The sequence below is a fragment of the Sander lucioperca genome, chromosome 8 (genome assembly GCF_008315115.2).
Source record: "Sander lucioperca isolate FBNREF2018 chromosome 8, SLUC_FBN_1.2, whole genome shotgun sequence".
Lineage (NCBI taxonomy): Eukaryota > Metazoa > Chordata > Actinopteri > Perciformes > Percidae > Sander > Sander lucioperca.
This window is the reverse complement of record NC_050180.1, coordinates 29,169,904-29,300,646: the sequence shown is the minus strand read 5'-3', so window position 1 is coordinate 29,300,646 and position 130,743 is coordinate 29,169,904. Positions and strand designations below refer to the sequence as shown.

The 130,743-nt window shown below is 39.7% G+C and overlaps 3 protein-coding genes and 1 long non-coding RNA gene across 4 annotated transcripts in view; 2 read left to right on the top strand and 2 right to left on the bottom strand.

Annotated features, from left to right (window-relative positions):
• Positions 1-29,412: 29,412 nt before the first annotated feature.
• barx2 (BARX homeobox 2) lies at positions 29,413-40,069 on the bottom strand. Its single transcript, XM_031290918.2, has 4 exons — positions 39,651-40,069; positions 34,242-34,551; positions 31,230-31,314; positions 29,413-30,790 (listed from the first exon to the last, which is right to left on the bottom strand). Exons 1-4 carry the CDS (start codon positions 39,835-39,837, stop codon positions 30,503-30,505), a joined length of 870 nt encoding a protein of 289 aa, XP_031146778.1. The 5' UTR covers positions 39,838-40,069; the 3' UTR covers positions 29,413-30,502.
• Positions 40,070-43,374: 3,305 nt separating this feature from the next.
• On the bottom strand, positions 43,375-49,950 carry rbm7 (RNA binding motif protein 7). Its single transcript, XM_031290891.2, has 5 exons — positions 49,694-49,950; positions 49,219-49,381; positions 47,523-47,598; positions 44,610-44,703; positions 43,375-44,366 (listed from the first exon to the last, which is right to left on the bottom strand). The coding sequence occupies exons 1-5, from the start codon at positions 49,784-49,786 to the stop codon at positions 44,010-44,012; spliced, it is 783 nt and encodes a 260-aa protein (XP_031146751.1). The 5' UTR covers positions 49,787-49,950; the 3' UTR covers positions 43,375-44,009.
• Positions 49,951-73,669: 23,719 nt separating this feature from the next.
• Positions 73,670-85,616, top strand: LOC118495586. The gene is made up of 4 exons (XR_004898052.1): positions 73,670-73,680; positions 77,980-77,981; positions 80,259-80,266; positions 85,553-85,616. It is a non-coding gene; the product is annotated as an uncharacterized LOC118495586 (long non-coding RNA).
• A 24,223-nt stretch (positions 85,617-109,839) lies between these two features.
• Positions 109,840-130,743, top strand: part of clmpb (CXADR like membrane protein b) — a 64,054-nt gene continuing 43,150 nt past the window's right edge. The window contains exon 1 of the mRNA XM_031290802.2: positions 109,840-110,319. Coding sequence (XP_031146662.1) covers positions 110,271-110,319 — 49 coding nt within the window. The 5' untranslated portion in view covers positions 109,840-110,270. The remainder of the gene's footprint in view (positions 110,320-130,743) is intronic.

The following is a 130,743-nucleotide window of genomic DNA, read 5'->3' as shown; positions in this document are numbered from 1 at the left end:
AACGTGTCATCTCTACTTGCACTTTTCATTGTAGTTTCCTTCCTTGATCTCTGGGAACAAAATAATTCTATCCCACAAGATGATTCCAAATGTTTTGATGCCATCATGGAACTTGTAACCGAGACATTGCAGTGTTGTGGCTGTAGCTATGGAAATTGAGCCACCATTTTTTACAGTAATCTTGATGAAGTGATAGTAGTGCAGGGTGCAATAATGAGTCCAGAGAAAATGTTTCATTGGATGCAGTTTTAAGCCTCTCATTATGCAGCTTATTTAAACACAATATTTTGTTATTGCTGGAGAAAGATACAGATTTGCATTGAAGTTTTTAAAGAGTCAAAGGTGGTTAAGTTATAAGAGCCATCCTTCATTGTGGTTTAAGCACAAGCATTCACAGCATACAATTTGCGTCTTTAATCTCCTAATGATGGATTATTTGACATTTAATATTCCATTAAAAAAGCTTTGTTGAACACAAGTCAGCTCCTCTGGCCCATGGAGGATAAAGTATGCCTGCCAATCGTGCATTGGCAATGGCATGACAAAGTTTGTGAATGAAGTGATGGTAAAAGATATTTTTATACTGTCATCAAACTTCACTCTGTACACAACTGTGTAATTAACTATGTGTTTTCTACAGCCTGTTTATTTGATACAAAGCTGTCATGGAAGATTGACTGCCTGAATAACGGACCAATAAACTTAATGTTGGCTTCAGAGAATGTCAGTTTTCAAAACACCCAACATCTGTAGGGCGATATAAAGCCCCTATAAAACCAATGAGTTCTTGTTAGGATTAATTACTATGTAGAGATAGATAGTTTCAGGTCAAACTCCTGCTTCAGCTAGATGCTGTACGGAGTGTGGAATCTTTAATGAAGGGTTATCGTGCTCCACGGTTGTTACAGATGCAGCACACCTGGTAAAGACCCCGCCTACTTATTTTGCAGGCCTGCCATCATTGGACACCTGCTGTTGTTCTTGTTTTGGAGTGACTCAAGAGCATTACATCAATACAGGGCATGAGGAATTAATGAGAAAAGGAAAGGAAGGCAGCCTGGCTGTTGGCACATTGACATCTGGCCTTAGATTTTTAGAATTACCGAAGCATGAAAGCATTGTGCACTGTGCTTCTGATGATTGTTATCAGTGCAGATAACTTGTAATAGCGGCTATTCACAAGTGTTTTTTTTACTATGTTGTTTACACTGTATATATACACAATAGATCCAGCTGTTGAATGTGGAGATGTTGAGCGATGAGGATATGGGCCATATAACGTTGCCCTTTAGGTGTCTTGGTGACCGACCTGACTACTAATCAACAAGCTTTTCAGATGAGATAAATGGCAATAAAGCTGCTAAGGGCAGGCATCAACAGATACATTTTGTCTCATTGAATTAGCGAGCATGATGTAGGCTGCAAATGCATCTCTAAATTCCTCCTTTATCACACCAGGACTAACGAGCTAATACCCCCCCCCCCCCCCCCTCTCCTATTTCGAACCTTTAACCAGGGCGGGAGGGTGAGCCAGGAGCACACAGGGTCAATTGTTAAGTGTCCTCCACAGGTGTGCAGTGAAAGATCTCAGTGTAAGCATCATGGTCTTAAATGTATAGTTATAACCCAAAGTAATGTTGCCATAATTGTTTCACTTAAGTTTGTTGTGACTCACTACACGGTCCATGCACAGTACCTTCGTTGAGCCTGTAGCTTATGCTCAAATTTTGATCCACATTGAAAGCATAAGGTCCTGTTACTGTTAACGTATTTAAACCTACACTGCAAACATCTTGATGTGATGAAGTGATGTGAAGTCATGTAGTGTAATACTGAGTCCAGAAATCATTCTTACAGTATTGCAGTGATTTTGTTTTTTGATTTGTTCAAATATATCAATATTCAATTCTGAAAAATAAACGAGTGGAACCTTTTTTTTTATGAATATCAGGAATCAGGATTGAATTTTCAATATGAGGCTACATGACCTCAGATGACAGTGTTTCGCATGCATGTGACATATAAATCACATGCAGTGGAACAAGCTGTGACTAATTTCCCTTTAAACCATATTTCACTGTTTTATTAGCAGTAAGCTTGTTAAGACTCCAGCATTGTCACCAGCCCCCGAAGCGTCACTTGCACCGATACAGGTGCCTAACAGTATAAAGAGGTCCAAGAAAAAGGTTCCTTGGTAAACCACTAATGCCTCAGCTCGACCGTCGCAACAGCATAAAACAATGCCTCTGCCACATCTCTTTCAGTCCGCTCAACTGATGGGTAACTGGAGTCGCCTTGAGAGGAGCCCCGTGCAGCGTTATCAGGGTTGGGAAGGGGGTGTGAACAGCGGCAGAGATGCCTCCGAGGTCAAGCCTTTAATAATGATTACAAACTGGAGCTGGCTGCTGGAGCGAAAGGCTGCAGCTGTGGGCCGGCCGGCCTTTGAAGTGCCCCCCGCCTGTTGTAGGGTCCCAGGCCCCCTCGCATGAGGAGACGCTGGAACTATGTGGCTGCCTGTGGGAAAGAATGTCATGCGACGCCAGGGTGACGGAGCGCAGGATGGCTGAAGGGTGGACAGCTCGGCTGGGGCTGCTGGTGGGCTTGTGGGTCGAACATTGAGGACCATTGGGGATGGCACAGGGGGATGACGGAGAGAGAACAAGGCTGTGTGCATGTGCTGCTGTAGCCAAAGTCTGTTATTTGGTTACACACACACACACACACACACACACACAGGGTGGGGGGTTCCATAAAGTTAGTGCCAAAAAAGCACACAGACGTTGACTGTGACAGACACTGTGGCTGCACTATAGTTATAAAAGTAGTCTTTTTTTCTCCCTAAATTTTTAAAAGTTAAATTTTGAAAATATATAAACACTTCCAGGCACAGTCTCTGTTATTTCTCATGCAATTTAAACCCTTCACTTGTCTTAAATTTGCCATGGTAGACAGTTTGCATTAATCCAAGTCACACTGTTTAAAAAGAAGAGTCTATTATATTAAGCAAAGCTAAACTACATCTCTAATAAAAGGAGAAAATTGTAGTGTGCTACAAATATCCTGTCAAAAAATTGTACAAACTCATTGCTTACAAGAACTACAAACTTCATAATAATAATAATAATAATAATAATAATAATAATAATAATAATAAATGCCTCTATACTGCATCCAAACACAACGTATCACAAAACAAGCTACTCTGATTTATAGCATTCGACAGGAAAAAAGGCGGAAACCTTTTAACCTCTGTTGCAAGATGCTTCTAACATGAAGTTCATAGATAAGATTTATGGCTGATCTACTTAATTATTACCTGCTCAATGATGCTACGGGTGAATTATTATGCACACATAGTTTCTAGCTATCAAGGCAACATATCAAATTATTACTTAGCTTGCAAAATGAGTAACTGACAAGAAGACTACCATGATTTGCTGTAGTGATGATGCTGGTGGGGAAGTATGCAATTATCTAATTGTTCTTATTCATCGGTAAAGGTGTCTTTAAATGCAGGATGGCAGTATGGTGCCAGCTTCAGGCTGGGTTCACATTGTAACACCTTAAAGTCTTAGGTATTTTGGCATAACAGGGACCAACCTACAGTAAGTAGACACAAGCTTACACTGGGCTTTAAAGTTAATTGACAGTGAAAGACAGTGGACTACTTCTTAGCTTTCTCTGAAGCTTATATGAAAGCATATTGTACTTACAAGTAAGATCAGTGAATGTGATGTCATAATGTTAATTTGGTTGGTTTGTCTATGCCAAAGAACACATTTTTATTGTTTTCATAAAATTTCACTTTAAAGGATTGGCACTATTGGCATATTAACGTGTTATAAATAGAAAATTAACAATGTGTGCGTTTCTCAACAGACATATTTAAAATACAGCATTAGCATGTTTCACTAACAATACATCAGTAAAGTTAAATTAGTTCTTGTAAAATGTTGGTTGTGTATTAAATGACCCATCAATCAATTTGGGAGTGATGGCAGGTTCCAATGTTTTACTAAAAGGTTATTTGTTTGCATTTTTAATAAACATTACCATATGTTTTTTTACCACACATATGTATGGCAATAACAAATCAGGGTGAGATTTGTGATCTCAGTGCACCCCTGAAAGGTAATTTGTGAATATTTCTTTACATATCAAACTAAGTACCTTTTTTAAATCTATGTATTTCTTATCATAACTTTTATCCATCATACATTTATGTAAAGCTTTAATGACTAAGAGATATGATGACATGCCATGACATCATGAAAGATACACAGATGTAATAATAATTGTTCTCTTTATAAATATAAAATGGAGAAACTGAAGAGGAGCAGCACTGAGCGCAGCGCAGCCATGACCTCATCCATTCCATAACAATGATCCATTGTGTTGTATAGGCTGCTGCTATCTGGCAATGGCTGTCCATAAGTTTTATTTGGCATTTTATAGCTGTTAGATCACAGCAGCTCAGTGCCATGCTCAAAGGTGGCCACTTGCTGATAGTCCACTGAGAGGGCTGCAAACGAGAGCCAGGAGATGGAGGGTCTGGGGGGGGATCCACTTCTGGCAAACATTGTTGAGGGAAAGTGAGAGTGTGAGAGGGAGGGATGAGTGAGAAGAAAAGAGACCACCACGGCTAAAGAAAGTCCTGGGTTTCAGCTCAGTCCCTCTGATGCAGAGTCGGCCTTTCATCTCCCTCACAAGGATTTCCATCCTATTTCCCCTCAACAGATGCTAAATGACAGTGAAGCAAAATGGCTTAATACGCTCCAAACCCACTTCTTTGTAAAGGAAAAAGGACTTTAATATGAAAGCAGAGGTCTATTGCTGCCTCTTGTGTTCTGCTCAATTGAAATAAAACTTTCAGAAGGGGTGTCCATGATGTATTGAGGTCATTGAGGATTTGAAAAATAATGCCTGTAATGTGTGATGTCACAGTTTTGTCCAGGAATATCCACTTGTGACAGCTGGTAAAAAGGTTCCTGGTAGTACTTCAAATATTTAGTGTTAGGCACCCAATAAGATGAAATTCAATAACTGTTGTATTGAGGAGGGAATCAGTAACTGCTAAACATACTTGAACTCAATTGAAAATTGCATCTTAAATAAGTCCTCCATTTCATTCACCATAATGGCCATGGTTTAGCTTTTGAGATCATAAATACTTTTACTTGTAGTATAGTTCTGTCCAACTTAAATATGAGTGCAAGCAGGGGACAGTTTGAATGTCTCTGTTGTTGTTGGAAAGAACAAAAGTCTGTCTGAGATTTGCATATAAAAATGACCAATTGTGCCTATTGGAGGGAAGTTGTTAAGCCTCACCATCACCAGGAAAAATGGACAGAAATATGTTCTTTGAATACTGTGGCCAAGCAAACTGTTCACATGTCAGAAAAGAAATATGATAAACTGTCATTTGACTCGTTAGTCCCTTTTTAAAATGTTCTTTCTTTCTCACTTTTTTCTTTCTTTCCAGAGTTCCACATTCAAACTGTCAGAGGTCTGTTCAATATAATATTCTGAAATAATCCAAGACTCAGTACTGTATATTTTAAATATCCAACTGTGATCTATTGAAGGCATTACTCCAACATAATTGGAAAGTAAACATACTTCAATACAGATTGAAGGGCTAACTTAATGCTATTACAGCAATGACATGTCCCCCTGTTCAGATATTTTTAAGTACCCTGCCACACCACCCCCAAACCCAACTTTTTACGACCTGCTTCATAAATGAAACCATTCTCCGCAAATGTGCCTCTGTCCTCTCCTGTGACCAATAATAGCCCTGGGTCTGATTGAATGTGCCATAATGTAATTTGGATATTAGACTGGGTTAGCTTCATATGTATTGGCAGACCTCTAGTCTCTGTGCTCAATTCAACCACAGGACTTAGGGATAATGTTTCCCTGTACCACCATTAATATTGGTGGCTTTAAATACTGCAGAGACTACAACCAACAAGTAATATTGGGCTACCTGGCACCTCCGTCTGTTGACATTAAATCCACATTTCTTATTCAATCTTCTATGCCGTCATTTTAGATGTTACCCTAGTAACATTGACTGTTTGGTAACACACTGACTGTCTTTGAGTCAGAAGGGGGACATGACAGAAGGGAGAGTGACATTACAGAGTTGGTATTTGACAGAGCAGTCACCCACTGCGTGGCTGTTGGGGAGCTATGGGATTCAAAACAATCACTTATTGTCAGTTGCATTGATACTCTCGGCATTGTATCCAAACTCTTTGATTTAATTCAAAATCTAGAAAACTGAATCTGCTGACAAGAAGTCAAATAATTAAACATTTTAAAGCAGGAGGAAAGTCAAATACAATTAATTGTCATATTACAGTATTATTTCAATGTATTTTCTTTTTACCAACATAAATAGTATATCACTTAACGTCAGCTGATGAAGGTTAAATTAAATTCTACAGCACAAACTGTGAATCATGATTGGACGACTTGAAAAGATATGTATGTGATTGTCATGATTGGATGACTGGCTGTCAGTCAAACTCCTTGCTATGGCAACACGTGATTGATTAGATGACTTGACTTGCCCCCCAAAAAATAACTCGCTTTTTTTGCTTGAGACTTGGACCAAATGACTTGATACTTACTTGGGACTTGAGCAAAGATGACTTGGTCACACTGCCTTCTATTCACACATTTATCAGTAATTATTTCTTTATTTTTTCTTTAGTTAATCAGACTTATATTGTTGATTATGACACAGGCATGTAATGTACCTTCCCAATTTAGTGCTGATGTATCTTTACTATTACAAATATATAACAGAATAAGCTCATGATCGAACCCTGCAATCAGACGATGCGTTCTCAGTTGCTGTATAAACAGATCCTTTTCAGCAGTGTGACTCATTTAATGTGTAATTCAGCTTTAGTGTAAGTACACCCTGTTCAAACCGATGCTGACCGGCTTTAATGACAGAGCCGGATGCATTATCTAATCATTGTCAACTCCAAAAACAAATTACAAAGACGAAAACATGCTTTGGATGTGTTTTCTCTATTGTAATTCACACATTAAATAACGTTTTTTTTTAAAGCTACCTTTTAATTTCCTCAGTAGGTTACCTCTGCATACACCTGCAAGAGGTGTTGTCATCTAAAGGTGTATTTATTATCTGTGTGGTTGATTGATTTATTGGTTAGATGATGGATTGATGGAATGAATTAATTGGCCAGTTGATTGATTTAATGGCAAAACAAGTCATCATATTTTTGAAATGTTAAGATTTTGCTTTGTTTTAAAAATGGCTCACTAACACATACAGTACATTGCCCCTTTGTGGTTATGTAGGGTATGGCAATGTTAGTTCTTTATTTATATGAGTTGCTATATTCAAGACAACACAGCAAAATGCTGACAACTTCAGATTGATTAGTCATTTTAGAACCTGTATTCTTTCCCTACTTTTGCGATGATTTTGGACATTGTGTTCAATGCTTGTTGTTCATCAGGCTCAAGTGTGGGTGAGTGACAAGGCCAATGGGTCTTGAATATACCAACTGACTGCAGGAGTTTGTCTCTTCGACTGTGTGGACACTGAACAACAGTCAAAAATAGACAGACCGGGGAGAGAGAGCTTTCCAATGGCCCACCACCTCCTCGGATTTGTCTAGAGGCCCCCCCCCCCCATTTTTAGGGGTAAATGGGAAATGAATCCAGCAATTGTTATGTTTCACCTGCTGCAAAGTCACCCCAAAATACAAAGCTTCTTTCCAAGTCCTGTAGCTCGCTGAACTACTTAACCCACTATTACATCATTCCAACTGGATGTGCGCCAGACGGCACTTGGCTGCCTGCCAACTTTCTTTCGCTTCGTCTTTCTTTCTTTTCTATTTTTTAGCACTGCAAGCAGATGCAAACATTTCTTACAACCTTTATGCATTTCATTGCCTGATGGCCACACGTTTGACCCCCTGTTGCTTACAGTTTGTCAGTCCTCCTTGCAAGGTTGACAGGTTATCTTTTATTCATGCCACTGCTCACCTCATGTGTGCCACTTGAGAGACAGATGGATGTGTGTAAAACCAGATTCTCTACTGAATGGTGAATTGTATGTCTCTCTAAGTAAGCCCTGCAGGAGAATGCACACTGAAAGATGTCTCCTCCTTATCAGTCAATGGGAATAAGTCTATCAGCGGCTATGGCCTGGAGGAAGGACTCTGTTTTTTAACTGTTATGAATAGGTGCTTTTCTTGGTTATTTTTCCTCAAATTTTTTACTACTGTAGATGTCTTTGCTTGTACTTAACAGAACTCTTAGAGGGTATGACTGAGAGAAATAAACCTGTGGCGCTTGGTGAGAGATTTGGGGTTTCCTAAGTTTTTGTATATTCCAAACTAAAGTTTTATTGTTAATCCAACATGCTACCTTGTAAATTTTTACTTAACTGACAGCAACTTGCAATCAAATCATTTTGTGTTGTCAAGGTTGACACTGACTTTGATTTAGCATGTTTCAACTTTTCAAATCCCATTGTTCCTTGTTACTCTGCCAAAAACATGACAAAATATTAAATAATGAAAAGTTTACTTGGTGCATTAATTTGCACAATTCTCTTCCAAAACTAAAATGACTGAAATATTTAATATTCATCCTATTTTTTAAGGGTTAGTAAATAGATTCACAGATGTAACCCTTACTTCAGTAACAGAAGCAAAATGAGAATGAAAAATCACATAATAAATTGTGTCATGTTAAAGTGCTGTATGTGTGGGCTGGGCAGTTAAGTAACAGTCCTGCATCAAAATATTACTAAACTTATTATAATTAAAAGTACAGCAGTATTATCTGGAAAATGTACATCAAACATACTCATTATGCAAAATGGCATCCGTCAGTGTTATATTATGATATATAATGTGATTAATAATAATGATGCATACATTTCTAAGCAGCATTTATAATGTCGTAGATGGTCACAGTGGAGCTAATTTTAACTACTTCTTTATATTCTGTTGGGCAGTATATAAAGTCCAATGCATCAAAAACTGATGATATGTTTTGTACATAATGTATAATCTGAATCTGTAAAGTAATTTGTGATTACAGCATCATATGTAATCAATTAAAAGGACTATATTTTCCCTCTAAATGTAGTTGAATATAAATGTAAAATAGCATAAAATGCAAGTATTCAAGTAAATTACTCAAAATTGTACTTAAGTACAGTACTTGTGTAAATGTACAGTCAGACAGGCTCTAGAGCCCTTGGAATAAACCAATGGAAACCCTGTGACTTAACTGGTTTTCTATGGACCTTTTCTCCAAAACATTATTATAATAATAATGATAATAATAATAATAATAATAATAATAATAATAATAATAATAATAATAATAATAATAAAGGGACGTCATGAGCACTGAACTCTCACCATTGTAAATTCCATCAGTCTCCAATAACATTTGATATTACTGTATCATCATCCTATTATAAATCTACATGATTATCAATGTACCTGTTGACTGAGGTTAAGTCTTTACTTTACTGTACTCTGTTTGCAGTGAGATGTCCAAGCTTCAATCTGTTCACAATGGGTTTATCAAACTTACTGTACTAAGCATTATCCTTTAATACTGTATACACTGCTGTCAGAAGTCTAATCTCAACTATGCACATTTGCACAAGGCAAATATTATTCACTGTTTGGACAGGACTGATTTTTTTTTTTTGTCCAACCCAGCATATTGTGCAGTTCATATTTGCGAGTCCTCTTAACTTGTCAAGAGAGACGTTGGCTGATGCCTCCAGGTGAAAACGGGTTGAATTTAACTCCAGGGTCTATTGTGTTATGATTCTCCTGCATTGCTCCATAGCAACAACTCCTAAATTCCCCTCCATCTTTTGCCTATTTGTCAGTTTTAAGGGGATATAAAAAAAAATGAGAGACATGTATTGATAGGTAAGAATCTGATCCTGTGAATTCAATGGGATATTTGGCATCCCAGTGACAGGGGAAAATAACATTGAGTGGTGGAAAAAAAAAAAAACATACCCGTCTTGTAAAATAAAGACAACATTTAATTTACCTGGCGAGAAAGGAGACGAGCGTGTCCAGTCCTGAGGATCAATGCCAATGCAGTGATCTCACCTGTTTGATCGAGCACTTGGAAAACAATTTATACTTCATGATAGATTGCCTTAAGGCATTGGATCCAAAATCAAGACAGCATCCTTGTAACTCTTTGATAATCTTTATAGACATCTGACGAACTAATAACAGCAGGTGACTACTGTTAAATTTGGACATGCAATGAAGAAAAAAATGATTTAGTTTTTACTTTTTTAAGCTAAGCTTTGTGTATATTGTCAAGCAAAACTACACATATTACAAGCAATGCCCTCTTTCTCCAGAGAGGATGATTTACAAACCCCTGCTCACACTGTGAGCAGGGGTTTGCTGTGCCTTATGTGTTGACAGCCATGCCAACATGTCAAGCACAAACTCTGTGCTTTATTAACCAGCTGTGTAATTGTTATCTAATTTATAGACACAGAATGCCTCACAGGCAAAACCCAAGCTGCAAAATCAGGCTGCAAAGAGTTTGTAGGGTGTAGTGACAAGGGATTGCATAGGCCATATGACATTTCACATAGAGCATGTATCTCCCCCTCAGGGGATGATTGATGCTCCTGTTCTTGTCGAAAAAATAGATATCACATTACACCCAGACAGGTGTTTCCATCCCCATGAATCCTTACATTAATTCTGCCGTTTCTCTATGGTTTATGGTGCTTAAAGAATTTGTCCCAGGTCCTCAGACACATGTCTCCTTGTGTAGAACTGTGGGGGGGGGGGGACACCTGGAGGCAAACACAGGAGTAACACTAAGCAATTTTACTGCACTACAACACACTTTTTTCCTGAGCTCTCAGCTTTTAGATGTTTAGATGATTAAAGCCAATACAGCATGCAGTGATTGTGTCTTCATACCCAAATCAGAGGAAAAGCAATGGAACTTTTGATGATTTGAAAAAACATTTTTTTTAAACATAACTCAGCAGATAATTCGACAAACTGGAAGAAACAAAAATCTACACTTGAAGTCGCTGTACTCAGTTGAGCTATTGCATCTGCAAAAGTCCCATTAAGGGACTTATCTAAACGAGCAGTGGAGGAGTGAAAGTTCCATTTTGAAGGATACACCTGGGCCTTTAGGAAAGACTTGTCAACGATTCACAAGTAGAGCCATGAAATCTCCAAGGACACTCTCTCTTCTGAATGGCTTTATTAGTGCCTCTGCAGTCATTCCGGCTTCTCTTAAATGGAGCAACACTTAGAAGTGCGATGAAGTAACGCAGGGCCCATTAGCTCACTTCGCAGCATGGCAATATGCTGCTGGTGCCGAGTGATATTGCCAGCAGCTGGGTTGACAACATCCAGCCCGCATGGGGTTAGGAGCTATAGAGTGACCAAGAAAAGCAACCACCAGAACTCACTTTCTGTGCATGTGCTTTAACCAAAACATTAAAATGAAACATCTGGTCTTTACTACGTTAAGAATAAATGAATATAAACGTTTGAGAGATGTATCAAGATCTGGACTGACTATTTTCTTTAAAGCTTCCTGCAAGCCAGCATTGACAAAATCTATTCCTACCTTGCCTATAAATAGTTTGTGCTATTTGTGTGGATATTTTGCAATCATGCTTTCCTTTTGTAATCTGAGACTTAACTTTCTTGAACTTTTATCTGGTACCAGACTTGACTTAAAAATGTGTGTCATACACTGCAAAGATATCAGGTCATCAGACATCAGTGTTAATATTTTTTTTTTTTCCCATTCAAATGCACTTTGTGAAATTGATCCATTTAAGTAATTAAATAAATAATTTTATGTAAACTGTTCGTTTAGAGTATGCTGCTTGAGGAGAACTAGGGAACGGTGAAATGTTACGCACAAAGAGGTGTGTGAATGGTCATTAATGTATGCCTGTCACAGTGAGATGATCCAGCGGTGCTGAAAAACAGGCCACTAAGCCTCGCCGACGCCTTCGCCATCTTTTCACGCACATTCTTCAGCTTAACATGTCAAGAAGAGAAACACATTATGAGATGCTGCTGTCCCTGTGGGTATGAATTAAGCATGTGACAGGGGTGTGTGCAAAGTGTGTTTAAGTGTGCCCTGTTCGTTTAAAGGAATGTCCCCAGTCTGCCCGGTCAGGCGGAACAGCATCGAAACCGGAGAGCAAGTATCACCTCAGCCCGAGCATGGTGATACTGAGAGGCCACGGTTAAGAGCAGATACCTATATCTCACATTCACTTCACTTTACCCTTTTACCTCGTCTGTCATCTGCCGGAGCAACTTAAGCGGAAAGGAAATTGCTTGCTGAGAGCTGACGCTTCACGCAAACTTCATATGTGCTGCTGCATGGCTATAATTTGAAAAGCATATCTTTGGCTTCAAGAGGTCAAATGAAACAGTTAACCTTCCACGTGTCAAAGTGTAATGCTTTTTCTTTTAAACAACTTTGAACAGGATAATAGAGCAGTAATTAAAATTTATGGTTACAATATGACAGGCTAATTTGAAGCTGCCACATTTCGTAGAAAAAAAGACTATTAGTAGAGAGCTGCAGAAGAAACTGATTATAGGTGACTATTTTTAACAGGAGAACTCATTACTCATTACTCATTAGTTTACATCCTGAAAATATTTTTGAAGAAGCTGCATGGCGGGGAAAAAAGTATTGCAAGTAATTAAGCAATAGTCAGTTTCTTTATACAACACATTTATAAGCAGCACATGTACACACACAAATAAACATTCCAAAAACCAATCTGCGGCTGCTGCCCTTTATCATATGAAAAAAACGCAGATATGGATGGATAACAAGAAAGAGAGAGAGAGAAGGAAAAAGGGTAAACGATTAGTTGCTGGTATTTCACGCTGGATGATACTTGGCTTGGCCTCCCTTGTGAAACTGGCTCTCTGTGCTTCAGTGACTGGGCCCTTGTCCCTTCAGGCTGATTTACACCCAACCACTTCTTTTCTCCACCCTGTTTGTTTGCCAGTTCCTTAGCAACTGCAGGTTGTTTTCCTAATGTACTACCTGTCATGTTTGTCTCCTGAAAGCATAGTAAATTGTCTTATTTATTGCACAATAGCAATTTTTTATTTTTATTTGGCATCAACTTGATTCTTCGTTCCTGGTACAGAACAAGTGTTTGTCTGCAGTCAGTATGTCACGTGCAGACAGTTAAAAACACAAATCCTAAGTACTGCACACATATTACAAATGCACTTGTGTTACAGCAGTAGTTTGGTTTGAGGTAATTGCAGTATTTCAGTTAACAAATGCCTTCTAATTTGGTATTTTTATAAGAGCTTTTATGCTGAAGTAACTGTCTCTTATCCTTTTTATTCCCTCTTATCAAAACAAAGTAAAAAGCACAGCACCGCTCTGACTGACAAGTTGTGGGGCTCGCTGATTCAACCGCAATGCATTAATGCTAAACCATTACATGCTTGCTCAATCAATCTTGGCATGACTAAAGGGCTGTCATTGTCTGTGTGAATACTTCTATGGAGTTTTTGCAGTATTAGGTGTGGCTATTCTAAGGATGAGTTACCTGCATTGTGGACCTGGGAGTGCAGTCGGTGTGATCTGCGTTTGTCCCTTTTTGATCTTTTAACACTGTTATTGTTTTATGAATCAATCGATCATTCCCATAATTTTCTGTCTCAGCAAGTTTTCACTCAGTGGAACAATAATGTGAGCCATCTGGGCTGTATTTTGTTTTACACAGCATTATGTCAACTGCATAAAAATGCTCCAATTGTGACATAACATGTTATAAGATCAAGTAATTCAAGCAAACGGTGACTTCTCATATTTTATTTCTACAAGATGCACACATTAATAGGGCTTTGCATGTTCCACCTGCGAGTCGGCAGCACTTTTAAGAGAGGTAGTTAATTGTGAGCAGTCACTCCTGCCTCCCTTCCATTACCACAGCATTAGCAGTCATTTGCACAGTTATCCATGTAAATAACTCCCATATTTATTAACTTTTCTTGACACCGTTTACTTTAAATTGCCTTTTTTTATGGTCCACTTTTTCAAGATAATTGCATTTAAGTGAATTACTGCACACACGGCTGGTTGTAAGTGCTTACAGGGACAATAAAGAACCTCCTGGGCCATACACACATTCATGTACTCTTGGAGACATCTTTTGCCAGGGTATGAAGTAATGCCATAAAATTCAAAACACATTTCACATATGGTGCTTTGAAGGGAAATTGCCCCTTATATAATAAATAAGAGAGGTTAAAACAACAGAATTTCATTTTATAAATTCTACTTAATTTTTTTTTGTTTTGTTCTTTTAAAATATCCTGAATTGGGCCTGAACTGTCCCCTTCCAGGCGGCTGTGTGGCAACAGGTGCGGCCCACTGTCTACTCTGATGGATATAATAGCTGCTCTCTGGCTGGGATTCTCAGAGGCAGTGTAATCCAGCCCTAATCTCCCTGTAATTCAGGGAGGATTGGGTTCTTCAGATGAGCAAGTGGAAACCTTTGCTGGTGTGTGAGAGCTGAATACGTCTATATTGGCCCTACATGAAAACCAGGCACGGGTTTGTTTTTTCATCCATGTCGGTCTTTTTCTTTTAAAATCTGTTTTAGTCTACATCCACAATCCATATTCAGAGCTTTGGTTATAATAACAACTGCTGTTTGTAGCATGCTACTGTCGGAGTGGAACTTTTTTCACTCTCTAACAAGCTTTTATATTTAAATCTTAGTAAATATGAATATATTCTATATATCATGTTTGGATGCACAGTATCGCACATTGACTTCACATTGTTCACTTATATTAATAAAACGTGCAAAATAAAGGCAGTTTGAGCTCTTGTGTATTAACACCACATTAAGCCATTTTGCAATATTTTAAGATATGGTCGTAACAGTATAATCTACAAAGCATAAAACACGTGTGAATTGGGAGTTGGTTTGGTATTCTTAATATATTGTTTAAAAAAAAAATACTGTACCTTGATTTTGTTTGCTTAAATGATCTACTCTTTAGCATATATGATTTAACAATAGAATATTGTCTGGCACTAGTTTTATTTTTCTTTCCTGCACTGTAAGATTAAGGTCCTCCACTGTATGACATGCACCTTAATAGAATGTGGGTCCGAATTCTAACAATAGGTGAGGTTATGCTGACAGCGTATGCCCTGTAGCCGACAGACGGTCAGTCATTAACATACAAAAGGCAGTAGCTCTAGCACAGCGAGCAAGCAAACCTCTCGTATAAAAAAAAGTGTTTCTAGTGTTTCTGTAAAGTCTGCCTTTTACACAACACTGATCCTCTTATTTTCACATACTGTCGTAAAGAAGTGAGCTTCAGCATAGTTTCACAAGACCCAAATTGTTTCGTATCCCCCTCTTTTCATGCAGTGTTATGAATTCACTTTCTATGTATTCATGATTTTCCTTTCCCACAGAGTAATATCAATCACTACTGCAATAAATTGATTCTGAATGTTTTTTGTGTTTTTTATCTTATCTTATCTTCCTCAACCACATGGCACACAGAAGTCTTTCCTCTGATTTTGGCATAAACTGTCTTCAGTGAAAAGGAAATCCAGCTATGATTCACAGCTGGGTTTCCTACCATGGAATAAAATGCTTTATTGGATGACTATATTCACTCAGAACTGTCGCAGTTGCAATAACTGTGCTGTTCATTTCATTGATCTCTAGAGCGGCTGACTAACCAATAAAACAGAATACATCATAGAAAAGTAACACTAGAAGGGATAAACGTTTGAGTCAGTCAGAGTCAAAGGTTGGATGCTGCGGTGCACTCAATGATTTGCAATATAAATTTGTGGGTTTTATCTATTCCAACTGCTGCTGTTGTTTTTGCACATAAAATGTATCACTTCCTGTGCAACAGCAGACTTCTCTGTAAAACATGTTGCAATATGTAGTTGTGTAGGAAAGGAATGGTTTAAAAATGAATCTACTTGATATTAATAAATCAAAATAATGTCAAATTATTGTGTGGTTAGTCTTACTCATTTTTCAAAGTTATTTAGGTCCTTTTTTTAGTAAACTAAAAGGCAAAAGTTTTCCATTTTTTTTGCATTAACCTACTTTGATGAGGTTGTCATTCCGAACACGTTTGTCCTTCTTGTCAAAAGAGAAACGGATAAATGCTCAACTGTATGTTTGACTTCCTGAGTGTGTGTCAATAAATAGTTACAAATGACTGCTGACTGAACAGGATGCTTTCTGCTGACATGTGTCACAGTGTCATCAGTTCAACTTACTCTGAGCAATATAAGCTTACCCAGCAGGTTGCTGTCAACACACAAGTGCCCAAACAGCAACCAGCATAAACACACACATATAGCAAATGTATATACACACACACACACACACACACACACACACACACACACACACACACACAGATCAGCCAGGATTACTGTCAGAGAGGTTAGTACTTCATGACTGACTGAACAATCCACGTACATGTGCCAACAATTTCCTTTTACCTGAGGACAAAGGAGAGAGCAGAAAGAGTAGATGCTGGTGGAGATACCAATTGTTTATTCATACGAAACATCTTTTCCAAAAGAAAGAAAGCAAAAGGGGGGAAAAAAAGGTTTTATTTCCTTCTGTATTGTAGAGATGATAGATTTATTGTCTCAATAAAAAAAGAATTTGTTACAAGGATTCTTGTCTAATGGCTATTGAGAAAGTAAAGAACGAATGAGATGGAAATCTGCAATGATCCAGCTTGTTTTTCCATTGTCTAGATGTGGGAGGTCTCCAAACTCGCTTTGAGGTTTTAATCCAATTAAGAAAACAATAATTTATGTCTGCACAGTGCCAGAGGAGTCTGTGAGACCTTCGTTCTCAATATCTCAGGCCTAATGCTCCTTTTATAAATGAGTAGTGTAATAGCCTTAAGATCTTTGCTGATTGAACTGCTGGAAGAGAAAAAAAACACTTAAGACACCCAACATAGTACTTTTATTTAATCTTTGAATCATCAGGCATTTCAGAGTAAAATAGATAAATATATAATATTTAAAGAAAACTCAAACCTGTGTGCGGTAGGACTATAAAAGCAAAACAAAGCCAGAAACAAAACAAAAAGGACTTCATGCTGCTTGTATGTATTTAGATCTGGACAGAAACTTACTGTGAAGACATTTTCCTCAATGCGCAGAAAGAGTTGAGTGTCATGGATGACAGTTAATGGAAAACACAAGTATCAGGTGCTATTCGCTGTATCTCTTGGCTGCTGCTCTCTTTGGGTAACCCTGCACACTGACAACAACATACAATGAAGTGTGCACATGCTCCACAAAGCCATAATACCATATATGAGTAATGCATGAGTGTTTACATTATCAAGGTGAATGTGCATGTTTGTGTGTGCATAACCTTATATGTGCATGTGCTGTATGCAACAGTCAGTAAAGGCATACAGATGAACATGCAGTGCACACATGCATATTGAATGCATGCATGTATAAGTGATTATACAGGGATATTCTTTATCTGGAGTGTCCTCCAGTCTAATGCTGTACATGCACAGTGCCCTGCCCTGCTATTAAAGGCTGAGTAAATCATTCATGTCTCACAGATTGTGTCAGTCAATGCGGAACACTGGGTTTCTTTGTGCATGACCAGTTAAGCGAATAGAAATTTACCAGATGTGTTTTGAGCCTGTGTTTATAAAGATAGCAACCATTAGTTTTTATCCAAGGCCTTCCCTGAACAATAGTGCCCATTGTGTCTTGTCTTCTACTGACTCGCCCTGAATTCCAGCTAAAATGATACATCCCTATTAACAGCATTTCATGCAAAATTAGCTTGAACATATTGCAACATTGCAACTGCAAAACACATTACCTCATGGTTTCCAAAGTGAAATTCTGATTTTGAGACTGTATTTGCATTTGTTGCCATGACCTGTGTGACTCAGTGATTGCACAGTGAAATACATTTCTATGCAGACATATATAAGATGTATAACACCTACAACAGCCACTTTTTTTAAAACCTCTAAACTTACATGTTGCACAGAAAAGATGGAGCCACAGAAATCTAGAAAAAAAATCAAATCAAATTGAATCAAATTCGAATTATATATTCGAATTATCACAGCAACAAAATTTATTAAAAAGTTATTTATTGTTGTCTTAATACTTTGAAGTCATCATTAGTGGATTCCCCTGATGTATTTAAGTGTCTCTGCAGTCATAACAGAAATTTGCAACAGTGCTTCATCTCTTAACTTTACCACAGAGCGGACGCTTTGCTGACGAGGATGAGTGGATGTGAGCCCCAGAATCTGTGGTGCTGACAGCACCAGAGTGATTTAACAGCAGGGAGTGGAAAGAGAAGCAATTCAAATACCAGGGTGGATCTGAAGGAAAGTAGAGCGGAAATGTAAGAAAAGAAGAGTAGCTGTGAGGTTAGAAAGCCCAGTAAGACAAAGGTCCATTTGTGGTATCTCCAATAATATATCAAAGAAGAACGAGGCTATATGTGTGATGGAGTATTTGCATCTCAGATATGATAGTTTTAAAAAAAATTCCCAACCACAATAATATGCTCTTTCTGAGAATATTTTGATTATGTGTCAATTTAGCTCCTATCTGACAAAACCAAGGGAACATTTACATTTACTTACTGAATTAAACTAAAAGCAGTGATCCCATCCTTCAACAGTTGAAAAAGCATTTTCTTTCATACTGAAATTCAACCTTGTCAAAGTTGAGGAAGAGTCAAAGCCACGTTTACATAACTTCGTCGGACAAGCTGACCTTTGACACAAGCGCCCTGCCGCTCTGACTGCGGGATGAGAGCTAAAACTAAGAAAACACTCTCCTCTACACCTTTCTGTTGTTTTTGATCTCATTCTCCTGTCCACCATGAAATCAGTTTGCCACACAGCCAAGAGTCAGTGTGTGTGTGTGTGTGTGTGTGTGTGTGTGTGTGTGTGTGTGTGTGTGTGTGCGTGCGTGCATGCATGCATGCGTGTGTGTGTGCCCCCCCCCCCGAAGGGTCATCGGCCTCTTCCATCCTCTTTCTTCCCTCTCCGACATCCCAGAATGCCACAGCACATGAGAGGACTGTGGATTAGAAAAAGTGTCCTCTCAGATGACTCGTCCATCTGTCCCCAGGATCGAGTTATACGGAGTTTCAATATTGGGCCGATTCATTTCAATCAACAGCAGATCCAATTCAAATAAGCCCCTCGACTGTGAGGAAAATCCCCCCTGAGGCTCTGTTACTTTGGTGGAAGAAAAATAGCACAGTGACATTTTTTCTGTCTCTTGTTCATTCAGCGATCAACCAGCTTGGCTGTTCCTTTGCTTTATCAATCCCAAACCTAATATTAAGGCCATTGTCATAATTTCTTCATCTCTTTTTCCCTTTTTTTCGCCTCCAGTTTGGTCGCTAATCAGGAAGCACCTAGTCCCTATTTATCATGGAAATTGAATCATTACCACCCACACCACAGGAAAGAAAAACATCATCATTGCCTAATGCAATTTGTGACTACATTTATAGTGATTGCCATTATGCATTTTAACAGATGTGAGGGGTTAATGATAATGCTTTGATCTTCTTTAAACGAGTTGGCTTTAGATGTGACCTTTAAAGATTTCTGTGTTTTTGCTCCGTTATAACTGTCCCACAGGGAAACGCTCCAATATATCTCTTATAACTGATTGTCTCCCAAAATTACACTATTAAAATATATATATATATATATATCCCCACTTCAACAGTAATGATTACCTTTAGCTAATTTAGTTTTTTTTCCTCACAAACCATGATTCAAAATTATCTTAACGTGTGGTTCTTCAAGCCTTAGAAATGTGAATGTAGCTCAAAAAAAGTAATTCATGTAAACGTGAACTAAAGGTTTACGGTAATATCAGTTGTGAATATAAACTTGTTTATAAAAAAAGAAATAAATGAACACAGTCAATATTGACCCAACATTACCAGTGGCTTATGACACACAACTCACTTCTATTAACAGTTTGCTGAGCCCCGCTCCCCTCAGTTACTGTTTCTACACCTGTCGAGCTGTGTGTTCTCATACAGCACATAATCCAGTTTACAAGGATAATGCTTGATTTCAGACAGAGGCAGACAAAAGCAGCTTCTTATTCCTAGTGGCGGCCGTTGAAATGACGACCTGCAGAGTTTTATCAGCTGTACCTAGCTAGTTGGTTAAAGACTGTCTTCAGCTGACATTTTAGTGTTTCAAACTGACTCATTTTAAAATGAGTCATGTTCCATGTGTCATGACCTGGCTCAGTTGGTCATAACAAAGAGGAAGACAACACCATGTTGAATGTTTAAACAATACTTTCACATATGTTACACATGTAAAAAGTGTCCCTTGATGGCTACATACTTGATATTATGCTAAGAAGACTGAGGCTGTAGCTGCATGTCCCAGGCAAAAGTTAGCACCTTTATTAGTTGATGATCTATGTAGACCGCTGTGGTAAGGACTGAGCCTTGCTCCACCTGATTACAGGTTGAAAATATGCCAGGTTGGCAAGCTCATCCTCTTGCCAATTAAGTGACGGTTTAAGACCAATTATAAAGGTATTCTTAATTATGATTCACTCAATCTCAGGAGTAGTGCAGTGATTGTGCCTGCTGCAAAGCAGCATCATCTGCAGCTGGATCATCTAGAATAAACAGATGAGCCAATATTTACTTGGGGCATCATTAGAAATCATCATCTCCTCTGGGAGCCCACTGCAGACTCTACCCTGCCATATAAGACCAGTTTGGACCTGCGACATACAGTTTTCATTTCCAAGATTTTTCCTTTCCTTCTAGGCCCCAGTCTTAAATTGATAGATTTAGTGGGCTGACAGAGAAAACTAATTTAAAAAAAGCAAGCAGAAAAGCTGAATGAACAGTAGATCAGATCACTAGTACTGCTGAGTCTGTAAACAACAAGGTGTGAGCTGAGCTGCTACAGTAAGGGAGGAGGGATTCAACCAAGATTAGCAAAACAATAATAATACCAGTATTGTCTCAAGATGTGTTGTAAATTATCAAAAAATGTTTTTCTTTCACTTGCCTTTCCTTTTGACACCTGCTGACACTGTGATAAAGTGCATCTGTCTTTTTGTCAGTTAACACACACACATTCTAGGACATAACGTATCTCTCTTCCATCTGCCATACCCTTGTATTTCATCACCTTTAAGTGCTTATGAAATTATCTATATTCACTGATGGCTCAGAGCCTTTTCCTTTTGCCTCATCAGCCAGCAATGTTGTTTGTGCAGTCAATCCTTGGGGCAAAGAGAGCTCACCTTGTCATGACCAAGGACAGAGAGATACCACCTCCTCATCCTCGCTGCGCTCCCCTCATTTTCCTCCTTTTTATTTTTTCTCCACCATCTCTTATAATTTTACAACTCGTGAATGTGTGTTTGTGCGTGGGTAAGTAAATGTATGTGTTTCAGCCTGCGCATACACCCTGATTACATGGCACGGCGCCAGAGGCAGGCTGATAACATCTTGAAGGAAACATTACAGTACTGCATTCTCAATTCAAATTACTCAAATGTTTATAGCAACCAGCACCACAACAGGTGGAGAGGGACGCACCTTTGGCAGGCTAGCAGGCTGGCAGGTCTTGCTTTTCATGGAGCTGTGGTTTCTGATGCCTTATGACAGCAAGTCAAGAGGAACTGAATCACTTGAGCATGTCCTATATAAAGAAGGTCTTGTCTGCAGCTGAAACGTGCCATAATGCATACTCTCATATTACTGAAGTATAATTTGCAAACAACAGCCATTTGATCTATTATGTTTATGTTTGAAACTACACCTTGTAAAACAAATTGCACGTTAGCGTTATTATGCCATTTCCTTCTTACTTGCCTTTTTGTCAGGCAATGTGCGTACACTGTATAGCCCTTTCAATTACTATGGGAGCTATTATTATGGGACTTCTTAAAACATCTAGGTGTGAGTAATTTCACTGAAGTTGTCCACAAAAACTAATCATGTCAACCTCTATGATTTGTAATTCACACCTGTTATTTATGCCAATCATGAGTAATATGTGTTATATTTTCCTTTGAGTTACCCACGGATGAGTCACGCATGCATCTGCCTCACATGTAGCGGCTTGAATGTGCCTTGGCCATAAGCACAGCTGTTTCAGCACATCTCATTCTAATGATAGCGGCATAATTATCTGGATTGAAAATAATCTAAATAAATATCTAAATATAGATGTTATGATAGAATTAAAATAATACCGAGTTTATTTCATTCATAAAACCACATATGGGATTCAGTAAGAGCTAAGTGTAGCATGCAGGTCTGCCAGCTCCACCCCCTCACCCTGTTAAATCCATCCCTCGAGCTGACGGCTGACCTCTGGCTGCTCTCTGACATCAACCGAGGCAGAAAAGCACAGAGCCCCTTCACAGGATCACTGACATGCTCTGCTGTCAAAGCAGTTGACAGAGGGAAGGCTAAACATGTTGAGAAAATACAAGCTCCTTACAGCTTGCCAATCATCAATACCCAGCCTCTTTGTTTTCTTTCTTTTTTTCCCTAGTGGAAATATTTGTAGAGAGGACAGATCGCTCACCTAAGCTCATTACCTGCCTGCTGGCCCAACACAATACAATTTAAGTGACATTAAGTCCTTCTGTACACACACACAGACACACTTTTCTCACTGCAGGAAGAGAGTGTAATTGTCCACCCATAGAGAAAAGGAAAGTCGACTGTCAGCACAGGAATATGTCCTGGCAGGGATTTGTGTCAAAAAGAAGTTTTATTCAAAGAAATGGTGACAAGGAGGAAGTTTTCTTTGCTCTCTCAGAGAAGAGGAAACATCAGTTGATAAAAGGTGAATGGATGTGAATACAGAACCAAGATAGTCTCTGGGAGAAGACAAGAAACATAAATACAGACAAGCACACACATACAAACATAAACAAACAAAGTTTTGTCAACAAATAGTGACCAAACAATAAGCTCAGAGACAGGCGAAATGGACAATTTAAGTAATTTACTGTCACCTACAAAATGAGCACTGCCAGGGTTTTGTGATTTCTGCCGGCACTATTGCACTTTTTACTGACTGCCTTTGACATTTCCTTGGCTTTTAGAGCAGCTTACATTAAAACTCAAGACTCGGTGTAAAATTGGGATTACAAGCCTATTGAGCTCAGTTTTTCATGTAGCCCCAATTAAGTGCATTAGGAGCTACTCTTTGCCATTAGGGAAAACCCTAAAAGCCTAGAGGAGGAGAGAGGGAGGGCTGTGTAAAAAAGGAGTGATGTGATGAGAAAGAGAAGTTAAGAAATTATATTTGTAAAGGGAAGAATCCCTCTGTGAAATGTACATAACTGGTAGAGTCTATGAAATCAAGTGCTGTTTTTTGGCCATGTAAAATATTAAAGAAGTAAAAGTTCCTATTTTTACTCATGGAATATTAAGTATTACACAGCATCTTGTCAGCCGTGGATTTACTGCCAAATGTAAACGTTCTCCCTTGTACGCCATTCCTTCTGTCTGTCTGAATGGTTTGATTTGTCACTGTAAAGCAAAGTAAGGAAGAGCACCATAAAATTCCTTGCCAAAAATGGCAAATGAGATTACATCTCTCAAAGGCCAGACCAGGTCACGGCACTCCAAAAAAAAAATCAGAACAGCAGGCTTTGCTGGATTTTGTATGGATGACTCCCTTGTTCTCAGCTGTCCCTGAGAATGAGTTACGATCAGTGAGAAACCATGACAGTACCCACCACCCACATGGCCCTTGTCTCACTTTGAGTGTTTCTATCCAGTTGTGCTCTGCACTCCATTGTGAAGCAAGTTGACACTTATGCAAGTGATTGTGTATTTTGCATGCTGTGTTTTCGAAATGCAAATGCATTTTTTATTCCTTTCCAGGAACTAGCTGCCATTCATTTTAATAGGATGTGAAAAACTTAAAACTTTCTTGAGTTGAGTTAACCCATCCCAGTGAACATCAAGTCTATTTTAAATTTTGTCAAAGTTTAAAATCCATCTGCACTCAAGCTGCCACTCAAAGATGATAACCTTGACAAGCATTGTCAAAGTTGGCGTGATGTTCACTGTATTGGATTATAAATTTCAAGAGTCTTGAGACTTTCATACCAAAATGAATGGAACTCAATGGCTGCCTAGAACGTGACTGAAAGTTCACATTAAGGTCATGTGATGACACCTGAGCAAGCTCCATTTGCTCGCTGATTTTGCTAAATCTGTATGTCCAGATGCCCTCCGACTTTTTGTACTCAATGATTGGGAGGACTTTGTTGTCTGGGTTTTTGGTTTTCTGTTGCTACGGATAAAAGAAGTTGCAGCATATAGTGTTGTGTACCTAAATTTATATTCATGTATATTCTTAGACGGTTGGATGATTTGTCGTTTTATTATTAAGATGATTGTGTTTTCTGGGTTTTTGATTTTTCTGTTTCTGTTTCATTAGTTTTTCACAGCCAATCAGCTCCCTGCCTGTTCTCCTCCTTCACTCTCCATGATAGAAAACATTCAATAACAAAGTTTTTTAATTATAAATGCATTTTTTAATTCTTTCTTTCTACAATTGCATGGCAACTTCGAAATTATTAAGATGTTTAGGGTCAGGCTAAAACAATTGTGGTTATTTTGCTACAGGCCCATCCATGCCACACCCTTACTTTCCACCTACTTACATGAAGGGTACACCACTTCCTGCATTGGAAGGTAGTAAGTTGGCACTAGATGTAAATAAAGAGGCGTGGAATAGTTCAGCGCCACTACCAGGGATACTGGGCTGGCTTAAAAGCGCTGAATCATTGGACAGTCAGTGGGCCTTTAAGTTTACATTCTCTACATAAAACAAAATAAACTGTTGACCTGCATTAAAAATGGTCAGCAAAAATGTGAAGTTTACTAGATTTGCAATGAAGTAGCTAAAACCTCAAACCCACTGGTATATTTTACATTCACACAGTTCTAGGCTGTTACCAGTGTAAGGGTTAAGTCATTACTAACCTAGATATTCATGGAGGTCTGTGGGGTTTGGAGGAGTCGACAGTGATTCGTTAGAGTGACATAGCAGCAAACGGTAGCTCCTGGGTAAAACTCAACTGACAGGTCTATTACCGCCCATCTCCTCAGCGGACGGATATACACCCCTGAGCCAGCGATCATGACTTCCATAACAAGCCCTTCAATATCCCTGCAGCAAAACATACACACACACACACACACACACACACACACACACACACACACACACGTACACTCATGCTTGCTGGTTGATTTATGAGTTTGAGAGCCTGGAGGTGGGAGGCAGTGTCGTCGTCTCCCAGACATGTTGACCAGAGTATGAGCTATCGAAAGACGACAGGGAGGCAGGCAGCACTGTAATTAACGCACTAAATACATTAGTCTGAAAGATCTCACAGTACATCAACAGGGGATGCACTGAGAAATGATTTGGGTACTTAGTCCCAAAGCATCTGTGTTAAGGATGATTGCATAAATGACGGAAGTAATTCACAGAAAATCCAACTCATAAGGTCCCGGCAGCACATGTATGCTTCTATGGGTTGTTTCCCAGTTGGGAATTGATATTTTAAAATGATTCTAGTCAAAAACAGAAAGCCTGACTATCTTAACTGTTGCAGGTTCTTGTAGGTACTTTTAATTTTATTTATTTTTTGGTTGTTACACTACATTGTCTTAAATTTCTCCTCTTCGATACTGATTTTGAAAAGAAAGTAAACAGGTTAATTGGCTTCCATACATCATTCACTTCCATTTACTTATATCTGTAGTGATCTCTAGTGGGCCATAGATGGTGGTTGATCTCTACGTGTAGGTAGTTTTACTCGGTAAATCGAACATGGAAAGAACTAGTTTATATTATTGTATAAGATCAATTGTATCTTAAGGCATTTTTTTTACTTGTACTAACTCAATCAAAGTTGAATGGGTAGAAAAGCTAAAGCAGACTCTTCAAATACAAATAACATGTCTGAGTCACAGTAGTTTGCTCTCCACTGATTGAATGATGTACACAATAAATCAATCCACATGTGTTGCAGAACTGTCAAGGATATCCCTAAACGTGTAATTAGAATACATTGAGATCTAAAATGAATAACGAAAGAGATGCACAAAGATGTGTCAATGATCCACAAAGATAGAAGGGAGTCGTGGTCAGACAGATAAGAGCATTGTCTAAAAAACTGGTGCCCCTCATTTATTTGAATGATCACTTAGTTAGCTCAGTGGAGGTGCCAACACAGGGGGATCCAGCAAAAAAACATAGATTAATTCGGCATAAAAAGTTTAACCTGGCCCAGCTTTTGTCACGATGCAATGCAGCATCATCCAGTCAAGCAAACGCACATTCGTGAATGCTGTTTTTCTCCTGTTTATCTTGTGACTGTTTTATTTACACCATGCCAACTTTCCATAGTTGTACAATTCTACCACAAAGTATTATAAACCATTGTGCAGGGTTTTGGTGTCTGATAAGCCTTCAAACTCATGGATCTGTTTGTCAAACCAGCATTCCTAGAATTGTATTTTATTACCTGAAACAACTTACAATGGGTACAGGTACAAGGTGAAATTGTGTTTTCGATTGTCAGCTTCACAGACAAGATTTCAAAGACTGCAAGCTTGAACTAACATAGTCTTTATTCTACTGTAACAAGAAACTGCATCAGACTCTAAGACTTTATGAGCCAAATGTACTTCTATTCATACATAAACCTTGTACTTAAAAATGTTTCCACATGACCACATTGACATGTACTTTACTCAACTGTTTCAAAGCATTGTTTTTGGGGGGAATTATTAACCATTTGCCCTTCATCTGCACTTTGTGTCCACTCTGCATACATATTTCTATTTTGATAAGAATTTGTCCATATTTCCGATTTATGAGAATTTTTCTGAGCCAAGTGTTGGCTACAGTCAGTGTCTTACACATGCTTCTCGGAGAGGAGGTGATCCTCATGCCATTGCCGATGATTACTGCTTCTCTCAACTGTTAAGGGAGACAATGGGGAGCATTGTGCATGTTGTAGAAAACATCCGCCTTTATTGACTTAGGTAAGCCCTGCTGTTGCTCCTGCACTCAACATTTAGAGATAACTTCCTCTGTCATGACACAAATGAGGGTGACACACAGCTATACACCCACTCCCCTCTCACGTCAGCCCCTGCTAACTACCTGAGCGTACGCTAAGCTGACAGGTGAGGGTGTGCAATGGATGTCTTAGGGGGTGGAGGGGTGGGGGGCTAGCTAGAATTGACACCACTCCACTCCTGTGACCTACAGCTGAACTTGGACCTGTGAGAAAATAACAGGTTCTCCAATTAGGCCGCCAGTGTCTCATCTCGCCACACAACAATTAGCCTGGAGGGGCTCAACAGCCTGTGGAAACTTGCAAAGTGTGGATCTTTGCAGACCTGCCTCCCTGCCTGCCAGCTAGAGCCTGTGTTTTCACAAGGATATTGCATAGGAAAATGTTTGCAATTAAGCAGATACAATGAACCTGCTCCAAAGGCTTTTGTTATTTAAGTCTTACTGTAACCAGGTGGCGAGGCTGTGTCACAACTTATTCTACATAAGCCTAGCAAGTAGGAAGTACAATTCTGAATAATCAAAGTTTAATATGTTGCAAATAAATAGCAACTGTATATGCCAGCAGTTGATAGCATAAATTCTCCTAATCTTAATACAAGTTCCTTGTTCCTTTAACAGGCAGTTCTTCAGTACAGTCAAAACAATGGGGACAATTAAAGGGTATTGACTATTGACGATACTGAAAGCATTGCATTGTTTGTAAGGAATCTATGCACACACATTTCATTATTTTACACTTAATATTTGTGTAAGTGGCAGAACTTTAGTAGTAAGATATACGAGTAAATGCTCCCAATACCAGTTCCAACAATGTTGAACTTTAATGCTTTTATTAGTATAATTTAAAAAATAAACACATTTTCTATCATTTTATATATACTGTTGAACACTGTGAAGATACGATTATTGTGGATTGTTCATAAAAAGTAAGTATAAGTAAAGTTAAAGTAAAGTACACTAAATCTAAACCAAATCCCATTCATAAATGTACATATTCACATCTGTTGTAATCACACTCACCAATTATGGTGAAATATAATTAGGCTGAAACAGGAATGATACGATTCTGCATCAATGAATATGTATTGCACTGAGTATATAATTATAATGAGAAAAGTAAAGAAAGAAAAGTTTCCTGTTCTATTGTCTACTCGACCAATATACTGCAGAAAAACAATAATAATAGTAATAATGTATAGGAAACAGTTCTGAACGGCACATTTTGACAACCTTGACTTTTTCCCTTGATAAAGTTCACTTTTTTCACTGAGACTGAAAAAGTAAAATGTTCAATCATACTTCCAAGAAGTGTGGGGACTTCTGCTGTTGAATGCACACACATATGAAGCATACTTAAAGTGTTTACACAAGGCGTTAAAGCACAGTACACATTACTCAATGAGAACCATGCGCTGTTTGCTTTACAAACCATCCATGTCCGGTATCAGGCACGAAAAATACACTTCAGACTCGCTTAGGGTTACAGAGGAGCCCTAAGGTGCACTACAGGCTATCTTGTTTGCTGTACAGATAACGATGATAAATGTCACAACACAGAGTGCTTAAATGCTTTCTTCTCTTGAATGTGATTCATGGGAAACTTTGACTATGGGTAATACATCTTTAAAAGCTTTCTTGGTAATGGATCTGCCTGAACTTCAACCTGCCAGGCCTATACTGTTAGCGTGATGTGACAGTATGTCCGACCTGTAGGCAACTTTAATTTGTTGTTGAACTGTTTTCATTAGAGACACACCAAAACAAATTCTTGAATTTCTGATTGCATATGTGAAGTAGCTCATGCAAAACTAGCATCAGTGTGACGCACTTCACATTAAGAATATAGGGTAAAGACAGGATTGTATCGACCAAAACCTTAAAGCAATTGTACTAAATAATACCAGGTAAGAATGTAAATGATTACTATTTTATTAAGTGTATTTAAATACATAAACACACACTTGTATATAGTAAAAATTATGGTACATAAACCTAAAAAAAAGAGAAAAAACTGCAAACAAGCTTACCAAACAAGCATTATATACATCAGAAAAATACTGCACTTTTATGAAACAATAACAAATAAAAATAAATCTGTATAATTAAAAAAGTGAAACTCTTTAAATACAATTCCTTGTGAGGGAAGAAAGTAGAGTTGGAAGTGTATAGAGAAGTCAGTGACAAGCAGTTGAAGATAGTGTTATGTTAATACAAGTCAAACATACTGATTGGGGTACTCATGCAAAGCCTGCAGGCTAAAAATGTCTTTCAGATTTTAAATGTTCAGCATTTGCTGAGCATCTTTGGCACAGGCTATGATTTATTCCCTCTGAGAATCTCTGACAGCTTAACAGTCTTAGTGGCCTCGTGGCAGAAAGCAAAGTCATCCTGACTCCCGTGAAAGGAGAAAAAAGATCAGGGACGGCAGTAACATTATACATACAAACTATTTTAATCCAATATAAAACAGCAGTTAAAAATACTGTTTTACATATATATCCGAAACACCATATATCTTATACTTTATACACATTTCTACAGTATGATACAGTGTATGGCTTGGCAGAAATATTGGTTTTTCAAATTGAAAAAAGAATGCAAGCTTTACCGACCAAATAATGAACACTTTTGCACCTTAAAGGTGTGCAGCAGAACTCCAACGTAAACATTGAACTGTTCAAAACTTTACAACTCTGTCTCCAAAAACGGCACTTGTAATGAATAATCACTTTAAAAAATATACTTGCATTTTATTAACACTTAAAAAGCTTTCCTCTGAGACAGACAAGGCACTGTAGCCATTTAATATTATAGTTTTTGGCAGTGAAGTAATTTATAATAGATACATAGAGACACTACAGTAAGGCAAACCTTGATATTTTGGCACATGCACTATGTGAGGCATCTTGGAGGGCCAGCGGTGTGTTTGATCTTTCATAGATGTAATGCACAATAGGTGATAGGTGATGCGGTGATACGTGTTTTGATTTGACTGACCTGCTTGAATTTGACAGATTTATACTCCTTATACAGTTTTAAAGGCCATTTTCTCCCAGTGCAATCAGTGTCTATGCATTTTTAGCTCTTTGTACTGTACGTTTTCTAACACACACAAAAATAAAAAGGCTGCATTAGGTAAAGATTGGATTCCAGCAATATGTTTCCAGTCAAATCCCTAAAGCAAATGGCTCTAAACACCAAACAGGCTTTTTACAGTGATCTCCTGAGGCACTATTTGTTTTCAGGTTGGCATCAGTCTTTGGTTGTTTTGTTCTTTCTTAGCTGGCTGCGTGAGTCTCTGACTGCATCAGGAGCGGTGGCTCTCGCTCAGATTTCTCCATCGCTGCGGCTGGATTGTGAGTTTCTGAACTGAGATCTTGAGGTTTACGCTGAGATGCCTCTCCTCCGTGAGCCAGCGCTGCCTCCTCGTTCACCTTCCTTTTCATATCCTCTTCCTCCACCCTCATTCTTCGTTCTTCAGCCTCTATTTCTTCCGTAGTGGGAATGGAGTTCTTCTTGGGTCTTCCCTTGGGCTTAGTCGGGGCCTCATGACCTCCTTTGAGCACCTAGGATAACACACAGACTATCTTAGTGGTCTGGTAATAAATGGCAGGAGCAGTCAAAGGCAATGCTTGCTATTATAGTAATTAAGAGAAGACATATTGCTGCTGGCTGCCTCTTGTGCACTCATTTATCTTTAATGATTTCAGGTCTTTTTTTGTTCTCTGAGTTGTTGACCTTTCTGCAAAAGTGTTTGCTCTCCCTGATGTCATCTTCGGTCACATTACACACCACACCCTCTCTTCCTGTCATACCTATCATTCGTGTCTCTGTCATAGTTCAAATCAGCCTTACATGAAACAGTGAGTTAGGAGTAAAATCAAAACCACCCTTTTGGAAGAATTTATTTTTAAAGGATGACAGAAAAGATAAATAGAGAAAGAACAGTCATTCTTTACAACAATCATTGTTCCTGGATCTGCCTGGCTTTACAGTGTCTCTTACCATTTTCTTCCACTTCATACGCCTGTTTTGGTACCATGTTTTCACCTGGAGCTGTGTGAGACCAAGTGACTGGGCCAGGTCTAACCTGCAAAATCACAAACAAAACAAAGTGCATGTTAGATGGACATTTCATGTACTTTATACATTTGGGTCCTCCTAAACCTGAACAGGCTATATAGCCTACCATATCATTCACATGCTTTAAGAATCAGCACTTTTCCCAAAAGCACCAATCTGTCTATTCCTTTTTTCTCCCACTGACAGGAAAGTATAGAAATGACAAGCATCTTGATAATAATTATGTTTTTCACCTTTCCACCAAGTATATACAGTAATGCAGCTTCATGCCTTGAGGTTGCAGCATTTGCAGGCTTAAGTACAATATAAGACCTCTCTAACACGCTTAACTCCGTCTTTGAATCTCACATCAAAGCTGCTTGCTAGTAGCTTGAGTTTGACACTGTACACCTGCAGCTCTGGAAACAGTGCCTGAAACATCTGTACCGCGACCAGTGTTCCAATCACAGCGGTTGTAGCTGGACAATTGAGTCTGTTGGGAGAAAATTCTGAATGCATCCACCACATGTGTTGATCCATGACTAATAGGGCTATTGGATGGTGTGTAATGTGATACATCAGGAAGGGACAGATACAGTGAACAAGGCATCCATTTGTAAAAGAAAGAAGCGGTTATCTGGGTTTTTTTTTCCCAATGAGATTTCCTCCTCCCTGCTCTTTTTAGTCTTTAACAGTCAGATGAAGGGATTCTCACCGCCTCCCCACTCACCCCCACCCCCAAAGTAAAAGGAACTGACTTTCAATTTATAGGAAGCAGAGAGGGCGAAAAGGCGTTAACAGAATCTAAAAAGCAGAGCAGCAACAAAACCCCTAAGATTGATGGGATCCTCGACATAACCTTATGCCTTACATAAAAGGCTGTGTGTGGTTTTTGTGTGCGTGTATGTCTGCGCTTCAAAAAACACCAGACATACAGGCAATCAAGCTGTCTATCAAACTTCACTATCATGCGTGCCCCAGTCTGTAGCAGTTCAACAACTGGAGGCATGGAAAAGTAATTGCAGGAAAACACCCCTCTTATTTATGGTCATTAGTTCTCAATGGAGAGAAACCACACACTCACAGCAATAGAAACAGCATTTGAGTTACTCCCTCTGGGCTATCGCAAGACCACCATTTTTTTTTCGTCCATTCTCACACCTTTCATTAGGGCATCTTGGGTGTAACTGAAAACTTTTTTTTATAATGATGATGAGGATTATTAAGACACTAATTATTACAATTGGAAGCTGCATAAAATCATTATTGCTCTATGATATGAATAAAAGGGATATTTTTGGTTTTGGTTCCTCTCGCCCCTGTGCGTAAAGTCTTTTCAATTCAAAATTGCACAGGTTCCAAGCCAAGAAAAGGGAGAGAAAAGAAAAGTTATGTTTGGATCATAACAAACCAAAGTGGGGCGCATGCCACACCTTTGATGTGGGGCTTTAAAGGGGGATTTTCTCTGTTGATGTTTTTCCGCCAGCTGGGTATTTAATTAATTTTCAACACAGTGTCAGATTTGGATATTTTGACAGCACACAGTATTTTGGCACAGCCATTCGTAAGGGTGGTTGGTTTTGATCACTGAGTTGTGCTCAGCCTCTGGGCTTCTGCTTTAAGATGACGCATGGCCCCTTTCCAACGGCTCCAGGCAAGCCAAGATGTGATATATTTAATAATGCATCGTGGGAGTATTCCCCACAGATGGGATGTAAATGGATGACGAATAAATCAGGTTTATTCCAAATATGCTAATGTAGTTTCAGATTAGATGTGGTAAGTACATACTTTGTAAAGAGGATACAATGTGTGAGAGGTCTGTGTTGCTATTTGTCTAAATGCATGAAGATACTGTATATGTGTTTTTAACTGCTGATTTACTCTCAGTATCTACATATGAAAAAAGAAAGATGAGTAATGTGGTGAAGTGTACACACATCCAATCTCTACTTGATGCAAAGGTTCGCAAGCAGTTTGAAATTCCTACGGCGCATGTAAAGGAAAGCTTTTTACAACATCTATAGTTCAATACTATTGTGGGTTATAATGGAAAGGCAGCCTGCAGGCCAAATATAAAAGTGAGGCGCACAATAAAACTGGAAAATATGGTCTAACCTCAAAAAGAAGGTCCCAAAAATGACCCACAGAATGGAACTTAAGACACAGATATATGTAGATGACTTCATTTTACTGTAGAAATGTACTTTATATACACCTGCACAAGTGTGAAATGATTGGCAGTAAATCAACGTAATACATTTGTGTTTGCTTGTGTTGGCCTCCGTCCCTGCTTTCTTGAATAAGGCAGTGTTTCTTTGTTGGGGCTTTTTGCTGTTCGAAAGCTCAGGGTTAAAACGTTACTCTTGTCTCAACTAGAATGCTGAGGTAATGCTCTGGCTTAGACAAATTCACATTACATGAGACATTCCCCACAGGATAAATCAAAAATTATGACGTTAGGTTAACCGCTGCTTGATAATTGCAGTTGTGGCTTTGTGAATGTGCTTGTGTCTGCGTGTGCATGTACTGTACTTTCAAAATGTGCTCAATGCCAGGTATGTAGGTTATCAAAATGTCACAGTTAAGTGCTGGTAGCTTATATGACTTTGATTTTACATCTGGTTGAAATTTAATAACTCGTATCAGTTACCTTTCACACATCAGTGGTTTGCTTTCTTTTAACTTAGTCACAAAATTGTTACAGTAGCTATGAGGTTAGCAGGCATGATTTACCATTTTTTATTTATATGCTTTTATGTGGTGTGCTGTTGCAGCTCTTACTGTGTGTGTGTGTGTGTGTGTGTGTGTGTGTGTGTGTGTGTGTGTGTGTGTGTGTGTGTGTGTGTGTGTGTGTGTGTGTGTGTGGTGATTTGTGTATTTCCATGTATGTGCAACAGACCTTTACTGGAATCTACCTATTCAATTGCGTGTGAATTTCTCAACTGTACTGACCTATCAGGTGTGGACAGATACTTCTGCTTCTGGAACTTTTTCTCCAGGCCCATTAGCTGCAGCTCTGTGAAGATGGTGCGGCTGCGGCGTTGCTTCTTCAGGCGGGGCGTGCTGCGCTCTGTTTCCGACTCGCTGCTGATGCTGAGGGGTGTCTGGCTGGGTGAGGGCTCGGAGCCTCGAAGATGCTGCGGGGAGAGCAGGTGAGAGGGGACCCCGCCCGGAGACGATGGCTGGGGGAGTTGGAGGGGCAGGTTGGGGGGCTGCCGCGTGATCACAGAGAGGAGAGGGTAGGCACGTAGTGACGAGGAGCCTGGAAGAGCAGAGACAATGTGTCAGATGACAGAAACAGAGAAATGCAGTGTAATAAGAAGAAAAAAAGGATATTAGATGTTCTTTGAATCACTGAGTTTTTACTGAGCTCTTATGGGCCTCTCATTCACCTTGGTTGTACCATTATCGACCGCCTGTAATTGCTTAGACACCTCCATTTTTAATTGCCCTGTTTTTGCTGTAAAAAGTGTTTTGCTTTTGACCTCCACGAAGAGGGCTGTAATCCCAATGACGCAGACTGTGTTTTACACCGCTCCTCTGAACCCTTCAAATGAATGATTATTTTTCAGAGGTTGTTAAACCATAACTGGCTTCCCAACACACACCACATGCACACAGTGAGCCTGACAGCATGATGTACATGCACACACGCAGACACATGCAGACACAGAATGAACTCTAATAAAAACCTAAAAACTAAATCAAATGCTGTTCAGCTAATAAACTTTTCTCTTGTGCGCAGTCATATAGAAACACACATTTTTGCTCTTTATCAGCGCAGACAGAAGTAGCAAGACGCCAGAATCAATAAAAAGTAACACTTGTCTGGAGCCAAGATGAGAGGGAATGAGACCAGGAGGTTGGCCAACAGGATGCAGTGGGTCAACCACAGTAAACATAATATCTGCCAGAAAAATCCTTACGGCCTCAAATATGAAATAAATCCCTTAACCAACATATACAAGCCGAATGAGCACAGAGCAGACTGTAATGCATGGGCCGATAAGGAGGGGATTATAGGAGTAGAGGTGGAAGATGTAGAGGGAGATAAAAAGGCTGCAATGGAGCACAGAAAAATAGAGGATTGTTATACACCAACCCACACAGTATGTGTGTTCCTGGTTGTCTGTGGTGGATCTGTGTCCTTAATCTCCTCATCGACTGCAACAGACAACCTAGACACACGGACACACACGAACACAGACACCAGTGGCCACAGGTGGCAAAATGTCAGACGTTGACTTTGATTTTTTATTCCTGTTCCTTGACTGTTTACTGTCTTTTTTTCTTAAGGCTGGTGAGAAAATATGGACTACAGTACAAATGTGAGGACGAGGAAGACAAACACTCTAAAAGAAGGTGGGGCAAGTCTATTTTTGTAATCTGACACTATAGTACAACAACTATTAGATGTAAGTCAAGCATGAGGAGCTAAAGCAGTGCATACAAGTACACATGTAGGTAAGCACAGTTGCTCTGCACTGACATACAGAGACACACACACACACACACACACACACACACACACCAGACACTGCCTTGGGCTCATCATGACATCATGGTAAGGTGCTGAGGTCATCACTAATCCTCCAACCTGAGATTGCTGCTATTGCAACAAGTCTAGACAAGAAGACCTCTTTTCTCTCCTTGTACGCTCTCGCTCTCCATTTATACCTTTCCATTTACTATATTGCTCTCCGTTTTTTCTCTGTAAATCAGATCTGTGTAAAAGTAAAATTTTCTGATATCAGTGAATCATCTGATTAAATGTTCAAGCTTGTTTAATAGGAGGGATTATACATTAACATGTATCCAACTACGTGCAAAAGTGGAGGGGAGCGTTGTTTTGAACGGGCAACATCTCGGTTTGTCTCCACGACTGTCAGGAAATCTCTTGTCAACACAGAGCTTGAAGTTGTCTCCGGACAGTCCCTCAGAGAGCACCAGAGAGAGAGAAAAAGAAAGAAAGAAAGAGAGAGCAAATAGGGAAATGTCAGCCGTTGCAGTGACTTTCCATTAACAGCGAACCCGTCTCTCTGACATGTTGTTGACAAGTGCTAGTGTGCTGTCAATAGTCTACAAATAAACTGTTTGAGTAGCTGCAAGAGCGCAACTTGGCCCCATGCTACTCTTGATAATCGCAGTTGGAATGTAAGGACCGGCACAAGTGGTTCTGGTGACGATTACAGAAGACATACCTGCTAAGAATAGATCAAGAAGAGCTGTTTGTTAAGCATTCCTTTCAATACAAACAATTTGCTATATTGATCACATAGTTTTTATGACGCAAGTCCCAATTAAATGAACCATATTTCCTGTATCAGCCTGCTCCCTTTCATAACATCTACACTCTCTTTTTTTGTCAATGGGATGCTGAAATGGATGATTCATTGCTTAGCTATGACAAGTATACATGCACGTTTGCCATGTTTTGGATATAAACTGTCTGGTGACAGCTAGGGAGCTGCTCAATTAAACAGTTTTCTTTGGGGGGCCTTGTCCTTTGAGTGCAAATCAAACACTACCTGGATGGGAAGGGCAACAGGCCACACAGCTTTTTTATCTGCCCTAACTCGTTGCTTTAATTAATTAGAACCATTCACATTCAGGACATGGCAGGTTGGGGAAATGTAATTCCAATTCTCAACAAATGGTATCTTGTTGAGTTTTACTGTCATGGTATATTCCCAGTCACACTGACAAACTTCTCTGGCTGAAGCATCGCATTAAACACAAGCATTAAAGATTTAATGTGAAACGTGATCCACACAGGTATTCATGTGGCAGCTGAAATCAGATTTTTTTGGTCGAGATAGAAACATCTGATGGCAGTGGTTGAGCAGAAATGGCAGGGAGGGGACAGGTTGTCAAACATTATCCCTAACTGAAGATGGATGATGTGCCCACATTTTGTCTTTGTGTGTGTGCATACTTGCCCGTGTGTGTTGACATGGGTGTAATCAACCTTTTCAAGCTGGCTTTGTGCTTAATGGGAGACTTTATTGTCTGCAGCAGATTAGTGTTTAAGATGGGATGAAAACCCTTTTGCTCACTTGGATTTATTCTATAATACCTTTAGCCAGTACCAAGCCAGTATGCAGCGGCGCTCGGGCTACACACACTCCTGCTTTTGTTTTTGTTTTTCATCATGCTGTCAGGTGAGATTACACCACAGTTGATCTTAATCTCTCTCACCTCTTCCACTAAAAGCCCTGCCCTGGGTCCTGCTGAGAGATTGGACTCCAAATGAAATATTGTAACCTGCCATTACGTTGTTCACTGTTCAGCACCAGGTCAGGGCTCAATGTCTCTGATCTTGCCCTAAATGACAGGGGATTAACTCTGTGAGTATAAGCCACTTTTACTGTACAGAATCATGGTCTGTATTTCATTTCAGATTAACAGAAATAAGATTTACAGTAAAGTGTCACAGGACAAAATACAGAACACAATTATGTTGGTATGTTTGAGTGGCATACCAGTGATGAACCAACAATTAATTTGTTGTCAACTCCTTCAGGCAACATTTTTGGCATCACTGTCTTTCAGCGGCCTCCGCTGGCAGCAGGAGGTTATAGCATCCCTTCCTTCTTCAGAATGAAGAAGTCAACTTTCACTGTTAAGGGACCACAGGAGCCAGTCGCCCCTCTTTGGCCCGAGACCTGCAAGCCTGCCAGCTTCTATATCAGGCACTAAAAGCCATTGATGTTAGGGAATATACTGTGTCTCACACCCCCACAGCTACAAATAAGTGGTGGGCACAGTGTTCTGATATGCAGGGCAGGTTACTCTATCCATCCGAACAGAGGGGTGCCAAAGCCCAGTCATAGTGCCCTCTCACATACACCAATCCATATCAGAGGGATGAGGGAATCGCTTTCCCTATTTTTATCCACCCACCGCTGTCATCATCAAATTGCAGTGGCTATTATTTCAGACTTTAGAGCAATTATCCTAATGGTTACTAGAGTGTGCAGTAGCCTTTCAGTTGTTTGGATTCATCTGGAAGTACAATTAAGAATCAGTCACGACATTTTGTTTTGACAAGATTACATGTGGTGTGCCAACTGAGCTTTGCCATACTATTTTGGTCATTTTCAGCAAGTACAATACACAGCCTGCACACAGTCTGCCATGTAGTCTATCAGCCTATCATGTAGAGATCTAGATGATTCTAACTATCTGTCTGAAAGGAAAAGAGAGTAAGCCCTTAACGGGCTAGTAAAAAATTGGGAGAAGAGTGATTTTCATTCAAAGGGATCAGCTTTAAAGTGTATTGATTGCATCAATAGTTTGTTTTCGTTCTATATTTTCTTCTGTATAGATCAAGATAAATCAGTGTGCAGTGTAATGAATCTTTAATATGGTGGTATGACCAACCACACTGTAAATTACACTTTTTTTCTGTGCATAACTTTACTTTGTTTTAGGTCACACACATTTCTGTGTCATAGTAGTGCACTAACAAGATACAATCCTCCCATTTACAAATGTCCAGCAGCAGCAAAACTCATTACAGGGAAGGCCTTTGGTTAAACAGAGTAACAGTATTAATCAAATTAAATTAGACCAAATACATTGTATAATGTTTAAAGCCTAGTAACCCGTGTCTTCTAGTGAGATTTATATTTTGTATCTGTCCCACTGCCAGTTCATTGACCTTTATGTGTAACGACTCTTCAATTCATTTATCAGCTCAACAAAAGCCCTGAAGCATCACTCACAATCACTCACTCTGCCGCATGTCTCTGATTTTCAACACTGCAGTTTTCACGCTGCAGTGATTTTTGAGTACAGAGTGAGGAATTCGTGGTAAAACTTTAGGAGGACGCATGCATGAATTAATTGGGATTCAGTTTAAACTACTTCTTTATAAATAAAAAAAAACATTGATGCTAACCTATAAATTTAAGTAATGAAGATGATAAATGAATGATGCGGTGTTGTCACAAATTTGAATATTCTCATATGCACAGTTGCATGAAAGGGGAATTATGGTTTAAAATGAATCATTAGGATCCAACTTTATGGCACTATACAAATACTGTCATTACAGCACAACAGATAACACACTTCACACAATGTAGCTATTTTTCACCAGTCTGATATAGGATGTAAACTTTCTGCACTGTAAATTCACATTTCCTGATCCATGCAAAATTAATCATCGCTTTTACATTTAAATAAAACATAAGCTATATTAATAATGAAATTGATCTCATGCGTAAAAGTGTCCGAATTTCCAAATAACCTCCTCAAATCTACAAATGCTATATTTGCCTTTTAGTTATATATTTTTTCTAATGCGTTTCTTTCTTAATTAGTCAAAAAAACAAAAACATAAAACAGTCCTCTTACCCGAGCATGAATGAAGAGGCTTCGGCCGTACAATGAGCGAAGGGCACACCGAGTAAAGAGAAAGTTTTTCAAAATAATCACAAGTCTCCTTGGAGAGGATCTCGTCAATCATGAATGTCTTGTAGCGCCGCCTGGCAGCCTTCAGCTGCCCGGGGGAGGAGAGCCTCAACTCGGCTTGACAGTGCATGATCTGTCCCTATGCGCCGTGCGCTGTCTTCGCTGCACAATATGCTTTGTTCACTAATATCTAAGGCTGTGCAGGTTTAACCGTGTGGCAAATGCGACTACTGAAGCTCATGCGTTTAAATAATTCATTGTTTGTCTTTCAAAATGCAGTTTAGTTTTCCCTGACGTGTCGCGGTGAAGATCAGTAGCCTTCAACTTGTGCTGCGCGGAGCGCTAATGAACAGAGTGCGATCTGTGCTCACACCCACTGCTATATAAACCATCCCTGAACACATCTCTACTGCTCCATCTAACCCTCTCTCTCTCTCTCTCTCTCTCTCTCTCTCTCTCTCTCTCTCTCTCTCTCTCTCTCTCTCTCGCTTTTACAAATACACTCATGTAGGCTATAGGCTACATACACATTGCCCACTCCCAAACACCCCCCACCACTAAAAAACGTTTCTCTCTATGATTTCTTTGTGTACAATTTGGTGTGTTTTTCGTCAGAATTAGGTCATATTTTCAGAATGAAAACTAATGTTTAAGCCTAATCAATACAAATAGGCCACGTTAAACCTGGTCTAGGCTATTAAGTTTCAGATCAAATCCAAAGACCTCCGTGGTAAGCTATTTGAGGTAACATCGTGCCGCTTCTTTTTTTCAAACGCTTTATTTGAATTATTTGTCTTGATCTATTTATTAAATTAGCTATTGATTATCCCGTGTCCAACTTATTTTCTTATTAACAACTTATAACTTAGGCTATTTCATCAAGTTCGCTTTAGCCATACAATACACAATCTAATCTATTCGATATTTTAACTCTGGACTTTAAGTGCCATATCGAAAGCGAATTAAACCAGTAAGGTAACAAGGGGTGAAAATCTTTTCTTTCTTTCTTTCTTTCTTTCTTTAAACCCTTAACATAAGGGGTGTTGTGGTTTAAGCCAGTGTGTCGGTTTAGTTACATGACGAATGATAAATTTAGCCTTGATCATAATTTAAATGATTATCGTTAGTATTAAATATAACAATTATAGTATAACATATATAACAAATATAATAATAATAAAAACATTTGTAGCAAAATAAGGAATTTCTTGTCGAAACAGTAGGCTATAATTATTTTAGCCTCCAAGAAAAAAACCCACAATCAGTGGCTCAGTATGAAGAAGCAAAAAGTCAGAGCATGCGGTTGAAGGCCAAGTCAGTAATGTCATTTTCTGTACTGACTTGCCAAGAAAACTGACGCAGTTAATAAAACATTATTTATTATGAATTAACAATTGCTCGCGCGCGCATGGCGTGAAGGCACGCCGAAAATGACACGCTGTCTCCCTAACAATATCTCAAAGAGAGCAGGCGCAGGAGCGTCTATAGTTCATTTTCCAACTTGTGATATGGCACACGTTTGATTCAACGATCAACATTTTTTTAATGAATATTATGTCAGTCAGATCAAACGGCCTTTAAGAAAATGCAGCAGTACAAGGGTTCAAGGACACTGAGGCACTCAGGGGGGTAAAGTTTAAAAAGCCTTATAATATAATATATCAGTGTCATAAATCTACCTTTTAATTAAGTTCATAATATGACGAAATGGTTTTATTCCTTATTTTACTTCTTTCTGAGAATTATTTCAGATAGGCCTGTTGCAGATTTCAGCAGATATTTGTTTTATGACTAAGTGAGTTGATAGGCTAATAAAAAGAGTTTGGTCATTTAGCCTACATGTTGTTATTTTAAGTAAAATATAAGACGAATCATCCCTGTGAGGAAACCCAAGAGCAGGTAGTTTCAAGTAGCCTAATGTCGGTGCCCTAAGGGGGGGAAGCGATTGTCATCCAAAGAATTGGAAATAAATAAACTGGTGGCTCGTGCCTCCGAAGCCGCCGTGTTCAAAGTGGAGGAGGATTATGGAGGAGGAAATATGGGAGCTCTGCATGGGGAAGCTCGGCTTCTTTTCAGACGTTAGATGGCTTGATCAAAGAGGGGGGGGGGGGAAGGAGAGCAACTGCTGTGGAGCACATTTTACTTTGGGAGGGTCGGTGAGGCCCCTGCAAAAAAGAAACGGTGCTAAAGATTTTACTTTCATATTTTGAACCATCTTGTTAAAACTTAAAATTTTAAAAACTTTTCGGATAAGATAGTTGTTATAGCCTACTTTCAGTGTTTTTAAATAGACCTGCAGCGTAGCCTACTTGTTGAATTGATGTGGTCAGTTTCGCAAAAGAAAATGTATAATTATATAAATAATATAATTAAAACAATTGAACTGCATTTATTGTTTCCAGAAAATCCGACAATGTGAGATAATTCCACATGTTCAGCTATTTAAAAGAAAATGAATATCGCATTAAAAACTTAAACACTATGTCCAGTTTACTTAGGCCTATGTCTCGGGCTACGGCACCAATGAACCCAACAACCTGAGGTGGTGCCAGGATCCGGGAATCACGGTTGCAGGCATCTTGTCACTTGTGGATTGCGTTGCGGGACTGCTAGAGAGGGAGGGTCTCTGGATGTTTGGAAGTGGATCATTTCAGCAGACACGCTTCTATATAAATCCACACAGCAGCGGCTACCGAACGGCTTCTCTAATCCGCCCGCTGCAGGGCTGGAGACGCCAGGCAGATCAACCAATTAAAAGAGTTATGCCACAGCCAGGAGCTTAATAAGGGCCTTCCTAGTACCGACATCGAACACAGGATACTCTCTATTAGTACGAGTTGGGAGCATCAGGATGCAATCTGACACGAGACAAATTACAGGCAAGACACAGAGCTTAGTACAGAGGGTGCAAATGCACCTCCACTTTTGGACACTGGGAGATTTATTGGGAGATATAGTTGTCGATACAGCGCGGGAGCCGCTGCTAGTGCCATAAGCACTTTCGGAAGGGTAGATTATGACCTCAACACGGACATTAAGGGATTTGATCATCACTGTGCTGTAAGCAAATCCGAATTGAGACACTAAGGCATCGATGCTGAAAGGCTGATCGCAACATGAGATGTTAAGGATCAAAGTGCTGCTAATTCTGGGATAGGACAATTCTTTCACATTTGTAAATTGACTAAAAACCTGTGCCATTTACAAAGTGGTGGTGTTAAGACTCTTCTGATTAAAGAGAACAAGATATCTGTGTTCAACTCTGGTGAACAAGAAATAAACCTTAGCATAATTGCATGCTGTGCAGTCAACAGGGTGGGTGTCAAATCCATTTAAAGACTTGAAAGCATCCTAAATAGAAAGGTCAACTGTAGGAGCTGATCATGTGGCTCAGTTATATTTAACATCTTAATTGATTCAATAAAAGGATGTTTGTGGCGCCACCTGTAGATTACTTCATAACCCACTGCACAAGCATATTAGTTACATGTGGGCCATTTATAGGTGCAGATAAGGCCATGTGTGCATGCATTACAGCATGTAGCATCAACATACAATAGCTCACTTAGTTAACTTAGTCACATACTACAGAGCTGTAAATAGCATTCATGATTTACAGCCAAGACTCAGGCATTTGTGTTGTGGCCAGATGAAAGACAATGCAACATCAAATGAAAGGAGCTTTATAATAATGAAAATGTTCCATTTTAAAACAGTTTGTATTACAGACTCAGAATAAAAAAATAAAACAAAGCCCATTTTTTTGAAAGAGCAAGGTCAACAGATCTAACATTAAAAAAGGATGGTGCCCTATTGCCGTAAAAGTAGTGCTGGTGGAATCTTTAGCTGAAAATTGTTCTTTTTTTTGCAAAGTACCTGAAGAATTTTTTGGAGCACCATTTAAATACGTTTTGCATAACAAAAAAACTTGCCAATATCCTAAATCTTTTTTTTTTTTTTTTTTTTAAATACATGTTTTTTTTTTCGTCTTCCAAAATTACTACCAGTCATGTCTGTTTTTTTTCCCTTGCTCTCATCAATACAGCTCAAAATATTTGCAACATCTGTGAGGAAAAGCTCACATGAATGAAGTGTACAAATTTTAAAAACGCCTTAAAAGTAAACAAAAATGGCTCTAAGGCATAAGTTATCAAATCTTCAAACTGGTAGGATCATGTACAAACAACCTGAGTACATACATGTGAATTTGTCAACATAATTTCATGATCTTTTTTTTTTTTTTAGTAAGCTGTCCACAAATTTTTGAAGCGCTGAAGTCCTTACATAAATCCTTTACGTGTCTCAGTACCGTCGCCATCTATTATTTTGGTAGCCACGGTTGCTACCCTTATCGTCATGTCTGTTGCCACCTCTGCTCTCATGGTGACGGTTGCCACTCCTGTTGTTCTGATGGTGATAGTTGTCCTGGCTGTGGCCGTGTTGCTGATGACGACCGGGAGCTGGCACATCTGTGTAGCGCTGATTCCTGCCACCGCTGTTCATCTGGGACGGATGCCGATAGGGGGCGTTATCGTGTTGCCTTGAGCCACTCCCACCGGAATTTCCACCTGCAGGCGGCTGCCTCTGCAGAGGCTTGGAAAAGCTGCCATTTATCTCCTCAAGCTGCTGCATGTTGAGCTGCCACATCATGTTGTTCATCTACGGATGAAGGAAAAGACAGGTAACATGACCCGTGTTTCATACGGTTTATCAAGGGCAAAAAGATGTTTATATTCCTGTCAAAATTATACAGTGTACACATTTCTTCATTTGTTACAGAAGAACAGTTTAACTAAAAACAAGCAAAGAGCAGGTCTGAACATGTCACATATTCAAATAAAAACTGTAAATGCTGTCATGACTGTGCAGTGCTTTGTCATTGTAAAAGTATAAAGAGCTTACCATGACATGCTTCTGCAGATTATCGGGAGATGAATAGGACCTCTGCATTTGGGGCGGAGGACTATATGGTGGAGAGCTGAACTGGATCGGGGTCCTGTAAGAGTTAAGCAAACCACTGTCAAATATTTTCTCCTCATAAAAAGGCAAGAACAACAACAAGTCCATTCTTCTCTTTACTTTTGTGGCGATATAAGCAAGTAGGGGTGTACCATATTGTATTTTTCATGATATCGGTATACTTTTTAATATCACGGAATGAAAAAAAATTTATATTGCGATGATGGCAATATTCCTACTTGTTTAATGTAATTGCCTGTTAATTTGGCAACTGTTTAGATGTGTCTTTGTTGTACCATTTATATTTTATACAGAATCTGATTTAAACTCAGAGTCATGGTTTAAAAAACAAAAGGTACGTTTTTGTAGTTTTTACTGACTATTTAAAGGCAAACCATGACACTTATTTGGTTGCAATTGTATGTTCCTGAAATTAATAATAAAATAGTTTAGTATTTTGTCATGCCATCAAGAATACCTTTATTGCAGATACAGCCTAAAAATATTGTGATATTACTTGAGGGCCATATCGCCCACCCCTAAAACTCAAGGAGATTTTTTTTATGTAAGAGTATGTTATATTTAGTTAAATGTTTAAGTTGTTTTTTTTGTTTTAAAGTGAGAAAGCCTGGGTTCAGATCAACGATAACTGGCTAGCTCAATAATCATACTTTGTGATACGGGTCCCTGGTGTTGTTTCTGCAGGCCTGCCATCTTTTGGGTGTTTAATCTGCTTTAGTCAGTCACTAAAATAAAATGCACAACAAATGTGTTTCAGCCCGCTCTATTATGTTTTTATCCAGGGAGTCAGTTACATAATTGTTTGAACAATTATAACAATATTCACATTGTAATTTGTTCTAGATGGATACATGTAAAAAAGTATATAAATTGAACAACAGTTATTTTAAACTACTAAATCTAATCTCAGTTATCCAAGAAATGTGTTAAGCTATTTTTTCTCCAGTCTTGTTCAACAAAGTCACATAATTGAAGCACCACGAAATGCAAGACTTGAAAACAATACATTACACTGGTCTGATGCTGCCCAATTTAACTCTTGGGCAAATACTTTCAAGTTTTCCAGCAAATGCCCTAAGGGCCTAAACAGGCACTGATGCATGAAAGTTGGCATGAAACATGGAAAGGATTGCACACAGAGATTTCTATACGAGTAAATACAGACCAGTCCAATCCCATTTCAAGCCACATCTTTTGCCAGAGCTCTAATTTTAGTGCACAGGGCACTGCCAAGAGCATGAAAAACATACATGTCTAAGTAATATTCAATAAGGAGGAAGCATCTTTGGAACAACTTTAACACATACACCGAAAATCTGGTGCCATTTACAAACTAGGGCTTTGACTCCGAACTTCGTTATTCGAATATAATTTGAATATTCAAAAAAATATTGATATTCGAACGAATATTAGGCAGCCCTTAATATTCGAACCTGTTATGGGCATTGTTTTTTGTAAATGTGTTTGCTTGTAAATGTTTTCAATTCAGATTCCGAGGCTTTTTCACGCATTTCAAAATGTAACTTTCGCTCGGCCGTAGCGTGGTAGCGTTGCATTTCCCCTGACTTATTTCCTGATTCTCCTTCTCCCTATTAACAATGTGAAATCAAGGAGAGTTAACTTTTCCTGCTACAGATGTCTCACCGTGGTCAGAAAGCACAGGGGAGACGCTTTGTTCCTCTCACTATGACTCTAGAGTCGCTACTCACTCTGAAACTACCGGTCACTCTATTACACCCACTCCCCCCACCCCCACACACACACACACACCGGCTCGACGCACACACCAGCGCAAAAGTATAAACATCAGACCACTTACGTAGGCTACAGTGAAAGCTCCGAACTTCCTGTCGAACGCATACTGTTTGTGTTTAATCCAGGGTCTGACTTTTAATTAAAAAAAAACAGTGGTGGCAGTGTGTTTTTCTTCTAACATCATTGCTTGCCTATTAACTGATACACTGCCCTCTGGTGGACAGAACACATACGAAGTTCGATACCAATATAAGTCTTACTGAAGGCATTTAATGGTCAAAATATTATTAATACATATTCAAATATATTCAAATATTAATATTAATAAACAAATGAACTTTGAATATGATTTTTGGGCAAAAGTCAAAGCCCTATTACAAACATACAGTAGTGCCATTCCTCCAAAGTATTAACTAATGACAAACTATGCTACCAAAAGGCTCCATCCACAGCCCAAAAATAGGCACGCATTTGCTATTATTGTTATTATAGTTCAACATTTAATTATATGTGGGAAAGATATTGCACAGATCATCCCACTCTGTGACTTGCGTCCAAGACATGTCTTTTAAAAAGGGTATTTTAGGCTCATGAAGAAACAGTTGAAAGACATCACCAAATGGTATGATTTACACACATTTTGCACAATTAACCTTATAATTCAAAATAGACAAAACGGAAACAAAACAAAAAACTCGAACTGCTACAGCCATTTGTCTCATAGCTTGAAACAACCAGTGCTGTGTTGATGCTGTTACCCCAACATAGTTGTATTCAACTCCATGACACACTCATAAAAAGAAACTCAAAAAAAGCAGCTCAAAGTTGAGATGATACACCATGTGGACTTCCTGTGAAGGCAAAGCAACAGGCCACTTGCTTCACTTGAAATCAGTTATAGAGCCACAATATAAAATGCAGCTGAGAGCCACCATAGTGAGAGCTGTATCTGCAAAGCTAGAGGGACACAAATGTCTATCCAAGTTGAGATAGAGGCAGAGATGAGGCAGTAGCTGCTGTAATGCTCCTGATGCTGATGCTAACCAGATTCTGAACAAGCTGTCCATGAGACATTCTTACCTTTGGCCATGCGGATTTGGGGTATTTGCAGGACTTGTATTCTGGGAGTTCCCTGGACTGCTGCTATGACTGCTACCTATGATGGGGTAAAAGGAACAAAGTTATTAGTAAAGGATAAATCAATGTGTCACATTGTGTGATGCATATCTAATACAATACACATATAGGGGCATTCAAAACGGGCATGCTGTAAAAACAAGCAGTATTGTAATTAATAAGTTACATTTTGCCTTGAGAAACAACTACCATAAAAAAAAAGGTAGATGTTATATCTTGGGACCATTTTACAAAACACACAAAACACACACGGACCACAGGAGAGGTTGCCACATGTACTAACCTACTTCACAGAAGCACATTTCATTGATATGTGAAATCAGCAAACTTGTTTATTTCGGTTGTCATTTTCAGGCGTAACGTTTAAAGATATATAGTTAAACACGGTGAACGGGATGAGATCAGAGCATATGCAGTTGTTCACTCCCATGTGCTTATGGCGCGTTCATGCCACCTGAGAATAACAGGGACCGCCTCCGTGATTACGTTGTTTTTCCGACTACCAGCGTTCACATGGTTAGGATGGTCGGGATGCGTGTTCTTCTTCTTCTGTTATATTGGCGTTTGGCATAACAACTTGTTGCATGACTGCCACCAGCTGTTGGCCGTAGCCTAGAGCATCAGGTGTGTTAAAACATGGTGAAAACATGGAGGCCACAATAATTTGCTGCTGTTTTCTTATGCGAGCATACAAACAGCACATCATCAGGTGTTTGTGTTATCTGCAGGATACGGGATAACGGGAAAGGACACGGATAGTGTTGTTTTTTTATACATGAGCCTATTTATGAATAATTTAAAACATGTTATGTCTGTGTATGTTTCTCAGCAGAGGCGTTTGTCCACAATAAACAGTTTATTGTCATTGAAATATGTTCAGTCAACCAAAGTCGCCTACATCAAACGTCAGTTGTCAACAACGCGTCACCAACTGGGAAACTCGGTGATTCCCACAGGAAGTGACGTAAATGATGACGTTTTCACTCGGAAAAACGTTTTTCCATGTCTATGAACGCACGGTTAGCCCCGTTAAATTGTATGTATGGGACGCGATATTTTTTCCCCCCCACTATGGCCACGCCAAGACCCGCCATTCAATAGCATTCACACACTACTATTGGCCAGGCGTCCATGCTTACAATAACAGGTCCTATCCCCTGACCAATCCCCTAACCTTAACCACTCGAGGGGAAATGCCTAACCCCAACCAATAGAGCTGCTTCGTAGGGCGGGTCTTGGCGTGGCCATAGTGGGATTCGTAATTTTGCGTATGGGACACAGGAGTTTTCTACCCGGAAGTTATTGTAAACAAACATTGTGATTATGTCTATATGGAATGCCTGAATATGTGAGATAAGCACAGCCCCTTCATTTAAATATAAGAAATGAAATAAAAAGTGAAATAAATTAATGTGGCATTATGAAATAAAAGCCCCCCGAAATAAAAAATGAGTAACGTTATATTGACTCACTTGTGTTTATCATTTATTGCATCATGTATTTATTACAGCATAGGCACATTTATTTATTTAATATTAAATACTATGGCATTCCATACTTCTCAAAATGTGGCTAGCTGTTAAATTTATTTGTTCTAAGTAACGATAATGTTTGTCTATAACAAGTTGTCAAAACTCACCTGATCTGAACTGCACATGAATAGTTCTCCCATGCAGCGATGTCCCGTTGAGTAGCGACATGGCATATGGCACGGACACTTCATGTTTGTAAACGGCAAAACCAAACGTTTTCTGTTTTCCATCGGCGTCTTTTGGAATTTTAGTTTTGATGAGAGGTCCTGCCTGCAAAAACAAGCAACTAACGTTAGTGTTATTGAGGTACCCAAACAACAACTAGCTAAAGCTAACGCTAGCTGCCGTGAGTGAATCAAGAATTTCCCTTGAAATTGTCCAGTGTGTGCACAACATAGTCACGTTAGCGTTATAACATTATAAAGGAGCCACATGTATTGCACAAGAGCGTTCCAATTAATAACTTAGCTAACATGTTTGGCCCATGACGCTTTCGATTTGTTAGAACTAGCTATGTGCGTTATGCTATCCGTCCACTTGACATTTGCTAGCTAGCTAGTCTAACGTTAGCAACAACAGCACCTGTAAAAACAGCTCAAACAAAAGCTCCTCCGTCACTCTTGGATCCAAATTTCTTATGAAGAGCGTCCGGTCCGTTTCCTCCTCTATTCCCATTATATTTGCGCAGATACTAGCACTCTCAAGCGATTTAAATGCTAGCTAACGTCTAGCGTAAAAACGCTCTACCCCAATATAACCGGAAGGCCTGTCGTAAAGTGAAATGCCGTTACATTTCTGCTTCCGTCGTAGTGAACAGGGCAACTTCACGACACAGAAAATATGGTATGTTTTATTAATGTACGGTTAATCTATGCTGTAAATGTTATACCCTTGCTTTGAGAGTAACTCATTCGGTTAAGGGTATAAACTGCAACAGCAGGGATGAATGCAAACATGTTTTTACTAACTAAAGAGTTTTGTTTTCTTTGGGAGGAAATCCTCACATTTGAGAAGCTGGAGCCAAAGTCTCCAATTCATTGTGTCTTGATAAATGACCCAAATGATGAATCATTCATCAAAACTGTTGCTGATTAGTTTTCTGACCATTGACTAATTGATTACAGTTTTTTCCAACTGCTTACACACGTTTTCAAAACTATGTCTCCTTTTTTCAAAACTCTACACACACAAAATGCAAAATGCCTCACATCTCCTTTAAAATGAAACACTGCATTCAAAATACCATAAACACATATCAAAATGCATCAAATGGCAAACACTTTTTTCATAATAGTAAATTGGGGTTGTATGCACAAACAAAGTCTGATTGATTTGTAATGCTGAAATAGTCATTAGATAGTTGCATGCAATATGGACGCCATTGTAAAGCTACTCAAGATGGGCTTTTCTCATTGTCAATCCGTGGTTGATCACATGATGAATAAGTGTGGCCCTGATCTCATCAGAGATGGCTCTCCTTCCTCTTCTTCCCTCTTCCTCCTCCTCGTTGTCGTCCCCTGTCTGTCCCTCCTCCTCCCCTTGCTCTCTGTCTATTGTTGGCATCCATTGTTCAAAACAGGTAATCTGACCTTTGACCTCTGTATAGGCCTATACTAAAGCAGTGATTGGTTAGTGTTCAGTTATGACATAATGTGTTTGCACATGTGAGGAGTGTGTGTGTGCCCTTGTAAATAAGTGTAGCATTTTGATTGGTTGTGTTTAGAAAAGGAAAGCAAGTCACTTCCTGTTAGATTGTTGTGTCTTAGGTAGAGAATTGTGTGTAGTATTTTGAAAAAAGTGTTTTATGCAATTGAAAACTGAGTGAAAGGCTGAGAAATAGCTTATGGTTTTGGAGATTTGCTGTGTAATTTTGCACTTTGAGTGAGAGGTTTCAAAAATCGTGTGACATGAAAAGATTTTGTGTGTAAGCAGTTGAAAAAAACTGTAATCAATGAATTGCTTTCGTTCTACAGGCTACTCTCTGTATGCTTTCTCATTTTCCTTGTTTCTTTCCCGAGAAAGAAAATGTGTGGTTCATGTCTTGTTAAATGGCCGAAAAGCAGATTTTTGTTTTGGATGATGTTAAAGCTTAATGCTAAACAGTTTAAATTGCTTGAATTACAAATCCACAGTTAGGCTACAGTACTTGTCAAACAACATGGTTAAAGAACACTGGTTTTCTGAGTAAGATAGGCTGCTCTCTAGGACACAAAAGCCTTTTTCACAGCAGACATTTTGACTTGTCGGAAAAGCACAAGTGTTGCTAATAACATCAATGTCAGTTAGCCATGACAGTGGGTAGCCTACATTCCAAGTCTCTTAACTGCATCCACGTTTCCCTCACTTGCGTCCCAGTGACTGTGAATCAGCATTAACAATACTAGGTCCCTTAAACTGAAACAACAGCAAGGAAAAATGGTAGCATTAACTACATTTGCTGGCCTACAAAGACAAGTCAAACAATCCCACAAAGGGTAATGCATGTTACCACATCCTATGTTTACCTGTTCTATGGACTGTGTAGTTTTCATTAATTTAATTCTTATTTAATTTGTTTTAATATCATTTGTTATGCATAGCCCATATTTTGCATTGACTTCTGCCTTTAGTAAGGCTAGATGCAATTTTCTACCTTCTAACTTTGCGAATATACCGTCATTCTTCTCTTTTCCTTTCTTCTCTTCTCCTGTGGCTTATTTAGTTTCTTTGACTGCCTGGCTGTTGTACATAGATAAGGTTTTTAAGGTTTTCTTTTCTTTTTTATCCCCTGTCTACCTCACTGTGATTGGGCCAGTGACTCAAGCTCCTGGAACCAAGTGCCTCTGGTGGTTGCGACATCATTGAGTGTGGAGGTCAAGCAAGCGCTGTGAAAGGCTTGACTTCCAACCTAATCAGATGGGCCGTGGTGTCTGTCCTCTATATTAATTAGATCAATTTAAACTAATGATTTTCTCCTTCATGCCTGTGAAATATCCCCACAGATTCTGGCCGGTTAAAGCTCAAGTAAGAGAAATGGGGAGGGCACTATGGGATGGCACATCAATCTGAATACTTTAATTTATGAAAGATCAGAGAGGACTGCATGCTATAGCCATTATGGAAGAATCTACACCTCGCAATCTCTATGACATATTTATTCCATGCAAGGTGCTGTTTCCATCACTTATATTTCTCACGTAGCAATAAACACTGCAATTTAACGCCAAAATCTTGGTTATGCACATGTCTTGTGGGACCTTTGCTGCTGTGCATAGTTGTTAACACTTGATGTATTGGCGCTTTCCCACAAAATGCTTATGATTTAAAATACTGCAAGGTTGCAATGGAAGCAGTAAAAAAAAGCGTAAACCATAAACCACACCTGTGCAGTATACTATTTGATGACTAAAGCCCTTGAATCTATTTTGGGTCCCTACGTTGCCATTACCCCATACATCTCCCTGATGTATTCTCTCTTCCCTTTTTATAACCATTGGAAGGAATTCAGGAGAGCACTATCAAAGTGCTGTTCCACAGGACAAAGTATACAGTGTGGAAATGGGGGAGAGGGGTACGTGAATTGGAAGACAAAACAGGCAGACCTGCTGAATCTGTAAAACCCTCATTACTGCCCACAGAACCTGATTGAATACAACGCCATGTATGTTTGCTTTGCCAAGAAAATAAGGACATTTTGCTTGTGATTTCTAAACTGAACTAGATTCAAAAATCAATAAAATCTCTTAACAATAACCATTTCATTTACTACTCTAAATACTGTATCCAAAGAGTGAAGAGGCTGAAAAGTAGCAGTAGATGGCAGCATTGATCCAATGATACTGGTTATGCCAGAGTTGCATTGTTGCATTAGTGGGGCTTCATCTCTGTGGGGATGGTTGCTATGCACTGCAGAAGAAGAAAAAAACGCTAGATTTGAAGAGTTTAGTTTTTTAGTTTTTTTATGTGGAGAAAAGAATTGGAGTTGATTTTCATAGGAATATTCTCTTTTCATGTTTCTCTTTTAGCCTGTAGCCCACTTTCAGGTTTCTCATGACATTAAAGGATTCTAATTGGCTTGTTAGGGAGGTGGTATTGTTGTCCATGGAGCTATTCTCTGGAAAATGTGTATTTTTCAGTTTAAGCGGAGAGTTCCTGAGCCAAAGTCAGGTGACCACAGAACAGATTTACAATTTACATTTACAATAGAATTGAAAATCGTATCGGGATTAATTTTTTTAAAATCGATTCTTTTCCCTGGAATCGTGATTTTTTTTTTTTTTTTTTTTTTTATCTTTTTTTTTTGTGCCAATGATTCACCTAAATATTTTCTGTTTATACAATACCACTGACAGCAACTACATCATATCTGTTTCCAGCTAAACGGAGCGAAGCAGAAAATGCAGAAAATACATGTTATGTACTTCTTTACAAATTAAATGTGATGTGCATTCTTTTTAGAAAACAAATAGTATTTAGAAATGTCTCATGATATATTGTCTCTAGAAGTGTAGTATTCAACTTTTGTTTTTGTTAAAGAAGGAAAGAAAATGGCAATACTGAATACTATCGAATAACAATACTTCTAGAATCGCAATAAATGAAAATCGCAATACAAAACGAATCGGCACCCATGTATCGTGAAAGAATCGAATCGGGACAAAAGCATATCATCCCAGCCCTAATTTACAGTACATGTACTTACATTGGAAATCATCCGGAATATGGTATTATTATATTTGGATACAATAAGGCCTCTGCTGCTATTCAGGTGCGATGCGAGTGTCTGAACAGTTAATATCTTGTTTTCCAGATTTTGCAAATGTGACGTACTGTACCAGGTTCAATTCTAATTCATCAGTGGTTCGCATCATATGTCACTAAAATATATATTTAAATACTCATTATTTTACATAACACATGCATTCAGCTGTTCAAGTTTAATGTACTGTAGAAACTCACAGAATTACCTTACTTTTACTTTATGATCCAAGACATTGACACGCAGAGAACTGTGATGCCTTTTAATCTGTCTAGAAACAAGTAGTGCTCAAGCATGAAACCATTGTGCTAATTTATAGCAATTACAGAAACCCAATCGGAGCTAAATATGAAACAGCGGTATGCACTTCAGCTCGAAAACACACCACATCCTACACTCGGCGTCATTAACATGAGTGCTGTTTTTATGACTTGTTTTTTTGGATGCCTGCACACACGACTTGGCTGCATTGTTTTAATTAATAGAGGAAGAAAAAAGCATGATAAAATGGGAGCAATGCTTAAGGGCAAGATAGTAGTCAGCGAGCGTTCTTCGAGGGGTGAAGTGACAGGGCCCGACCCCAGAAATAGGCCACCACACCAGCCATCCCTGCTATGGTCAGATCAAGGGTGAAATCTTATGGCGGTTTAGTGCTTCCACACAAGGCTACTGTAATGACGCTACACAAACACACACTGTATGCTCACTTCCAATTATGACCTCTGGCCTGAAGCGTTTGGTGGGACTGTGTGAAGTGATTGACTGGTGGCTAGACACATCATTCTCCTTCGCCAACATCCAACCTTGCTTTAGGCTCCAACCAATACACAACACACCCTTCTTCTGCTGCCCTTTCCTCTTGTTCATTCATATTCATAATTCATGTGGAATAAAGTGATTCGGGATCATTAAACGCACATGAATATTTGTCGGATGGAAGTTTAATTAAGCCATCCCTCTTTGGCAGCGTGATGTCACAGAGCGGCTTCCCATTCTGAACATCCAGTGCACAGTTTAATGGCCTGTACCTTGCTACTCAGTGCTTATCCAGCAACAACCCTCCACATATACACAGTCTTATTTTACACCTCCTGCACTGCTATTGGAAAGACCCAATTGATGGCAATGGTGTTTGAGTGGTTCCTATAGTTCCAGTGGCAATATGTGGATCAATCATACTTAATTCAACAGAGCAGGAGAACCACTTTTGTGGTGGATGTCATTTATTATTCAGGACTGCGGACTATACATATAGACAATTTCCAACAATAGCTGTACTTAATGTATGCTGAGTCCATATACAATATGCATATCATCTATTATGTCTATGCCCTGTATGTAACTGTGAGTCCAAATGATTCTTAGATTACAGCACAGGTCTGAGTGTATTGCAATAGGAGAAAAGTTACAGTGCACACATTCAGCCACACACCAGAGTTAAGCATTACTCATCCTCTCCCCCAGCAGAATAATAATCATTAATTCCAATCAATCAATTTCTACAGGTTTGCTTCAAATATTAAGTGTAGGACTTAAGGGAAATGTTCCGTCCTCACTCTGTAAGACACATCTGATGAAGTGAATCTCTCTCTCACACACACACACACACACACACACACACACAGACAAGAGCTCATCACTGGCAGCATGCCACTCCATTTCAACACCCTCCTCAAACAAATGGATGAAAAATCTTCTGAGGGGTGTCAGAGCCGCTTTGTTTCTTTACAGTTTCCTCTTCCGTTTCAACATGCTTGTTATCTCAATATCGGCGCTGCATGTTGCTACAGCCCTGACGTGCTGTGACTTCATTTTAATATCTGCAACTCCCCTATCTCATGTCTTGTCTCCCTCTCTCAAACACACACACACATTAAGGGAGAGATCCATCCTGTTGCTCTAGTGCTGCAGTGCTGAGAGAGAGAGAGAGAGAGAGAGAGAGAGAGAGAGAGAGAGAGAGAGAGAGAGAGAGAGAGAGAGAGAGAGAGAGAGAGAGAGAGAGAGAGAGAGAGAGAGAGAGAGAGAGAGAGAGAGAGAGAGAGAGAGAGAGAGAGAGAGAGAGAGAGAGAGAGAGAGAGATCAGCCCCACACCACAAAACAGACTGCGGCAGGGCATCCAAACCCCTTTTTACTTTTCCATTACTTAACTCAAACAGCACCCCATAGTTCCCCCTAGAGAGGGTGTCCAATGACTAATATTAACTTTCAGTATATGATTAAGAGCATGGAACCTGCATCTGTTGCAATAAAGAAAGAATAAGGGACATTTATTTTACATACACTATTCCCTCTGCTCTACCCCACTCCTCCCATTACCTCTACCCCGTTAACTGTTCCATAAAGTGAGGTGTCAGCACATTTCAGATGGCCAGGCTCACCCCTGATGCCTGCCTGTTGAGGAGCAGAATCATGCCCTTTGCCAAAGGTGCCATATGGAGGGCGTTTTATAGCCAGGGAGTGGAGGGGAAATGTCTGTCCTAGAGGAATAATTAAGAAATGGATCTCCACAGTATAAATCTCATCACATCATGAATCTCAAGTCTCTCTGGATATTCCATCTCCAACCCCTCTCCTCTCTACTGCTCTTTCTGCTACTGCTGCTTTTTAAGAGAGAAGATAATGAGCTCTGTCAAAAAGAGGCATGCTTCTCCTTTTTTCTTCTTCTTCTTCCAAAAGTAAGCTTTTGCCTTTTCCCCCACTTCATTATATTCAACAGTGGAGTGTCCCATATTCCTGCTGCTGAGCAGAACATGCCCTCAGAGACAGTCAATATTGCAGCTTATAACCTATAACTTTGAGCTCAACCCCCGAAGAAGAATGTTTTCCCTTTGAAGATTCTCATCACTATGGTAATCAGCTGATCATAGGATGTTATGCCAACTTGTGATGCAAATATTTGCTTTCCATCCAAAACCTCCATATTAGAAGTCTTTCTCTAATTTGCAGTTCAGGCTAGCACTCTGACTGCCATCAATTAGGTAATTGCACTGAGGAAATGATACACATTGGATAAAGAACCATGCAGTCAGTCAGACCATGTAGTATCTGTAATGTCAGTATATTGAAGAAATTGCAAAGGAACTGGAATGTGTTTATATTTTTAGTTTTATAGTTGATAAGGAAATTCTTCCATTTAGACAAGATAGCACAGCTGTTCTCAAATAGCAGTTCCTATCGATCAAATGGCACTTGAGAAGCTGAAATTTCATAATTCCACTCAACTGGTGGTATCATCATCCTTGTATGTTTATTGTGGTTTAAAAAAAAACAACTCATATAAACCATGCATGACTGGCACACAGTTAAGATGTTGTTAAAATACCCTAGGCTTGGGCTAGAATTGCCAACCCCGAAGAAGTCAATGATGCAAATTAAATAATGCAATTAGCCTTGTCATTTAATTGAGAGGCTGCAAGGGTGTTTATGGAGAGATTAAGAAGGTCAAAATTGTTTCAGTGTGATGCTCATCATGTAGACTATATTAACTGCTTACAGTAGCTTTCTGGGACACTTGAATCTTTATGCCAAAATAAGACCAGTATTTGAGAGCTACCAGCCAGAGCTACTGCATAACCTTCAAATTTACAGTAAGCTATCTGGAGACCTCAGAGTTGTTGTTTTTTCCTCCTCACCCCAAGTCCTGGCCCTTTATCTTCACTGTCAGTGCAAAGCACATTACTTCAAACCCATGCAGGAGCTGCTCTAGGCTCAACTGTGTTCCTTACCGCAAAATAAAAAGAAAAGTTCAAGAGGAATTTGAAAGATCCGGCACGATGGGACCATGTCAAATACATTGAAGGTCGTTTCAGGGGTTTGGATCTGTCATTTGTCACATCTAATATTGTGTGGTCCCTCTATCCTTGGCTTGTGGGTTTCTCTGTACAAACGTTCAGCATTTGCCTTGACATTCAACTAATTTATTTATGTCAGAGAGTAGTAGGCGAGCTATGAAACTACCACAAAAGGAGTTGAGAGGCAGATGTTGTGTAGAATGTATAAATCGCTATTCCATTGTCAAAGGTATACTGGTACACTACATCTTGTTTCAGTGACTCTGTGAGAAGTAGGCCTACATTATGTATACTGTATGTATTCGAGATGCACACATAGAAGTATTTGCATATGATTGAACACTGAATTACATTTTCTTTTACTCTAATAGCAAAGGCATTTCCCTATCGTAAATTACAGTTTATTAAATATCATGCCTTGAGTCACTGTGTTGGTGCCAGAATTAAATACAAATAGGCTTTTAGATCTTTGCTTTTTTTATGGCCATATTCAGAATCCATTCAGATTTCATGGATGACCCGTGGCCCTCCAGGCAACCCTTTAGGCACATGCCCTGAGGCCTGGAAATGGGAGAAAAATGTCACAGAGGCAGAGAGAGCACATGATCATTTTCTGCTCATTAATCTTTTAAAACAGTCTCTGGACGTCTCAATTTCAGGATTGTGTTGCATCAGCTATTCGTAAATCCATTGATAAGTGTGTGCTTCATACCTCTTTGTAACTACTAGTGCTGTCCTATCAAATCCAATCAGCTTTAAACAGAAAGTCACTTTCGCATCACAAGATGTAAGATGTGTTTTAGAGGGCCAAGTGATATGTCAAACATCACTGCCAATCCTTTGTAAATGTAGTTATGATTTAATTTTAAACATATTTGCATACAAGGAGAAATGTGTTTCAGATTAAGTAATATTCATGCAGACTAGAATGATTATGCATTAACCAATGATATAAGTGATTTAGTCCGATGTATTAACATTATGTTTACTTATTTGAGGTAGGCTATATGGTGTTATTTTTATTAAATATACTTTTCATCAGCCAAGTTTACATAAATATTACACAACATTGCGTTAAGGTGTTAGATATTACTTTTCAATCTGAAAAGGTAATTTTGTTAGCAAGCTAATAGTTGTAGCCATTGGACACTAAAAGTGTCCAATGGCTACATTTGCAAACTGATTTCCAGTTAGTTCCACATGTTTCTGTCCACATATGAGGAGGGATTTTACACGCACTGTGACAAAGATGGGACACTCCTGTGACATGTCCTTCTGCTTGCCATTTTCCCAGACCACATAATGCATGCAACAATGCATCAGTTGGCTGGCCCAATAGATTAAAGGAAAGAACCAGGGATTTTCCAAAAATAGCATTTGTATCAACACTGCCACCAGCTGCTTCATGCTCCACCCGGGGACATCATATTCCATCAATCTTTCAACCATTTATTGATGGGATGTCCACATAAATTTGTCTGACTGGCGTTGAAGCACTATGAAATATTCATTTTATATTTTATATCTGGTGTTCCTAGATGAGGGGGCAAGTCCTGTCCCTCTGGCAACAGAAAGCAGCGGTTCATACATTAACTAGCAGATAATGCTGATGGAATACTGGACAGTAGGAAATATATTGATGGCACTGACTCATATCCCATAACTGCGCAGGGTAGATTGGAAACAAATATGGAGAGACTGAATGGTACAGTCATACATTCTATCTCCACGATAAAACGTGCATTCATACTGCTGAAAGGTTCTTGAGACTGAATACCAGCTCATTCATGATGCTGCGTTAGCCAAAAGTCAGTGACATCTCGGCTGCCCATTTCCCTGCATGTAAGCGAAGCTATGCACCTTGTCACACCTCAGGGACTTTGAGCATAATTTCAGCCTATTTCCGAAGCCTCCTATCTCCCTACTGTAGATATACAGTTTATAATCAGAGTAATGTCAGTTAACTTTATAGCTATTTGTTGCATTTTCATATTGGTGTTGATAAAAACAACAGAGGGAGTCATTGCCTTCTAATTGTGGCCTTTGTAAGGTTGTGTTAAAAAGGAAATACATTTTCATATTCACCCTTTGTTTTCTTAAAAGTGACAGCGATGTTACTGCACTTGGATAAGGCACCAAGGTTACTCCGTGGTTTGATGCTTTCTATTTAAAATCTGTCAAAGTAAATAAATTATGCGCATCAATCTGTGCAGCAAGTACAAGAAAAATGCCGTTAAGTGTAATTATAGCAGCAGATATAGATGGGAATCGGAGGGGGGATGGCGGTGTTCCATAAATCATATCTGTATATTGTATAGCCTTGAATGTGGCTCTAATAGCAACACATGCCTTCACTTTATGGCAGTGCATTCCAGTTTTGCAACCAGGATATTGCGAGCACATCACTGTGCAGGGGAATATGTAAAGAGTAGATTTATTGTTTTCTTTATTGTGTTTTACAAAGAGTCCGGACAAAGTCATGAACTGCAGCATAAACGTATATCAGCAGACTGTCAGGCTGGGGGAGAAGAAAAATATCAATGACTGGAACAGATTGAAATTCAACAGATTCTGAGATATAGTGAGGTGATTTTAATGATGAAGGGCTAATCAAAAAACAATTATTTATTCATCTCTGGGTTCAGGAAAACATCAGGCGTATGTGCGGCAACTACAGTTACTACAGTGCAGTTCAAGAGTAACAACAGCAGAATAAGCAGTCCCTACAATGATATATGACTTTATTAAAAGGTGACGCGTGAGAGGGGAAAAGGTTGGGACCATCAGCACTCTGGCAGCAACACATTCCCCCTGCGATCCAAACCTCTGCTCCCAATGTTTTAATTTCATTGTGATGCAGGGACGAGATAAGCGAGCTGTTTGGTGGGTCAAAGACCACCAACACTGAGATCAATATTGCTATCTACTACACAGCAGCCCAGTGACTGAAATAACAGTAAGAGGACATAAGCATTGTTTAGCAGAGTGAAATAAATCTTGTTTTAAATTGAAATTACCAACAAAAATAGCATTAAACTCTAGTCAGTAAAATATAGAAATTCTTTGTTTTTGCACCTTGTGAGGTAAACTGTATTTTTCTTCTTGAATATTCTTTTTTTAATATTCATCCTTGGTAAATAAAGACAACATCTTTAACTTTTTCACCCTGCACAGCCTTGCACTGGGGGAGGTCTGCTTATTATCTTTTTTTGATAATTTCCATCTGGCTAATGAGGGCTTATTTTCACTGTGCCCAGAGGCGCACTTGTTTGTAATGTTGTATTTCATCACTTGGTTAAATGTTAATTGAGCTTTTCATATCTTTTGTGCTGAGTTAATGTCTCACTCCGGGATTTCTCCCAGATTAGCTTTAAGGGTCTCGGCAGGTGTTGCAGTTCCACTCGCAGTGCAAGGTTCTGTGCATAATTGTTTGTTGTTAAACCTTGTTTCTTCGCTTAACGAGCCGTCTGTTGGGTTTGGAACAGTAAAAGGGATTAACCTGCAGACTAATGCAAGTGCTACCACTTCTGTTGTCCAAGCACATGGTCATTTTCATCCCACAATGTAATCATTGCAATACAGGATCTCTGAAACATCTGTGGTTTTACAACTTCATTTTGCTGCCTACAAGCATCCATCCAACCCATTAAATCTTTGCCATTTAACATAATCAATGAATTGCAATTTCAAAACCCCTCTGTCTCATGACACTGTAATTACTCCTAAGTATTTTACCCACAGCCACATTAGCATATGCTAATCAAGAATGAGTTAGATGTGTGTGCCACACAGCTTACGCTGTGCACACATTTAGAATAGTAACAGTAGCATTTGACAGGGATCTGCAGTTGTTGGACACCCAATCCATATTATATATATTATACTGTATAATACAAAGAGGTTCTGGAAATGTATAGATGCTTTCTGACCTTAATGCATGAGCTTAAGGGTGTGATATTCGCAAATGGATTACAAGATCTAATTGTAGCATACAGATAGCAGGATTTCCATTTCATTTTATATGTTCTGTATGTACTGATAACTGAAATTGATAGAAATGGTTACTGTGTATGGGGCACACAAATTTGCAATGGCTTGGGTTAGAATGTTTGGCAGTTTTATGACAACAGGAGCCCCAAATAGACTACACGTTTCATTGTAATTAGAATTTTTGCTTTAGGGGCAGCAATAAATTAGTCAAAAGACTCATGCATTGAAGTAAGCGTGCATCAGCAAGTTGGTTTTTTATTTATGCACCGCATTATTGGATTTCTGAATGTTTACTTGGTTCTGTCGCAAGCTTAAAATCACTGCCCTATGGCGATCCGATTCAGAAATAAGTGAATAGAGAAGGGCAACTGAACAGTTTTATGGCAAATGTGTAATCTGTATTTGAAAATAGCATGCAGGATGGCCATGGAATCTGAAAATTGAATCTTGTTTATTTAGTAAAAGGTATTAAATGGTACATAAATACTAAAAGTAGTAGTAAGTAGTACATTTCATAGTATTTGAACAAAGGTGTACCAGGTCTTGGCTGCACAGATATTTTGATCTTCTAATGAGATTGGTTAATAATAATAAAAATATAAAATAACACTACCCGTATCCTTTAAGTAGTACCCTTTACAGGATGTCATAATATGCATTTGTGCTGGAAATAATGACCTATATGAGATAACACTTTATTCACAATGTAACTATATGCATTTAATATTTATAGAGAAAACGTATTGACTGACCTGCACAATTATACAGTGACTGGCCATACAATGGAAGCCTGTGCAAATAAAGATAGACAGCAGAGAACTAAAGTAAAGGTAGAGAGAGGCAGAGATCCACAGGAGCAATGACAGGCAGGGAGAGGAGTAGTAAGAGAAGAGCATTGCCTAAGTCATGCTCAGGGCTGTGAGCACGTGACTGAGGCAGTGAAGGTACTGCAGTGGCAGCAGTTGGTAATTACCTTTGTATCAGCAACATGTTGTATGTGTCGTCCATTTCATTAGCTATGCATTCGCTCCTAATAGACTGTATGGTGGGGGAAGCATTAATACCATCTCACCTTTTCTTTTTCTTTCATTATACCATCTCTGAAAAGAGTTAACAAGCTGTGGATGGAGAATATGGTATGGTTATCAGGGGTAGTAGTTTATTTATTTTTTTAAATATATTCACAAGTCACATGTGCATCGGAAATAGTTTCATCATGTATCTGTGCAACACACAGCCCACTGTAGGTCTACAATGTAATCCATAATATAGCATGAATTAACTATGTTTTCTAGCACTGAATAAGTTAAAAGCCCTTTGCGGATATATTTTTAAAGCTGCCCTGCTTTTGCTTTCTCCCCCCCACCCCCCTCTCCCCCACTCCCTTATGCATGGTGTATGTGCAAGCACTATGCAAGCAGCCTCCTTTACTTTTTACAGTAAGACATGGTGGAAAGTTTTGTTCAAACAACAAGACCTCCCCCAGGACCTTCCTCTGGGGTAAGGTGTGCAGCTACTTGAAATTTGAGCAGGTTGGATAGCCACAAGCAAAATCCCACAGCAAGCAACAGCAGAGGAAATAGTGCAAACTACTAACGCATGAATAAAAACATAAATGCAAATGCAGATGTTCATGCTTGCCTACGCACATACACAACCACAAATGCACAAAAAAGTTCCGGTTGCATCTAAATTTAGAGGGTCAAGGGCACTGATAAGGGTATTCATCTGCTACACAGCCACACAGCAAGGCATGGGCACATGTGATGCTCACTCAAACCTGAGTCATACTCATTTTGAATAGAAAGAGAGTTCAGTCTTTAGTTGAAATGTGTGTTTTAATAACGTCAGACTTGATCCAGACTCATTGATGATGATGATTTATAAGCTATAAAATGTAACCATAGATAACTAAGGCACTCTGAACATTCCCACTCAAGCCAAAATAAACCAATCCACTGAATTGAAGGGACTATTAGCTCAGCATGTTGTGAATGTGAACAACTCTATATCAACACAGACATTTGATGTGGTCACAGCATGGTTTGCCTTTAAGTGACTTTAAAGGCCTTAGAATACACATGTAGAGGGTAGAAATCCTGTACATAAATATGTATGTATATGTAAATAAAACAATAATATTGTATTCTTATACAGAGTACAGCAAATGGTTTTTGGAAGTGTAATCATCACATTTACACTTTAAAATTGGCTTCAGAGCTCAGCACCAACTTGACAAATCAAGTGCAAATTAAACCCTCTGAAATTACACAAACATGCCAAAACAGTGACGACAACTCTCCCAATAAGATGAAAATGTCAATCAAGATAATTGAGAAATCCCTCAGTATTTTAGAAGCTTAAAGGAACACGCCGACTTATTGGGACTTTAGCTTATTCACCGTAACCCCCAGAGTTAGATAAGTCCATACATACCCTTCTCATCTCCGTGCGTGTTGTAACTCTTTTTGACGGCTCCACCGGTATCTTAGCCTAGCACGGATCCTGAAGGTAATCGGTTCCAACTAGCCTACTGCTCCGAATAAGTGACAAAATAACGCCAACATGTTCCTATTTACATGTTGTGATTTGTATAGTCACAGCGTGTACAAATAACAAGGTCACATGAGACACAGCCATCTTCTAACTGTATATAAACTGGGAACTATATTCTCAGAAAGGCGAAGCACTGCTACTTGGGCAGAGTGATATGCTTGCAGCACCTGAGAAGCCCCGAGCAGAGAGTAGAAAGAAGGGTATGTACGGACTTATCTAACTCTGGGGGTTACGGTGAGTAAGCTAAAGTCTCAATAAGTCGGCGTGTTCCTTTAAGTGGCTCGATGGTGTTTTAAGCCCCCAAAGTCGACTTCAAGGCAGCGCTGCGACTGTCTAATTCAAGGCACCTAACCCTAACCCTAACCATAACCATAACCATAACCATTGCCTAATCCTAGTGCGACATTGGGGGCTTAAAACACCAAACACCGCTTAAGTGTATACAGGAGTATATGGCATCCTCTTGAGCTGACTGTGAGAGAGTGTGAGTGTAAGGGGGCAAGGAGAGATGAGGAGGAGGAGGGCTAGGGTGAAGTGGTGGAGTAGGTTTCCCCCTCATCATTTCTCTCTACCTGGCATAAATCATCCTCATCCAATTATGATCAAGTCTGGAGCCTAGATTATGCAGTTTTACCATGGGGCAGGGAAAAGATCATTCTTACAGACGTCTTCTAGTGAATAAGAGTGAGATTTCATTTGGGTTTCAACGGGGCATGTCCTTTTAATTAATGGGGCTCGGCTGAGTTGGAGATGGTGCAGCTATTTAAAATGCTAAATGGTTTTTCAAATGTTCTCTTTCCCCACTTTTCACCACACACGCACACACGCACACACACACACACACACACACACACACACACACACACACACTTATAAATGCTGTGCAGACTCACTCTTGGTGGCATCTGTGATTAATTTTGCCTGTGCTGAGAGGAGAACTTCGTTGTTCTGCCACGGTATGAAGCATGTGTGTGTGGCTGAGATGGAAGGAGGTACAGAGCAGTGATAGATTGAAGCCTAATGTCATCTGCAATCTGGTATTACCCCAGTGTTTTAACAGGTACAGGGACATAGAGTGATAGTGTTCAGGGAGGATTGGAAGCCAAATCATAGCAGGAATTAGCATCAACGCTAACCTGGCATCTGGTGAATTTGTCCTAAAGGAAGGAAAGGACAGTCCCTTTTATGTAGGGCAGCATCAGATGGAAGGTTAGAGAAATGGGCCGGTGACAAGACAGTTGCATGTGGGAGAATGTAAAAACACTTTCACCTTTGGCCTAACGTTGTTTAGGTAACACCTTGCCAACCAAAGCTAGCTAGCTAGCGCCAGCGTTAAAGTCTGCCCATTTTTAACCAACTTTGTGTACTGCTGGACATGCAGATGAATGGCGCCAGTGCCTGGAGGTCCCATTTTACCTGCCGGCAAAACTGCGCTGGATGACTCACGTCAGCCGGTTGAAGCACCTCTAAAATTCACAAATAAACACATTATATCTGTATCAGGTCATTTGTGGTTTTGCGGGAGTTTTTCTTGACTTCCTTCTTGAGTCTTATCATCACCGTGAGGGTGCCAGGCAACCAGCAGAGACTCCAGGAAATCGCTACAGATTCAACAAAAATTGAGATATAACATTTTCATTTTTGTTAGATGAATTTTGTTACCTTTGGCAATGCCAGGCTTGCTCTTCTACCCTGTTTCCAGTCTTTATGCTAAGCTTAGCTAAGGAGCTGCTGGATGTAGCTTCATATTTCCGCCTACATACAGAGTGGTATCAATCTCGCAATGTAACTCAACAAGAACACAAATAAGCATATTTCTAAAAATGTGCAACAGTTGCTTTAAGCTTGACTTTGTAGTTGCCATATGTATTGCCCTTGTTGTTTTTGTTGTTCTTGAATGATTCCTTGTGCTATGAAGGCTTCACACAACTATCCACGAACAAATATCTACAAAGTCTTTCCCTCAGCTGTGTCTCATCATAGAATGGGAACTAATAAATGGTGAATTGATGTTTTATTTGGACATCACAACAAAGGGTGAAGAGGTTGAGGGAGAATCCTGGCTGCACTGCAGATAGTTTACCCTCGCTAGCCCTCCATAACCACCGACCCTCCCTCCCTCCCTCCCCAGCATGCACCGTCACCCTCTCACCCCTTCCCACCTCCTTCCCCCCAACCCACTGGTCCCTTGGGCTACCATTTGTGAATTCATCTCTGCCCTCACAGCCCTGCTCAGCTGTCACATCGCATCTTGCACAGGCAGACAGTCAACGATAACAGTGTTAGGGCTTTTCATATTCCATACACCCAGTTTCCACCTCCCACTATACCAACGTGCAATGTTACCCACAGTGTCTCTCTACTATTTCACCATTCTCTGCCTATTCACCCCTCCACCACAGCTGTGGTTGGGTGGCAAGGGCTCTTTCCCTTGCCTTTGCTTTCTGTTTTGATTCCTCTATTTCTCTCTCTGAAAGGACTTGGATGTTTCTTTCAGGGAGATCTGAGGAACGATGGCCTTAAAAAGCGGTTTTTAATTCTTTCAGTGCCACTTCTTAAAAAAATAATTACAAAAAATATTGAATGAATCATCTTAAAATTGCAAATCTAAGAGATTCTATTTAAATTAGAAAGCTGTAACACCATGGCAACCACAGAGCTGGCATGCTTGCACACATAAGTTGTAATGAAACAGTGTCAGAAGTTGATCTCAAGGCCAGATCTCCTTTTTAACATATGTGAAAATGTTATCATTACTGCATTATAAGTGGATACTGCCTCCCTTTAAATGGATGTTAAATGAGCTAATTACTTACATTTCATTAATTCATAAGTGGTGAGTACAATGTTGGTGCAATGCTCAACTTCACTACTGTGCTTCTGTGCACCAAGTTGATTGGTTATAACTCAGTTTTCAAGCACAGAGTAATTCTTACCCCAGTAATTATCATTTTTATATTTAAGATAAGGCTTTTTGCACGATTCAGACAACAGAAATACCAACACTATCAAACACAGAGCAAGTCCATAAACTTACCACATTTCTGAAGTCCTTTTCACTCTTCAATCCTGTTTTTTCCCAGACATTTAAAACAATAATACATTTTAAGCTGTAATTGCAATACTGTGAAACCGTGATATTTTTGCTGAAGGTTATCATACCATCAGAATCTAATACCGGCCCATGCCTAGCCATAAATGATATCTGCCGATCCAGCTTCCATCATTGTTCGGGTCCAGGAATAAAGACGGCTCAAACCCGGGGTTCGCATACAGATGGGATGAATTCCTGTTGAATGCCAAATGAGTTCCAGAGAACTGTCAGAACATGGGCAGGGTCTCATCACTACCCTGCTAGTAGAATGGCCCTACCATCATCAAACATGGTTGGTATTTGATCCGATGTTGCTGATTGTACTAGTTAGCGATAAAATGGGAAATCACATCTAATCATAAACCTTGGGGATATTATGTTTTAATGGATGGTAGAATTTAGGGCAGGATACAGAAGAATGTGCTTAGCTAGAAGGAAAGAAAATGTATTGTGAGAGCTGGTCAAATGCATTGTAGAGAGTGCAGTGTGGGGACAGGAGGCCTAGTGGAATATGCCAAGTGGAAGGAGAGACATAGTGAGAGTTTGACGGAAAACAGAGAAAGGAAGATGAAACACAATAAGAAATGTCTGTTTTACTGCTGAACAGGACAAAGGACAAGGCAAGAAATAATACGTTTCTTCTTCTTCTTTCCTTTTTCTGTTTTGTAATGTGGGTCTTACTTTCATAATTTTGGCAATACATTTAATCAGTTAATACTATTTTACTCCAGCTCGAATGCAAATACAGTCGGCATCACTATAGGTCCATTTTAAGCTAATAACCTACATGATCAATTTTATAAAAATAATTACTATTTATTTTTATTATGAGAAAACAATGGTCAACTGTCCTAAAAATACTGGTACAATTATCTATTAATGCATTGCCAAACTTTCCTTGCATGGCAGCTGGATTCTCGCGATATCACGAGATCTTTTCAGAATCGCTGGCTTTGGCAAGAGTTTAAAAGACAGATGCTTCATCCAATCAACTGCCAGGTATTTCTTAAAAGTGCCTGCCCATTTCCAAATAGTTTTCAATGACGGCTTTTCAGATGGTTCTGTGTAACAAACCATCTGGTTTATTGCACAAATTCTGCAGGTTTGGCAGGAAAAAGCAATGTGAAAAAGAGAGTTTGGTTAAACTTGGAACTTTATTTTAAAACTATCAGCTGTTATAATGGCCTATGCCTTACAGGCTGTGTCAGGCAACTTTACTAAACTTAATTATATCTCTATAATTCAACTTTTTAAGAAAAAAATGTATAATAAGCAATGGCAAACAATGGCGAACCATGGCCAAAACTATAACTGTAATACATGTGGCATATTTCAACTCAAGAGAAATAAACAGTGACTATTTAACTGGGTATGGGTAATTTTCAACAAAATCCATTGCTGAAGCTCAGTATTAAGAGACTTCAAACACATGCTTTAGAGTCTGTCAAATCGAGAACACCTCCATGTGAATCGCTGCCATGCAGGGCCAGTTGCAGACAGCACAGGAAACTTTTCAACAAGTTATGTGAGCAAAGTTGTTGAAGCATCAAGTCATTGAACTCAATAAACACTTTCATTAGTGGGGCAAAACATTACAGTAATTTAAAACGGAAAACCTTTATGCTGCAACATGCAGAATAGTCGCAAGTGACAGACAGACCAAGTAAGACCACAATGCATTCTCATGAACGATGTATGATAGTGTATGAAAATGTATGCACACCAAAACGTATGATATCCTACAAAATTAGGAGACCGCCGGCTGGTCACATGACGCCGGCTAGCTACGAGCTCCATGATGCAGAGCAGCAGTTGCTAGTTGTTTAAGCTGCTACAGAGCTTTGTGACGCCGGCTACAGACCTCTGTTGTATCAGCGGTAGTTGGTGGTTGAGTTACCCGAAAATAGGTAACTTTGAGCTCGGTACAAAGCACAGCGAGCTGCCGGTCGTTTCGGCGGACATTACGGTTAAATTTAGTCCACAAAATATGAGCGTTTTGCCGTGACGAAAATTTAAATTAGGCACCAAAACGACCAGTTAAGATTAGGAAAAAGATTGTGGTTTGGATTAAAACACTCCTAAGGAACACACATTTCCTGGGTGAAAGACTTAAAAAAAAGACCACTATTTGGAACTGTATAAACTGAGATGCGTAACATGATAAAAATCCAACCGGAATAAAAATGTTGACACAAGTTCGGAATACCCTTTATAACCTAGGTATATTCTGTTGGTTCGGACGCATACATTATTTCAGAAATAAAAGTCACGCAAAGCCGTGTTTGAAAAGTTGTCGTTGTGAATAACTGCAAGGATGTGGTGAACCACTGAACCGTTGCCTGCGTTGTGTCCTCTCGTGCTGATATTCATTTTTGCTGACAGCCTCTTCCCAAAACCTCTTTATCACCCATTCTTCTGGACATATTTTTGTGGCATGTCAAAGGAAGGTCTCTCTCCCTCAATGACGGGGATTCAGCCTTCCAGATGCAGACACACAACTTTTCAGGTGTCATGAAAGTACGTTGCTTCAATCGGCTGCCCCATTCAGTGCGACTATAAGGAAAAAGTTCAGCATGAGAGGAAAGAGGCAAACAATAACACAACGTCACTCGACTTGAGTGAGTGACTGGCTGAACTTGTTATTGAAATGCGCAAAGCTGACAAATAAAAAAGGAGATGAAAACACAGTATGTCAGTTCTTCAATTTCACGCAAGACTGCTTTGCATCATTGCAGTGTATCCCTATAATAAAGAGCCTTTGCGTTCTGAATAGTGATTACCTCTCCTACTTCAGTGTGCCACACAGCTGCTGATCCAGCTACTCCAACCATTCTTCACACACCGCTACGCCTCTCACCTGACCTCAATCCAGTCATATGAGGACACCATGATGTTTGTTTGCCTATGTGTCTGAGGTTTGTTTATGTGCTAAAGCGTTTGTTATGTGTGAGCGTGACTTTGCGTACAGGTCACTGGTGACATATTAAAGAGGTAGCCACAGAAGCAGGTGTCTTTATATTTCACCTTTGCATTTGTCTGTGCCTTTCGTATCGACTGGGACACCTGTCACACGGACAGCCCCCTGGGGTACTGCATGCCAGTGAGGAAAAGAAAAGAAGGCGAGACAAAGCGGTGCAAGAGGAATTAGGCCGACAAGGACACCTGTCAGACTAGCAGGCAGGTTGCCCAACATGGTCTTGCAACTGTGAATGTGATCGATATTGGGCTGACGTTGTAGACAGATAGGCACACAAGCACACATACCCGGAGCCGCTACTATCTCTATTCCCTGATTACCCTAACTCACTTATTTATGTGTCCACTTATGCCAGCAAGAAAAATGTCCTGCATCAGCATTGTGCCGCTGGGTCGTGTTTGCCATTAAGCTTTTGATTGCATTATGGGACATAAGCATGATTAATGCAAGTAGGGAAAATGGTGATGCTGCAATGAGAGGACAGTGCGCCTACACAGATAACTCAATCCATATGCTGGTTGTATAAAGTATCTATAAATACACACCCTACAGATTCTGCTTCAAACCATATATTTTTAGATGGCAAGTATATCATATGGCATTTATTTCGTATTGATGCAGAGGATTTTCAACATTGACTTTGGGACCTCGGAGTCTGTTATTTGAAGAGGATATAAATTGCACAAATTGTCTTTGACTGATTGCATCAGCAGTTAGCAGCTAATTTTCGCACCTGATTTTGTTTGTTTGTTGTTTTGATTTTGTTGATCTTTTAATGAAAATGTAGGCTAGATTCATTTTAGTTTCAGTCATTTAATTATTGTTAGTTTTAGTCAACAAGTAAGGTAATTTAAGTTTTTGTCTGTCCAACCCACAGCCAATTTACTACATTAATTGTGCACTCATTCTTACTATTAGCTTAGAAACATGAGATAGGTAACTAAAATTAGCATTTCTGTTATCTACATCCACAGCCCTTGTAACAATAAATTTAGCTTACCTTTTATTAAATGTCGGTGTCTGGACCTGCATTTGTACGGGGTATGTCCTAGCTGTTTAATTTTCAGTGGGACTTTGGATGAATGGATCCCGTTCTTAAACCTTTCTACCACCGATGTGTTGCCCTTTTGATGTATACCCTCCTGTTTTTACCTCTGATGAGTTTCTCCTAATGTCAGCAATTGATTTTTAATTTTTTTATTCCAAATTACTTTAATCCTTCCATCCAAGATCCATGAATCTTAGAATCGGTAAAGTTAGCTGACATTACCAGCAGAGACATAGCGTTCTTGAAAAACAAGATGCTGTTTATTAGCGCAACAGGTCAAGCAGCTACATCAACTTATGAAGAGGAAATACTTATCAATATTTTCCAAATGATAATAAAAACTGTTATATTGGGTTATTTTAAGACAGACTTCACCCTTACATGATTCAATGGTGCCTCAGGATTAGGGATGCACCGAATCCAGGATTTGGGTTCGGATTCGGCCGAATATTGAGCTTTTTGACGGGGTTCAGTTTCTGCCGAACCTTAGAATTTTTTTCCACCGAACCCTACACTTGCACTAAGCGCGCTACGCTGGTCGACATAATGACGCCGCCGTTGATTACGGGAAGGTGGTTACGTAGGTGGACCGTTCAACGCAGTAGGCTGTGAGAAATTGAAAATGGAACTCACGAGCAGAAAAAGCGCCGCCCAGCAGCACCCGCAGCACCCGCAGCCAAAAGAAGGCGACCCAAGCCGAGCCACACGCCCAACCCGCAATGCCGACTTGTGGCGCGGCGGCAAGGACCCAAAACACACAACATCGCTGCTGCCAAAACACCTGCGCATAAAACATCCGAAAGAATATGAGCCGCACATGAAGGAATCTACAGACAGCAGCCAAAATGCAGCAACCTCAGGTACGGCAAAGGAAGGACAGTCACAGCTAAAAACTTTTGTTAGCCAGACAGTGCCTCTCCTGTGCTGTCGGCTGTTCTCTCGGCAGTGGGAGCAGAGCGACCGAATGGCTGGCTGCTGCTCGTTAGCTAACATTAGCTTTCTAATTTCACCCACCCAACATGCCTTCATCATGCACTGGTTAGCGAAAATTTGCCAACAAAATTGTCACTCATCTGGCGATAGCGATGTGCTTTCCTACGATGCGAAAAGAGCGCGTGAATTCAACATTAAGTTGTTACAATTAACTATTTTAGAGGCTGTGGACGTTGTTTACTTCATTAATGTGTTTACTGTGTTAATGGACTGAGGATAGGAGGAGGATTCGGTATTCGGTTTCCGATTCGGCAGAATCTTAACCATTGGATTCGGTATTCGGCCGAACCCCGAAAATCTGGATTCGGTGCATCCCTACTCAGGATATAAGAAATATAAGAAACAATCCACCATAAAAATGCCTCCCAATAATCCCCTTGTAAATTGTAAATGTCATGAATTTATAGCCTGATCAACTGAGTAAGAAGTAATTTACTATTATAATATGGCATTTGCCCTTTGAGTCAGACCATTATTGTACACTGTTAGTGCCTAAGCTTGCTCCTCAGGGCAGGGTCTGCAAATGATGACTATGTCTGATGACTTGGTTGTACTGTTCTTGCCATCTGCATTTCCGTTTCTTAGACCTAACATAAGGATTACTCCCATATCACTTCTGATTAAATCAGATATATGCCTGATGCTCCGTTGTTCTTTCTTTTTCATGATAGCTCTGTCACATCCACTCATCGTTGCCATTTAATTCACTCCAGAGCTCCAGCTCTTTCATGTAGATTCTGGTTTAATTCTTACAGCTTCAGCTAACATTAAGAACATTCTCATTGTGTTTGGAGCAATTTGGTAACCTGGTAATCTGCAGTTGAGTTTACAATACGATTCGATACATTCTCATTCTCTGCCACTCATTCCCCCCTCTCCTTCCCCTGTCTTTTCCTTCTCATTCTCCAGTTGGAGAGAAATGGCAAGTCAAGGTTCTGGAGCCAGCCAGACACACTCTAGTGGATGGACTTTGGTGTAATGAGTGACGACTGCATGCTAGTCAGTACCAACAAATCAACAGTAAAAACAGAGAGAGCTGATCCGCGGGCCTAATGAAAACCACTGGTCGTGTAAGTGCCCGGCTAATACACAAACACACAAACATCCACAGAACTCAGTAAGTCAGACGGAATCAAATCCAAGGATATTGTCCTTTCGTGCTAAAAATATCTTGTGTCGTGAAATTGTACATATTTCTGTCACCACTACCGCTTGACTACGTTAGACTCAGAGAAAAAGATGGACCTTTTAAAATAGCAGAATATGCCTGTGCCAAGGCTCAAGGGAAATAGTGTGTCCCATTAATAATTTATGGACAGACAATCAGAAAAAAGACAGGTTGTCAGTAACCAGTTTTTTTTTCTTCCCAGTGTAAAAATACAGTATACATTGCTGCAGGGAAGGGCAACTCCACACTTCTATTCTTTTCTCAACTTCCTCCATCAATCTGACCAAACCATTCCTCAGTTTCCCTAGGCAGAGCTGGTGGCAGACAAGGGTCATTAGTAACCGTCTGGACATTCTCCCCAAACAGCACCCACTATGGGAAAACCACCAAATATTAGGCCATTCGCCTATCATATCGTATTTTCTGCAAGCCGATGATGGCTGGCACCTCTGTTGACAGGTGTAGACTCTACGTCCCCCAATCCCCAGTCCTTACAAGATCCTGAAAATCCTGGACACCTTGTCTCCAACACCCCTTCAGTCATCCCTCAGAGGCTGGCTGTAGGATGGATTGAGAGATGCCAGGATACAATGCAGGATAGATTTTGCCTATAATAGACTCTTAGCAATTTCTTGCTTGTGCACTTTGATACACATGAGACTCGCAAAAAGGGAACAACAAGGAGCTTTGTTGGAAGTAATCAAACAGAGAGAATCTGACCTTATCACAATACTGAGATAAGGTGAGTCCCTTCTTCTTTGCTGTCACTTTCTATAGGGGCACATCAGATCATCTTTTCTGGAAATCAGATGGGTATATTTGGCCTCTGTCAGGTATTGAGCTGATGGTCAGTCATGTAAAACACATGCAGCATGCAAACCACTTTTTTGCTCTGTTCTCTTGAACACCTAAACAGCTCTTTTTGATTACTGAGACCATTTGATTCCAGGTGTGAAGGCCTATAAAGTGCCATTTAATAAATGATGATCTATAATGGCAGTTCACGAGTACATGTAACATGTGAGTAATGCTGTCATTTTCTCACTTGTGTGGCTGCTAAAACGTTATGGTCCCTATTTTACCTAAATGAGTAGTGCAAATGGGTTGAATAGTAGTGGGATTGTGGTCTGTGACTGGGTTTTGGCTGAGCTAAATGGAGAGGCTGTAGGGGGAAATCAGTGATCTTCTACTGATCCCTGCTGATGCCTCTCACTAAATATAAAGGGGCAGGAATCCTATCAGAGAGAGGCATGTAGCGTAACGGTGTGCGATATATGTGCCCACCAGCATAACGTGAGTTTCAACTTTAATTATGATGTTCACTTTAATCGTGAGTGTGCTGCCCTGCTTGGGGTTTTGCTTGTTTGGCGCTATAAGGTAACTGGCTCAATTACAGCTGCTCTCATTGAAAAAAAAGTATCTGGATGTAAACACTATTGCCTCAAGAAAATAAAAGTTAGAAAGAATAAATAAGGAAGAAAGAAATGTGAAAAGTGGTGTTTTTTGTCGGACCTAAGCAAATGGACCCTTTCCATATCCATGGGTTAGCATTATGATATTGATGATTTCCTGGTGCATGTTTCAGAAAAAGAAAGAATACTCTGTACCTGGGCAGGTAGTCAAAGCAGGCCCAACTGTGTGATACTAACTCCCTCTGTGGGCACTTAGCCAACATTTGCATTTATTTATGCCGGAGCTCGCTCAGCCAACGTGATATCCTGCCAGTATCAGCAATCTCATCTGCTGCCTCACGACTTGCTGCAAACTTCTAGTCTCACCTTAAGCCCCCTTACTTAGACATGAGCTGAATTATGCATGATATCCCTACCATACACACAGACACAGTAGTATCAAACAATATTATTTTGTAACAGGACAGTATGAGGTTGTCAAATTACAGTGCCTAAACCTTTCACAAGTTTGCCATAATAAAATCTGTCTAAGAATTAAAATTTAGTTATGCCTGCTTTATTTAATTAATTTAATGCACACATTCTAGTTATTTTACAGTTACTTTTGTACCAACTATGGCTTCTTCAATCTAATATAAAATGCAACAAAGTAAACAAAATAACAAACCAATCTCGGAACCCGTCGGATATCAGTCTGATGACGATTAAGCTTCTGGGAGCAAAAGCCAATCGGATATATGGGCCAAGATTTCCTCTTCCGTGCGCCGGGTCTAATTAGTAACCTCAGATGCAAGAATGGAGTTGGTGTTGAAAGACGACGTCTCTATAAACATATATCTGCAGATTAATGCAGATAAATAAACTATAAAGCTAAATTGTCATCAGACGATAGCCAATGGGTTCCAAGATTGCATTCCGGCCAATGTGTTCCGCCTCTTTTGTGCTCCACACAGACTGTTTACATGGATGCAACCAAATCCCGCTCTAACGTGATATGTCAATACTACTCGGACTATAAACAAAAAAACAGAACGCCTCCGATACCAAAATCCTGTCCCATTGCCTACAGATTATGCATTCATATGCAGATATCTGTTTATAGAGGTTAATAACAAACTAGAGGTATGATTATACCTGGAGTGGTTTGACCTATTTTATAAAAAGGATGTTCACTCTGGTCAAAGCAACCTTTTGAAAGCAATCAGAGCAAGAGAAGTAGCCTCTGACTCAAATTACAGAAAATATACAGCAATACATAATATTGAAGTTCACTGGTTATATGCTTAATTATAGAGTAGTACTTGATATTTATTTTAGAAGGTGTAATATATACCTGCTATTCTATCAAGGTGTTGATTTGGAGCATTTTTGTAATCCTTTGACCACTATTTATAGTATATCATGCTGGTCAAACTGCCAGTAATAATTTCTGATATGTGTGTGTCATAATTCTAACTATTTTTTGACTTCTCGAGTATGACAACAAACAAGTTTGTCTTCATTTGGATTGAAGGACACAAATGCTTTTGCGATGAGAGGTAATATTCATAACAAGATTTTTATAGATTTATTGTGTTTTATTACCGTTCCTTATGAGGGGCCGTCAGGGACATTATTCAGAATTACCTCTCACAAACACATGTGAAATCCTCTTACATACACTACTGAAACACTCTCACATAAACAACTGGAAGATTATTCGCTCGCACACACTACTGAAACGCTCTCATACATACAAGTGAAACGCTCTTATATACACTACTGAAACGCTCTCACACATACAAGTGAAACGCTCTTATATACACTACTGAAACGCTCTCACACATACAAGTGAAACGCTCTTATATACACTACTGAAAAGCTCTCTTACACGCACAACATTTTGCATAAACTACAAAAAAGCTTTACCACATACTAGTAAAATGTGCTCATATTGATTGAGAGACTATGGGCAGAACTCAATAGAGTTGTATCTAGACACTTTATAAACATCTTTAACTTCATGGAGGAACAGGGTGTACTGGATTCATTGAATGAACTACATTTATTTTGTCTGCATTGTGTTTATTTACCAAGGATTGAAAGAGCAGTAACATAATTCATCAATGGAACAACCATGGCCTCTCCACACAAAGGGGGCAGACACCTCTCCAGCTGTGGCATTCAGGTGTCATTAATAATGCAGAAATCCATCCAGTTCTAAACAGCATTTTTGATGCCGATAACTACTACGGCATTGATGAAGAAGGGCCATTACCTGAACTTCAAACCAATAATAATGTTGTAATTCCAGACATACTGTAGATGTAATAATTAATGAGACCACAATGAACATTATTTTTTTTTTTTCACTTCTGCACTTTCTTCAGTGAATAACATGGGAGTTATGTTAAGGTTTGTTAAAATGTTTTCTTCACTTGTGCAGTGTATTCTGTGAATTAAAGTTGTAAAACATTTTATGAAAAATAAATGAACCTGATAAACATTTGTTCAAAGGAACGAACATTCAAAGACAGGACAAAAGAGACAAACAGAGACTTAAACAGGCAGAGGGAGAAACAGACAGACACATCAGAGAAGCAAACAGATTGATAGACAAATAAGAGACAGAAAGTGAGTCACAGAAAGGGATACAGAGCATATGTTCAGCTTAATTGTTTAAATTTTAACTGTCGAAACAAGTATATGTTAAAAGAAAATTTGGTAAGAATATGAAACATGCCGTTAAAAATAAATGTAAATATGTTTTAAAACATAGGCTGACTGAGTCAACTGAATTGTGGTGAAACTATATAAAATACATAAGTTATATTGCATACGGCATTCAGAAATGAAAATAATAACTGTCTTGTTTTAAACTTTTTTCAGAAAGGTAGAGACAAACAGAGAAAGTGAGACACAGATAGAAAAAGTTTTCAGAGCATGACATGTTCATGCCCTGCCAAACCCATATGTGTTTCCTAATGCAAAGTCAAACTTCTCCTTGAACAGTTGGTAAGACACATGTAGTGGCAACTTGATGCAGTTAACACATGTGTTGGCAAGAGGGAACATTGAAGTAGAGAAGCCATCATCTCCTTTGTGAATGAACTGGACAGAAGGAGTTGGGGAAAAGCTGATAGGTGGTACCACAGATGCTCCAGTTGTGAAGGCCAATATCTTCTCTAGTTTGGATGGCCCTTCTTCTTCTGTAAAAACAAAAATATCAGTGGTAGTTGGCCCAATTAATGTGTATGTGACTCATCTCTAAAGCACTTAACATCAGCTGACACTGAATAAATTGTCCAGTAAGCGTATTTCACTTCTCAAAACCAAAGCGTCTAAAATCTGAATCAGCTGACACTGAATAAATTGTCCAGTAAGCGTATTTCACTTCTCAAAACCAAAGCGTCTAAAATCTGAATCAGCTGACACTGAATAAATTGTCCAGTAAGCGTATTTCACTTCTCAAAACCAAAGCGTCTAAAATCTGAATGCCTCTTATAGCAATGGATTTATAACAGGTCTTTCATCTTTCAACATTCGCAGGTTGCTTTGTGATAATGTTACAACTACCAAGAGAATAAAATAAAAAGAATGATACTAAAAAAACAGATGCATCAGTTTATTTGACCATTAAACCATTAATTACCTTCTGCATCTTGGAGATAGTCCCTCCTCAGCAGCTCTCTTGTTGCTCCCTTCTGGAGAGAGATGAATGCTGAAAAGATCATCCACCTGGTCAGCAGTCAGTGTGTTCGGCTCATAGCAGAACAGGGGTCGAAAGCTGTCTTCGTATTTGGTCCAGAACCCCAAGAGTTTTCAGTCCTTCACAGAATCTGTACAAACAACATGGAATAATTGTACAATCCATAATTCAATTGTACACTGTCAAATTGTCCCTTGGTTTTTTATAATAGATTTTGTGAAGCTAGTCTTACACCTTGCTGGTCAATGGTTAAAATTATTACTCCTTTTGAGATTGATCTGACTGTACAACAACTAACACTGAATACCTTTTGAAATGGACCTTGAACCCTGTGGATGACCTGAAACATGCCAATGTCTTGTACCAACAGATCCCTGTCTGTTATGGACTGAAGCTGCAGTTGGCAGTGTCATGCTGCTGTGATGTCCGGAGCATAGGTCTGGAGGGGAAAAGGCGACGCTATGTGACTGTCCAGTGTGTCGCGGCTTGAAGTTGCAACAGTCGGTTGCTGCCCGACTGTTGTCGCATTTGACAAGGTTCTGGTGGTCTCCGCTGACGCCAGTACAGTGTGAAGTAATGCTGCTGCCTCGGTTAGGCTGCTTGCAGGCTGTTGGGCATACATTAGTGTTGCGAAAAACGTGGCTGACGATCAACACGTGAATTGCGCTGTGAATTGCACATTTTTGTTGAACGGAAGCCCTTCCGGTTTTACTGAAACACCTTCCGTTTTGACTGAAATGCCTTCCAGTTTTACTGAAACACCTCTCACACACTATAGTGAAATCCTTTCACACATTATAGTGAAAAGCTCTCATATAACCAAGTGAAACACCTCTCACACACTATAGTGAAATCCTTTCACATATTATAGTGAAATATTATATATATATATATATATATATATATATATATATATATATATATATATATATATATATATATTTTATATATTATATATTTTATATATTATATATTATGGCCATTCCTCCGGCTTTAGGCTGGACAGTCCGGCTGCAGGCGCAGCCTTAATCCTGACACTCATTTGTCCTCCTTTTGAGAAAATAATAAAAAGGTCCGCCTTTTGACACATTACCTTGTTAGTTTAATACTTATTGGCTAAAAATGTGTGTCAAAAAAGCTGTGTCAAAATAAGTAATTTCATTGGTTACATTTTCAACACATGGCTAATTTTAATATTCAAATGAGCCATGTGTTGACCACCAGGCTGTCAATCAAGCTCTCAGCGACAGAGAACGTAATGTTAACTAGGTTGTTGGACTAAAATTCTGAAAATGCTCATACTTATATGTATAGGCAAAGCCTAGGCAAAGCCTATACATCTGAAACAGAAGGTGCTGTATTTTTTTACCCTTTATCTATCCAGATAAAAACATTAAGAACAGTTTCTGTATGATGTTTATTAGACCTATGTAATCTGAATTGGAAGGGCCCGTTGTCATGAGCTGTATCTTGTATATTTATTATTAGCTATGTGTTATGTGTATGCACCTTTATGTAATCTGGTGGAAAAGATAAGATAAGATATTCCTTTATTTGTCCCACAATGGGAAAATTCCAATGTTACAGCAGCAAAGTGGATAGAGAAAAAAACATAAATACAAAATAACAGTAAGAATCCACAAACAGATAACACAAATAGTAGCAGCGGCAGCAGTTGCACATGGGCAATAGATTGCACAGTGAAAATGGAATGGTATTGCACAGTATTTATTGCACATTGTTATTATATATAAATATTATTATATATAATATAATATATATTCATTAATTATTATTATTGATGCTGAGAATTTTAACATATTAAAATTTAAAACGGGATCATACTAAACAAATATCTGTTTGCGTGTCCCTGTGTATGCAAAGTGTCCTCCTTTTTGATATGAAGGAAATGGCCACCCTAGTGTCCCGGTGGAAGCGGCATTAAAACATGAAATAAAACACAAAAACTCTCTCAAACAACATCTTTAGAGAGGGCATGACTTCAGAGAGTTACAGTGAAAAAATAAGCACGAACAAAAAGAGAATAAAAGTTAAGAAGTTAAAAAAAGCAAACTCAAAGGCTGGCGTAACGTAACAGGCAGCATGCAGCTTTTGCGCACGCGCACTACTGATCATCTTAATTTATATATATATAAAAGCGATTCACTGTATGTGTGACATGCTCCAACAACACCATGACATATTCCTCGTATGTGCAACGTACTTGGCAATAAAGCCCTTTCTGATTCTGATTCTGATTCTGATTCTGAGAGCGTTTCAGTAGTGTATATAAGAGCGTTTCACTTGTATGTATGAGATCGTTTCAGTAGTGTATATAAGAGCGTTTCACTTGTATGTGTGAGAGCGTTTCAGTAGTGTATATAAGAGCGTTTCACTTGTATGTGTGAGAGCGTTTCAGTAGTGTGTGCGAGCGAATAATCTTCCAGTTGTTTATGTGAGAGTGTTTCAGTAGTGTATGTAAGAGCATTTCACATGTGTTTGTGAGAGGTAATTCTGAATAATGTCCCTGACGGCCCCTCATAGTTCCTCCTCATTAATGTGAGATGAGTTCTGTTTATACAATGGCAGCCTCAAACAGTTGGCAAGGCTGCATGATAAATGTGTAACTTGGCTGGCAACATCAAGTAAACAACAAAATGACTGGAGGTATGAGGGAATGCAAATCCCCTGTTAATAGACTGCTTAAGTATGTAGACTGGGTTAATATCAAGGTTGCAAAGATTAATATAAAAATGTGATTTGCTACAGTTTACTGATTATCTGATGAAAAACATAATTACTAATGTCATCTGCTGAAAAGAACAAATTGATTCGATAAATGGTGTTAACCCTTTTGTTACTTGCAATCTAACTAATAAACAGATTATTCAGCTGACAAAATGTTATTATTCATCATATATTTAGAAAGAAATTAATTGCATTGCAAATTTATTTATTTATTTACCCTAATAATCAAGCAAGGCCTTGTCTTGTTAATACTTTTTTTCCCTTGCAATTGAAGAAGTGCTGAAACTCACCAGGCTCACTCAGACTGAGTACAATGTAACATATAATCAGGATTAAACGTCGGAGTTTACACTAAAGGGAACCATGACTTATTGTAAGTGTAAACAGAAAATGTCCTGCCCTCCGGTCTGGACTTTAAGTTTTGGTTTCTGTCACGTAACCTGCCATGTTAACAGAGCCCAGCGTCACAATGTGTGAAAGAACCATGTGGTGTGTACAAAAAGCACCTCTCTGTCTTTTCTCAGTCTCTTCCTCTGTGTCTGTATTTTTCTTTTCTGTGCTTGCATGTGTGTGTAAGTATTACAAAGTAATACTTAATTGCCCTCATATGTCTCTGAAACACCTTTCCTGGATTCATCTATCTACAAGGCAAGACTTAATTTTTATGAACCAGTATCATGAGAGTTGCCTTGCCTACCAGGTATCTTTGTTCTTTGTAATTGCTTTCACTACAATAGGCCTAACCAACTCTTACTGTCCAGCACAGGATGTTGCTCATCATCGTCTCAAGCAAGGCACTGACCAAAATAAACGGCCACACGTTTTTCTCCACAGGCCCATATCTCAAGACGCCTCACAAACAGATGTCCAGGGATTATCCCATCCCAGTGGAAGCACACAGGCTCTGGTTTTGTTTGTGAATTTGCTTTACTCCCACGAAAATGTTAAATACTTTTAGACAAGACTATGCTGAAATGCTGACTGTGGACTGCACAGAACATACATCAACACACTGGAAGTCTTCCATTGTGACGGCAGGTGATGCTTCATCCTACTAGGCCATCCTACAGTGTGCTGAGGTTAGACTACTCATTGCTGTGAGATGTCACAGTCAGGTTATTGCCATTACCACAACTGGTCACATGAAAGTGACACTGAGTGGGAAACCGTGCTAACGTAAGCTAGGCTAATTGGCTTGAAAAAATAAAGAAGATATACCTGTATTAGTCCCTTGATGGTGAATAGGCTACAAAACTTAATAGTATGATATTTAAAGTGACTATATGTAACTCTTAAATGTTTCTGAAACTCGGCCTGGCTTTCAACAGATGGAGACAATTATGGGATTGTAAATGATTCAAAAATGTCCCCGAATTGGCCCTCGGGTATGTAATATTTCTATTTCATTCTTAAAATAACTTTAGATTGCACGATGTGGTTGTACGTCAGTAGCCAACATTAAATTACGTCCCCCTTCCATTTAGCAAGGACGTGTTATTCCTTTTAGTCCGTGTTTGTGTTGGCCTAAGTAGGCTAAGTTACCGTATACAACGATGCATCTGTAACATATTCTCTTATTGTAAATTAATGATTTTCTGTCCGAGCAAAACATTCATTGCAATTATATGACCTCCCCGTAACGCTTACTCCTAGACCTTTATGACAGGTGTGGTAAAAACACTACCGCTTTTGTCCAAAGGGGCCGTTGAAATCAACACAAACTGAAAGTTACATATAGACACTTTAATATATAATGTTGCAAAGGGACAGATGTCTTACAGTATATCACAACTTAAATCTCAACAGTACATTACTAGTTATTTATGGGTGAAAACATCAGCATTGTATCAGTGTATTTGTAGGCTACAGGGCTATGGCGGGTACAGTCATGGCATACAGGCCCCCTGAAAGTGCGCCAGGCTTTGAAGCCAATTAAACACAGTGGCCCAACAGTGGAATTTCACCATTCCCCATTCAAGTTAGCGGAGCGCCAAACTGGAAGTAGCCGGCTCGGCCAGCAAAAGTCTCTAGTGCGCCTGCTCTATGGGCCACACAGTGACCAAGCTGTGCCATTCATCCTTCATGCGCCACTGAGCAACTCTCATAGGAATGAACGGGGCACCACCTCAAACACCGTATCCAGTTCTTATAATACATCCATGGTGGCGCACCACGGAAATTGACAGGGCGTCTCCTAGCATTGCTTGTCCTCAAAGGTCAGTCAAACACTGCAATGGGAAATGCCCCCCCCCCTCCCAGAGGAATGAAGACACACTGTTTGTCACTGTTTTTCCCACGGTTTTATCTTTTCAAATCCATAATAGTTCCAGTAATCATTTTTAATACATTTCCTTACACAAAACGCGTAGAGGATTTTAATTTCAGTTTGACTTTAAACATATAATAATAATCACATAGACAGTACATTCATGAGCATGCAGGGTTTTTGTATGTTTTCATGGTTAAGCAATATCTATACTGATTTCATATAGATAATGAATTACCATCTGTATAATACTATATATTACAATATTATATGTTGTATGTGTAATGATATCATCATACATTTTACCACTTACTCTGTAACGATTTGTATTGTTTTTGTGTAGGTCATCAGGTGTTTAATTATTTACGTAGTAGAATTTCATTGTGTGTTGCCTCTGCCCCTCGCTCTCCCTCTCTCTATCCGTCTTAAAAGCTCTTCTGCCTGTCAGTTATTGTATTCCCACAATGACTCCCTGCCATCTGGCTTTCTGATGCATTGATACAGATTAGCGCCGGGGAGACACGCATAATGTCGTAAGAGAAAATTTAGTTAACCCTCTGTCGGATAAGAATCCATTTCCGCCAAGTTGCTTTGCAAAGTATTTATGTTCTCTGCCTCCCACACAACTATTAACCTTTTGTTTCACTCAATTGAATTTGCAAATTATTCTCTTGTGAAGGCAAACCTAGAGATAAATTCTCCTCCGGACTAGAGTAATTGTCTATCGATGGAGATGTAGCGGTTTAAAGCGGTAGCTCTTGTGAGGCTTTGAAAGAGGTTGAGTATGCATGATGATAGAGGCTACACACGCTCACATAATTACTCATACTCTAAGGACTGTTGCTTCTGTAGAAAGAAAGACAGGCGGGTCAGCAGAGAGGTGACAGCATCCAAGCCAAGGTGACCTTCTTAAATCTATCAGCTGCTTCTAAGTGTGCGCACAGCTGGGAAACACAATGGACTCCAGAGTCAACGGCATGCCCACTGGATGAGGTTTTATCAAGGCATGAAGACATGCACACCCAGCTCTGAATTAAACCGTCTGTATACTGATGATGTTTTGGTGCTTCAAGGTCCAAACTGCTGTTGCAGTATGACACCTTTTTACTATGCTGAAATGTTTCTAAACTAAGTAATCAAATAAATAAGCTGTTATCTGACACCTAAATAAAATGTGTTCTTTTGAGTTACAGTGGCTTAAAGTAAAAGTTTGGCGCTAAGCTAACCAGCTACTGGCTGTAGCTTACTATGTACCGGACAGATGTAATGGGGGGAATTGATATTATCTAACTCTTGGCCTAAAAACAAAGTATATTTCCCAAAATGTTGAACTATTGCTTCAAGAAAGGTTTAAGAATGTATTTTTCATTTAAGAGACACATTTTTTAAAGCTATAGTGCGTAATTTCTGTCGCCCCCATGAGGAATTCTAAGTCATGACAACAAAACTGTCAGCGCATCCACATGATGCAAGCCTTCTGTGATCGTGCACGCACCCCCACTCCTTCCCGACACAGGTGCTAGTAGCCAAGGAGGACACGGAGAATTAAAAAAACATGATGGACTCTTCAGAAGAGGTAATTATCTTCACTCGAGCTTCTGCACGCGAAAGTCACCAGACAACACAATCTTCTGAACATAGCCATACTGAGAAATACAGAGAGAGTTGTGTGGAGCTGATAGTCTTAATTAGCTTTGTAGCAACTCATTTGGCAATGGCTTCAATGTAAAGGACGTTCATTAATATCAAAAAGTTACAGACTAAAGCTTTAAGGATGCAAAATAATTGAGGTCCGTTCTATATATTACATCTTGATGATGTCACATCTGCTTCGCTGACCCATCATTACAGATTATGGTTTTAGTGTGGACATACGTTGTCAGCCCATAACCAAGATGTTAAGTAAAATAGTAGTTTTATGAAGAATATTTACAAATATGAAGAGGTGAAAGTACCCAGTATTTTACAAGAGAGAAAAAAGAAAAGATTAGAGAAAAGTCAGAAGAACATAAACATCATTTTGTGTGACATATTTTTTGTATTTTCCTTTAATCATTTTGTGACCACAGATATTTAGAAATGAGCTTGCATTCTGCTCAGAACTACCAAAAGCCGTTAACTGTGTCTGAATCATTGTAAGTGAATATGAAGATTAAAAGAATCTGATATTATAGTGCAGCCAAGGCTTCCCAGCCAATTTCCTAACCCAGTCATGAAGACATATATTTACCTTCCTTAGATGTAATTAAAGTGCTTTTCCACTGTACTTCAAAGGTCACAATGTGCTCCTCCCCCCGCACCGTGCTCCTACAGTGCGACCACAGCTACAGAGAATCATCCTTCAGGTATTGAAAATACTGTGTTGACAGGGGGATGAGAATGTGTTCAATGAACCATAACACCTCTGGGTCAGTTTCACGGCGTGGTTGTCCTTGGGTTGCTGTTGAGGGAGGGATTCTTTAAATGATGGCATTTTTTCTTGGTGTGAGCTTATCCCTTTATCCACACTTGGAAGTCAGCTCCTCTCTCTTTTCCTCTCACTCACTCTTACCCCCCCACTGGCAAGAGCACAGGCTTTTTCCTCCAGTTGCTTTGAGCAGCCTAATTACAATAACTACACCTGCGGGATCCATTTTTTGGTTTGACACATTGGGTAATAGAGAGCAGCGATTAACTGCTGTGATTCATTGTTTACTTCACTGCAGTCTTATGACATGATGGTACTGTGGTTTGCACTCCCTGCCCAATGTGAGCAGGTATTTGTTGTTAGTTTTATTTTACAATTTTTTGTTACTGTTTTTAAAATGTAGGCCTTAATTAACATATACAATATCAAGATTTTGTTTCAGTATATACTATATATATATATATATATATATATATATATATATATATATATATATATATATATATATATATATATATATATATAGCAAGGTAATGAGCTGAGCAAGGCAATTAAAGAATACAAAAATATTTCAGATTCCTATGTAATTTCGTATTATCAATGGACAGCTTATAAACCTTAAATGTTATATGAAGTGTGTCCCCCATGAGATTGGCCAATGGGCAGACTAATGTGTTTTGTAATTGTATGCACTGAGTAAACAACACTCCAGCTGAGAAATTAGCCAGAGGAGTGCATAAACAAAATGTGTCCCTAAGCTTGTTAGCCCACCTCCTATCACAAACTAATTACAACAAAGTTTGACTTTTCCATGAAATGGTGGCAGCATGTCCCTGGAAATACACACACAATAGGCCCCTCTGAGTGACACCTGCCACCAGACAAGGCATCTCTCTGCAGTTCCATTAAGGCAGATTCTTCAGGGCATGGACTCCCCTTCCTTTGTCCTTTAAAATCAAAGGGGCGAAAAAAAAAAAAATCAATTCTGCTTTATTGTGGCTCTGCATCTACACATAGTGGGATAGCATCGCTAGGGGCTAGCAAGGATATCTGGAGACAAACAAATATATAGTCAGTAATAATACTAATAATGTCACTAAAATCCATGTACAAAACATTTTTCTCATGCAATGTTTGGTTGAAAGCATGTCCTTTTGGTTTATCAATTTATAAATCTTTGGTACTTCACGTGCCAATTGCAGATGCAGAATAAAGAAAAGAATTGTTGAACCGCCAAAACAATGCAATGCATAGGCTTTTTTTTCTCAGAAATATTTCATTTTACTGCATCAGTTATGGCAAATGGATTTGATTTGACTGTCCTGGTCATTTAGAGGTTAAGAAACCTCTTTGTTAGAGCTGCAGTAGAAAAGTTCCCTCCTTAAAAAAATGATGAAGGTAATCACCTCTTGAGTGAAGAGAGATAAGAGGGGGAGAATTGAAGAGGTATGCTTTTTGGGTTTAGCACACTTGACCTCATGGCCTTTTATGATCAAGCAGCCAAAGTCGTAGCTTGGTATTGAAGTCAAATGAACCGTATTCTTACACCGTGAAGGGGAATATTGTATGTGTCGAGGAATGAGAATGTAAATTATAAAGAAATTGCTTACAGATATTCCAATAGCAGTTTTTTTCTTTACATCTCATGCAGGCACCTGGTTTGACTGAGCAACAGTGTGTTCAGTTCCTGGAACCTGTGTGTGTGTGTGTGTGTGTGTGTGTGTGTGTGTGTGTGTGTGTGTGTGTGTGTGTGTGTGTGAGGGTGTGTGTGTGTGTGTGTGTGCTTGTTTTACTATGCTCGTGGGGTCCAAAAACAGATTTTTACGGCAAACCTATTGATAATTGTCAAGATATTTTACTGTGATGGATGTTAAAATGAACCAATAACAATTTCATTATTTATTACTGTATTTACTATATCCAAACAATGCATATAATCTTTATTTTCATATTTTACATCTGACAAAGCATTTGTCTCATACTGCAGCCTTGTGGGTTGAAACCGGGGCTTGAAGTCATAGGAGTAGTCATTCACCTAATGTACAATGTTGGGCAGTTACCTACTTTCCATCCACAAAACTTAAATTCTCCAGTGCCCAAGGACATCAGCTGCCCTGTTAAAATCTCCATCTGTCCAGTCCCATCTGTGTAGACACGAGGATTTGCTCTCTGTTTGCTCACAGTGAACTTCACCAGTGATCAAGGTGAGCAACCACCTGCACTGGCATGTATGACAGTTGGGCTGAATAGATTTACAAACCAACTTCCTGAATATGTAATGTTTCACAGGTATAATGGTGGTTGGTAATAATGGCATGCTAATCCTTCATATATGAAGAATTACAGGACTACTACTCTTTGGAGATGCATAGCCGCAGAAAGAAAAATGTTATGTACATTCACAAACAAATAAAGTAATACCGTACTTTAAATTCCCTTACATATGCTATACATACAGCATTTTATTTGTGTGTGAAATAGAGAGCTCAGACAATTACAAGGGCCATTACTAATCTGTATTGGGAATATGCTGAGAGGACAAAGTGCTACAGGGCTTCTTATTTTTTTAAATTTTTTTTATTTCAGCAACGTGCCAACAGGGGGACAGTTAATCAAATATTCCTCCCAAAGTCATAGTTATACTGACTAAGCATTATGACCTTTTTTAATTCAACTGACTAATCCAGCCATGCTGCTGTAGCATTCAGCACTTTTTTTCTATTCAGTAGGCATAGATGAAACAAGACAAGACTGTGCTGGAAGAAACCATCTGTCCTACAACTTAGTGCATCAATACATTATTGAAAACGTCCCAAACACAGCACTGTCTTACTATTAAGTTCCTGCCTTAGGTCCCATTAAACAATCTCGCATAGCAGCTAAGCAGTCAGATCCAATCAAATTTGCCTTGTTCATTCATGTTCGATGACGATCAGCAGAAAGGCTTTTGGACTGGCAATCTAGTTTTATGCTTGTCTAAATGTCTTTTATTGCCCAAAGTGCTTTGGATCCTGAGATAAAAAAAAGATTATGCATTTATGTCCATGTGGATTACTTTATAAGTTCTGAGCAAAAACAATATCCCCATTTGCTCTTTATTCTGTTTTTAGCTTTTGAGCTTTCAAGTGTCGATAGATCTGTGTTCCTTCGTCAACTGTTTTATTCCACTCAGCACACTGAGCTGTAATTGTGCCTGTAAAGTCTTAAGAAGTTCAAAAAAGTTGCTGTCACGGTGTTAAAATCAGCAACTCATTTACAGTACATGTACTGTGAATTAAAGAGAAGACTGGAACATGACCTGCAGAGTTTCACTTACAGCAATCATTTTACGTATCTTATGAAGTACTTTCTACAAGAACTAACAAAGACTGTTCCTGAGGGAGAATGACTTGAAACATGGTATTCTAGGTTTTTTTACATCGTAGCAAAGTGTTAGGTAGACTTGCCTAGTCTGGATCAGAAGAAGTACATTTCCAGGATAATTGCCTGACATCTGGCCCTCTGCTTCCTCTGTGTGTCGCTGTTCTCAAAATCTCTTAGCTTCGGGAAACAACAACAGACTTTGAGCTACCAAGCTACACGCTGAAAATGACAAGTTTTTAAGTAAATTTTGATCGTGCAACAAGGCAGGCCAGCTTGGTTCTTTCGGGGGAACGATTCTAAAGATTTACAAAAAATATGTTTATGGCATTTGATATCTAAATGAGACGTTTTAGAACTAGTAAGAGCAAATTACGTTTAACCATGTATCCAGCTCGTTTAAATTGCTCACATTACTGTATTGTGTTAACTGTTAACTTCATTTAATATTGTATGTGGCATTTTCTTTTGCTGGTTGCAAATGTTCCACCGGAACAAGTTCCTTCCCGAGACCATTTTTGCAGAGCCAGCATCGCTGCGTCCGGATCTTTGCACCGCCCAAGGCGACTGTGATTGGTTTAAAGAAATGCAAACAACCCAGACCGTTTTTTCCTCTTATTCCAGAATGTATGTGTGGAGGAGCCAGACCTTACTCAATAGCGCTGTGGAGATAGGTTTGGCAATGCAAGACTTGTCACGGCTCAAATTGTATCTGACTCAAAGGCTTTGACTCTTATGCACTTGGTTGCTTTAATATTGCAATTTTTTTATATTATAAGGAATGATCATTGGCCATTAACTTATCAAGTGTGCTTTGTAGCTAACTACTATGAGTTATACTCTGCCATTATTAACTGGATGTATACTGTACTATTTTTTTTATTATGTTGTGTACATATATTTTATATATATATATATATCATGTTATTCTATTTTCAGGGTGCCTTTTTTATCATCTGGCCAAGGACAACAGATGAAAATTAGCGTTGTCTAATTTACTGCACAGGTTTTATTTGTAAAACCTTCATTTACATTAGTACACTAATGAGATCAACACAGTTCTAATGACATGTTTGCACTTGTACAATCAGACAAGTAGATCTGCTTCTGACTCTTGAAAGTGGAGTCTGTTTGTCAGGAAGTGAAGTTTTAAGCCCCACGGAGGACCAGACTGGAGCCTCGTGGCAGCTCCGCAAAAGGGTGCTTTATTTTTAGCAGTCGAACAACAGGAAGGAGAAAAGGAGGCCAATTCTACCTGGCAAGATATGCAGGAATGATGACATTGGCTCAGTGGTGTGTAAAGTGAGCAGGGAGAGGTTGGTACAGTTTGATAGGTTGAACACTATTGGGGTGGGAGAGGGGGTAAAAAGTGAGGTAAGGAGAGAAAATAGACAGTGGAGCAGTGACTGGATTCCCACAGCACAGGACTCAGGTCAGAAAGTTCCTTTTAAATGATCAGCCACAATGACCCATAGAATTCCCAGGATACTCTGGCAAAGAAGGGAAGAAGTGTTAAGTAAACTGAGTTACAGTTCATGCACACAAATTCTAACCCCCCAATCAAAGTCATATTCTGGAGAGCCTATTTATAAATCTTTAAATATAATTGTGTCTGTAACCAGTTAGGGGAAGAACTATAACAAAAAGTACTGAAAGAGGAAAAACTAGAGTAAACATTAAGAGGTTTAACATCCCAGATAATATCAGAATATTTCACGTTTGCCATCATGCTTCAATTTACAATCAGAACATGACATTTTCAGGCTGTTGGCATTGGCATGCACATAATATTACAAAGGATGCATACTAAATTAACATCAATATCCTGATGTACAACAAGTAAACACAATACAATTTGATTATTCAACCTGTTCCCAAAAGCCAGAGAGCCTGACCATCAGTGCAAATGGGTCTGTATGACCAAATGTTTTGTACCACCCAGCACACTGAAAACCCAACTCATATTTTAGCAAATGCTCATATTTTAATATTTTGTCCTATGTTTCTTATCTATTTAGTCATCCATTATTCATTATAAAATGAAATATAAAAAAATAAAAATAAATATGAAATAGCTACTCCTCTGTAGTCTTGTATTCAGCAGTTTACCACTCTTCCTCACAAAGCTTTTGTACACACTTGAGTGTACTGTGCTGAAAGCTCTCTGTATGGGCACGTGACCCGTATACTGAAATCTCAAACTTGGCTCAGTGTGTCATTGGTGGTACTGCACGTTGGAGATATTGCTTGTCTCAGTGAGCGCTGCTTTTCAGCGATTTGTTCAGGTACCCGGGACCAGTGAATTCAATGCTCATCTCATGACAGGCACTGTGCCTGCAGGGTTTGGCGAGGCAGGCTTTTGTAGCTTTGTTGTTAGTTTTGTTGTTTTGAGCATTGGTGTATTAGCGTATGAGAAGACTTGAACTTGACAGCCACTACAACAGTATTCACCTGCATGGAAAACACAGTATATGCTCTCAGGAAGCTGTTTACACAGCTTTTTTATTTGTCACCCAAGATATCATAGCATTGTGGTTATTGCATTCTGGCTTTAAATTGTTTGAGGTTCGTCAGAGTGAGAATGCAAAAATTCAGTTTGACAATCAGCAGCCCACAATGAGTAGTATAAAACAGACAAAACAATACACAAGCTCTCAATCCTAAAAGATCAGAGAAGACGAGCTTCATCTTAGCCTACATTTCAGCTAGTTTTGTTCCTTTTCAACCACCTGTATCCTGCACAAACCTCTGCCAGACCCACCTCCAACCACCCACCCCTTGAAGTACTGCCAATACTTTAAATGCAAATATCAGGCCAAACTATACAGCCGCCTGTTTAGGAGGCATTTTTTTTTAGATGGAGATTAGTGAATAATTTAATGGCAAATCCAATCTGCAAATCACAAGGGTGGCATGCATGTGTGTTAACTTGGCTTACAATGCAGTGCTGCAGGGGGAGGCCTTCTCTTCTTTTCATTACAAAGGGCAGATTATGAAATGGATCAGGCTCTGCATTCATTAGTGTGCACACAGATGCGTGATTACGGCACACAGACCTCCAATTCCTCACCTGTCAGGCTTTTCTCACAAGGAAGTATTTATCAAGGGGGAAATGAATGCTCCCCCTCATAAACACCTTTTGATGTCAGCTTTCTCCAGGTATGACAACCATTAGCAGTTAAATAGCATTAGGTGCAATTAAAAGAAATGATGTGGAGGTAATAACTGGGTGCCCTAAGCTATCGCCTCCACTGATGTGTCTGAAATATGCATGCAAGGAGAAGAAGGATAAGGACCAGGTTCAACCTCTAATTAAGGGAGAATGTTCCAGTAACTCAGATGTCACAAAAACAGCTTGGTGGTAAAACCTAAGGGGATGAAAAGTCAAGCTAATAACTCAACAAATCAAGATACTGTATGCACACGTGGTCTAAGACTATTACAAACAGTCCCTCGAGCAGATTTTTCAAACGACTCAATTATACTAGACTCAATTAAGGTTTGTACTCTTATAGATCTTTAAGAAAGCTTTCCATCCAGTGAGAGATCACTTTGATGATAGCGGTATGAATCAGAGTGCACAATGTGCTAATTGACAAACAATATTCCACATTTTTCCCCCACTATTTTCCTTGTCCCAAAATTTCATCAATAAGTAATGCTGGCTGTATCCAGGAGTGTGACTGAACTGTAAATGAGATTTGGTTTCTAACTCCCCTGTTTCAATCTTGGTTTCTGGTCTTCCAGGAAGTTATTTTTTAGCCAAATTTAGGTCACGACTTGCAAGGTGTTATTTGTAGCCTAAACATCAGCACCTTTAGCCAGTGTCTGAGCCACAATTAGTTCAACCAGTATTCTATTTGCATTTTTAAAATGACAGCTTGGAGATTTGGCGTACTTTGTTGGTCCTAGTCCTGTTTTTTCTTTTTCTCTTTGCTTCCTCCTCAGATGTCACTTATTTCAAGAAGGACAGAAGTTAGTTGTTGTGTCTGGCTTTGGTGCGATCCATTGTGATGTGGAAGGAGACAGGTAGTGCTTGAAGACACTGTGTCTGAACACTCTCTCTCAGCATATTATAGTGAAAGTGTTTGACTTGGATGCTTGCATGGCACTGTGCGTCACACAGGCAGGCTTTAATTAGTTTCTAGGTTCTGTGTTACAATCCTCAGTGTCTATATTTGGATGTTGAAAGGCTTACTTCTCATATTTGTTCCAGAGTTTAACTTCGCCATTAGTGTTTGGCTCTGGTGACTGACCACATTGGGCATGGTGGTAAATGATATGCGAAAAATTGCTTTTTTTAAGGCTGCAATAGACGCGCGCTTCGTCAATGGCTTTTCCACTTGACCCCTTTTCCATTACAGAATTTGACAGAGCTCGTATTTAATATTCTGCTACTATTCTGGGCCTTTCAGAAATCCAATTAGGCTCCTGAATTTACTGGATCATGACACAACCATTTGGGATTTAAAATGCCTTGGTTCGGTCTTTGTAGAAGAATTATCATAGATATTTTAGGGGGAGAAACATTTAATTGGTGCTCTATTTCTGTGTGAAAACATACAAGTGTGAAATAAACAATCAATTTGTCCTCCATTGTGATCACAGATGTTTTTTTCGCGATGTCTACGATTCACAAAAATGAGGAAATCTAGGCAATTATGTGTGTACTGAAACACCAGGTATATGGTTGTAATGATGCCTGGTGCCAGTATAATGTGTTTAATAATATGATGATGTTTTTACTTTTTTGCATTTTGTGACAGAAATCATTGTCGCTAACATCAACAGTTCAAATGTATGTCAAAACAATTCACTGATAATAGAAGTTTATTTATATTAGCATTACAGTAACCCTCAGAATGATCTCACAGGAACGCATTAAGAAAAGTCACTATTTAGTACACTTAATTATGCTGTTTGGTTCACACCTGCTCATGGTAACATACACACACACTAATTAATTCTGTTCTGTAAATGTATACCATCTAGCTTCAAATAATGCGGAGGCACTGGTAGGGAAATGTATACCCCACACATGCTGTTAACAACAGCCCCCCTGTTGCGCATCTAATTTACACCTTCGTTTTATTTTGAAAAAGTATCGCTTTTACATCGCCAAGGCAAACGGCAAATTAGAAATCATATTGCAGACGACTGTATTTGTTTTCCATTGCCTCCTGAATTTCGTCTGCCGTGCTTGAATGATGCCCCCCTCCCTTCAAGCGGTGCAGGAGACCACGCCATTTGTCTGAGCTCCTCCATTCTTTTTGTGCACAGGAGGTCTTGCCACTTTTTTCTTCTTCTTTCACTGTCACATTTTGAGTAATTTGTTTGCTGAATCACACAAAAGGCACTCTCAGTTCAATGAGCATCCCCCAGGTTTGGACAGGGAAAAAAAGGATGCTCCTTCAAGCACAACTCTCATGTCCATGCAATGTACTGATATTTTTCCCCGTTGTTTGGCATGCCAGGGGAAAACACACATTGTGTATTCACCAATCACAAACAGCAAGTGACAGAGGATATTCCGCCACAGTGGCCAGATATGTAAAATCTCTGGGAATGAGTTTCAGCCTTGTGCGGTGCCAGAGTGATCTGCAAGTATAATGGTTCTGGCCTGCATGGGCTAATCCAAAGTAAGGGAAGTATTTAATGAATTTAAAAGACCTATTTAGTATTACACTATTGTGGAGGGAAGCATCCATCATTTGCTGGACTATTCCCTCAAGGCCTTGTCTACTTGAGCATGACGTAGCTGCTATAGTAGTACCTTGAAATGGATGTAATTAGAGTCATTGTGTTGGACGCTCACACAATCAAGTGAGCCGAGCATCTGATGCTTACCTCCCAAATGATTTCCTCTAAGTGTTCTCCTCACACTGCCCAGGCTTTGATGTTCGACCGGGCTCAAGGTGAATTCTCACTGTGTTTTATGACATGTCTGGAAATGTTTCTTGTCTGCTGTGGACAACCAAGCCATTTATCATCGTGCCATATTTGTCTTCCGATTCCTCTCCATGTATTTCATTTCTGCCTGTTGGAGCTCATTAAACAGGGCTAAGGGACTGGGTGAAGTAAGCAGTCCTGAGGAGAAAGCTTGTCTTCCAAAAACATCACCATAACCTAGCGCATCTATCCTCCAGGCATGCTGGTCTGCCTCTCTCCCCTCTGTTTGCTGTGGCCTTGAGCTATGTGTGTATATTTGCTATTATTAGTAAGAGAACTGCTGGAAGGTATAGAAAATGCCAGGGAGGGCAGCTATTTTCAACAGCTTGTGCTTGGCCTTAATACTTGTTTTCACTCCCTCTTCTTTTTATTTTCATATTTGAGCCGTATGCTCCGTTGCGAATCGTACCATGTACTGGCTGGGCATCGGTGCATCGCACCCTCGTTCAACTCCATGCCCATGTGCTGATAAATCACAAGGTGTCATGCTCTTCCACCTTTTTTATCTCCCAAATGGCAACAGACAAATTGACACAGAAGTTGGCTACGGAGAAAAAGAAAATACAACAGTGAAACATACAGTAAGGTTAGTTTAGATTTGTATAGGTGCTATTTAAAAATATTTATCTAATTTCTTTCAATTTGACTCAGCCAGCAGCAAATTAATGTACTGCATAGCCAGGCTTTTAAATAGTGCTTGAGCTATGCAAGAAATCCATTCATAAAGTCAGTGATATTAAATTAGTCCTCACTGACATTGCAGTGCTAATGCAGGCAAGAAAACTCCTCCTCTTCCCCTATGCAAGCAACACAAACTGAGAGCAGCAACAGAAGCAACTCTCCTTCTCTCTTGTGTGCTTTCTCACTCTCAAATGTTTGTATTCTCAATTTTGTTTGACTATCATTTCCTTCTCTGCCTCTTAAAACTACAAGCCCCTTCTCTCTTTCCATTCAGTTTTTTTTCTTTGACCCTGTACAATAACTATCCTTTTCCATTCTGCCAAAATAGAAGAAACCGAGTCACAGGGAAAAAAAAGAAGAAAAAAAATCTCTCCCCTTTCCCCCATTTTAGCTGCTTGCCTCAGATGCGCAGAGAGTGTTATCAACCACTTTTAAAATCACCAGATGAGATAATCTCTTGATTGCCTTGATCATATTTTTTCTGGGGCACTTTTGAAAAGAGACAAAGACATGAGAGTGATATGACAGTGATTATATCATCCTCTAAAAATATCCAATTTGTGAGCCGTCATTTTAGAGAGTACCAGAACAGCGGGGAACCGCTCCTCTATTCTACCCATTCATCTGTAACAAAAAAAAATAACAATTTAACTGTTCTGCTTCCACAGAGCTATTTTTGTTTCTGAATGTGACAGGTATAATTATAGCAGCCATATGGCATTTTCTTATCTGTATTTTGACGGCAGTACATAGGTCATTCCACCGCCTGCGTTCAACGCTGAAGTTAACAGTGTTGTCAAGGCTACCGCATGCAGGATGTGAGCCTAGTGCAGAACGCATCATTTTCTTAAGCCATGACCACAGCCTATGCTTCACGCATATCCCAGCGTGTCCCCTATCTTGCTGATTATGAACCCCTCTGCAGCCTAAAGGAAGCTTTTGTCTAATTTTAGAATCACCATAGTCGAAAATGCATTTCTGGATATTTTATGGCACTAACTGGAGATTTTATTAAGGCTGAAGACCTGTACGGTCAACCTTGGCTATTACACACTCCATAGCAGCCACGGAATGTCCTCACCCACAGAGAAAGAGCAGAGAAAGGGAGGATGAAGGTTATGAAAGACTGTAGATGGAAAATGAGAGAGGAAGTGACAGAATGAGAAGTGAGAGAGGCTGCACAGCTGGCCTCGGCCCAACAAATTCATTTTGTGGGGCCACAAATCAGTCAGTGTTATGTGAGTCAGAATCCACAACCTGTGTTTGCCGTGAAACAGCACCAAGTGCTCACAGTGTCGGAGCATGATCAAAGTGGATTGCGGTGCAACTGAACCCACCCCACTGAAGCGGGCCTGGAAAGCATTTTGCTTTTAATTTACTTAAGTTCCTTGTTTAGCTTATTTAATGAATGCTTGTGTTAGAAGCATTAAATACAGCCCTGTTATCCACCTACAGCACAACAGTTGACCCTACGTGGTGCAGACCAGTTCAGTCATGCATAAATGGCAACTATCCCCATGGGGCATGTCGTGTACAAAAATACCTTGTTTAACCTTATCTTGTGATTGTACATTCAGTAAAACTGACTTTTACCATTTTATAGAACAAAGTAGCATTAGACCTGGCACTTCCTTTACCAGTGTAATGCATTGTAAGTTAATATTATTAAGTGTATATACTACATATTTACACTGGTTCAGCTACCAAATCAAAACATACATTTCCTGAAATGCAAGGCAAAAATTTTTCTGTTGTACATCACAGTGTGTCTTTGTTAGAAATACCTCTTAAATGGATTTTTTTTTTCATGTGCAGCAGCCATAATGTTCGGTACAGTAATGAGCTAGGTGATATTTAGTGGGTGGCCCTCCTGACTAAAGCAAATTGACAGCTACATGCTAGGTTGTAATTTGTTTCTCATAAAACCCCAGTTCGGTGTCCAAGCTCATTACATGTGAGAATGTGTCACAGGCTATATTTCACTGGTAAGTAAACAGCAGTTTCAAGCACACAAAACCTCCCATCTCCAGGGCTGATGCAAGATGCAATCATATCTCTGCTAAGCTACATTGGACCAAACGGCAGTTTTATACATCTGAGACAAGACAACTGCAATTCATGTAGTGCAATTTGGTGTACTGTGGAAAAAAAGGATTGGTTTACAAGAGAAAATATTGATGAAGAAAACACTAATTTGTCATTCAGATATTTATACTATGTGTGTATAAACTTGCACCAGACTTTCATGAAGCTTGTTAAAAAAAAGATGAAATGTAAAATCTGTGTCCACAGACATGCACACCAAAATGTACTGTAGTTCAAATTATACATGCTAAGAGGATATGAAATACAATTTAAACCTAGTTTGGGTGCATAGCACCTCAGAGTCCAATTTATATGGAGTATTGTCAGATTTTACATCTTAAACCAAAAATAACACTTTGGCTAATATTAACTATGTGGTGAAGCCAACTATGTTTGCTAAGCTTGGATTATTTGGGCAGTATATTGAAAGCCATGTTTTCTATTAGTTCCCATATTTAAATTGCAAAATACCCTTTACCCCTCACCTGCCAATCAATTAATTACACCCCTAAATAAACAGCTGGCTAATGCTTGCTAATTAGCTGTAATACTGACGGCACCTTTAATTAGCTTGATTTTACAGCGGTTACACTCAGAGTCACAGCACAAGGTATCAAAACGGCCATAAAAACTTCTCAGACAGTCCTGCTGCATATAACTCCAGTATTATTTCATATGTTAAGTATGTTCCAAATAGCCAACACAACTAGCTACACAAGATAGCAAAATTCACTATTTTGTCATGATATCAACAGTGTTTACTAGAATACTCAGTGGCAACAGTACGTTGAAAAAAGTAAAGATTTTTATTATACACAGCATTGCTCAGTACATAAACGGGATATGTTTCGAAGCTTTGCCAGCAGAAGTCTTATTAGCTACACTCATAGGCAATTTGAGGAGGGACGCCCTCCCTCTTGTTAGCAAAATGACCAAAATGCATGACCCTTGTTAACGTGCCATCCCCCCTCTCCATCCCCTACTAGCAGACAGAATGCAGGGGCATAGGGTTTTTTCTAGTGTGCCTTATTGATCCTGTATCTGACTGAGGTTTGTGCAATTTAGAATCTATGGCCCCAGCCACAGCTCTGAAATATCAAAAGCCTAACTGTATTAATAAATCCATGGCACTGTCTGTGGTAATAAGGTAGCAGTAGTTGGATTTGTAATTGCAACTTTTTTCTTTAAAGTGTTCATATTATGCTTTTTGGCTTTTTGGCTTTTCTTTATTGTGTTATATATCTTTTTGTGCATGTTTTAGGTTTACAAAGTGAAAAAGCCCAAAGTCCACCCCAAAGGGACTTACCATCTCCAACAGAAAACACTGTTCACAAACTGCTCCAAACAGCTCTATTGTAGTCCAGCCTTTACTTCCTTGACAAATGTGCGTCACTTTGTAACACACGTTATAATGCTCGCCTAGCTGCTAGCATGGCACGCCCTCATACTCTGCTTCTGACTGGCTTGTTGTCCTTGTTGTCCTTACACTTTCGGTTACCTAGCTACTGTGCACATGCGCAGTAGCTAGGTAACCGAAAGTGCGATGCCTCACTCAGTAGCTAAAACAGAGAGCTCAACACACAGGGTGAAAAGAGGAGCTGCAGCAATGTGCAGTACAAAAAAAATATGGTGTTTTTTGAAAATGAAACCATGTAAACCTATTCTGGTACAACCTCTAAATACAATTATGAACCTGAAAATGTCCCACACTTTGGTCAGTTTCATTTTGGATCTATAATGCTCTAAACTATATAGCTGAAGAGGGGGGTATTAAAAAATACAGAACCCAAAGAGTCATTCATGGGGCTGTTTGCTAGTCGCGGGTGAACGAAACAAATTAGGTCCGTCCCCCTGTTAAAAATTAACAAATTGCCTTCTGGCTACTTTCTGTAACCAATCTCTCTTCTCACCTATTCCATACTCTCTCCATTACTTACTTACTAATTCGCTTTATTTATCAGAATAGTTTTACATGTAGTGTTTTTCAAATATATGTTAAATATCTCATTTTGGAATAAACCTCTTTAAGATGTTGTTAGTAATTTATCTCGCAAAGTATATGCATGTGAAAATCCAAGCAATTCTGTTGTGGTTTGTGCATTTGAATAAATGGAAATAGCACACTATTTTTGTAGCAAGAGGTTGAAGCAATCTCTATTTAGAGTTAGCTGCAAGGCATCCCAGAGGACTCTGGGACTTGTAGCTCCATTTGATTGTGTTTCTTCTCTCCATGTCTCTGGAGCGTTTGCATTGACTCAAGCGTGATACTTTCCTTAGTACGTGCTACTTTACCTGATTTCAACATGATTGACATATGAGGCCGACCAACCCTTCATTATCATATTCATTACCAGTGTTATTGGACACCAAACATACAGGGCTGAGCTTTCTATCATATATGCAGGCGAGCCTTCCCAGGAGACAAGAGGTTACTTGTACTCTTTTCTCTAGCTAATGTTAGTCTTACATGGAACTACTCTCATCATGACTTGTCCTATCTAAACTGTGACTGGGTGTGCACATGGCGAGATCCCATCAGGACAAATTAGGAAGATCATGAATAAACTTGTCCGTGAAGAAGGAGGCAGAGAATCAAGATAGATGTCAGAGTAGCACCTCCAAGGCCTTAAACTAAAGTTGTGTGATTTACCCTTAATGGCTGGCCTGGATAAAACCAGAATGTTGGTGCTAGCAGTCATGCTTTCACCACAACGAAGAAGAAGTCATCCATAGAGATATTTTTTTTTTTTATCAACTTTAGTGATGAATGAAACCTGTACCCAGCCTGAAAGGTAAGGACAGAGATGGAGACTTGTGTTCACAGCTGGAAAGGTGATGAATGGAAACAGTGATAACCAGAAATGAACTTTATATCTGTATAGTCGGCTGCTCTGTTTTTGATAATTTGTTGCTGTAACATCCCATCCATCAACAAAAAACAATTTGATATGAGTTTGGTAGGCAATGCTAATTTTTCAAACTGTTTACTGACAGCATCATGAATGAAGACTGAAAGGAGAACTTTTCTTTACCTTACATCTTAGCCTTTTCTTTTTCATTTTATATATGTGCATGTGTGTGCTAATTCAACTGTTGCTTGTGAGCTGAAGTCAAGAAATCATGTGGAACCCATCAGTTTGGACGCCTTACAAACAGACAGATCGATTGATTGATTTGTGTAAGTGTGTAAATCCAGGTCGCCTGCAGATGGTCCTAAAATCCCCTCAGCATGATTAGCAGCTTCCTATTGAGAATGCTAAGTAGTCCAATCAGCACACATAGCTCAGACAGAGGGGGTTGTGTGTGTGTGTGTGTGTGTGTGTGTGTGTGTGTGTGTGTGTGTGTGTGTGTGTGTGTGTGTGTGTGTGTGTGTGTGTGTGTGTGTGTGTGTGTGTGTGTGTGGGCGACCTTTGGAATTTCTCTAAAAGCCAGTTTTTCTGATTGTTTGATCACAGTGTCACTGCGGAGAGGAATGTGTCTCTTTTAACCCCTAACAAGGAAAGATATTTGTGGAGCATCACTGATATTTCATCAGAGTTACCCAGGCTCAGTGAGGCACGGCGCATGATCATCTGTATCAAAAGAAATCCCTGAACAGTTTCACAGTTTAAGTGTGTGTGTGTGTGTGTGTGTGTGTGTGTGTGTGTGTGTGTGTCACATGGTCCACGTTGGCCAATAAGGGTATCATTGCTTTTGTGCTGAACTTTTCATTTCTTGTCATTCTATCTTGGTAGGGCTTGTCAAAGAAATGATCTTGCTTCACTGGTCACTGCATCAGTCACGCCTCAGCCCATAGTTGCTCTGGAAAATTGCCTGAGCTTTAGAATTGTACCCAGCCCGGGGCATGGGATTGTCTGTGACCAATATCGTTCTTTTCCTTCAGAAAATTATTTTTATTTTCTTCTAATTTTGGGTTTATTCAAACCCCAAAGCACACACAGCATATTCCTACATTAACGTCTGTGCCTAGTTAAAACATGTTTTTAACATAACTCTGGCTTTTGCCATGTTTTTATCAGACATTTGTTCCCTTATCTTCATGCTGTAGAAGCCAAAAACATAAAATCAGGCCTGTGTAGTAGTTTGATGTAGTTGTTACAACACAAAATCCAAGGTGAGCCAGTCACTTCTTGATTGCTGACCACTGTTAAACTGTCAAATGTAAATATGTATCAATAACATGAATGTGGTATAATATTTACTACAAATAATCCCTTACCTTTAGTGATCCGTATCTAATAATCGGACAATATAAGACATGTTCAAATCTAGTTTTTGGTATTTCTCTTCTCATATGCAAATTAATTTAATTTATGTCACATACATGTCTTACATACTAATGAATGTAAGTCCAACTCTCCTTTTTGCCCTGCTTTTGGTCTCTACCAACTTCTGAGGGACATATGATTATGTTTATTTTATATTCATTTGTTTCACACACTAAATCACATTGAAGAAATATAAAATGCATGTGAGGTTGTGATAGAAACCTGTAATGGTCTCATATAGAAACCACACCCAAAGGACATACCAAATGTAAAAATACAAAAGCACCAGTACATTTTAAGTATTAGTGGAATATATGGCGCTTAAGCTGCTAAATGCTCCTCTACAGTATGTCCACCAGCCAGTCGCTAATTGTGTCTGTCATAAGTCAGTTTTTAGAGCGTTTTCACCCAAAACAGCTGCCTGCTGCGGTAAAAATCGACTCTGATGAGAGCGAACCAAAACAATAAAGTAGTCATAAAACCAAAACAATGGGTAAAAAGATGCTGAGGGGAACTGCATAGTCTGTTGTAATTCTTTGTGAGTTCATCACTACAAGTGAAGTCACATTCGAGTATTTATGTGATCTATTGTTAACATAAAATATTGATTATAGCCACTAAGTATTTAATGCAGGATCTTTAAGTGTAAAGGGATACTCTCTTTTATGATACATATTTCTGCTTTTACTACCAGAAATTATCTATATACCTTCACCAGGGCATATTCAATACTGTCTCTGCAATTAGTTTCTTTCAAAAACACCAAGCCTCTCTCCATATCAGATCAATTATAAATTGAAATAAAGTCCTTTTGGCCCTTGCTAGGTGAAGAATATTTTGGTACAAATAATCCATTCAAAAATGCAATCACCCATTTGACCTTATAGGCTCCGCTGGCCGGTAGAGCATAAGAGCATAGAGAAGCATCCTTCAGTCATTTAATATACTACTGGAACAAGTTTGTTCAAAAGCCCATTGACATCACACAAGAAGCCTTCACCTTTTATCACACATTATTAGTTTGCCCGGTTGCCCTTCATTACTGAAATAAGAAGCAGGGATGTTTTTGTGCAGAATTGTGCTTTAGTTTCCATTGAATGCAGATTCAGATAACATATTTGGTTCCCCAGTGGTATGGATATACCATGTGAGACTGGGGGTAATTCTTAAATATGTCCTTTGGTCAAAGTGTTTATCAACAGCTAGGTAATTTCCTCAAGTGATGAATAGACATGTGTGGAAGATGGATGCCCTCCAGCTACACCCACACCTGACATACAGTATGATGCAAAGCGTCTGCTGATTTACGACCATATGGCTCACATCACTTATTTCCCCAATGACCAGGATGGAGACCACTTTATCAGGGAGAGGGTTGTGGTTTTGATTTGGACAGAGCGGAGAGGGGAAGAGACGGGAATCTCAAAATCAGCCAAATCAAACAAAACCCTCAACATTTCACCTGCTTCCCCCACCCACCTCCACTTATTCCTCAGTCAAGCTTTGTTTACTAAACGGAAAAGGGCTTGCAAGCTCTCCATCCTGTGTCAATAAACCTGAAGAGGCAAAGCAATCAATGACAAAGAAGGCATTCAATTTGCGTTTAAATCCAAGGCTAATCAGCTAATTTGCTTGGTTCAATGTGGGATCCTACGCTCCCCCACAAAGGCTACTCGGATGTCCTGGGGTCCGTTTCAGAAAGCAGGTTTGTTAACCCTGAGATGAGGGAAACTCTGGGTTTTTTGTTTCAGAAAGAGAGGTTAATCAAACCTGAGAGAGAGGGGTAACTCCAGCCCGTTTCAGAAAGAGAGTTAACTTAACCTCAGAGTCAGTTACTATGGTAACGTGAGTCTGTGAACCTAACCTGGTCGGAAGCAGGTTTTCTTCAAGAAACCTTGAGTTTCTCTCAGTCTCCTCCCTCTGACACAGCGCTCTTTCATTTCCTCATTCATTCATTCAGTCTGTATCAGGTGCATTTTAGCGCAGTTTGTTATCGGCATGAATAAAAACAGTGTTAGTTTATTAACCATGTTAGGCAGACTATATAAAACGTTTTTGTTCCGAACATGGTATGTCCTTTTGTCGAGGATCCCGTTGATGAAGAAGCTGTCGGCCTACTACTTCGCAGGGAGTTAAACATACATCGGGAGATGATATTGAGGCCCCGACTATAGATGCATTTTCATTTCCAGATAACTTCCTATTTGAGCGGTATCGTTTTTCTTCCCAGTCTATCAGTTATGTAGCCTACATAACCTTATCTGTCCTCTATATCACTAACATCACCCATCGTGGACATGCTCTATATCCCAGCAGATTATTTTGGGTCGCATTATGGTTTTTTGGTGATGCGGATCAGTAAAGCCACAAAGCGCTGTCAGAAGAATGTGACTCGCTCTGAAACATGTTTTAAACGTTTGTGTAGAGTTCCCTGGACACAAACCAGTAAGAGACATTAAAAAGAAATAAATTATTGTAAATTATAAATCTGTTAATGATCATGGTGCTGCAACATCAGAATGGGATTAGTAGCTACTTATTGAAACCTATTGCACCTAAATGAAATTATAGGTGTAGCCTACTACCATTCCAGTTTTCACCAGTAATATTATAGCTTACCTGTGATTAAATATGAAATTAATACACTATATTTGAGCTTACGCATTGACTCGAGCAGCAATTTTCTCCTACACCAATTCTCGCTATTTTGCAGCTGCCGCTGTGTTGCTTTTTTCAACTAAATACGTGTTCAAACTCGCTGTGCGCATGAGTATTTTCGCCGACCGATTTGTTTGTGGTTGTTACCATGGTGAATCGTAGCATCATGGCTCCATTCATGCTCCCTTTTTATAGTGGTGGTGCACGCGCTTCACTCTGAGTGAACTTACTCTGAGTTGATTGAACCAACTCAAATCAGCTGTTCTGCAACCAAAAACTCAGTTTCCCATCTCAGGGTAAATCAACTCAGACATCAGGGTTAGACTCAGAGTTCGTTAAACCTCCTTCCTGAAACGGGCCCCTGGTAAAGAGCAGAACGATTGTTTTCTCAAGTCAGTTTACTGTGGTCCAAGGGGTCGAGTTATACAACCGCAACTGTTTTTCGTTCATATGAGCTTATGTGTCCAAAAGTATGCCCTCATTGAACGGTGCAGGCTACAAAAGAACAGAGAAGGTGGTTTGGGGGAACAATGTGAGACACAGAAGATTTCATTTTATGCTCTGGTTTTATTTCTGTTATCAGTAGATCATTGCAATAATGCCCAAATTGGCTTACAAGTAGTTTGTTCTACTGAAATTAGGTTTATGTGTCATTTAAAAATGATACATTTTTATTTGAACACAGTTAAGCCATATGTTTAAGTTTTAAAATGATTAAGTTTGTTTTATGTTGAGTAAAATGAAATAATTACAGACTTGTATTATTATATTTATTATTATATTATTGCAGCTCATATGCATATGGTAGTGTGGTGTTCATTCATGCCCTCCCACTTACGGAAATTCATGTTTAAATACCCCCAAACAACCTCCTCTAATTAAAGATTTTTTTTTTGTATGCTAGAGACAGACAGGATACAGCATTTTCCTGTAACTGCTGGTGTGGAAAAAATGCCAGTGTTGAGGAAAATAATTTCTAATGCAGCGTACAATGTGGTGGAAATGATATTCAAACGTGATTGATTTGTTTATCCTGAACTGATGCAGGCAACAATTTAACATCATTACTTTTCCCAAAGACAGAGTCATGCGATTTAACATAAACAACAATCAGTCTTATTTCACTCTTCCAAATAACACCATCATGTGTGTTTGGTTAATGCAGCCAATCGCTCTTGCTCTGGTTGATGAATTCATTCATTCAATCATTCCCATTCAGCTGATTCATTTACCTATTCACCACTGCAGGCTAACAGATTTAAAATAAAACTGTGTATGCTGCTGCTGGGTTCCTGGATGCGATTCAGTCCTCTGCTTCGCCTTTAATTAGAGCATGATAACATGTTTTTAAACTCTGCTCTTCTCTGCCTCATGTTCCCCATGAAATGCTCATAAATAAATTGAGGAGTAACATCCACTTTTGAAGTACAAGGAGACAAGCGTTGCGCTCACAGGAATGTGGAGCAGGAGAGGACAGGAAGTGGTCTAAAATGGGCCTTTGCTCTTCCTTTATCACAGATATGTAAATATGCACAATAAAATAAAATGTGCCGTGGTTGTTGGACTAAGAACTTAGTTCATCATGTTGATCAATAAACCTGCATGTGTATGCATGTGCATATGCAAACAAAGCATTTGCAGTACTCTCAGTAAGCTCTTTATATCCATGGCTGAAGTCTCTACACTACATGGCACTGCTGTTTAACACATCTCTGACTGGCAGTCAGGATCTGCTTTATGTTTAAAGAGAGACTAAAATAATGAACATTGACCTGGAGTGCATTTATTTTATTGGATTTAAAAGCTGGCAATTTGAATGTTCCTATGGTGGGGTTGCATGGTAAAGGAGGGAAAGAGTTTTACTGACCCATAAACAAACATCAGATTTGGATCAATAAGCCGAGTGGCCAATGCTGCCTTGAGACGCTCACCATAAATCTCTGAGGGCCGCCCTCTCCCTCATTAAATTATAAAGAATCTGTGAGCCATGAAACACTAACGCTGAAGCATCACACTAAAAATAGAGACGCCTAAACAAAAGAGTTTTTTTTCTCCACATCCATATTGTTACTTAAGAATCCTTTTAACTATCCACTTCTCTCATTCCCTGAGGTCAGGAGAGAAAGGTGGCCAAGTCAGGCATCCCAGCATGCTCGTGTGTGTTTGCAGGGTGTCTTCCGTGCGTCAACAAAACACTAACACGTCCCTGTGAAGTCATGATGAGGGTGATACAGCTGTTCTGGCGGATGGGAACCCTCTCACAGAGGCGCTCCATCTCCTGCAGGGAGGTCCAAAGAGTGTCTTGTTGCTCCAATTTAAATTGCAAATCCACTTAAAGTACATAAGTCAAGAGTGCTCCCAGCTAAAATGCAAGCGTGTTGGGTCTGGAAGATTTTTAAAAAATCATGGACCTTGCACTTAGGAGGATTACATTTTCATGCACTAAAAAGGAAAGAAAAGGAAGGAGGGGGAGTCCCAACACATGATCATTGTCACCTTAAAAAGCCCATGCAGCAAATTATATTTATTCTAAAACAATATATTTCTCTGTGTGTCGTCATAATACATTTCACAACTAGTCATATGTTTTCAGCGCAGTGAGATATGGGTGTGTGAAGATTGCTGTGTTCTTGGTGACGTGAAGCTAATCAGGGAGAAAGAGCAGTTTCCACACTAGTGATTTTTCAAGGCCCCATGGTATAAATATCAACCATCTGTGAGGCCATCTGCATTGGGGTGCTACATCATGCACCAAGGCCAAGCCACCAAACGCAGACAGGTTTCCTCCCATGGCACTATCTACACTGCATGTGAGACAAGTAACCTATCGCAGAATCACCACTATCAACAGTGGATCTGCTCCATATATTATGTAGTATTGTCATCCCTTCATACATAAGTGAGGTCATCTTTTAAAAGAGCAATCATGATAACCTCAGCGCTGTGTAATGCATTGTACAGCTGCATACTCTACCCTGCCTCCAGATCTAATCTTTCTGTAGAAAAGCCTGCATTTTGGGGGAAATTGAACATAGATGTAATTTATGTTGGCTATCAGGTGCCTTTTCAATCAAGTGTTTTTATCTGAACTTAGATTACAGTAGGACTGCTGTGATTGCAGGGGCAAACATGTCTGTTACAACCAGCCATCCGTCATAGTTTGACAGCTGACATTGCAGCAGTTTAGAGTAGTTTTTTGCTTTTGTACTTTACTACACTGTGTTGCAGCATGCTTCTGACTGTAACTACCAACTTCTGCATATATGAGTCGCAATGAGAATGTGACCTTTTATATTCAGCTGGAAATACAAAGGTTAACAGAGCAACATAAGCACAGAAAAAAGAGGCAGACGACCGTCACTGTGAACAAAATACCCAACCACATAAGACTGAAGACATCAAATCACTGTGTCTCATCTTATCTGCCTCTCGCAACATCTGGAATTATGTCGTATGCATTTGTTGTGCTCTCTGTGTCTCTTCAACTGTTCTCTGCGTACATGTGTTTCTTTGTGTCTGCAGTGAGAACGAGAAAAAGAGAGACAGAGTGTATGTATGTGCGTGTCTACTTGTGCATGTGAGACATTGTTTCAAGCTGTCTAGTTATTGGAACGGAAAGGAATGGAGGAAGGCTGGTGCTGAAGAGCAGGCCACTCGAGGGGGAAAGAGAGAGAGCACTGGCGAGTTAAAATCCTTTTGTTATTTCTGTGGATTGCTGAGACACAGAAGAGGGGGGGGATTAATTTGTCTCAAGGTCTGAGAGCAGACAGCAGCACTCCCCCCCTTTTGCTGTTTGTTTACCTAAGTTAGACCATGCTGCTCTTGTAAAATATCTTACCCAAATATGATAAATCTTGTGTGGCAGTTTTGAAAAGATTGATAGAGTAATCCTAAAATTGAGAAGCTGGTGTACAAATAAAGGATGGAAAGCGAGCAAAAATATGCCTTCTGGTTCAAAACAGATGTTTAACATGCCTTTGATCACAAGCATGCGCCATCACAGCCTGCAAAAATATATATAGCCCAGAAAATCCATCATGCTTTTGAATTTTAAACATGCTCTTTTTCCAGTTTTTTGATCATACCAGGTTAGCCTGACAATTCAAACCCTTAAATATTAAACAAAAAATAAATGACTGTAATTCTTAATACCATATATTAGTATTGAATTTTTACAAAAACACAAAATTGCTGTGTCTGTTAACTGTCAGATATATTGATTAACAAATAATCTGCCAATTATTTTCTTGATTAATCAGTTAAAAATGACAAAATCACATATTCACTGAGCCCAAGTGTCATCAAATTGCTTATTTTGTCCCACCAACAATCTAAAACTCAAAGATATTCACTTCAGGATCACACAAGGCAAAGAGAAGCATCCAATCTTGATTGATAATTTAAACGATTGATCGATTATCAAAATAGTTACTTTTCTGTCCATCAAATCAAATAATCGACTTGTGATTTTAGCCCTAGAAAGTACAAAGAGCAATGTTAAACCATGTTAAATTACTTGTAGCAATGTCATAGTGATACTATATTAGATTGCAAAATACCTTAAGATAACACTCTCCCTATAATAATATTGTAGTTATATGGCGAAGTTTAAGATGAAATAGTCCCAAAGACTCACTATAAACCTTATGCAGTTCTATGTATAGGACTAGTATTTGCTAATAACAGCATACCAAGATTTTCATTACAGGCAACATTAATTCCATTCATATCAGAGAAATCAGCTCGCTCGTGCCTGCAACACTTAACAAGAGGACATCCTCTCAACAAGCCTTTAGTGTTTGTTGCAGGATGCTCTGGCTGTGTAAGAGAACTTCAGACTCTAGAGGTCTCCATCCTTCAGCATCCCCTCATCATCCACCTATTCGCCCTCCTCCTCCTCCTCTCTGGCATTTTGTGCAGCGGAGGAGGAAAGGAGGAGAGACTGCTGAGGAGGAGACAGAGGGGACACTGAGACAACACGTCCCACGCCAGAGCCAGACAGCCAGGGAACTTTGATTTGACGCCAAGTAGCCTGCGATGAAAATGACGATGAAGAGAAAGAGCCACGTTTCTTCTTATTCTTCTTCTTGGGAGGCTTAGATATTTCGGGCGTGTGCAACATATGATGTCCTTGGACTCATATGCTCAATGAAGATTTATTTAGGCTATCTCTGATTTCGCTCCTCTATTCGCTGATGGCGCTGCTTCGTTCTGCCCGTACTTAGGTCAGCCCGATGAATGTGAAGGCAGTCTGAGCGCATTGTTTCCAGCTCCGTTTGCATATGGGATTTCCAGCCGTGATGTCTGCAATATTTCGCTCTTTGTTTCTGGGTAAGTCACTTCCCATTCCTTTAAAAGAGAAGTCATTCGTTTAAAAAGCACTGGAGCGTGTTCGTCTGACATTTCTCACTGACGATGTGGACACTGATGTATGTCGTTATTATATTTACAATGATTTATTTTTATTTTTTATAATACACATTTTTATTGTTAAACGCGTCCTTAATAACACATCTGGCAAATGTTTCCGTCTTCGATTTAGAATGATGTCAGAATATATAGTCACCCTCGCACTTTATAATGCGCATATGTTAAGAAATTGCTATTTATATTCACACGTATCTGAAAAATGGAAACACACAAGCAACCTTGATTTCCAAACCACTGGCTGCTCTACTTGGGGGAGTTCTGAAAAGAGAGAAAATGTAAAGGGGACAAAAGTTCACCTGACCCCTCCCTGCTATCCAGATTTATTTCTATTGACCCTTTAAGTGCATTGCTTGACACTCATTCTTCAAAAACAGACCTGCTGCAGATGAGCAAAACGCCTTTTTGACATTTTTTGGTCAAAAGTAAAAACAAATAAAAAATCCAAACATAACACATACACCAACCACTGAGACCCTGCAAGGGTATACATTTTCCACAAGCTCTTTCTTACTGTTTGGCCTAATTTTAAGTGTCCTGAACATCATTTTGAGAATTAAAAAAAAACAAGTGTTCAAACTTGTGGGGCTACATAATTTGTTGTTTAGTTTGAAACAGAACTTGAAAAGGTTAATTGAAAATGAAGCTTCCTTTGTCAGTGTTTGACTACTATGTTATCACCACTACTGCTGATACTAATACCAATATACAGCTCTTATTACTACTATATTACAGTATTGTACTGAGGGCCTTTCCACGTTCAGAGCTAAATGAGGGATTGTTTAATTTCACTGCGACTTCACTGACTGGAAGTTACTGTGAGACAGTGTGTAAATGACTTCCAGTATGAGGTTTCACACTCCTTACTGCTGTCTCATCACCTGCAGTGAAATTTCCCCAGCTGGGTGTAACTGAGGATAAACCAGCATTTTCCAAAGGGACATTTACAGTCTGAAGTGACTATGAATAGAAGTATTTAGAATGAAAAAGTTTGGAAACCTCTGAGTTAGAGTAAGAGTGGTTTAAAGTGGCTGTGTGAGGAATAATGCACCCGAAAGCTTTGGTTTGAGTCCAAAAGTCGTGCTCTAGTCTGCGTGAAGCTTGCTGTTCGTGTTGTTGCAGTCTGGCGAGAAATCAAAAGAATCATTCGTGTTTCATGTTTCATTCCATTAGTTTAGACATACAGCCAGTGTTATTTGCTTATGCTGGATCTGGATTGTGCTGTAGATTTGTAAATGCCTAAAGAGTTTGTTATCTCCGGCTCCCATTATTCAGTTTCTTACATATTGCGGTGACCTCTCAGGAGAGTACCCTGCTCCTTACCCAATGCATTCTGGGAAAAGCCCCAGTCCCCCTGTGACCCTGAATAAGATAAGCGGTGAAGAAAATTGAAGGATGGAGATCTTTTGTGTGGACCTGCATACATGCTGACTTGTTAAGGCTTACATTGGTCATCCAGTGAATCCACAGTATGTGCTCAGTGGTGATGGCTACTGATCCTGCACTTCAACTAAAGAATTGACTCGGCAGTGGACACTGCCTACAAACACGTTTTTTGGTTTCAGTTATCAGCCTGGTTGTATTAGATAATTATTTGATTACCTAAATAGCAGTTTTCTATTACTGATGATGACGATGATGACGATGATGATGATGGTGATGATGATGATGATGAAAAACACAAGCAATTCTTAGCTGGCACAGCTGAACCAGCAATGCAGAGGTAAAATTATACAACAGTAATTTGTTCCCTAATAAAAAATAATAATGCACTTTTCTTAAAATAACCATCAGCCTGTAGCTGAGAGTATTAAATGACTTGTTGTTGCCATGGTGAGGCATTTTCCTCCTTCCTCTGTCATGTCACAAGATATGACTATATAAAACAATTTGTGCTGCGGAAAATGATATTGTTAGGGTGAATGTACAGTACAGCAACCTGGGTCATGTGTCTCTCATGCGAGAACAAAATATCTGCCAGTCAGCCAAAAGAGCATTTTTTCCCTGACCAGGGAGATATGTAGCTTTTCAGGCTAGGTGGTTCTCCTGCACCACACTGAAGGACATTTTCCTGAAGTTATAGCCTGTATTAATTCAAGATCAACACTGAGGCCAAGTAAAGAGAGGAAGTGGCTGTTTTATTATAAAAGAATCAATAGTCATTAATAGGGGCTCATTTCCTTTTTATTTGGCTGTGGCCTCACGAGTCCTGAGATATCGTTAATTTAATATGTGTTGGAGATGTAATATCCACTGTTCACATTACAGATAAGTAGAACAATTAATTGCCACAGAGAGTTCCGTATAGCTCCCTTCTGTGACTCTGCCGACACTAAGTAAGAAACAGGAACAAGGTCAAATAGAGTAACTGAGTATCAGTGTGGTAGATTCAGCCAGGTAAAGGAGACTAGTGATGGATTGCCTGTCTGTCCTTGTGCCAGGATTAAATTATTCTGAATGATGGAATTTGAAAATGACTGTCCAATAAGTAATAACACAGTGTAAGTCATTTGACAGAAATGTAATTGGAAAGAATGAGCAGCTTTTGTGTGAGATACAAACCCTCTGTACCCTCGCTTGGTGGAGTCTTATGTTCAGTCTATAAGACAATGCAATGTGAGTGATCATGGGAATGCAGTAGGGTCTTAACATCAGTGTGCGTGTTGATGCTTGTGTGTCTACATGCATGCATACATGTGTAGAACAATGAGAAGATGGCAGTGCTTGTGCACGCCTGCTAGTGTTAGATGTAGATAAAGAGAGCAGTGGCTCCAAACAGAAATTCTGTCCCCATTCTATATTTAGCATGTCTGCCGGGGTAGGCAGAGGATCTCTGAAATGTGAAGATGACAGGAGCCTCCTGAGCCAGAGGTTATGAAGTGACATCTTGATGTGTTTGCGCCTGAATCACACTCCCACGCACACACACAGCCACAGACTTCTGACATTCTTATAAACCCAGAGACATTTCGATATCTTGACGTCTAGTTACCATACATTAAGTCCTCGTTTTGATCTTCTTTTGATGCGCATTATTCTTCAGCGTTAACATGTGGCATCCCCTATACATTCTCAGCCTTGAACATGTTTGATTTTCGAGAGCATGTGATGAATTTGGCAGATCTGCTTTTGCGGGACTCAAATGGGCACGATGTTTAGAGGATTTGTCAGTTAGGTGTGGAGCCTTGCACGGCAAGTTAACCTTCATCTCACATTGTAGAAGCGTAGACCTTTAAATTACTTTAATTGGCTGGTTGAATTCATTTGCAGGAGTTTATTTGATGAACGTGATGCAGACAAATTCAACACATTCAGCACATGTTCACACACGGACTGGGCAAAGGGACAATGCAAAGCATCAGAATACATATACTGTATGTACCCAGGGATCAGTACCTAGTATATGTTACATTCAAGCTCTGTACAGTACAGTAAAGATGCAGCTGTGGAGGGGAAAATAGCAAATAGCTTGCAGTGTATTGCTCAGATAGTTAAATGACTTCCCTTCCATGTACAATGTCAGCGATTTGACATGCAGAACAAAGTGTAAACAGATTTCCGTCAAGAGAGGATTTTATTACTCAAAGCCAGAGTGGCAAATTGGAATGGCTCAGCAAGGACAGAGCGCTCCTGAATACAAAACCTTGACCAAGGGTGATTGAAGAGGCCTACAGATAAGTGCAGAGGTCCTGCCGTCCTCAAAACAATTGACCCATATCATTAACAAACACTGATTTGCCTTCCAAGCACTTTCCCCCTGATGTGTACGGCCTTTGAATGACAGCGTGCTTCCCTGAATAACAAACCGTCCTCTTTTTGTACCTGAGGGATTCTTCATGTTTCATTGATTTTAGTGCTTTTAGTCTCTCTATTCTGTCATAGCAAGCTGGATGCTATGCTTCAAACAAGAGTGTTTGTAGGTGAAAGTGTACCTGCTTTGTACTGTAAGTGTATTTATTCCTACTACTTGAGGGTTTAGGCGGGTTGATTTTTATAGCAGCCAATGACATCCAAGGATTAAAAAAAAAATCCAGGTTGCACTGATGGAATGAACGTAGTCTTTCTTGAATTCATCTGCTTACGTCTCTACAATATTTCTTTGTTTGACAGTTTCTTTATCTTTCTCCTGGTGTATGTGTGCCACACCCATAATATCCAAGCTGTCCAAGCATGGGTCTTTTGGCACTTGCATCTTGTAAAACACAAGACATATGCCTAGACCGAGCTGGGTTTGTGTAGTGTTTCTGACCTATAAACCCTCCCCCTTTTCATCCTTCACTGGAAAAATCACTTCCAGATTATTTTGGATCGTATGAACAGGAACTGCCTATTTCACTTTACTGCTAATCTTTGACAGATGTTCAGGAGAGGCTCACATTCACATTCACTTGGGCCACATGCACAGTATACACAGGACATTACAGTACACTAGTATACTGCTGTACAAAAACCTGCTGTTTTATACATTAGGCCAGGAAGATTAGATCAACATGAGGAATAAAAAGATACTTTATAGTTAGTTATTTTGGAAAATACTACCTCTCATCTGACTCTTTCTGAGAGTTAGATGAAAAGATTGATACCACTTTTGCAGATTAAACAAACAAGATATATCGTGTTAATTAGTGAGTTTTAGAGGTATTTTTAGAGAGCTTTTCCCTGTTTCCATTCTTTATGCTAAGCTAAGCGGCTGCTGTACTGTAGCTTCATACTTAGTGTACTCTCAGAAAGAAAGGGAGTAAGGATATTTCCCAAAATGTCAAACTAAGTTTTGCCATAATCATGACATAGGTGATATGCTTACACCCATTGTTAAAAAGTTGTTCTAAAGATTTTGCATATTACAATTAAGTGTTTTAGCAATTAGTTGATAAATCAATTGGCAGAAAATTAACCTGCGACAAATTTGATAATCAATTATTAATTGAAGTAATTCATTAAGTAGAATGGCCAACATTCTCCTTGTCCATCTTCTTAAATGTGAGGATTTGTTACCTTTTGCTGCTGTTTATATCATTGTAAGTTTAATAATATTAAAGTGATAGCATCCTATCTAATTCATCATTTTGTTATTTTTTGTAAGGGGACAACACTGCCATAGTCAGGCAGGAAGGCCTAATTTTGATCTAGTGACCATTAGACAGCAATGCCAGTAGCAATAATCCCACAAAATAACCCATCACCTTTTGAATCAGTTGATCCCACTGCCCCTGGATCTCTCACAGACCTAAGCAGTTAACCATGTTAACGACATGGTTAACTGAATAGTTGATAGTTTTAGCACTGCGTTATGGCATCAGGAATGTGTAAACTTGGAGCCCCAATCCATTATAACTAATAATAAATAATGCAAAAACCAGAAACATCGAAAAGCAGGTAAATTAAGATCAGATGCTCAAACTAAAACTAGGTAGCCCTTTAAACCCTCGGGTAGTCATGGCACTGAAACGTTGCATTGGCCCCTAGTTCCATGTAATCTCTATTGCCATGGCATTTCCTCCAAAGGGAGGATTTCTGCCTTATTTGCAGTTTGAAAGTCAATGGAGTAAGTGCAATTACAACTTTCTATTTTCTTAGAAAATGTGAAGTGATTTGCTGCCTGTGTGCATAAATATTTGAATCAAGGTCTATGATTGTTTCATGTAAGCATTGAGGAGCTCAAAGAGATGATGCTGTTGGCGAGGTGAAGCATGGATTTGTCTCCCATTGATTCACCACAATAAAGGTGTGGTCTGATATTAATTCTTCGCAGCTATTGACATTGCTGGAAATAGGATTCCATCTATCCCCGACCTAGTGTTCTTCGGCTACAAGAGAAAAGGTGATCAAAATTCATACATTTTACAAAAATACCATTTGAAATGATTTGTTTATCAGTAGTGGGGTCTGGGATGCTATCATCTCAGAGCTCTGCCAGCCCTGTTGTGGTGCTTTCAAGTGCTTTCTGCCTTAGTAAAAACTGTCTTCTCGAAGCAGAACATGCTTTTGATCTATGTTCTCTGTCTCTGAAATCAGGTATATATCTGTTTTCTGTGCAGCTGCGTGATCCAACTGTGCGGGAAAATAAACAGCTCAAAAAACCAAAATCCCTATTGCTGAGGTGTCTTTCACTTTCAAGCAGCTTAGCATAGCGCTTACATCAATGACACAAAGGAAGAAAAAGCAAACTCTTGATAAAAAATTTAAACCCAATGAGCAGCACAGGGGTGACATTGGTTGTGTTACAGTAGCAGTCATGCCTGTGTGTCTCTTTCCTCTGTCAGCTGGAAGCCTGTTAACAAAGGTTTACAGAGCCTGGTCAGGCTTATTGCTCAACTAGATTATATGAATTCATTCTCTTAGCCAGTGGTGTAGTCTATATTTTTGTAGTGAGTATACTGTGATTTTCCCCTCCCAGCCTCATAATCGCCTGTCCCAGAGCGACACCCCCATACACTAAGCACTGTGACGTTTCCGTATACCAACTGTACACGGACAACTGACGTTTCAGTATTGATGGCGTTTAATTAAAGCCATGGAAAAACAACACTTGAAGTTGAGAAAAGATGAGACAGATTTAACTTTTTGAGAAACACAACCGAACCTGAACACAACAGGACATCACACAAATGAGCCATTTAATCGACACCCCTAAACTGGCACACAAAACCATCACTAATAATTAGCATCATCATACAAGTTTTGTATATATTAGTAATAACATCTGCTGAACAGGTCCTAAATTTGCTCAAAATGATTTAATAAACTGTTCACAATCTTCAACACCATGGCTAACAAATGCATAAAAAGCAGACGAAAGGAGAAAAAAGCTCCACTCTTTCTATTTTAGTTAATTATCTGACCAGTGATAACTAACATTACCATATAGTAATTTAATTGTGTAAAGTAATGCACAGTTAAGATTGAAGAATTTACTCTAATTTGCATAGTCACTGACTTCCCATGAATTTCCATTGCTTATATCAGCTTTGCATGTGTGCTGATATTTACCTAACTTTCTGTCCCTCCACTCTAACCAAGGATGCCTGTTTTTAAACTCCCTAGCCTGAATTTCAGTCCACATTGCTGGCCAGGCACACACACACACACACACACACACACACACACACACACACACACACACACACACACACACACACAAAATATCATATAATCTACTCTCACTTACCAGGTAACAGTAACATTACGGTAGAATTTTCGGTTAACGGTAACGTTAACGATCGGGTCATCAGGATCTGTGGCAGCTGCAGTGCAGTGTCACCTGACGCGGCAGTAGCTTCAGGGACAGACTTTTGAAAACACTGAAGTAGTGTCTGTTTACATTTCATATAGTTGCAAGAAGGAAAGACCGCGCAAAAAATGCAACTTGTTGTTGCTTAGTAACGTTAAGTGACATCACGTCAGATCCAGGGCACGGCCACGGAAGCCCCAAAGGTCCAAATGTCAGTGCTTCACAACACAGACGGGGTGAATTTATGAATGAAAGTGAGAAAGTTCTGTCACAAAACGATGTTGTTACGTAACATCGCGCTTTTGTAAGTGGGTATACGGAAATCCTTGACTTTTCCTAGTGGATATACGGCGTATACCTGCGTATCACGTAGACTACACCACTGCTCTTAACTCAGCAGACCTTGATTGAACAGTTTGATGTTTTTACTGCTGGACTAACATTTTTCAGCGAGTGAAATAGTGTCAAAACCCCAGTAAACTGTCTGCCAATAATTTATCATTTTTTTTACTGGTTGTTTAGCACTTTAATTGCTCATGGGGGGCACCTGTCAGACCCCAACCTGTGTGGCGCCTCAACTCACACTGTGATTATTGATTATCATGCCCAAATATCAACTTGGACATTCAAACGGCATCATGCTGCTGAGATGAGAATCAGCAAGAGAATACAGCTCACAGCCAGACTGCGACCACAGGGTGTCCTCCCCATAAATCGTAGCATAAAGCAAAGGATTTTTCATGCAGACAGAAATAATTGTGAAATGGACATTTATTATATTTATTCCAGTATGGTGCCGATGCACATAACATAGACTTTTCTTCCACTCTACATGCCACTCAGCTGTAATTCAATCCTTAGAATTGATTGCATGATGAATAAAAGCAACTTGCACTGCCCCAAACAATGGCAACCTAGGCAAGGTTTTTTTCTCCTCCTCTTCCGCTTTTCTAATTGTAAGCTGACTGAATGAACGCAGCATATTTTTTCAACTTGCTCTATTGAGACGCCTGCTGTTCCTTTCAATTTGAAGCAGTTTATTAGTTCAGCAAGCAGGGCACTCCATTAGGTGTTTTGAACCTGCGTGCTACATTTTCTCACTCCATTTCCTCTTTTGCTTGCCAGCCTTCCCTAAAGCATTAGTGGCTTTAATCATTAGAGGCCCTTCTGCCCTTTAAACATTTATCTTCAGCCGCTTTTGGTCATCACCGAGCAGCCTGGAAAGACTTAAAGATGGATGGTGTTTGGAAGGGAGGGAATTCGGTGGCCATTGATTAGAGTGGTGAAAGACAAAGTGGTCACCTGCACAAGACCTGAACACCATCTGGAGGATCCCCTCCACTCGTCGTGCTTGATAACTGAAGTCAGGACTCAGCCATCTGCCCAATTTAGATCTATACTGAGAGCGAGAAAGAAAAGGATTTTTTATTTTGGTTGGAGACTAAAAAAATTGATCATTCACTAACTTTAAATAGCAGGCTTAATCTATTTAATGACTGTAACAAATCTTTGGGAATGACCTTTAAAGCTGTGTAAGATATGCAATTCTGCTGATTGATTCTTTATAGGGATGAAATCCTTGGTCATCAAAACCTTACCTAATGTAAATGCCCTTCACAAGGAACTGTAAAATGCAATAACTTAGGCCCAGTCTTGGGTTGCCAGTCCTGTTCTCTTGCAGTGGATGTTGTGTGATGGATGGTTTAATTATCCAACCACAATGCCAGCCATTTGGTCTTTCATAGCACAGCGAAAACATTGTAAACTGAATATAATTGATCAATTACTAGGTTGTCCACAAATTAAGTACGTAATGTCGCTGATTGCACTACAGCTCTTTCCCCGAGTATTATAGAGTGTAGAGCCCTCTATCTGGCCGGAAGGTTGAGAAGTTTGTTTCTGTGGGAGATGATATCGCTTGTTCAGGAGCTTAGGCTGTGGTCAGAGTACAATTTATATGTATTTGCAGTGCTAAAAAAAATTTTTTTTCCTTTGTGTTTCCACTTTTTTCTCCCTTTCCCGGCAAAGTGGTTCAGAACAGATGGCACCACCACCTTTGTTTTTTCCAACTCGTTAGACTTGGCTTGTTGATGATATGGAGCCTTTACGCTATACTGCCCATGCAGATGTGTACAGTATATTTTCTAATGTAGCCTCTGTCATAACATACCAGACAGTAACGGTGGTGTAATCCACAAGTATCCACCATTACATGTTAGTTTTACACTGTATCTTCCGAGGCTCTTTATTGTGCTTTTCCAAAAGTGAACATGCAAGCATGAACTTTGCATGGACATAAAGTGAACGCAGAGTTTGTTTGTGCTTGATACTGCAACTAAATACAAAAAGTGGTGTTCATGTGCTCATGTGAAATCACTACAGTAATAGAGTGTACCTCAGAGACTAGCGAAATGATGCCAACAACTTTCCAATCATAACCTGCAGCTCATTCAGAGAAGATAACGTCATGTTTCCTCCATTTGTATTAGTAATCTCCTGCATTTCTGTTTAGTGCACACTTGTTAGTCAGACCCGACTTACAGATCCCCACATCTCCAGTGAAGAGACAGACACAGGCTTAATACTGCGTTCAAGATGCCTGTCATGGTTTGGCGTTGTTGTCCAAATTGTCAAACTTTGAATGAAATTGTCTTATTATGGTTGCTGGATGAGGGTGGCGTGCTCTTTAGTGTGAAAACACTGCAGTAGTGAGTGAAAGCTGGGTTGAGTTTTATGGCTCTCTCAAAATTATTAAACATGAGGCTTTTTTGGACCTCACATGTTCTCTCAGCAGCAGACATAATTTTTATTTTGTGTCTTTCTTCAAGAGGGAAATCAAGAGTGTTAGCATTTGGCTTGATTTGCTGTCTGGGGTCCAAAGATGCTGTAGAGGAGGAAATAGCAGAGTTTGCTAATTCAAGCTCTTAAAATAATTAAAGTTGGCATGATGACTCTGCTTTTTAGATGGGTCCAAGCTTAAAAGAAGCCAGCTTTGGGAGTTACCACACAGCAACAGCAAGCTGTGTTATACACCATATAAAAAATAGGAATAACAAAGGTTAGAATATGCAGATAAGATCAAAAACACATGCATAATTCTGTCACTTTGGAGTGAAATTAAGCTTTTGGCCAATGACCCATCATACTAGAAAACAAACATTTGTTGTCCATTTAGGAGATGGAGATGCTGTTTACTCTATTAACCTTTCCTTTTGGTTGCACTCTTGACATTGAACAATGTGGAAGAGGCCTACTCCTTGCCGGCCCTTTTGCTAATGAGGCAATTAAGTCTATCCTGCCTTGGTTGAGCAAGGGGCAGAGAGAGCAAGGCAAGTCATCTGCTGTCTCAGCAAACACCAAGCATCTTAGCCGTCCTGCAGTCAGAATACATAACAAGCCCTGCTTTGTTGTAGTGGTCCTACTCTGTCAGTGCGACCCTCAGCACGGCTGGGGATCACAGGCAGCATCAGGCCGTATTTATCCATGTGCACTGAAGCGCAGGAAATGGAAATGGAAGAAAAGCATTGAATAAAATGTTTGGCTCTATTTGTAAGCTATTGTTAAGCCATGGTGGGAGGCAACTGTGTAACATAGCCACAACTGCTTGCGCTGCCTGTTTAGGGATAAAGCAGTGGACTATTGCTTTTACTGCCTGGTCTCAATTGTTAATGCTTCAGAATACTCACAGAACATCTCAGTAATTGTACTTATAGAAATCAAAGGATTAAAGATATCATATTCTGAATCATATTTCAACAGTGGATGTGTGTCAGTGCTGCCTGATACCTGTTTCATGTATTAGCCTCTGCGTGTCTTGTTGATTTGAGTATTTACCATGTTTCTTTTATGTAATGAGTTATTTATGCAGCTAAAAGACCACTTGCTAGTTGAAAGACTACCAAGTGATGTCGAGACTGGTGTACACTGTGGCTGGAGATTTACTGTAGTGTACAGTGGAGTGGAGGATGTATCTCTGATCCAGAAAAGCAAGGTTATGCCTCTCTTTTTCACCTGCATGCTGATAAAGAAAAGGTCAAGATATGAATAAACAATATTGTGCACGCATACATGATTGAGTGGCTGTCAATGTGTCTTCATGCCTGATTTCATCACCAGATTCCCTCTCTGACACATGTTAGGGATAGCACGGAATTGCAATTGCCTCATCCAGAATAATGTTGATTGCTGTAAAAATGTGCCGATACTTTGCATCCATTAAAAAAAACAAAAAACTTTTTACCCAATTAAATGACAGCAATTAGCACGTTTCTTCTCTCTTATTCTAGTAACTGGCTGCTATGAGCAGCTGCCATGTCCTACAAAAGGGCCCTGCCTTAGGGCCTAAGTTAATGTGTTTAAGGGATGCACAATTCTAACGAGCGATAATGGAAGGCTTACGGCTGCTCAGAAGGGATTAGGGGACATAGTTGTCTGTCTTAAAGCTCAGGCTTAACCATCATACTGTTTTTTTCCCTCCTCCATCTCTCCTTCCTGGTAATGAATCGCCAGTGTTTCCTGACACAAGGCATGAAAAAGGAACGTCTCACTCGACAGGGAATGAAGACGGCTGCTCATTAGCTGTGGAAAGGTGTACCGAACCAGAAAGAGGAGATGTCGGGACAGATTTGCTTGAAATCAATGCCTGTCTCCTGAAGCTTCTTTTACAGTATGTGGCTGCCACGACTTATCAGAAGAGATTCATAGACGCTTATGTAAGCAGGCAAAGGTGTGCTTATGCCACACAGATATATGTATACAGTGTCAAAAAGTGAGCACTATGGCTCCTTTTTAGCATCAGATTTCAGACCTCTTGTGCAGGTTTCAGTGTCCACTTTAACATATTTGCCTTCGCCATGTGACCAGATCAATACTGAGAGATTAGCTCTGCCCGGTGTGAGACACGGATGCTTCTGTAGTGGCAGGATTGGAGGATGACAGAGCTGACGGTTTACAGTTACAGGTCACTAAAGATGCATAGTGGCAAGGGCGCCAGGAAAAGTGCACAGTTAGCAATGGGTTGCACCGGCAACTGACCATGTGTGTTCACCGCTGGCTAAAATTTACTGACACTCGACACCACACTGTTAGGGTTAGGGTTCTTTTACTGCAAAATGTACTGAATAACACAGAAAACATCACCATTACACACTTCGGCAGCAGCACAAGACAATGAAAGACTGCTTCATGGTCTTGTTGTATTAATGTGTTAGAGTCACAATCTAATACATGCTGTTGCTACAAACCCTGGACAGATGATATGACTAACCTTTGGTTTATACCGATGCTGTCCTTTTTCTCAAGCTAACAGCGCTCAATAGTATTGTCATTCACCCCTGCGGAGTGCATCGGGAGGCCATTTCATTGACATGCAAGTTAGCACTGTTTTATCATCTGGTAACTGTACCACGCAGGTTCCTTTGGGGAAATCATAATGCAACGGCGCCAGCACATTTTTGATTATTAAAGAAAGTTATTGTGTTGAAGCGCAAAGCTCTCCTTGCAAACACTGCCCATTCTGACATCTCCTTCATTTCCCCCCTGCCTCACTTCTCCATTGTCATCTTCTCAGCCAAAACAACTGCATATATAATCACCTTCTACAATTGATCTAATGAAAGGGAAAGTGGTGGTTATGTGGTTATAGTCAGGTGGAAGAACAGACATTCAACCTGCCCTGTCCGTCGGTGGTTGACCATTTTGATGTATTATTGCACACATTATCTTCTGAATGCATTAGCATGGCTAGCAGAACGGCTTGAAAAGCCTGGAAAGCCTTTATTGTTCACTTTACATATTGAGTTTTGTTTTCGGCTCATGTAATCCAACATATTGTTTATTTATCACATCTGTCGCAGTCAACAGCATTATACTTGATCGGAGGGCAGAAAGACATTTGGGTTTTTTTTGCGGACCCGAAATGTTCTCTGTATTGCCCTTGTTTGCTTACATGGCATTGGAATGGAGTTGAAGTATGAATGATGTTTCACTAGAGTGACCAGAATGGTCATTAATCCTAATATTTAGACTGTAGCCGCCATCCACTCCCAGCCGTGGCTTGACTACAAGTAATCATAGCCATACACCGCTGTGTATTGTGCTGCAGGAAAAACCCAACAAGCGCAGAAGCTGAGTCCATCAATCTAAGAGGCCAGATATTTTTTCTCCTCATGTTGGAGGATTTTGAATGCCACCCTCCCCCCATGTTGAGGGAATATGTTTATGAGCCCTTTCTCTTACTGTTCTGTCTCTTCCCAATCTCCTCTCCCTCTTACGGTATGAGACGAGGGGTCTGAGTGGATACAGCTCTCCGATGCAGGTTCGTGATGGATGGCCACTCAGCTATTCCCCCCTTTGCTCACCAGAGGCCGGCCATATTTCTCCTTAAATTGCCGCTGTAGACCTGCATCTGCATGACTACAGTCAGGGATGCTGCTTTCTGTGAGCGTAGCAGGGCCGAGTAGGAGTATTTGATTAGATGTAATGGAATTACAGTAATCTGATTCCAAAAAGATGACATCTGTAATCTGTTGCACTTACTGTAAATATGCAGTAATCAGATCACAGATGCTTATGATGCTCCAGAGTTATTGCATTGCTCAATACAACTGTGGCATCTAAATTGTGGAATTGTAGATTAAAAGGAAACCTATTTAATGGGAATGATTTTATAGGAGTGTGACGTAAATTAACTATTCCAGCAGCATTACTGGTAACAATTTTCTGCAGGTAATCAGCACTTTAAGTAATTGCCTCTGCGTGTAATCCCCCTAACCCTCATAACTGGTGTTGCAGTTGAATGGTAGGCTTGGGATATGTGGGGGGGATGGATGGATATGTTGAGGTGGAGTATTAGCAAAAGGATGACCCCAGGGCCTTATTGGAGGCTACTGCTCAGTCATAGAAGGAATAAACGCTGCAGGGTGCTCTGCATGGCAGCGCGCTGCTGCTTTTGGGTCAGAGAAATGAGGGGAGAGAGAGAGAGAGAGAGGATCTGTCATTGATCCTGTGGCATTAGCCTCGGCTGCAGTCATAATGAAGCCAGTGCCGTGCGCTCTATTTGTGTGTGTGTGTGTGTGTGTGTGTGTGTGTGTGTGTAGTTGTGTAACTGATAACTCCTGTAAATATTTGCATCTGGAGTGTTTATATCCTGGTGATTAATTATAACTCATGTGGACATAAATAAATCACTCAAAGCGTGTGTGCACATGCATGTGTGTGTGTGTGTGTGTGTGTGTGTGTGTGTGTGTGTGTGTGTGTGTGTGTGTGTGTGTGTGTGTGTGTGCGTGCGTGTGTGTGTGTGTGTGTGTGTGTGTGTGTGTGTACGTGTGTGCATGTGTGTGTGTGTGTGCGCATGCGTGCGTGCATTGGATGTAGATACCTTTTGTGTTAGCATATTGCAGGGTATGCATTGTCATCGTGTGAGTATCCTATGTGTATGTATTTCCCTGTGTGTGTGTGTGTGTGTGTGTGTGTGTGTACACAGTGATGAAGCAGGAGAGGCTGCTTGGCGACTCATCCATCATTTCCCCCCCTGGCCCGTGGTGCCCTCAGAGGAGCGTTGCGCTGTCACGGTGACATTGGACTCATTTTCGAGTAGAAAAATGGTGCATCCGCCCCCAGCGTCACCACCCACCCGCCTCCAGCCAACCAGCCAGCTTAGACGCTGCAGTAACAATCCCTCTAACAGTTTTAGACTACTTCTCCCGCCGCCAGCTTTACAAGCCATATCCACAGATAGCTAATCAGAGCCAGCACTATTGAAGGGCCCTCGTTTGCCAACGCTCGTTTAGTGAAGCTGCTTCAGGTGGGTTGTCACCTTCTCTGACCCTCCCTACCCCCATCACTTCTTACCCTTCTACTCCCACGCCCTGCTGGATAACCTTGGAAAGGGTAGATGAGAGGAAGCAGGTAGGGGACAAAAGAGGAGTGATGAGACCACTTTATGAGCGTCCCACGCCCCGTCCTGCATCTCATCCTCACTGGTAATGTACAGGGTGAGTCAGCATGAGCAACTGCAGTATAGCGGCCCAGTCGATCTGTTTATGCTCGCCTCTGGAGAGACAATGCCAATGCCGTGCCGCCAAGCCGCTGCTGCTGCTTCGTGACTAAGTGTGTGTATGTGTGTGCACGTGTCCTTCAACTCTGCACGGATTTGCCCAAGCAGGACAGCACTAGCACACAACGGACAAACTTTCAAGCACTGCTGAGAGTGATAGGTGTCATGGTCAAGGGGGCATGCTGTACTGAGGAGGAAGGTGGCAGATATTTGGATGCTTTTTCTCAGTCCCACATCAGTTTGTGCTGCTGCAGCACAGCAGGCCGAATGCAACACAAAGTGCCACTTTCTCTTTCATCAAGAGTTAGGAAGACGGCATGTGTGGTGCATGTTTGTGTAAATCTTTCTGTATGTTATGTGTGTGGCTAGTAGCACATGGTTTATATTGCAGATACTCTGAGTGCAACTTACACATGGCTGACATAAACAATCATATTAAACAATCACATTAGTTCATACTCGCACACACACAGAAAGTGGGTGATGTTTAACACATACACAGACTGTTATGATGTGATAAGCACCTAAACCCATGCAGACATATCTCAACCACCAGCTCCCATTATGTAACTGCAGTCAACACATTTTAATGTCATTCCTCCCAAAACGGCACCTTGTTGTTGAAGGAGTGGGGGAGGGTGAGAGGAAAACAGAAGCAGAGAGATAAAAGATGAAGGGAGAGAGGCATAAAGAGAAAGAAGAGAGAGAGACAAGAAGAGACAGAAAGAGGAATACGAGGAGGAAAAGAGGAGTTAGGGGATTGCAGCATGTGCCCCCCTGCCTTCCTCCCATGTCTGGAGCGAAAACAGTTGCTAATCAGTCCTGCCACTTCACACACACACACACACACACACACACACACATAGAAAAACACACATACACACACAAATCTACTGATACATCAGCCGAGGCACACACAGACACACACACGCACAGCTTTTCCGCAGTAAGCCTCCTTTCATAGATAACCTATCCAGCTGACAATAGCAACAATAGCATAAATCCTGATCCCAACAACAACAGCGATGGACAGCCACGTCCTTCACTGAACACACGTCAGCACATTCTCTCCTCTCTGTCTCTACTGACAGATCTGACAAATCTGTCTTTTTTATTTTAAAAAGGATCAGTTTCCAGAGCTGCAAGCATCCTGTTAGGACATGTCGGGCTAGTGGCAGATTGATCAGACTGTTCTGTTGCTGGAGATCAATTGCTATCCGTCCTCTTCTATTAGATCTTGTTTCTTCCATTTGCCTGTAGCAGTGTGCCTGACAACCTCATATTCCCACCTGACCTCACCTTTCCCACAAGTCAGGCCGAAGGTCAAAGTCTGTTATTAATTTGCATGACCTTGTTCACTTTGATGTTCTGTTCAGCCGCTGCGCGGTGGCACATCTGTATTGTCTTTCATACAGTCCTAAGAATAACATCCTTCCTGTGCAGGGGATCAATAATGTAGCATGGCCCATAAGAAATATTACGCCACTTCCCCTCTCAATAATGACAGGAATCGTGGAAAATACATGCAAGCCAGCCTAGAATAAGTGACTCTCATGTAAATGTAAACTCTTCTCTTCCTGTCTAAATGATGCTATTGTGGTTTGTTTATGTACATTTCTATAAACTAAAGGCAGATTTCTGTCTGAGACCGCTACACTGAAGGTATTTTACTGTGTAGGGTTACAAATACCACTTTTCTTTTGAATATCACAGCCAAGCATTATGATGCATTGCTTCATGGACTCTTATCACAGCCTCTCACCATGAAGGAAGGAATGGTGAATAGCACATTTAAACCATTCTGTCACGGGAGAACTATAATCTTTTTCTTCTGCATGGCATATGTCCTTCCACTTCTAACTAATCCTTATTATGCCTCAGAAGCGAAGGTTATTGTCAAAGCCGAGGGGTGATTAAGTTAATCCACTTGTTTTTTGAATCCGATTTACCTCATTTTCCAAACTAGGGAACAATGTTCTGGCACAAAGACATCAAGATGATAGTGCGGCACGCATTAAGAAGGAGGGCCCCTACACCGGAGAGGCTTCTATTATCTATCTACATCATCTGCATCCTATTCTGCTTCCCAGTTCTATCAGCGGATTTTTAATGACTGCATTCAAAGCTATCTCTGCAATATGGAGAGTGAAAGTGAAAGTGAGAGGAGAGCACACAAGTTAAAAGTGGCATGATCTCTCTTATTCATGAATCGATCTATGTCGCTGCAGTATAAGCCACTAGCAAAGCAAGGCACAGTGCCCTGGTAAGCAGGAGCCCCGGGCTGCGGCCAGCCAGCCTCAGTGAGTTACGCAGTGCAGTGGCATACGATCGACTTCATTAGCAGGTCCCTCCCTTCAAGGGGATGGGTTATTTACTACTGCACCGAGCACGGACAGATGCTCCACTGATATTATACTATAGAGATTTGTACAAGTGCAAATGTGTGTGTGTGTGTGTGTGTGTGTGTGTGTGTGTGTGTGTGTGGGGGGGTGGGTGCGTGTTATTGTTTTTAACTGTAACTCTGAATGTAAGCTCACATACAGGACAATGCAAATTTGCACATCCATGCTAATGTGTTATGAATGTGTTTGTGTGTGTGTGTTCATCCGTACGTCATGCGAGTCTGCATTTATTAATTTTTGTTCATAGATTTATTAGTGTGCGTGCCTTTCAGTACATTAGCGTAACCATTAGCTTCTCTCTGTCCGATCTGATCACTCTCTTCTGCCTTAACCTCTCATGGCATGTGAGCCAGTATTAGTAGTAGAGGGAAAGGTGGGAGACATTACACTCATATTTGGTACTCAGACATTATTTTTCAACTACCTCCTACATCATTTTTACAACAGACACAGATGGACATGTGTGGTTAATGTGAAGTGTCAAGGCTTTTATTCCCATTACGTGATGTGAATGCAATAGCCAGGAGAAAACCCTAGAAAAAAAGTTGTTTTTTTGTCTTTATTTACCAGTAGTGTAAGAGCTTACATTTTCATGGGAGATCATGGGATTGAGTGGCATTACAGCACATTACAGCACACAATGATTTCAGTCTTTACCTCGTCTTTGAATGTGTTCCACTATGCAATTAGAAATGAAAGAAAATCAGTAGATAATGGTTGTGAATTGTGTAATATTTAACCATTTTAAACGTTTCATGTGCAGTAATGTACGTTTGTAGGAAGGCACTCGGAAATGTCAACAGATGAGCGCATCAGCGCACACGGGGCAACAAGCACATGTTAACACAGGCGCTCACCTACATAATAAGCTGTTTTTAAATTTAAAATGCTCAATGCTTTATCGCGCTCATGTGACCGAGTCCGACCCGAACCCGAACATCATTTCTAAATATCTGTCCGAACCTGGCCCGGCACATCGGGTACTGCCGGGTCTCGACGGGCTCGGTTCGGATATCCATCCTCTAATGTAGATAAGGCTGTCCTCAAAAATTCTTAGTCGACTAATGAAAAAATAAAAAGAAGGGGCAGCCATAGTAGATACCAACAAAGTTTCTTTGCGCCATTTCTTTCTGTCATCAGCCATAGCCGAAATAACCACTATTGCTGCTTTGTACCAGTTGTAGAAGTCCCAGATACGTCGGAAAACCAAAAGCTCTCATGTCTGGGTTCATAACATCATCTGGTGGCTACAATCATTTTTTCCTCCATTTCTGATTCAACAGCAGGATGTCAGGGGAATCTTAATGCCGATAGGCTTTCACAACACAGTGTCCTGCAAATTACACGGATATGAGAAATTTGCGGGACACTGTGTCACCTGTGACAAATTTGCGTTTATTCACGTCTATGCATCGACTTTGTATGTAAACGCAGTGCAAAGACTTTACTTTGTGTTTAGTGTGAACACAGAATAAGAGGAGAATTGGCAAGTTCTGCATTACAGTACATATGTGTATATATATATATATGCACTTAAAAATGGGCCCAAACTCCAAGCCTGTTGGGAGCTTAGGCTGGGTTGCAAATTTCTATCGTACAGTGTGACAAGCATGAGACAAGAGAGGCTAGAAAAGCACAGAGAATGAAGAGGCAGAGAGGGAGACAGAGGAAGAGGAGAGAGAGGTAGGGAGAAAGGGAGAGTGAATGAATGTGGGGCAGACAAATAAACAGACAGAGAGTTAAAAGAAAAAAAAATGAGCCACAAATGAATAAGTGCAGATGTTTGAGAGTGTTTAGCAGATCCTGTTGTGAAGCTCTCAGTCAGTCATAATAAACAGCCCTAACACACAATTAAAAACACCTGGAGCCCCTCCATCACTTATTAAGTCAGGCTTATAATCATGGGGGGGGGGACGACTCGACTTCAAACCTAATAGTTGTGTGTGTGTGTGTGTGTGTGTGTGTGTGTGTGTGTGTGTGTGTGTGTGTGTGTGTGTGTGTGTGTGTCTTTCTTTCTGTCTCTTCCACAGCTTTGCAAATTAAGGTGTGACCGAGCCAGAATGAGATCTTTCCATAGCCAGGACAAACCCCATAATAGGCATTTTAAACACAGACCCTATTATTTTTCTGTGAAGGGTGTGCTGCATTTTATATGAAGCCTGTATTTTTTAGCCTGTGTTTTTTTTTATCGACTCTGGTTCCTTTCCTTCAGAAACACCCACATTCCCCTCAAAAGAGATTTGAATCATAAATTTACTGTCCCTTTACAGATATGTCTTACGCCTACACTCAGAAATAATGGTGACGTAAGTGAGGAAGATGTGAGGAAATGCATAAATGGCACATTTGTCTAAAGAAACTTTTTGAGCAGATCGCCTGAGAAGAGCTGTGTTTTACTTTCGACAGTGAAAGAAACGCAAATTCAACATAAGATGGAGTTTGTGTAATCAACTGGCAATAATATTAGTCTATTTAAAAGCAATAAAGCAATGAGAAATAATTATTGTATCTGAAAATGAAAATCTGAAAAAGTCATGTCTGAGCTACATTTGTGTTTTTAAGGTGCAGCATCCATGGACTTTTTGTTAAACAGCTGGGTAGAACCTAAGATAGTCCCCAACTACACATGCGGTTGGAAT

Bases quoted from the DNA above. Each gene is read 5' to 3' on its own strand.
- barx2 (XM_031290918.2), bottom strand. From the start codon at position 39,837: ATGCACTGTCAAGCCGAGTTGAGGCTCTCCTCCCCCGGGCAGCTGAAG. The intron at 34,552-39,650 runs GTAAGAGGACTG...CTGCTCTTCCAG, and splicing joins GCCTCTTCATTCATGCTCGG to GCTCCTCGTCACTACGTGCC. The intron at 31,315-34,241 runs GTCAGTACAGTT...GTGATTTTGCAG, and splicing joins TATCTGTCCACACCTGATAG to GTTAGACCTGGCCCAGTCAC.
- rbm7 (XM_031290891.2), bottom strand. From the start codon at position 49,786: ATGGGAATAGAGGAGGAAACGGACCGGACGCTCTTCATAAGAAATTTG. The intron at 47,599-49,218 runs GTGAGTTTTGAC...ACCCCATCATAG, and splicing joins TCATGTGCAGTTCAGATCAG to GTAGCAGTCATAGCAGCAGT. The intron at 44,367-44,609 runs GTAAGCTCTTTA...CTTCATCCGTAG, and splicing joins ATCTGCAGAAGCATGTCATG to ATGAACAACATGATGTGGCA.